At 45.4% G+C, this 144179-nt stretch overlaps 1 protein-coding gene across 1 annotated transcript; it reads right to left on the bottom strand.

Moving 5' to 3' along the window:
* Window positions 1-76419: 76419 nt before the first annotated feature.
* On the bottom strand, window positions 76420-141368 carry NSG2 (neuronal vesicle trafficking associated 2). The gene is made up of 5 exons (XM_043887913.1): window positions 141179-141368; window positions 140123-140278; window positions 124439-124522; window positions 81454-81564; window positions 76420-78229 (listed from the first exon to the last, which is right to left on the bottom strand). The coding sequence occupies exons 2-5, from the start codon at window positions 140249-140251 to the stop codon at window positions 78038-78040; spliced, it is 516 nt and encodes a 171-aa protein (XP_043743848.1). The 5' UTR covers window positions 140252-140278; window positions 141179-141368; the 3' UTR covers window positions 76420-78037.
* Between the last annotated feature and the right edge of the window lie 2811 nt (window positions 141369-144179).

Genomic DNA, 144179 nt, shown 5'->3' with positions numbered 1-144179 from the left:
ACACACCAGGCTTCCCTGTCCTTCACTCTCTTCAGGACTTTGTTCAAACTCATGTCCATATGGAGTCAGTGATGCCATCCAACCGTCTCATACTCTGCTGCTCCCTTCCCCTCCTGCCCTCAATCTGTCCTAAAATCAGAGTCTTTTCCAATGAGTAGGCTCTTTGCGTGAGGTGGCCAAAGTACTGGAGCTTCAGCTTCGGCATCAGTCCTTCAGTGACTATCCCACTGTGGAGGCTGCAACTTTAATAATTCGTCACCCTACATGCCTTTCCCCACTCTTCCCTGGGGGCTCTGTCTCCATTCTGCAGACTGATGGGGCCTGGGTAACAGACTTCCAGAATTAGGGCTCCCAGACATGGCCTACTTTCCCAGACATGGCCTCTCTGAGCCTCTATGTCGGTATCTGTCCAATGGACACAACCCATGCCTCCATTTGTGGGATGAATTTGTGAAGAGCTGGTGAATTACATACCGGGAAGGGCTTGGTCATCTGTAAAGAGGCTCAGGTGGTGATAACTGGAGATGATGGGGATGACAACATTTCAGACAAGCACCTGCCAAAGTCCTGGCAGACAACTGGGAACTTAAATCATCCCGGCCTTCCCAGGATGCTGTGGGTGGGCTTAGGTGACCACGGGCTGTAAAGAGAACCCCTCATTCCTTCACTTCCCTGCTGATGTTTGGGTTTGGATGTGATCAGAACCACGGGGGCAGAGGTTGCTCCAGAGGGCCCTGGGTCCTCCCAGACAGTAGCTCCAGCCGCCTGGTGCCTCCTTTGCCTCCAACAGAGCCAGAGGCAGGACTTGAAGCGGCATCTCCACCACCCCACCCCCAATCTCTGCAGCCAACCCTGCTCCCTGAGCAACGGAGAATAAATCCGCAGCCTTCAAGAGCTAGAATTCTCCAATTCTTGCTGGCACCCAGTTCCCATGGCAACCCAAAGCTCTCCTTTGCCACCTTCAGGAATGTCATTAGGCTGCCAGGGGGAGGCGGCAGACAAAGGGAGGGCGTCAGGCTGCAGCCTCCTCTAAGAGGACTGCTCTGCGGGGCAGAAGCTCTTTTTGTAGCAGTCTTTTTCTCTCCTCTTAAATAAAATATACAAACCATCTCATTATATCAAATCAACTGAGTTTTTTCTTTTCCAAGGGGGAAAACAAAATTAATAAAATGTACTTCAGTGCCCCATCAAGGAACCGGAAAAGAGATGCTCATGTCTCAAGGAGAACAGCATGATCTAACAATAGGGACCCCACATGCTCCGTCACCTTGAACCCTCCCAACCACCTCTTTTCCTAATGCAGAAACTGGGCTTGAGAAAGACGAACAGCCCCTCAGGTCGCAGGTCAATAAGGGGGGGCGGGGCAGGGATGTAAGCCCATGTCAGAGCCCGACGGAGGCGGATGTGCCTGCCAGCGTGCTCTCCAGGGAAACAGCGATCACGTCATCAGCGCCAGATTTACGAGCCAATTGTCTGTGGGAGAAGAAGAGGGTTGCTGAACGCTTTCTTCCTTCTCCACCCCTTCTGCCAGGTGTGCTGGCACAAACCTGGAAGCAGCCTCAGGTGTCTCTGGAACCCACGCTCACGCCATCTTCCGGCGGGATGACTTGAGCCTCCTCTGCCTTGGTCTCCCCAGCCTCCACCTCTCCCCCCAACACCCACTTCACTGAGGTCAGAGTCTCTGCAAACGTGGTGTGGCCACGACGTCTCACGTGCACTCAGGACAGAGTCCAGGCTCCTCAGGATCAGCCTCTGGTCCTTCCGTGGTGGGTCCACCATCACCCTCCAGCCTCACCCCCCAGAAAGAGCCCTGAAGACTGAGCCGCGCATTGTTAACCAAATATTCCCTGTGCCCTCCGACCTCTTTTTCTTTATGTTAGTTGATTCCTCTGCCTGGAACTGAACCCTTCCCCAGGAGCCACATAAAAGTCCTGACTGACCACCCAACTTCAGTCTGTGCCATCACCCTTGTGAGCCTTCCCTGGTTTCTGGTCCTGCCCACCTCCACGCAGACTGAAGCCTGTCCTTCTTTTCAGCCCTTAAGCTATTCAGACACACAGCACTCACTTCACTGACTGAAATTACGTACTTACATGTCTGTCTTTACTGCTAGACTGTGAACACTTTGAAGACAGATGCTACATCCGGTTCATTAAGTAATCTGAGCTGACAGTAGATGCTCAGGAACTTTTAGATTGTTGACTGGTACATGTACACACACACACACACACACACACACAGATGGACAGGGGAAAGAAGAGAGCAGGCAAATGTGACTTTCAATGCAACAATGAAAATTGTTTTAAGCTAAACCAACAAGAGACTGTGCCAGGATGAGCTACTTTTCAATCTGAAAATCTCTTCAAAGTTGTTGGAACATGATTTGTGTGATATAAACAAGTCTGATCTGATGGTGGGCCAATGACAAGGGCTCATGGCATAATCATCCAGTCATGCTGGAGGGTTAGCAGTATCTAGTCTTATCTGCTATGGCATCATTAATATCTCTGGCCAGTCCATCACTCAGAGAAAAATCTATAGCCTTAAATCCATTCATTAGAAAACCACAAAGATTGAGAAGAAAAGGACATCTAAAAAAGGCAGAAAAGAACAAAGTAACTCACTCTCTGAACTAAAACAAGCAATTAAAAAAGATAACAGCAGAAATTAATAAGATAGGAAACAAACAAAACAAAATCAGCCAAAGACGATCCTTTGAAAAGACCAGTATAATAGACAATATCTGGGAACCCTTATCAGAAAAAACAGAGAGAAGATATTATAAAATAACTTTGCAAATGAGAGAAGACAAGGAATTATAGCTAAAAGTGATAATAAAAAATGTATTTAGGAACGCTCAGTACAACTTAATGTCAATGAATAACTAGATGAAATAACTAAATGAAATGAATAACTTTTTAGAAAAATAAATTATTGTTAAAATTCATTCAAGGAGGGGTAGAAAGCATAAATAGATCAGTAAACAGAAGAAATTGAAAAAGCAACCAAAGAACTACTTCTTGAGAAGGAAATAAACTCAAGTGATTTATGGTGAGTTCCACCAAATTTTCAAAAGTAGATATTACCTATGATATATTAACTATTCTAGAACATAGAATAAAGGCAGAATCATTTTTCCTTAGGCTCTGAGTAAAATCCTGATATCAAAACTAAAAAAGGAAATAGTAGGCTATAATCTGGAGAAGGAAATGGCAGCCCACTCCAGTACTCTTGCCTAGAGAATCCCATGGACAGAGGAGCCTGGTTGGCTGCTGTCCCCGGGATCGCACAGAGTTGGACATGACTGAAGTGGCTTAGTATGCATGCATGCGTTGGAGAAGGAAATGGTAACCCACTCCAGTATTCTTGCCTGGAGAATCCCAGGGACGGAGGAGCCTGGTGGCTGCCGTCTGTGGGGTCGCACAGAGTCGGACACGACTGAAGCGACTTAGCAGCAACAGCAGCAGGCCATAATCACTCAGAAATATAAACATGGTAAAAAAATATTAACACAGCAAATATAATGCAAGTATATTTACTATTCAAAATCAGAAAAATCAGTATGTTCTACAGGTCAACAGATGAGAGAATAAAATAATCTAATATTTTCCAGTAGATGCTTCAAAAGCACATGATAAAATTAAAAACCTGTTTCTGCTGAAATAAAGTCACAACCTAATAGCTGGTATTTAACAAACATTAGATTGAAACATAGAAGCATTACCTCTTAGACTTGAACAGGGTAAGGATACTCCCTATATTACCCTGCTACATAACATTTTACTCAAGGTCCTGCCACTGCAATGAAGGCAAGGAAAAAATTAAGGAATTAAAATTTCAAACAAAAAAAGAAAATTTTTATTATTTGTAAGCAGCATTATGATTTCCCTAGAAAATTAGCTAAGAAATAAAAGAATTAATAATAATAGTAAAGGAGGAATAGGTAGATATCTATAAAATATTTTTTAAAATTTAATAATTTCCTTTACTACATAATAATCAATTATAGAATAGTGTTAACATTTTCATTCATAAGGAAAAACAAACATACATATGAAAGCTAGGAATAAACCTAATAAGAACTGTAGAAGACCTAAATGAAGACAATTATTAAACCTTATGAAAAGAATGTTAACAACAATGAAAAATCTTGAATAATAGAGATTCATATTTTAATCCTGGATGGGAAGATAGATTGTAAAAATGCCAATTCTCTCCACATAATCTTTATATTCAATGTAATTCTAATCCTAATCTGAGCATGATTTTTAATGAAACTTGATATAAAAATGCATAAAAATTAATAGGAACATCTCAAAATGAACAATGATACAAAACTTGCTATATCACATTTAAAAACATACTATAAAGCTATTCATATAAAACTGTGTTTAGAGGATCAAAATGGATAGACAGTAAATTAATAAAACAAAATAGAAAATATATAAATGAACTTAAATACATTTAAAAATTCATCTTATGATAGCATGCGGCCATCTCAGTAATGAGATGAGTATGAAAGTTTTAAAATGATGACATATAATCATTAAATAATAATTAAAAGAGTACTTATTGACATAGTAAGTTTTCTAATATATATTGTAAAGTGAAAAATGGTAAATCAGGGCACAATATAATTCCATTTTAGGTACGTTTGTACATCTTTGTATTTAGATGCCTAGGCAAGAGACTTGAAGACAGACTGAAGGCAGATGTGAAACTGTTCACACTGGATACATTTGGGGAGGAAACTGGAATGTGGAACCGGGGTGTGGAGAAAGGTCTCATTTTGATCTGTTTTGTACTTGAATACAATCTCAAAAATGACAGAATGATCTCTGTTCGTTTCCAAGGCAAACCATTCAATATCACGGTAATCCAAGTCTATGCCCTGATCAGTAATGCTGAAGAAGCAGAAGTTGAATGGTTCTATGAAGACCTCCAAGACTTTTAGAACTAACACCCAAAAAAGATGTCCTTTTCAACATAGGGGACTGGAATGCAAAAGTAGGAAGTCAAGAAATAGTGGAATAACAGGCAAATTTGGCCTTGGAGTACAGAATCAAGCAGGACAAAGGCTAATAAGAGTTCTGCCAAGAGAACGCACTGGTCATAGCAAACACCCTCTTCCAACAACACAAGAGAAGACTCTGCACATGAACATCACCAGAAATCAGACTGAAATCATCATACCGAAAGCAGATTGATTATATTCTTTGCAGCCAAAGATGGAGAAGCTCTATACCGTCAGCAAAAACAAGACCGGGAGCTGACTATGGCTTAGATCATGAACTTCTTATTGCCAAATTCAGACTTAAATTGAAGAAAGTGGGGAAAACCACTAGACCATTCAGGTATGACCTAAATCAAATCCCTTATGATTATACAGTGGATGTGACAAATAGATTTATGGGACTAGATCTGATAGAGTGCCTGATGAACTATGGACAGAGGTTCATGACATTGTACAGGAGACAGGAATCAAGACCATCCCCAATAAAAAGAAATGCAAAAAAGCAAAATGTTGTCTGAGGAGGCCTTACAAATAGCTGTGAAAAGAAAAGAAGCAAAAAGCAAAGGAGAAAAGGAAAGATATACCCATTTGAATGCAGAGTTCCAAAGAACAGCAAGGAGAGATGAGAAAGCCTTACTCAGCGATCAATACAAAGAAATAGAGGAGAACAATAGGAAAGACTAGAGATCTCTTCAAGGAAATTAGAGATACCAAGAGACTATTTCATGCAAAGATGTGTTCAATAAAGGACAGAAATAGTATGGACCTAACAGAAGCAGAAGATATTAAGAAGAGGTGGCAAGAATACACAGAAGAACTATACAAAAAAGATCTTCACAACCCAGAAAATCACAATGGTGTGATCACTCACCTAGAGCCAGACATCCTGAAATGTGAAGTCAAATGGGCCTTAGGAAGCATTACCACGAACAAAGCTAGTGGAGGTGATGGAATTCCAGTTGAACTATTTCAAATCCTGAAAGATGATGCTATTAAAGTGCTGCACTCAATATGCCAGCAAATTTGGAAAACTCAGCAGTGGCCACAGGACTGGAAAAGGTCAGTTTTCATTCCAATTCCTAAGAAAGGCAATCCCAAAGAATGCTCAAACTACCACACAATTGTACTCATCTCACATGTTAGTAAAGTAATGCTCAAAATTCTCCAAGCCAGGCTTCAGCAATACATGAACCATGAACTTCCAGATGTTCAAGCTGGTTTTAGGAAAGGCAGAGGAACCAGATATCAAATTGCCAACATGTGCTGGATCATGGAAAAAGCAAGAGAGTTCCACAAAAACATCTATTTCTGCTTTATTGACTATGCCAAAGCCTTCGACTGTGTGGATCACAATAAACTGTGGAAAATTCTGAAAGATATGGGAATACCAGACCACCTGACCTACCTCTTGAGAAACCTGTATGCAAGTCAGGAAGCAACAATTAGAACTGGACATGAAACAACAGGCTGGTTCGAAATAGGAAAAGGAGTACGCCAAGGCTGTATATTGTCACCCTGCTTATTTAACTTATATGCAGAGTACATCATGAGAAACGCTGGGCTCGATGAAGCACAAGCTGGAATCAAGATTGCCAGGAGAAATATCAATAACCTCAGATATGCAGATGACACCACCCTTATGGCAGAGAGTGAAGAGGAACTGAAAAACCTGTTGGTGAAAGTGAAAGAGAAGAGTGAAAAGGTTGGCTTAAAGCTCAACATTCAGAAAACTAAGATCATGGCATCCAGTCCCATCACTTCATGGGAAATAGATGGGGAGACAGTGGAAACAGTGGCTCACTTTATTTTTCTGGGCTCCAAAATCACTGCCGATGGTGATTGCAGCCATCAAATTAAAAGACACTTGCTCCTTGAAAGGAATGTTATGACCTACCTAGACAGCATATAAAAAGCAGAGACATTACTTTGTCAACCAAGGTCCATCTAGTCAAGGCTATGATTTTTCCAGTGGTCATCTATGGATGTGAGAGTTGGACTATAAAGAAAGCTGAGTGCCAAAGTATTGATGCTTTTGTACTGTGGTGTTGGAGAGTCCCTTGGACTGCAAGGAGATCCAACCAGTCAATCCTAAAGGAAATCAGTCCTGGGTGTTCATTGGAAGGACTGATGTTGAAGCTGAAACTCCAATACTTTGAACACCTGATGTGAAGAGCTGACTCATTTGAAAAGACCCTGGTGTTGGGAATGATTGAAGGCAGGAGGAGAAGGGGACAACAGAGAATGAGATGGTTAGATGGCATCACTGATTCAGTGGACATGAGTTTGGGTAAACTCTGGGAGTTGGTGACGGACAGGGAGGCCTGACGTGCTGCAGTTCATGGGGTCGCAAAGAGTTAGGACGTGGCTGAGCAACTGAACTGAACTGAAATGAACTGAACTGACACTGATAACGTATTTGTGCATATTTAAAGTTTTATACATTCAATGATAACTTTCCAGGAGGGAGAAAAAGAACAACAACTCCATGATACACCATGGAAAAGACCCTGGGTGCCTACAAAACTGACCAGGAGCTTTGGGAAGCTCAGGAAGCTCTCTGGACTCACCCTCTGCATGCTCCAGGCCTGCCCACTGTCTTCAGACACAGTCTGGAATATCGGGAGCCAGTCCCACCTCTCCATCTGGGCCAAGCTCAGATGTTGGCCCTTAGAAGCTGGCCCTCACTTAGATGACCATCTGGTTCCTGGAACTGCCTTCACCGTGGGCTTCATCCTTCTATGATTCCCTAGCTTTATCTCCTCACTCCCAAGACTCATCCAGCCCAATGGGGGCCATCAGACTTTCACATCAGACTTGTACAGAAAGTGGATTGCCAAGGCCATGGTCCCAGTGCACCTGAGCCACATGCACCACCTCCCTCCCCCACCACGGAGAGGCAGGAAACCATGTGGCCGCCTCTGAATATCCATCCTTTGTCTCACCCCCTAGCCTTTTATGTCACAAATATTCTCACAAAGCAAACTATTTCCCACTAGAATGAGGGAGAACAGGGACTGGATCCTGTTTCCTGTTGATCCATCCCCAGGACCTGGAAAAATGTATGGTGGGCACTCAATAAACTCATTGGGTGAGCTCAGGAAGTCACATGTTCTGTCTTTAAGTCCACCAAGTGTGGCCAGTTTCAAATTCTGAAGACGTGGACTCTCGGCAAACAGAAAAGGAGGAGCTTCTTCTGCCCTGCCCATCGCTGAGCGTCTGTGCCCTCAGTGAGCCTGGACCTGTCCTGGTAAGACTCCACTGTGGATTCGCCCTGTGGTTTCTGACCTCCTGTGGTCAGGTGCTTCCCAGGTGGTGCTAAAGAACCTGCCTGCCAATATAGGAGATGTAAGTGATGCCCGGGTGGGGAAGATCCCCTGGAGGAGGGCATGGCAACCCACTCTAGTATTCTTGCCTGGAGAATTCCCACGGACAGAGGAGCCGGCGGGTATGAGGGTGGGGTCTGTGGGGTCCATGGGGTCACAAAGAGTCGGACACGACTGAGCGACTGAGCAGCAGCCGCATGGTGAGCAAGATGCCCTCCTTCCTCCTGATGGGCAAGTCCCATTTTCTCTCCCCAGAATTTTCTTTTAACAAAACTTAAACCACCTTATCTTGTAGGCCTCGGGCCATTTTCCTCCTCTGAGCCTGAGTTTTCATTTCCTGAATAATGTAATCCCCAAATCCCCATGTCAAGGACAAGTCAGGACTCTGCAGCCAACACTATTCCTGGCTTCTAGGATTGCAGTTACGGAATTTGCATTTTTCCTCGAGCTTGATCTCATAAATTCCCCCAACACACCCTGGCTGAGGATTCATCAAACTAAAGATTTCCTATATCTCCTTTCCACAACCAAACTCAAGGAGAATTTCTAATTTTCTGCCAAGCTTTGGTGCTAAGCGGCTTCTTTCCCAAGGTTTTGCTTCACCAAAAATATTGATTGCTTGAAGAAAAAACCACCATCGATTGAGCTTTCCCAAAAGCCTTAATGAACAAGAGCTTCTGCCAGGCAGAGTCACAATGCTTTGTGTCCCAGTAGGGGCTGAGGACTTTGTCACAGCCATACACAGCCCCCCAGGAGGGAGATTGACAGGCACCTCGTTAACTGGCTCACTCTGTACTGAGCTGAAAGCTCTGGGCGAGGCAGCCTCGCCGATGAAGAATAGAAAATCCTATGTAGAAGAAAGAGAAGCAGTCTGACTACAACCCATGAGACTGTGGGAATGAGAGCTAACATCCCTGGGCCTCTGTCTTCTCATCTGCAAAATGGCCATAATCATGTTCCCTTCCTGCTGTTCCAGGACAATAGAGTGATCAAATGTGCCCCGCAGAGACCAGCTGCCCAATAACCACTTCCTTTCCCTCCAGACTTTTATGAGATTGGAACTAATTCCTCCACTAAGAAAATGAGCCGCTCACACAGTTTTTGTTTGTTTTTGTTTTGTGATCATGTGAAAGTATCAACTCAAAGTGTCATTTTGAGCATGGACTTTGTACTTAGGACTGAGCCAAAACAGCCTGGGGAGATAGAGAAAACTAAGTGGTGTCTGGTGCCTGGGGAGAGTTTATAACCTTCTTGAGAACTTAAAAGGGAATACTTGCCAGCAACGAATACCCCATAGAGGCAGCTCTTCCTCCAAAGCCCTGAGGACAGAGTCCGGCGCTGCCCGCTGCCAACCATGCCATGTGGACCATTACTTAGCATCATAGAGTCTGCTTTTGTATCTATGAAATTGACTTTTTAACATCTACCTTCTGGGGATTTTATAAAGCCTAAATAAAGTGATGTAGGTGAAACACTCAGTATCGTGCCAGGAGCGTAGCAGACATGCCATCAACGCTTTTTGAATTTTATGACCCAACAACCAGGCAATAATTGTATGATGCATCTGATGTATGATGGAGCTGCACTAGAGGGAAGTGAACAGACAATGCTGAGGAGCCTTGACCACGGTCTTGCAGGTTGATTCACAGTAGCTTTTGCTGTTCGCCTGGGATTCCTTCCCAGCAGGAGGCAGGGTGCACAGAAGTAGATCAACATATGCTGCTAAGCAGGACACACTTGAGTTTCAAATTCAGCTTCACGAGTCACCTGCTGTGTGCCCTTGGCTGGCTGGCAGGCTTCCTAGACCTCTGCATCTTTTCATATCTATAGGATGGCAACAATGACAGGCCTCTTCTCCCAGGCGGGGTGAGGGTGAAAGGGTATAATATGCGCAGAACTGGACCATAGTGAGGCTCAGGAGATGTGGGTTATTATCTGGAGGAATTCTCATCCCTCTTTAGGAATGGGGCTTCCCAGGGCCCTGCTGAGGAGCAGGGAAGAGAGGAAGGGAGGAAGCAAGCAAGATGGAGGCTGTGCACACACCCAGGGTGAAGGGGTCCAAGAGAGGAGTCAGCGTCGCACCAGGAACAGGAGAAGAGACAGGAGATTCTTTGAGCCCCTGAAACTTCTCAGCCCAGGCAAGCCGGGACAGCTGGTCACCCACAGACATGCTTGAAGCAGCGACTGCACACGGAGAAGCTGAGCCCAGCCAAGAGGACGGTGAAGGGGAATCAAGGGGAGTGCTGGAGGGGTCCAGGCAAGGCGAACTAAGCCCCAGAGAGCATTTCCCAGCCCCGGGGGCTATTGTTCAGAGCAGCAGTTTGGCCTTACTTGTAAGGACATCTTGTCAACCACCTACCTTGCCCTACACATCCCTTAGCATCCTTGCCTGGGTTGCACCGACGTTGTTTCCCAAACTGGTGAGTCCCCTGCCACCAAAACAGGGGATGCTAAAAGAGCCACTGACCTTCCATTCAACTGATGAGAGCCCAGAAATAAGTAGAGATACCAGGAGGAAGGTGAGGTATCAAGAAGAGAGGACAGAATAAGGAAACAGGTATGTGCCCAGCCCCCAACAAGGAAGCCGTGACAGCTGAAATCTTCAAAGGGAGTTGTAATAAACGTGCCTGTGTTTGACTTCACAGTTCAACGAATGTGACTATAATTGCATAAACCATGACAAGCAGTAATAATGATGAGGAGAGTTAACATTTCTGAGCATTTACTGTGTCAGGCATATTGGATCTTTTTAAACCCTCAGAGCAGTCCCACCACACAGGCATAATATAATCTCTGTGCCCATTATATAGATTAGGAACCTGAGGCTTCCCGAGGACAGCTCACTTGTCCAGATCACTGGAGCAGTAGAAGACCTCAAAGCACTCTTTGGCTAAATCCAAGAATTTGATTCTTTGCAACCAAGAACTGCAAGTGGGGGAGGTGTATGCCCCTGTAAGCAACGAGGGTAGGGGGTCCCCGGAAAGAGAGAGCCAAGCGTAGCTTTCTTGACATTAGAGACGGATTTTTGGCCTAAGTCATTTTGTGATCTAAACCTGGGCATGATGCTTGCCCTTGGACAGGTCTCTGTAACTAATGATCTTAAGGGAACAAAAGAATGCAGATCAAGTGGAACTTAAGAGATGATGATGTTGATCTCTTCGGACCTTCCTGACTGCAATCAACTAAAGCTTGGACTCTGTCAACTGCCCAAGTCCTTTCATGGATATACATGTTCCCTTAGCTTAAACTTCCCCCATTTTGCTGTTTGGGGAGACACTGCTTTGGGAAAACTCTCCAGCATTCTTACTTTGCTGCAAGTAATATACTCTCCTCTCCTGTTCTTTGGCTCAGTTGCGCCTTTTGGCTCCACACCCAGCAAGAGGCAAACCCAGATTTTTGGATAACATCCCCCAAATGAAGATCTATAACTCGAATAAGGGGGAACACGTGCTGGGCATGCAGCCCCCAAGCCCACAGCTCACTGCACCTCAAGACACACTACCATCCCACACTTGCCTTTAGCACCAGCTGTATGCAGTAAAATCCAATCTAAAATTAAGCCTTGCCTCAGCCTTTTTGTGTTTCAGTTATAGAGTCATTAAAAGTAAAAACCTTCTAGATGCAGAGTCATTGGCCATACGCTCCACATCCTCCAGCCCCCCAAGGCATGTTTTCACATTTCACATTTTCCCCAGTTCAGCTAAAATAGTCATTTCTGACAATTAGTCAAGAATTCTCCCTCAACCTAAGAAGCCTATTTTTGCTTTCTATCTCCAGGAGAACAGGGTGTGTAATTATAAGAACCTAATTATCAACTCCTTCAAAAGAATCAGGTTGCTTGGGCTGTGTTGGTGGCGTTGAACTCAACAGCACTGAAAATCATACTTGTACCATATTATAATTATCGTCATCAATCATGCTCCCCTTGAAGCACTAAGTGGAGACCTTTTTTCTGGAAAGAAAACAAAGCAAACCCTTTCTCAACCACAAGTGAGTAGCAGAAGGAGAGGCTTAGTCATCCAGATGAGAGTTCCAATCCCAGTCCTGCCCCAGGCCCTGACCTTGGATGAGTCACTCAACATTTCAGTGCCTTGGTTTCTTCATCTGTTGAGTGGGGGATGACCTGGTTTCCCTCACATCATCACATGAGGTTAGCAAAGCAACGGATGTCAAAGCAAGTCCTAGAGTGCCTGGCCCAAAATGGTAGCAGGGCTTCTATTTCGTATCTTTGTGTTATTTCATTGAATGACGATGATGGGCTGACATGCTCTCAGTAACCTGTCCAGTCCTGTTATAATCTGTTGTTCGTTATCCAGACAAGAAGTTCACCTCTTGGGCTTGAGGATGTCACTCCCCTTCCCTCCTCTTCCTTGGGGGAAGCCCAGGTCATACTGCTCCAGGAGACAAGAAAAGACCAGCAGCTTAGGTTCCCCAGCCTCAGTTTCCCTGTCTGTAAAAACTGGCTGGTCATCGCTCCTCCCTGGTTAGGTGTGAATTAATAACAATGCATGAAGTGCCCCCCTCGGCACCCACACCTAGCTGCTGCTCCGTCAAGGAGTGGTCTTCCTCCCGGTGCCCACGAAGCCACCCAGAGCCCTGTGCTCCGTCAGGGGAAGCAGAGTGAGGATGGATCTGTGTTCCTCCTGGACCCGAGAGGTCCACAGGCCTCTGAGGGTGCTCAGCTGGCTAACCGGGACTGTAAACTGGGTCTCTGTGTTCCGGTGCTCTTTCTGGTGATCCACAGCCACTTTATTCATTTACTCAACAAAGACCTCCCATGTGCATCCAGTGGGCCAGTCTGGGCTACCGCACCAGTCCAAGCTCATTTCGGCCAGGGCCTGAGCCCGAGCAGCAGCTGCACAGAAGGGTAATGGGGGCGTCTGTGTCTCTCCTTTCCGCGCCTCCTCTTCTCTCTTCCCAGCTTATTCTTCCTCTTGTTTTCTTCTCCCTGGGGCTTCACCACCCACACAGCCACGTTCTGATGAAGTTAATAATCAGGGTGTCAGCTTTAAATACCAGTTAGCTCAATGAAGAGAACCTACTTGCAAAGAAAGAAAAAAAAACCCTAACTAAAGGAAAATTCCAATTGAGCTAATCCATTACCATGGTGCCCAGACTGTAGGACATAGTTACATTGAACCATGAATTCATTCATTCATTTATTCTCCAAACAAATATGTATGAGCATCTCTCTTTTAGGTCATAGATATAGTTCTAGGCCAGAGGTCAGCAAACTTTTTCTGTAACTAGCAAGATCGTGAATACATAAGTCTTGTGGGTCACGTGGTTTCTGTCACACCTACACACTCAGTGCTGTTATTGTAACAGAGACAGTGCACAAGAAAACAAGTGACTGTGCTTCAGTAAAACCCTATTTACAGAAAAACGAGGCAGGCTGGACTTTCCCCACCCCTGCTCTGGAGCTGGGTCCCAGAGGAGAGGGTGACCCAGGAGCCGCCTTGTGGAAATCAGAGTCTGAACCTGAAGCTCTTGTCAGATAGAGTGCTGTGATAAGAGTGAGGATAAAAGGGGCAATGAAGATAGATAGATAGCAGTTAACTACATGTGGAGTGCCTACTATATGCCAGAAACTTCACCTGAGTTATTTCATTATTTTTCCAACAACCCTAAGAAGGAAATATTATGTATCATCATTTACAAATGAGAAAAATGAGGCTCAGATGGGGAAATGACTTGCCTGAACCACATAGTAGTGATAGGTGGAGACTTTGAGGGGGAGGGTTTGGGGTGCAGACAGGGTATCTGATGGTGACCTGCTGCTGAGTTTAGTAAAAATACTGTTTGGGGATCCCCTCTCCTCCTGCCGCAGAAGACAACCTCTTCTCTCGCTAGACAAAGTGAGCATGGACTCTGGGATTGCCCAAAGGCCTGCAAGTATCCCCAGGGCAGGAACTGGGTTTTGTCCATTCTATCTTCCCTGGGCCCTGGAGGAGGTCCTGGAAAGCCTTCTGAGTAGTTGGCTAGCTGCCTCCCCCAAGATATTCCACCAATAGAATGGGAAAGACTAGAGATCTTCAAGAAAATTAGTGATACCAAGTGAACATTTCATGCAAAGATGGGCAGAACATTTCATACAAAGGAGAGAAATGGTAAGGACCTAACAGAAGCAGAAGATATTAAGAAGAGGTGGCAAGAATACACAGAAGAACGGTACAAAAAAGATCTTCATGACCCAGATAACCACAATGCTGTGATCACTCACCTAGAGCCAGACATCCTGAAATATGGAGTCAAGCGGGCCTTAGGAAGCATCACTATGAACAAAGCTAGTGGAGGTGATGGAACTCCAGCTGAGCTATTTCAAGTCCTAAAAGATGATGCTATTAAAGTGCTGCACTCAATATGCCAGCAAATTTAGAAAACTCAGCAGTGGCCACAGAACTGAAAAAGGTCAGTTTTCATTCCAATCCCTAAGAAAGGCAATGCCAAAGAGTGTTCAAACTACCACACAATTGCACTCGTCTCACACACTAGCAAAGTAATGCTCAAAATTCTCCAAGTCTGGCTTCAACAGTTTGTGAACCAAGAATTTCCAGATGTTCAAGTTAAATTTAGAAAAGGCAGAGGAACCAGAGATCAAAATGCTGACATCTGTTGGATTGCAGAAAAAGCAAGGGAGTTCCAGAAAAACATCTATTTCTGCTTTGTTAACTATGCCAAAGCCTTTGACTGTGTGGATCACAACAAACTATGGAAAATTCTTAGAGATGGGAATACCAGACCACCTTACCTGCCTCCTGAGAAATCTGTGTACAGGTCAGGAAGCAACAGTTAAAACCAGACATGGAACAATGGACTGGTTCCAAATAGAGAAATGAGTACCTCAAGGCTGTATATTGTCACCCTGCTTATTTAACTTACATGCAGAGTACATCATGAGAAACGCTGGGCTGGAGGAAGCACAAGCTGGAATCAAGATTGCCGGGAGAAATATCAATAACCTCAGATATGCAGATGACACCACCCTCATGGCAGAAAGTGAAGAACTAAAGAGCCTCTTGATGAAAGTGAAAGAGGAGAGTGAAAAAGTTGGCTTAAAGCTCTGCTTAAACTGTTCTGTGATTCATGGGGTCGCAAAGAGTCGGACACGACTGAGCAACTGAGCTGAACTGAACTGACTGAAAGCTCAACATTCAGAAAACTAAGATCACGGCATCCGGCCCCATCACTTCATGGAAAATAGATGGGGAAACAGTGACAGATATTATTTTCTTGGGCTCCAAAATCCCTGCAGATGGTGACTGCAGCCTTGAAGTTAAAAGACACTTACTCCTTGCAAGAAAAGCTATGACCAACCTAGACAGCATATTAAAAAGCAGAGACATTACTTTGTCAACAAAGGTCCGTCTAGTCAAGGCTATGGTTTTTCCAGTGGTCATGTATGCATGTGAGAGTTGGACTATAAAGAAAGCTGAGCCTGAAAGAATTGATGTTTTTGAAATGTGGTGTTGGAAAAGACTCTTGAGAGTCCCTTGGACTGCAAGGAGATCCAACCAGTCAATCCTAAAGGAAATCAGTCCTGAATATTCATTGGAAGGAGTGATACTGAAGCTGAAGCTCCAATACTCTGGCCACTTGATGCAGAGAACTGACTCATTGGAAAAGACCCTGATGCTGGGAAAGATTGAAGGCAGGAGGAGAAGGGGGTGACAGAGGATGAGATGGTTGGATGGCATCACCGACTCAATGGACATGAGTTGAAGCAGGCTCCAGGAGTTGGTAATGGACAGGAAAGCCTGGCGTGCTGCAGTTTGTGGGGTAGCAGAGAGTCAGACATGATTGAGTGACTGAACTGAATTGAACTGCCTCCCCCAAGGACACACAGGGTATGTGACTGGATCAGGGAGTCCCTCCAGTTCTTGGCCCCACCCTCCTAAGAGCTCATCACCTTGACCTAAGGACAGGTGTGTGTGCGCCCCTGCCTTAGGATCGGAGGCAGCATCCTTTACTCACCTTGAAAGAGAGGGGCCGGGGCTTCTAACCTGCTGAGGTCACTGCAGCCTCAGCACCAACTGTCACAAGAAGAGGTTAAAGAGGGAAAAGAGCTTTCTTCAGACACACACAGAGGAACATTCATTTCCTAGTAAATTCTAACTGGTAAAAGCAAAATCAGTCAACACTACCATATATAAAACATTACATCGGTCTTTTGTGAAACCATTCTGATCTCCTGCTGTCCCAGGATGACAGGCAGATGTGTGTTGAGCAGAAACAACCTGCTAGGGTTACTTCCTCCTTTATTTTTAAAAAATAATGAGCAGAAACAGTAGCCATTTTTTTTGCCCATTAAAAATTTTGATTTTCCATGCTTATTGTAACTAAGGTCAGAAATACAGAAGTCAAATAAATTTTTTTCACTTCTGCCTTCCACTCTGCAATGGCACATTTGTGAGCTTCCTGAGAATGAAATGTAGCAGGCTTTCATCACATCTCAGAATCTCAGCCCACAGAATTGATCATTGTGACCATTGCTTTTCTGAAGCATGTGCCTTTCTGGGGTGGGTAAAGATGTGTGGAAGAGAGAGGTCCAAAGAAGGAGATGTTTTAAATCATCGACATTGAGCTGACTGCCAGTCTGTTTCCGGATAAATTCATGTCATGGAAATCTGCAAGGAATCTTTAAGAGACAGGAAACTATATATTTCTTTTGACACTCTCTGGGTGCCAGAAGGATGTTTCCAAACCTCGTCTCTAACCGTGGGCCCAGAATGTGTCATTACCCTTCAAGCTGCTAGTTGAAGGACTGTGTACAGGAGAATGTGTGTGGTAGGATTCAGTCTATATTCAGAAAGAAGAATTTAAAACACTCATGATCTCAATTCCTCTCTCTAGGGGAAAAAGCAGGCTGTAGGGATGCCAAAAGCTGTAGCTATATCTGTTTGTAAGCCTTTTCTCTTGTATATTCATTTAAAAGAAAGCTATTATAGGGAGACCTGAGCTTATCACGTTGTTTCCCTCCTTCCCTCCTTTTTGTGTAGTCGCTGGTCCTTTTGCCTTAGATGCCCTTTTCTCACCATTTCCTTTAAAAATCCAGCCCAGAATTCTACTTTGAATGTGATGAGTTAACTCCTAGCAAACATCAGTCCTCCCAGAAATTACCACTATAAACTATGCACAGAATACAAAAAGCAACTACATCGAAGGCTCTGGAGACTGATCAAAAGCAGACACATTTTGGAGGAGAGTCAAAACATAGCAAAGACTGGAGCAAAGTGAGTTCTCCATTCTTGCAGCTTTAGTCTGGGGGTGGGCTGTGATCTTAGAGTGGTGATAGAAAACCATCTTTCTGACCCAAGGAACCAGTGGATAGAGCCCACCAGAGAGTGAGGGGAGGAATCTAGGAAAGGAGCGAGCTAGAAGGGGGATTCCCAGGTTCTGAGTGTCAAGTTTACCCACGTGTCTGGCCAACCCTATGAACCATGCATGCCTGGGGAAGACTTGAAACAGCCCAGTTAAGGGTGAAACACCGCCCTGGCAATTGACTGACCACACCCACAGGTAAGCCAGCGATGACAGTCTGAATCTAACTAACTGCTAAAACAAAAACATCAACATCCTTATGAAGAGTATACTCAGAAATAAAGGGGTTTCCATAGCATGTTATAGCCATATGTGGTGGCTCTTACCTGCTAAGGAAGAAACCACCTGCCAATTCAGGAGACACAGGATGTGTGGGTTCAATCCCTGGGTCAGGAAGAAAGTAACGGAGAAAATGGCAACCCACTCCAGTATTCTTGCCTGGAAAATACCATGGATAGCAGAGCCTGGTGGGCTGCAGTCCATGGGGTCTCAAAGTGCTGGAATTCTCTAGGCAAGAATACTGGAGTGGGTAGCCATTCCCTTCTCCAGGGGATCTTCCTGACCCAGGGATCGAACCTGCATCTCCTGCATCACAGGCGGATTCTTTACCGCTGAGCCACCAAAGAAGCCCTGGACATATAAACTAAAGGGACAGAAACAGATCGGTAGCAGCCAGGGGCTGAGGTGGGAGAACGGTTGACTACAAGCGGCCTAAAGGACTCTGAGGGATGATTAATGCAACTGTTTATTATCTTGATTGTGGTTATGGTTGTACAACTCTAAACACGTGTCAAAATGTACATCGCAGAGGCATACACTAAAAGGGTAAATTCTACTCTATGTAAATCATACCTTATTTTTTTTTTTAAAGAAAAAAATCACTATGATGTCTGAAAGTACCCATACACATTCTGCATGAGTCCATTTATGTGAAATCCTAGGAAAGGCAAACTAGTGTATATTAATCAGATCGTCAGCTCTCTGAGACTGTGGGGTGGGTGAAGGAGGCATGGACTGGACAAGCGTATGAGGGATCTTAGGGGGATGATAGAAATAACACTGTGTATTGATGGTAACACTTTTCCACAAGTATATGGATGCATACATCTGTCAAAATTCACTGCATTTTAAACTTTAGATGGATGCAATTTGGTGTATATAAATTGTACCTCAAGAAGTTTATTTTTTAAATCCAGCTCAAATTTTGTCTTGTCTATGAAGTCCTCTAAGCCCTCCCTCATGGATTCCATGGATTCCATGGGTATCATGGATTCCCCCCTCCTCTGGATCCCATGGGCAATTATACACATGAACACCTTTCACAGAACTACCTTGTTGTGTCTCATTCTTCTCCAACACCCAACACAGAGCTTCGAATTCATTCTTTCAACAGCTATGTAATGCGCACCTACTATGAGCTAGGCAATTACTGCGCCTTCATGAAGATTACAGTAAAGCTGGAGAGAAAGATAATAATCTCAAAGATAAGTAAACATAACTTCTCTAGGCCTCAGTTTCTTCATCTGTAAAATGGAGGTAGTAATCAGTTCAGTTCAATTGCTCAGTCGTGTCCGACTCTTTGTGACCCCATGGACTGCAGCACACCAGACTTCCCTATAAAATTGAGGTTGTGAGGATTAAAACAGCCTTATAACATTATATGATGCTATTTGTAATACTATTATGTGGAGTAATAGAACAGTGCCTGACACATAATGAGCATTCAATAAGTTGTGGCTATTAATGTCATTATTAAATATCACATTATTACATTTAATTACCATTATGACAATGAGTAGGAAGGAAATTAATCCTATCAATGATTCAATGATAGGAATAATGAAAAAGAACCTACTTTAGAAAGGGTCGTGGGGCTACCTTTCTGAGAGGGCACATTTAAGTTGGAACTTGAAATCTGAGAAGATGCCAGCCAGGCAGAGTATGTTCCTGGCCTATGTGATGCCCCAGAGAAGGGAACTGGTGGGCCTCTTGGAGAAGCTGTAAAGAAACCAGGTGGTTTTCACCCAGACAAGGAAGGGAAGAAAATAGAGGAGCTAAGAGAGAGGCAGGGAACCCTGAATCAGGGCCCCATAAGTGCTGACATGGTTTTGGTAAATGTTGTCAAATGTTGGATGGATAGGTGGCTGCATTGATGGATGGACAGATAGGCAGATGGATACATAGACAGATGGATGGATGGTAATAGGGACAGATGATGGCCACTCAACTCAGAAGGTACACAGATCTGAATGTGAGCTATCATTGCCTCTTAGCAGCTGTGCGAAAAAGGCAAGTACCTGCCTATATCCCAGACTTTGCCTCCATATCTGCAAAAAATAGTGTTTATAATTGTAGTGACCCCACAGGGATATTGAGAGAATCTAGTAGGATCACGCAAAGAGACTGCCATTCAGACATGCTTGCTCCCTCTCACCTACATGTATGTGTGTGTGTGTGTATGTGTGTGTGTGTGTGTGTGTGTGTGTGTGTGTGTGATACCCTGTCATGGTCAGGAGCCTTGCCTCAACTTGGCATGACCAGAAACAGAACTTGGTGAGGTGCTTGGAGTCAGGTGAGCTTAGAATGCATCAGAGTCACCAGGGTTGGATACATAAGCCAGAGTCATGCTCTGTCATTCCCTGAGAAAGAAGGGCTGAGCCACTGATGTGAGGACATGCTTGGCAATCATCAGAAGACAACTGAGGCAGAGCAGGGCCAGGGGATGGATGCACCTCAGGACAGAGTAAGGGGAGGGAATAGACAAGGAAAACAGTAATGATCTATTGAAGTCTTCTTGGGGTGGGAAGCACTTACACAGATTTTCTCATTTGATCCTCACTGCAACTGTGTAGGTTCTATGAACCTCTCTTGTAGGTGCTATGAAGACCTACGAGACCTTCAAGAACTAACACCCAAAAAAGATGTCCTTTTCATCATAGGGGACAGGAATGCAAAAGTAGGAAGTCAAGAGACATCTGGAGTAACAGGCAAATTTGGCCTTGGGGTACAAAATGAAGCAGGGCAAAAGCTAGTAGAGTTTTGCCAAGACAAGGCACTGGTCATAGCAAACACCCTCTTCCAACAACACAAGAGAAGACTCGACACATGGACATCACCAGATGGTCAACACCAAAATCAGATTGAGTATATTCTTTGCAATCAAAGACGGAGAAATTTTATGCAGTCAGCAAAAACAAGATCAGGAGCTGACTGAGGCTCAGATCATGAACTCCTTATTGCCAAATTCAGACTTAAATTGAAGAAAGTAGGGAAAACGACTAGACCATTCAGGTATGACCTAAATCAAATTTCTTATGATTATACAGTGGAAGTGACAAATAGATTCAAGGGATTAGATCTGATAGACAGAGTGCCTGAAGAACTGTGGACAATGGTTCATGACATTGTACAGGAGGCAAGGATCAAGACCATCCCCAAGAAAAAGAAATGCAAAAAGGCAAAATGGTTCTCTGAGGAGGCCTTACAAATAGCTGAGAAAAAAAAAGAGAAGCTAAAGGCAAAGGAGAAAAGGAAAAATATACCCATTTGAATGCAGAGTTCCAAAGAATAGCAAGGAGAGATAAGAAAGCCTTCCTTAGTGATCAGTGCAAAGAAATAGAGGAAAATAATAGAATGGGAAAGACTAGAGAGCTCTTCAAGAAAATAAGAGATACCAAGGGAATATTTCATGCAAAGATGGGCACAATGAAGGACAGAAATGGTATGGACCTAACAGAAGCAGAGATATTAAGAAGAGGTGGCAAGAATACACAGAAGAACTATACAAAAAAGATCTTCACTACCCAGCTAACCACGATGCTGTGATCACTCACCTAGAGCCAGACATCCTAGAATGTGAAGTCAAGCAGGCCTTAGGAAGCACCACTATGAACAAAGCTAGTGGAGGTAATGGAATTCCAGTTGAGCTATTTCAAATCCTAATAGATGGTGCTGTTAAAGTGCTGCACCCAATATACCATCCAATTTAGAAAACTCAGCAGTGGCCACAGAACTGGAAAAGGTCTGTTTTCATTCCAATCCCAGAGAAAGGCAATGCCAAAGAATGTTCAAACTACCGCACAATTGCACTCATCTCACACACTAGCAAAGTAATGCTCAAAATTCTCCAAGCCTGGCTTCAACAGTACATGAACTTCCAGGTGTTCAAGCTGGATTTAGAAAAGGCAGAGGGACCAGAGATCAAATTGCCAATATCCACTGGATCATCAAAAAAGCAAGAAAATTCCATAAAAACATCTACCTCTGCCTTATTGACTACACCAAAGCCTTTGACTGTGTGGATCACAACAAACTGTGGAAAATTCTTCAAGAGATGGGAATACCAGCCAACCTTACACGCCTCCTGAGAAATCTGTATACAGGTCAAGAAGCAACAGTAAGAACTGTACATGGAACAACAGACTGGTTTCAAATTGGGAAAGGAGTACATCAAGGCAGTATTTGTCACCCTGCTTATTTAACTTAATGCAGAGCATAGCATGTGAAATGGTGGGCTGGATGAAGCACAAGCTGGAATCAGGATTGCCGGGAGAAATGTCAATAACCACAGATATGCAGATGACACCACCCTTATGGCAGAAAGCAAAGAAGAACTAAAGTGCCTCTTGATGAAAGTGAAAGAGGAGAGTGAAAAAGTTGGCTTAAAAACTCAACATTCAGAAAACTAAGATCATGGCATCTGGTCCCATCACTTCATGGGAAAATAGATGGGGAAACTGGAAACAGTGACAGACTTTATTTTTGGGGGGCTCCAAAATCACTGCAGATGGTGACTGCAGTCATGAAATTAAAAGACGCTTGCTCCTGGAAGAAAAGCTATGACCCACCTAGGCACAATATTAAAAAGCAGAGACACTACTTTGTCAACAAAAGTCCATCTAGTCAAAGCTATGGTTTTCCAGAAGTAATGTATGGATGTGAGATTTGAACTATAAAGAAAGCTGAGTGCCAACAAATTGATGCTTTTGAACTGTAGTGCTGGAGAAGACTCTTGAGAGTCCCTTGGACTGCAAGGAGATCCAACCAGTCAATCCTAAAGGAAATCAGTCCTGAATATTCATTGGAAGGACTGATGCTGAAGCTGAAACGCCAATATTTTGGCCACCTGATGCAAAGAACTGACTCATTGGAAAAGACTCTGGTGCTAGGAAAGATTGAAGGCAGGAGGAGAAGGGGACGACAGAAGATGAGATGGTTGGATGGCATCACCGACTCGATGGACATGAGTTTGAGCAAGCTCCAGGAGTTGGTGATGGACAAAGAAGCCTGGCGTGCTGCAGTCCATGGGGTTGCAAAAAGTTGGACACGACTGAGTGAGTGAACTGTACTGAACTGAGCAACTCTCTGACACTAGGAGGGGAGTTCTGTTTTTATCAACATCCCCGTATTACAGACGAGGAGCCAGAGGTTCAGAGAGGCATGTTGCATTTCCCACCAAGGTGGCCCTGTTGAGTTAGGGGTGTTCTGAGAAAGTTTGCACATCCTTGGCATTGAGTCCTGACTGAGCAAACTCATCTGTCTCCAGCACAACAGACAAAAATGTGTGCATTTTCTATGTGTTCTTTGATCTGGGAGATGGTGAGAAGCACTAAGGCGATTAATTTACTCAGGGCCACCCACAGGTGACTGGTGGAGGGGGGATTCAGACCCTGACTCCCAAGCTCACCCTCCACAGCAGGAAATGCTTTGCTATGCGCACATCCTGGCCCGGAGGTCTCACACCATGACCATTTTGCTCTCCTCATCTCCAGCAGGATGCAGTCATCCATGAGCCTCTTCAACCCTCCCACAGACCTGGCAGGGCAGGTAGGATTCCACCCACTCTATAGATGAGGACATCAGGGCACCCTGCAGACCCTCTGCCCACTCGTAGAACCTTGTCCGGGCTGTGCCTTCTCTACACCTTCTGATCGCTGTGCCACTTCTGACGATGGCTGTAAGCCTGGCTCTTTCACTGGAATGCTCCAGCTTGCCTGGAAACTTTCTCTTTGTTTCGGAGTAGGGCTAGTGGGGCCAGGATAGATCATGCTTGGTTCTAGAGCTTCTTGGGGCCCTCTGTCAGCAGCTGTTTTGTAAGCCTGGTGACCACTTCCTCACCCAACCTTCCAGGCTCAACTCAAATCCCACCCCTTTGGTCCCACCCTCAGAATCTAGTGATTCTCTCCACCTCATGCCCAAGGCTTTGTGACAGCAGCTCCTCCAAGGATTATAACTGGCTCTGTGCCAGCAGCATCCCATCCTGGAAAGAACTTCAGAGGAAAAGACCTGCAGGGTGGAGGGCCATGCACAGGGCCGTGATTCACTGGGAGACAGAATTAACAAAATTTGAAGATGAAGTGGATTGTGGAGAGAATGCTGGCTGAATGAGGGGTAAATATGCCCAGCTCTCTGGTATAAGCAAAGGTGGAAAATGGTGCCATTTGCTGAGAAGGGATGGAGGAAGCCATCTGGGGCATCTATGGAGGGGACGGGACGATTGGAAGCCCCATGGAAGCAGGAGTCCCAGCACCCATGACAATAATGTCACAGCAGAGAAATCTTCACAAGGAATTGAAATCTTTGGAAGCAGAGTCACCTAACACCCCCTTTCCCTCAAGTCCCAGCTACTACTGATGCATTTCTAGACCTTTATTTGGATGATGGATGAACCTGGAAAGAAATGGAACCAGGAATTTTCAGTGTGGATGAGCTCAGCTGAGCTTAGATGGTTAGGAAATCACCCACTTTTTTGATTCCAGCTGTTGTCTAATGAACCCCTTGTTTGGGGGGAGGAAGGAGAGAAGAGAAAGGTGAAGGGAGACGAATGTCAACAGCATCTGGGGTCCTGGGCTAAGCGTAGGGCTGGCCTTAGAGTCAGGGGGTCTGCCTTCTGATCACCGTGCCGCTACTAACGATGGCTGTAAGCCTGGCCCTTTCACGGGAATGCTCCAGCTGGCCGGGAAACTTTCTCTTTGTTTCAAGGCCACTTTCTGTGACTCTCATACCACTCTCAGCAGAGTTAGACATTTTCCTTTTTGCTCCTCAGCATCCTGTTCATCCTTCAATTATAGCAGCTGCCATATTTAATTATCATCATTCCCTATCAGCGTCACAAAGTAGAAAGAACCAGGAAAACAGACTGTTTGGGGTTCCCAATCCAAGCCTTTCCTCTCAGTATATGTGACCGTGGGGAAGTCTTTGCTCCTCTTTAGGTCTCTAGACCTCATTGTTGTGAGGTTTCAAACATGGGAAGAAAAATGTGCATAAACTGCATATTATCATGATGGACACATGCTAACTTAACAATAAAGAGCAGGCCTCAGCCCAAGAAGACAGCAAGCTCTGTCAGGACAACGACCCCCTATCTTCTGTATCTTCAAGGATCTGGACTTTGCTACTAGCTTGAAAAGTATGCATGTCCTGGCTCTGCTTCTCATCAGGTGTGTATGTTCTTAGTCACTCAGTCATGTCTGACTTTTTGTGACCCCTTGGACTGCAGCCCTCCAGGTTCCTCTGTCCATGGAGTGGGTTGCCCTGTCCTCCTCCAGGTGATCTTCCCAATCCAGGGGTCGAACCCAAGTCTCCCACATTGCAGGTGGATTCTTTACCGTCTGAGCTACAGGGAAGCCCAAGAATCCTGGAGTGGGTAGCCTATCCCTTCTCCAGGGGATCGTCCCAATCCAGGAATTGAACTGGGGTCTCCTGAACTGCAGGTGGATTCTTTACCAACTGAGCTACCAGGGAAGCCTCCGTTTATCAGGCAAGTGACCTTAAAGCAGATCATTTTATTTCTCTGAGCCTCCATTTCATTATCTGTAAAATGGTGACTTTTAGGAAAAATGTATGTCATAAATGTGAAGTGTCTGGCATGTGTTGTTATAAAAGTCTCAAATTGTTGAAGTAAGCCTTTTAAAGTGTAGAGTCTGTGAGATCAGGGACTATGTCCACTTTCACTAGTGTAACCCTAGGCCTGTGATGTACAGTCGTACAAGTTGTGCACTACTCTATTCCAGAGCATCCTTCATACAGATGTGATGTGAATTGTGTCCTCTAGAGTTGTGCAGAGCATCCACCCTGCGAGAAACACATCTGGCATTGTTCTAGGTGCTGAAAACAGGAACATACTCTCATAGAGCTTGCATCATAGTAAGGAAGGGTAAAAACAAATAAGACAATAAATTAAATATTACAATAAATAAATAGGGTGATGTGACTGACAGTGAAGACTCGGGAAGCCTTCAAGGTGACAGTGACTTGAGCTGCAGCGTGAATGTCAACCGTGCAGATGTGGAGTGAGGTGTTACAGGGAAATCACAAAGACAAAGGCCCTGGGGCAGTCATGAGTGCGGTGAGAAGCAGGCAGAGGGCCAGCCATCATGGGCACACAGGACCTTCTGAGGGATCCAGGTAGCCACAGAAGATTTCCATTGGGGTGGGATGTGGTAGAGTTTGTGATCGGCAAAGCGGAGGGATGGAAGCAGGGACCAATCAGGAGACTGATTCAGTCATTCTGATGGTAAAGAATCTGCCTGCAATGCAGGAGACACGGGTTTGATCCCTGGGTCGGGAAGATTCCTTGGAGGAGGAAACAGCAAACCAATCCAGTATTCTTGTCTGGAGAAGCCCATGGACAGAGGAGCCTGGTGTGTTACAGTCCATGGAGTCACAATGAGTCGGATACAGCTGAGCAGCTAACACTAGGATCGGAGGGCAGGTATTGGAAACAGAGAGTTCAGTTAGCACATATCAGCAGAGAAGCAGCAGACACAAATGAATGGGGTTTGGAAGAAAAGGACTGAGAATTGTTCTCATCGTGGGCTAATGGGGAGCTGCTTATGGAAACGGGAAACCTGAAAGAGGAGAGTCTGCAGTGTCTATGAGGCAGCCTCATGTAGTGGATATGACTCAACTGGTGCTCAATAAAACCCACTGGATGAATGAGTGAATGAATGAATGGGACTCCATGTCCTCTCTAAACTTGGGATAATAATTTCTCCTTTTGTGAAGATCAGAGGAGCTCATGGAGGTCATAGAGAAAGAACCTTGTCTCTGATGCTGCCCTGAAGTGGGACAAATGGCCCCGAGGGTCTGACCCTGAGGGGCCCGCCTCCCTTCCACCTGCCTCCTCCAGGAGGATGGGAAGTGGCACTCCTGGTGTCCTGGGGAGGGGCCGGGACTCTGCAGGACAAAGCTTCTGCTCATTCCCTGTGCTTTCCTGTAGCCCCCTAGTCCCACTCTTCCCCACACCCCTCAGCTCCCTCCTCGGGTCTGTTTTTTTCCTTTTCTGGCAGGTATTGTTTCTGCACCAAAAGTGTCTGGAAACACTGCAGATTCGTGAAAATGTCAGTGCTCTTCTTTCTGCTCCATTTCACTGTAAATGCTCTTCAGAGAGACCTGCAAATTCACAGCAGAGCTGTGGGACCAGAGAGGTTTGGGATTTTACATCTTGTTAGTCTTGAGCAAGTTGCTTCCAGTCTCTGAGCCTCAATTCCTCACCTGCAAAATGGGTTACTTGTTCAACCTAAGTGTTTACCCTCAGATAGGCCCTAGACCCCAGCAGAAGGTCTGGCCCAGAAGAGCAGCAGATTGAATGCTAATGTTCAGCTTTCCCCCAAATGACTGTAAAAGTACAAGCCCCGGGAAGCTCACTTCCCAGATTCAAACATCTAGTCTCCGGCTCTCCATTCATTCAGAAGGGATTTCTGAAGCCTCTCCTGCATGCCAGGGCCTGGGCCAGATATTGGAGCAGATGGAGTGTGAGTGAGACATGGAATCCCAGATCTTGGGAAAGGAGAGTCTTGTGAATGGGCAGAGAGTGGGCTGCAGGGGGACCTGGGAGTCAAAAGGCCCCCCTGTCTGCCTCTGGGCAGGCTGCTGAGAGGATAGGTGTCTGAACTGAAACCAGAAGGAAGAACTCCCAAAGGCAAGATGGGGGACGTTACCTACTCCAGGCAATCAACAGGCAATGAAGCCTAGAGGAAAGGAAGCAAATACAAAAAGGAGGGAGGAGGAAGCATAAAAAAGGGAAGCCTCACCAAGCCATCCCATCCCTTCAAAGAGGGCCTAGCAGCTTTAGGCCACACACAGCAGTGCTTTTCAATTTAAGGAGTGTCCTGAGCGTACAGGCTGTGTGGGTGAGCTGTTAGCAGGAGCACAGATCTGATTTCTGGTTGCTTTGCAGAGAATGAATTAAAGACGATAGATGGAGTAGGGAGTGCTAAAATCAGGCAAGAAATCAAGGTTGAATTTCTCTTCCACTCATGAGCCCTGGAATCAGAAGGGGCCTCAGTTTAAATCTCAGATTAATATTTAGGCAGACATGGCTAAGCCACTTTTCTCTCTAGATCCTGGATTTCTCACCTGTAACATGGGAGTAGTTGTAACATTCATCTTTCAGCTGTTGCATGTGTGTGCGTGTGCATGCTTAGTCGCTTCATTTGTTTCTGATTCTTTGTGACCGTGTGGACCGTGGCTCGCCAGGCTCCTCTGTCCATGGGGATTCTCCAGGCAAGAATACTGGAGTGGGTTGCCATGCCCTTCTCCAGGGGATCTTCCCAACTCAGGGATTGAACTCGCATCTCTTACATCTCCTGCATTGGCAGGCAAGTTCTTTACCATTAGTGCCAACTGGGAAGCCTCTTGGAGCTGTTGTAAAGTATTAAATGAGTTGATCTATGGACAGTGGTTGGCACAGAACAAGTGGGAGGTAATCAGAAGTATTACCTTTGCCCCTTTGCCTCCCTGTCAGGCACGTAAACACCCACTGCTCCAATATACCCCTGGACTTCAGGTGAATCCCTCCCCGTTTTATAGCCAGTTCCAAAGCAGCCACTGTCAGCAGGTATGGGTTGAGGGGTGAGTCGCAGAAAGGCCTCACAGGATTTGTGCTGTAGCTCAGTTGCCTAGCAACAGCATCAGCCTCTGCATCATTGTGGAGTCAGGCCGCATCAAGAACCCGTCAAAACAAAGGCAGCAACGGAGCTGACTCACGGCCCATCACTGGGAACTGGTGGGAGCAGGGCCTTCATTGGAGGGTGAGGGGAATCAAGGATATCCAGATTCTAGCTCGAGGCAGGGACCAGCCTGAGTTCTAGCTCCCGTTTTCTCCCCAGGGGCCCACCCCTCTCACCATCCCCTGGACTGCCTGGTACCAGGAGGGGACTGAGATTTGCTGATGTGCCACTGTTGGCCAGAGTACCCTGTGGGCATTGTGTGTGCTGTCTTCAGGATGGTTCTTCTCCAGTTCCTCTGGAGGAGGAAATGGCAACCCGCTCCAGTATTCTTGCCTGGAGAATCCCATGGACAGAGGAGCCTGGCGGGCTCTGGCCCATAGGGTCGCAAAGAGGTGGACATGACTGAGCAATTGCACTGCACTCAAGAAGACCAAAACTGGGCTCCTCGCCATCCCTCACCCAGCTCTTTGCCCTCCTGAGTCCTCTCCGTGATGGTATCAGCACCAGCGGGGAAGCCACGTGGAATAAAGTAGGTGTCATTGCGGGCCTTCCCTCCCTCCTCGACTTCAGACCTCTCACTAAATCAACAACTGCCCCCTCCCCACCCTTCTTCCTGGGTCTTCTATCCGACTCACATCTGACCCTGGTCTTCCGGCTGGTGTGTGCTCACCCCTGACCGGTGAAGGCGTCCCACCCACACTCCACCCCACAGCTCCTTCCAAAGGCCAGGTCTGATCCTGGCACTTTCTGCTTCAACCATATATGGCTCTACCCACCACAGTTTAAAGCCCAGACTTCTCAGCAGGACCTGCAAGATCCCACTACCTAGTCCCCATGCCAGCTGCCTACTGCACACAGATACACACAGATACACACACACAGCCATCCTGGAAGCCAGTCCCGCTATCCATCAAGCCTTCAGATGACTGAAGTATCAGCCAACCCCTGGATTAGTGCTTCATGAGAGAATCTGACTCAGAACCGCCCAGCAAGTCCACTCCGGGAATCCTGACCCCCTGAAGCCTTGAGGGGTTCAAGGTTGGTTGTAAGGTGCCAAGTTGCAGGGTGATTTTCTCCACAGCCATGGATACTAAGAAGATGTCCTAGAGTAAATCGTCTAACCTCTCTGTGCCTCCATTTCTTCATCTGTACTTGTGGATAGTGTGAAAATATGAAGAGTTAGTGACTAGTGACTGTTTATCACAGTGCCTGGCCTATGTGAAACATTCAATAATTATCAGTATTTCTTGTAGTTTCTATTATTATTTATCATGAAATGTTTCTTTTTCAACTCCAAAGACTCTCATTTCCACGGTGTGATTCTCCTGAGTAACACTGAACAACTTTTTGGTATTTTATTTTTAAATACAACTGGCTATACTTGATAGTTTGTGGGACAACATCCTTCAATATTCTCCATTGTTTTGTTGTTCCAGTCACTAAGTCACGTCCGACTCTTTGTGACCCCGAGAGCTGCAGTCTGTCAGGCTCCTCTGTCCATGGTATTTCCCAGGTGAGAACACTGGATTAGGTTGCCATTTCCTTTTCCTCAAGATCTTCCTGATCCAGGGATTTAACTGCGTCTCCTGCATTGCAGACAGATTTTTTGCCACTGAGCCACCAGAGAAGCCCATCTGATTCTTTACTTGCTTCCTTAACACTTGTCAAATATGGAAACATACCAAACCACACCATACTCTATTTACCTCAAATTTTCAACCATAGCAGAGACTATTTCTGTATAGGAAGACCAACTAATTTCAGTTACACTGTTATTGTTTGCAAAAGATAAGAGAATTTCTGGGAATTCAGCTTCCCAAAGAGGGAATCCCATATCATCCATATTAAATGCTAAATATAAAAAAAAAATCACCAGCCTAATATCTGCACAGTTGTTCTCAGCTTATTAGATCTTTCACAAAAAGCCTATATTCTGTGATTGCTGGAATTCAATGTCATTATTCTGCTTAGAAAAAAATTTCAGCCTGATGATTCTCAGCCTTTTCCTGTAGAGTGATGCTTACCCTAAAAACGATAACAATAACAATAAAATAATAGGTAACCACAGTCCTCTGCCAAGCTCTCACTCTGCTGAGTGCCTTGTGTGCGTGAATGCTCATGTGCAGAAGCATCCTCTCCAAGGACAGATGGTGGACTTGAAGCGCTGAGAGCTACGGCCAAGGTGCCCCAGGGAGCAAGCTGCAGAGCCAGGACACAAACCTGCTCCATCAGACTTAAAGCTGCTGCTCAGGGGCATTTGGCGATCTGGCCCCTCCTCTCACCTCCTCAGGCTCTTCCAAAATAATGAGCTCTGGCTGTGGCCAGTTTCTGAAGCTCTGTCTTTAGAACATGCTTCCACGTGTGCATCAGGGTCATGGGAACCCAAGGAGCTCTCCCCGAAGCGGGAGCCTGGCTTTGCTTCAGGGTGTAGCACTTGTCCCACACCATCCATCAGCTGCCCCAACAGCCCTCTGATGCCTACAGATGGAAGGAAGTCCCCGAAGGCGTGGAGCAAGTGAAAGTGCCACCCAATCATGGCTGGGTGACTCCAGCATCCCCTGGCTGACATGTCACAAAGGCCGTGGCACCAGAAAGCAGGAAAGGCCTGGCTCCATGGTTCAGGACTTCTGATTCAGAGCTCTACCATCAACACCCTCCTTGAACTTGTCTGTTTGGACAATTCCTGGTCTATCCCCTCCTCCACCCAACAGATGCCCCAAGAGGTGGCTGGCTGTGGCTGTGAGCCCAACAGTGACCTAGGCAGTAGTTATCAGGAAAGTCATCTCTTCTGGCCCTTTGTCCTGGGTGTCAGAACAGGAGAATGTGCAGAACTGAGATTCTGGCATCTGTGTGAGACCCATCAGATATTAAAGTTCAAAGACTTTGGGTTCATCTGCCAAAACACAAGCTAGCTTTCAGATCTTCTTTCTCACCCAGCAGGAAGAACTGAACACCATACAATTAAAGCATGAAAGAGGGCAGGCTCTCTTTTTGGTTATCTCCCAGAGGCAGGGGGACCTTAATCTGGTGATGTGATGTTTGCACGACCTTACAATAGGAGCCAGAACTTGAGAGTGGGCAGAAGAGGCCACACAGCCTACCTCTCACCCTGTTGCCTCTTCTATTCCCTTGTTTAGGGATACTTAGCTTCTCCTTGCATAACTCTACTGATGGAGAGCTTACCACTTCTCAAGACAGCCCTCCCAGGACCCAGATTTTGGAATCAGAGCCCTGGATTGGATATTCGGTCCAGCACATGACCCTGGAGAAGCCACTTCACTGCTGTCAGTTCCAGCCTCTCCCTTTCCATGAATAGGGCTCCTGGTTCACAGGTCTGCAGGGAGATTCATATACAATATTGGTTATGGATGTACTTTTGAAATGGCAAGCTGAATGCAGATGGCAAGGGTTATTTTTATCATAATTGCCGTTATTATGAGTCTGTGACACAGCGCTAATTGTTCTGGAGCTTCTCTGATGTAGCACCCACACTCACTCCCCATCAGCCTCTGTGCGCTGGTTCTTCCCACCGTGGGTTGATCACAGTGGTTGTGGTGAGAGAGAGAAGCATTTGTCCACTTTATGAAGATGCCAATCCAAAGTGAGAATTGTCATTCTGCAAAAATATTGACCAAGGTGGCACTCACTAGACTCCTCACTAATGAGCCAGTCATAAGGCCATGTGCACCCAAGAGAGGGACATGCTCCCACCATCCCCCTCCCCCTCCTCCTTTCTGCCAGCAAGCATTCTAGAACCTTCTGTGGTAGACCAGAGTCCTTCCCAGATCACCCAACATAGTCCCAACACAGGCCACCCCTCTAGTCCTCCTGCTAATGTATTTCCTTCTCTCTGCTTATAACCATCAGACACTCTTTATCTATTTTCCCCGAGCTGTCCTCTCCTGCTAGAACACCCAGTTCCCAGTGCCAGCCCAGGACCTGCCATAAGACATATTGGATCTATGTTAGTTGGATGAATTTATAAATAAGTGGAGAACAAAGTGTAATCTCTGAACCCATAGAGCTCCGGTGGAGGAATAAAAGACAAGTATAAAGATGGTATCAATCCAGAGCGATTAGGACCATGATAACAGATGACAAGGACTAGTAGGAACAATGCAAAAAGCAGGAACTCTGCTCCTGAGGTGTCCGGGAAGGCTTCCCTGAGTCCAGACTTGAGCTGGGCCTTGAGGGGTGAGTAGGAGTTAGCCAGGTGGATGAGGAAGCTCTGTGTGCAAAGAATCAGGGTGTGGAACAAGGGGATGCATTGGCGGTAGGACATTTTGTTATTATGGCTGCAGCTGAGGGTTTGCAGGCTCCGTTGAGAGAAGTGGGGCTGGGGGTGGGGGTGGGGTGGGGACCTGTTTCTGAAATACAAGGTTAGGACCCAAGCACTTCATCTTAAGAGCAATGCGGTGTTCAGAGAGCTTCTGGGCAGGAGCGTGGTGGGATACAATTACAATTAGGCAGATCAGTTTGGTGCAGTGGGGAGGAGAAGGTAGTAAGAGACTGGACGCAGCAGTGGACAGGGAGGAGGCTGGTCCAAGAGAGGGAAGGTGTGGTTTCAGGAGAAGGACAGGCCTAGGAGAGGGGCGTGTCCAGGGGAGGGGTATGTCCAGGAGAGGGGCGTGTCCAGGAGCGGGAAGGGTCCAGGAGAGGGGCGTGTCCAGGGGAGGGGTATGTCCAGGAAAGGGGCGTGTCCAGGAGCGGGAAGGGTCCAGGAGAGGGGCGTGTCCAGGGGAGGGGTATGTCCAGGAAAGGGGCGTGTCCAGGAGCGGGAAGGGTCCAGGAGAGGGGCGTGTCCAGGAGCGGGAAGGGTCCAGCGGAGAGGAGGAACCTCTTGAACAGGGCAGACACTAGGGGCTAAAGATGCTGCCTGAATGAGAATGTCTGGAGTCTGCGTGAGAACAAAATTAGGAACTTTGAAAACCTGAGAGATTTTTACATGAAAAACTCAGCTTCTTTGTGACTAGTCAAGCTTCCAGAGGTAAAAAAGAAGGAGATAGAACCATATGTTGATGTTTACTATGTGCCAGATACTTTTAGTTCATTGTTAGCTTGGTCCGTGAGACGGGCATTATTTTCTCCATTTCACAGGTGAGGAAAAAGGTTAAGAGGAGTTGAAGAAACTGCTCAATTTTTCACAAGTAAGGCAGTGTCAGGAATCAAACCCAGATTCTTCTGACGTTAAAAGCCAAGCTCCTCACCTTACATCACCACCTCCCAGAAGACTCAGTGGGCACGGATTTTAGAAAGAGGGGAAGAAAAGAAAGTAGCAGGGGACAGCACTGTGCTGCCTGCTATGGTATGAATGTGTCCCCTCAAAATTCATATGTTGGAGCCCTAACCCCTAAAGATGATGATATTAGGAGGCGGGGCCTTTGGAAGGTGCTTTTGGGACTTCCCTGGTGGATCAGATGGTAAAGTGTCTGTCTACAATGCAGGAGACCTGGGTTGGATTCCTGGGTTGGGAAGATTCCCTGGAGAAGGAAACGGCAACCCACTCCAGTATTCTTGCCTAGAAAATCCTATGGACAGAGGAGCTTGGTGCAGGCTACTGTCCATGGGGTCACAAAGAGTCAGGCACAACTGAGCGACTTCCCTTTCCTTTTTTTCAACAATGTGTTGAACACCATATTGCTCTTATGAAGAAGTGTTTGGGTCCTGACCTTGCGTTTCAGGGTGGAGCCCTCATGAGTGGGATTAGAGCCCTTATAAAAGAAGCTCCAGAGAGTTCCCTCACCATTCTCACCATGGGAGGACACAGAGCGAAGGTGTGGGCTATGAACAAGGAAGAGGACATTCCCTGGAAGGTGGCAACCACGCTGGCATCTTGATCTTGGACTTCTAGCTTTCAGACATATGACCAACATGTTTCTGTCATTTATAAGGTACTCAGTTACAGGGGAGCTTGGCAGGCTACAGTCTATGGGGTTGCAAAGAGTTGGACACAAGTGACTGAGCACACACACGCATACACACACACACAGTTGGTGGTTTGGTATAATAGCAGTCCCAAAGACTGCAGTCCCAAGACATTGCTATTGGAGTCCACCTCCATGGGGATCTTTCTTGCTGCTAAATTCTGTCTTGTCTAAGTGTTAATAGTAAAGAGAACAAATCATCTTTTTTCTTCTGTGCTCGTTAGGTTAACATCCAACATTCTTTAAAATCCTGCCTCATTCCTGGATTCAGGCACGATTTTCCTTTTCATACATTAAACTGAGACTGTGCAAATGCAAACTCTGACCTGCTTTGCTCCCTCTTTTCTGGCACCAATTGTTGGAAAAACCTTTGGCTTTAAAATGAGAATTTCAGAACAGACGGTCCAAGCTCTTAAAAGGGAAGGAAAATCCTAGTTATTGAATACCCAAGAGAGTGCTATTACCGTAGATGCCTTCTGTGCAAGATTGTTGAATCATGACGTATAATCATCTTCATTTTACAGATGAGAAAACTGCGAGTCAGAGGTGGACTTTTTCACACCGGGTCACACTGGTAAATGAAGACCAAACATAGCAGATCCACCACATGGATCCATGCCACCAGGTGGCAAAGGCCATGGCCATTTCTTCATCACTGGGCACAGCGTGGGTACTTAACAAATGTTCATGGAATGCATGAGTGAGTAGATGGATGAGTGTCATCTTGCTCACTGTGACATCCACTTCTATACCTGCATTTCCATTTCCAAGTATTCTACCCGATAACAAGTGTTACTCCATCGAGGTTTGTTGAGAAGACTGACAAATCATGTCCTTCTTGGTGCGGAGCAGCAGAACAGTCTCCTGCTGGGGTCCCAGTGATATACCCATAGTACAGAGATGTCCCTGCCATCTGACAGAGGGTCGAGCCATGAAGGTGGGCTTGTGTAGAGCTACCGCAGAGAAGACAGGCTGGGAAATTACCCAACCCATCTCTCTGGTTTCCTAGACACAGAGGGACCTTCCATTTGTATGCAGATGGGGCCATGTGACTGGAAGAGGGTATGACAAGAGCAAAGAGCTTGAGTCAGAAACTATCAGGATTCAGGGTTGAGGTATTAATACAGTAAAGTGGTAAGTGTGACTGGAGTCTGCCATGGTCACTTTTACCTGACATGATTTTTCTGGGGGTCATACAAAGTTAGATAAGGGAAAAATCTCAGGCAGCAGACTCCTCTTTGCTTTCTTCTTGGACCTGCCACAGAGAGATGGACCAGCTGGAAAGATGGACAAGAGCTTGAGCTTAATAGGAAGTTGAAGATGATGGGACTGAAAGTGATGATGGTCCAGGAGTACACCACTGAGTGACTTTCGGTTGAAGTGACAGAAAGTGCCGTGACTCTGGTTTCTGTACTAACAGCATTTATTTATCTCTCATAAAAAAAGTCAGAAAGTGACCCAGGGTTAGTATATGAGCTCAACAGTGCTAGTGAGCTAGAGCAATACGCCTTGAGTTCGCTTGTCCTTCTCATAGTTGCAGGGTGGCTGTCATGGCACCAGGCATCACAGCCTCACTTGATCATCTTCAAAGATAGAGGCAGTGGTGGCATAGGGCAGAGTTTATCCTCACACACCTCCTTCTTATTATGGAACGTTTTCACAGGTCATGTGCTGGGAAGAGACTAGTATTTTATATTGCTGTGGTCACCAAGCCCCCAAAGCCACTGCTCAGGCTCTAAAGTTTACTGGTCAGTTCAGGACAAGTAGACAAACATACTGAGCTAATCAATCAGCCACCAGGAGTGACAGCTCATCTACGAACAGCATTTTATGATTATAAAGTGATTTCACTACATTATCTCCTTGTGTCTTCAAAGCCAACTTTTCAGGAAGAGGATATCATCCCCATTTTACAGATGAGAATACTGGGGCTCAGAGAGAGAATGACTAGCATATGGCAGAGCTGCATTCATCTGACTCAGAACTTCCCCCGCTGCATTTACTTACTCTTCCTCCATCCAAACCATCTGGCTGGTTGGCTAAAGGGACTCCTTGGCTCTCACTGCCAAGACGTTTCCTTCAGAAGGAAGGGGAAGGGGAGAGGAGTCCTGGGCTGCTAATCCTCTACTCTATGCAGAGAACAGATACACAAGTCTCAGAGTGATGTCTCTAGATAGTCATCTGGAGTTAGTTCACATTCTAGGTTCTACTGACCTTTCTGTAGACTGGAGGTCTTGGCACGGCCTTGTGGGGAATTTGGGTCATCCAAACAGGAAGACCAAGAGACAGACATGGCAGATGTGTGCTCTACTGACTCCCAAAATTGGCTCTGGAGAATCAACAGGAGAGGTCATGCAGGAAGCATGGTGCAGGGTTTATGAGTCTGTATTTGGAAAAGAGAAGAGAGGGAAATTTATGCCTCTCTTGCCCTTGTTTATGCCCCAGGCCTGGAAGGAGTGAAGCCGGGAAGTGGCTCTCTTCTGTGTGTCTCTCTCTCCCTCTCGTATTCTTCCCTTCCTCTGTCTCTTACTCCCTCTGTCTCTCTGTCTCCCTCTTTCTAATCTGTCTCTTTACACACACACACACACACACACACACACACACACACACACACACCCCGTCAGAAAATCTCAGACTGATCTTTCAAAACGTAAGTACACAAGGGGTTTTCCCACCATCATGATTATTTCTACTTTGACCTTCTAGCCACCCTCACACCCTAGCCCCTGCCAACATCATCTCTCACCTGAATTGCTGCGTGAGCCTCCTAGCTTACTCCCACACTCATCCCACTACAGTTTTCCTGACCTCAGCAGTCAGTGTGTTCCCTAAAACCACAGGTTAGATCACGACACCCCTCTGTTCAGACTACACCACCATCTCACCTCATTCAGCACAAAAGCAGATTCCTTCTGTGCCCTGCAAGGTCTCACCTGCCTGCCCCTGAGAGCTTATCTCCCAGTCACGTCCGCTGTGTTCACTCAGCACCAGCCACTCTACTTCCTAGCCGCTGCTCAGACACCGAGTTCACCCCCAGCTCAGGGTCTTTGCACATGATCTAGAATGCTCCTGGGCAGGCACAGAACTGACTCCTTTAATTTATTCATGTCTTGGCTCAGACGCTACCTGAGAACCCAATCTCTGTAAGTTGGGAAAGCATGGCTTTGTCTAGTTCTTTCATGGCTGTATCCCCAGAACCTAGGACAGTACCTGATGTTCCTTTGTGATCAGTGAATACATACTGGATAAATAAATATCCCATATTGGCAACTAACCAAGGGTCAGTCAGGTGGAATCCTGGATATTGATGGATGTTGACAAAAACCAGATTAGCCAGCTCCTTCACTCCTCCAGAACTTAGGCTGCACTCTAGGAAGGAGCAGGGGAATATTTGATCATGTCCACCACCCTAGAATGGGGACTAAAAATAGAATTAATATAAATGATAGAAATGATGTTTCTTGCACTAAGTGTGTGGCCTGGGATTCTCAGTAGGCGTATTCTCCTTAAAGCAGAAATCATCAGCCAGTTGGGGGCAACCCATCCACAGCCTTTACAGTTTTCTGTAGGACCAGCTCATGTGCTTTCTTCATTTCTGGGCATACTTAAACAGTAGTGACTCCCTTCTCTGTGCCATAACTGGGCTGGTGGGCACTAGGCTACTACCGATAATAATTAAAGCATATTGGACGTTTACAGTTTCAGAAACTTTGCTAAAGGCTTCCCAATGACCCTGTGAGGTTTGTAAGGCTTGCACTATTATTAACCACCTGTTGGATGGTCCCTGACCTAGAAGCACTCAGAGCTCCATTGGGAAAGCAAAGACATGAATCAATAATTACCATATGGAACAGGATTGAACAGAAAGAAGCACAATGCAGCAGGCACACAGGTGGAAAGCTGATTAATTCTCTTTAGGATGAGGATCAGCAAACTCTCCTTTTTGCAGCTTCCCTTCCAGCCGCTTCCTTTTTGGGGCTTCCAAGTCACTTGTGCCTCCTTTCACTTACCCTGTCCTTGGCTGTTCCCACAGCTCCTCCTCCTTCAGCTTTAGTCTCCTCACAAATCTCCCCCCCAAAGTAGGATCCCGCCTCCCCCACTAGAATGTAAGCTCCCTAAGGGTAGGGCCCCTGTCTATCTTGTTCACTACACAGCCGAGATGCTCAGTGAGTGTGTATTTACTGGACCAATGTCTATAGGAATGTGTGAGTAGGTTAACTGAAATTACAGCAGGCTTGGTGGGCTGAGGGGAGGGGAGAGAGGAGCAGAGCATCCTCGTTTTTGAATGGCTAAAGCTGGAGAAGGGTTGCCAGGATGGTGGCAGGAAAGAGCGAAGACCCATCAAAGATGTCCCCTGCCTCACTCTGCTTCAGAAACCTCATGGTCATTATTAAAAATGACCCTGGTATGAGTACTAGAGACTTCTAATAGAGCCCTTAGAACACTAAGCAGAGTTCTTAGAACCTACTAGCATCTCTTGATATTTGATGAATGAGGGAATAACTGGAAATTACTACCTTTCAAATAATCCCCCGCTTCTTCCTAGAGTGGAGCCTAAGATCTGGAGGGGTGAAGGAGCCCTGAAAAGGAAGAGGCTGGGAGGGCAGCTAAGCAAATGCATAGCCAAATAGGGAGGTGCCCAGCTTTCCTTCCTCAGCGAGTAAATGATTCGTTCACTGGTCTCGCTGGCCCATTCATTGGAAGCTTTGATGTTAGGCAGATCTGAGTTGGTACCCCAACTCCACCACCTTGGAGAAGCTGCTAAGCCCCTGACCTCCAGTTTCTGCTCCTGAAAACAGAGGTGACAGTATCTGCATGAGAGCCGAGAGGGTTGAATGAGGTGAGGTCTGCAAAGCCCTCTACATACTGACCGGTGCATAGTAAAGCCGCAATAAATCACTGAGGATGAAGGGATGGATGGATGAATGAATGAATGAATGAAAAAGGGAATATGTATATTTGGCAAGACCTTAGAGTTTGTAAATTTGAGACACCTGGATGCAAGAGAAGCTGCAAATCCACACTTTTAAGCATCCTGAGAGATCGTGCTTGTTGAAAAGCGTGATGCGAGCCATGCTGGAGCCTTACCTCACACCCAGCCTCCTGACGGAGCTGGAGTGGAGGCTTCAGGGCCTGGTCCAGGGATGCTGCTATGATGACTGGCATCATCCTGTCCTAGTCCGGCCAGTCAACCAGAGGGCTACCCCAGCACACGGAGAAGGTATCGCCGCAGAGGAAACTGTGTTTGAGGCAGCTCCTAGAGAGCTTACTGGACTTTTGCAAACTTAGTTTAGTAGCTGAGAGTGTGCACTCTTGAGCTGTCTGGGTTTGAAAGTCAACCCTGCTTTGTATTATTTGAACAGCTTTGGACGAGTCACATGACGTCTCTATGCCTTGGTTTCCAAAGCTATCAAGTGAGAGTGAAACAGCATCGTCCTCTCTGGGTTGTTGTGGGGATTAGGGAGTTCTCACATGGCAAGCGTGAGAGCTACACCTGGCACACCGTGGATACCCAAGAGACAGGTACCGGCTGAAAGGAAAATCAAAGAGATTTTGGCGTTGTATGACCCTCCCTCACTCCATGTTTGCTCTGCTCTGGATTCTGGACTTGGAGGATACAGAGATAATTAGGATGTGACTTCAGTCCTGACATCGCTGCCCATCTGGTGGGGGAGGCAGCTGGGTCAACAGACAGCGGCCCCCAGTGACCCTGGTGCCATGGTGTGAGCCCCCACAACAAGGGCATCCACGCCAATCTATGAAACCAGAGAGTCCTTCCTGGAGGAGGTGAGGGACATCAAGGGGGCAAGGGCCCTGAACCAGGAGGAGAGGAGGGAAAAGGCATCCTGTGCAAAAGACTGTGTGTGCCGTAGCCCTGAGGCAAGCGAGGTTGGCACAGACAGGGCACAGGAGGATGAGAAACACGCAGGCAAGGCAGAGGATGGCAGTCGGGGGGAATCTGCAAGCAAGGCCTGGGTGCAGACCCGGTGCTCAGCACTGGTGTGGGAAAAGCAGGCTGGAGCAGCTCTCTAGGGGCATGCACTCTAGTAAGAGAGATGGAAACCTAGCCTTTTATATTATAGTCACAATAATTACGTAACACGGAGGTCACTACGGCTAAATTTTGCCCAGGGGCTGGCAGGAGCCCTAGGCGAGCACATGAGAAGAGTTTTAGAAGAAGTCTCAGAGGAAAAAATAACTTCAACCATGTTTTTTTCTTTCCTTCCTTCTCCCAAGAGGTGGCATAGAACATGGTTGAGAGTGCCAGCTCTCCATTTAAATCTCAACTCTGCCCATTTACCAGCTGTGTGACCTTGGCTGAGTCTCTTAACTTCTGTTTCTTCATTGGGATCATTATAGAATTAAACAAGCATTTAAAACCATGCCCCCCACAAAAGTAAATGCTCTATATGTTTGATGGAACAGACCCTCTTGTTCAATGTCTGTGTATTAAGGTGCACTGCGTGCCAGACATTGTTCTAATCACTGGAGACATGAACAGTTCAGTTCAATTCAGCCCAGTCACTCAGTCATGTCCAACTCTTTGCGACTCTATGGACTGTAGCATGCCAGGCTTCCCTGCCCAACACCAGCTCCCAGAGTTTGCTCAAACTCATGTCCATCGAGTCGGTGATGCCATCCAACCATCTCTTCCTCTGTTGTCCCCTTCTCCTCCTGCCTTCAATCTTTCCCAGCATCAGAGTCTTTTCCAAGGAGTCAGTTCTCTGCATCAGGTGGCCAAAGTATTGGAGCTTCAGCTTCAGCATCAGTCCTTCCAACCAATATTCAGGACTGATTTCCTTTAGGATGGACTGGTTGGATCTCCTTGCAGTCCAAGGGACTCTCAAGAGTCTTCTCCAACACCACAGTTCAAAAGCATCAATTCTTCGGCACTCAACTTTCTTTATGGTTCACCTCTCACATCCATACATGACCACTGGAAAACCATAGCTTTGACTAGACAGACCTTTGTTGGCAAAGTGATGTCTGACATGATATGGGACCAAATAAACAAGGTCCTTGCCTTACTATTTTAGTGAGGGAAGATAAGCAGTAAGGATGTAAAAACAATAAATGAATGAAATCGTGTGTGTTAACAATAAGTGCTGTGATGGAAATACATCAGTGGAGTGAGTGACTTAGATAGTCTGCTCAGGAAAGGCTTTAAAGTTAGCTATTTCTCTGAGGATGAGAAAAAGACAGCTGGGAAGGAGCTGGAGACAGAGCTGGGCGGTGGCTGCGGCAGGCTGGGTAACACTGGCTGAATGCATGAAACTCAGCCCAAGACTTCATGCCAGAATATCTTCCAAGAGGTCGGGACTCAGTGTGGCAAGTTCAAAGAGGACAAAGCAGATCAGTGTGGCTAGAGCCAAGTTCACCAAAGGAAAAGTGGGAGGAGATGAGATGAATGAAACATGGCCCAGAATTGATGGGATTTGATAAAGTAGGGGCATAATGACTATTTGCAGGCAAGAGCACTTGTGGGCAAAAGGCTCAGACGTGTGAGTCTGGCTTGCTCATGGCTGTGGCTGGAATTCAGGGTGGTTGGTGTGGGTAGTGATTGGAAAAGATGTTGCAGGGATAAGAAGGCATTTGAACTCTAGCCTCCATGCCCTAGGAGCCACCATAAATCAAACTTGATGTTTTAGGAAGATCACCGTACTGGCTCAGTTTCCTCGGGCTGCGGTAATGAAGTCCTACAAACTGGGTGTTTCAAAACAGAAATTGATTGGCTCACAATGTAGAGGCTAAAAGTCTAAAGTTGAGGTGTCAGCAGAGCTGCGCTCTCTCTGAAAGCAGAAAAATCCAGCCTCGCCTCTTTCAAGCTTCTGGTTATTTGATAGCAATCTTCGTAGCTCCTTGGGCTTCCCAGGTGGTGCTAGTGGTAAAGAATTTGCCTGCTAATGCAGGAGACATAAGAGATGAGGGCTCTATGCCTGGGTCAGGAAAATCCCCTGGAGGAGGGAATGGCAACCCACTCTAGAGTTTTTGCTTAGAGAATTCCACGGACAGAGGAGGCTGGTGAGCTACAGTTCATGGGGTCACAAAGAGTCGGAAACAACTGAGCTAATAACAATTTAACTGTTTTTTTTTTTTCACTAATGACCTTCACTTGATTACTTATTTCCAAATATAGTCATATTCACCATTACCAGAGATTTGGATTTCAGCATATCTTTAGAGGATGCAATTAAGCTTGCAAGTGTGGATAACCTCAGAGTTCTCTCTGGCCCAAATTAGCAGGTATCTGTATGCTGGAAAATAGAGGCTGGCCTGGGAGAAAAGGTGAAGACCCATGAGAGCTGTTTTTTGGAAATTTCAGCCATAGACATTTGCCTTTAAAACCTTCTCAAAAGTGTCTGGTGGGATTTGTTGCCTGGATCCAAACAGCTGTTACCTTCCTGCTGATGATATGAATCAATAATCTTTTCTCAAAGGCTATAAAATTCAAGACCTCATCTCCCCACTAGAGAAGTGTTTGCCTCCCCTGACTTCAAATGCATTTCAGAGATACAAACGGTCCTCCTGTGACCTCCAGCTCTACGGCAGTGGCTCCAAGGACTGAATTCTGTCTGCCCCCTGAAAGGGGCATCTCTTTGCCTCTCTGGTCTCTGCAGTGGGTGGGGTGGAAGACTGAAACTTACCAAGCTCTGCCACACACCCAGTGGGTTATGGAGTCTGGAAAGAACCAGAATTTGAACTCAACGATGCTCAACTTTTCAGCCTTTGCCACAGTCATGCCTCCCTGCCTTTCTCTCTAGGCTAGAAGAGTGCTAAGCAGGCGGCCGTCTTGCAGAGTCCTTTCAGATCCTTTGTGTGTGTCAGAACAGGCCAGTTGCTGTAACAAACAGCCCCCACGTTTTGGTGGATCATCATAAGAAAGTCTCTTGCTCATTCACACGGAAGTCCAAAGTGCGTGTTCCTGGGTGGTAGGTTCCCTGGGTAGTAAGGAAGAATCATGAGGCTGTAAGCTGGCTTGCCACCACTCCATGGCTGCTGGCAGAAGGCACAGGACTCTGGATGAGAGGCGGACAAGCCGAGGGTCATGTTCACACGGGCTCCCCCTGCCCCCAAGCCCATGGCAGCCAGTTAGGTGCTGCACAGCCAGCTTACATTGACTGGGGAGACCCATGCTTCTGGAACCAAAACCTTGTGGCCTGGGTGGTCAGTCTACCTGACCTTTGCCCTGGAAGGAAGTATTATCTTTATTCTAAAGGCAGCAAACAAACCTGCCCTCTGCTCCAGAGGCAGACACCATCTTTATCTTCCAGAGCTTTTCACTGCAGAAACATCCTTGAAAAAAGTAGTCTGGAGCCCACATGGTCAGTGCGCCTGCTCACAAGACATACAGAAGGGTGAGAGCCCCAAGAACATTGTCTCCCAGAGTGGCTCCCTGCTAAGCAATGACTCAAGGATCCAGGCTCCTTCCAAACCCTCCTCCAGATCTTCAGAGCTTTCTCTATACCTGGAGGATAGTGAAAGAGAATAAAGGATCAGGAGCAGAGAGAATTCAACGGTGCAGACCTGAAGTGGTGCGCCCATATTACACTGGCCAGAACTCAGTCCCCGAGCCACGCCTGTCCACAGAAGGCTGGGAAGTGAAGTCTAGCTTGTGGGCGGAAGGAAGAGGAAAAAGGAATGCTTTCATGAACTGCTAGCCAGATGCTGCCATTCTCTCTTTTTTTTTCCTTGAAGTATATTTGATTCACAGTGTTTTGTTGGTTTCAGATATACAGCAAAGTGATTCTTTTCAGATTCTTTTCCCTTATAGGTTGTTACAAAATTTTAAGTATAGTTCCCTGTGCTATAGAGCAGAATCTTGATGTTCATCTACTTTATACAAAGCAGTGTATATATGTTCATTCCAAACTTTCAGTGCATCCATGTTGCTGCAAGTGGCACTAACTTATTCTTTTTTATGGCTGAGTAGTATCCCATTATATATATGTACTACATCTTTCTTATCCATCCCTCTGTCAGTAAACATTTAGGTTGCTTTCATGTCTTGTCTGCCATTGCGCTTTAATTGTAAGCTAAACTTTACAAAGATGTTTCAAGATTTCCAGGAATCTCCTAGGAAGCAGAGGTAAAGATGATGGGGAGTGGGATCAAGAAACAGAAAGAAAGGTAGGACCACTTCTCTGAACATACAGTAAGGTATCTTGTTTAACAAGAGTACAGAGACTTCCCTGGTAGTCCAGTGGTTAAGACTTCCGCCTTCCTATGCAGGGGGTTCAGGTTCAATCCCTGGTCAAGGAGCTAAGTAAGATCCCACATGCCTTTCAATCAAGCATCCAAAACATAAAAACAGAAACTATATGGTAACAAATTCAATAAAGACTTTTAAAATGGTCCACATCAAAAAAAATCTTAAAAAAAACCAAAAGCGCAAGATTTGGAAAATGAGAGGCGCACTTTTAGAGACTATACTTAGTATATTTAAGAGACTATTTGAGACTGTACTTCCCTGGGATGACTTGGCGCCCCAGTGTGAGGAGTTACTGGGATGTGGGACGTTGGGTATTTGAAGCCAACTGAAGCAGCCAACATCTTGGCTGTGTAGCCTCCAGAAGTGATATTGCCTTTCTGAGCCCCACGCTCGTCACTTAGGAAGTGAGACGTAACCTTGTCAGCTGCCTTACAGACACTGTGCTGAGGGGCCCAGGGAGATGGTGGGTGGGGAATCTTCTATAAAGGATCTCATGCATGTGAGTCAATTGTGAAACGTGGTTTTAGAGACTAGAAGGTTGGAGTGGAGCAAAGGGAACTGGATCTAAGCAGGGGGAAAGCTCGGAGACCTCACCATTGAACCAATTTAACCTATAAAAGAGCAATCATGAGACTCAAGGACAATAGACCTGAGGAGACTCACCCAAGGCCCCCTGGGGAGTTTGCGGCAGAATCGGAACCCAGACAGTGAGCCTGGGCCTTTCCCCTGCCTCTCGTGGAATCTCTGCCTTCTAATCCCTGAATCTAGCAGGATGCTTGTGGAGTCTACTACATCCCACATGGATGAGTGTTCCTGAAAGCCATTCTTGCTGTAGATGGGGAGAGCCATCACAGATGCTCGAATCCCTATTCCCCTGGTCCCCCGCCCTTCTGGTTTCCTACTGCTACGTAAATGGGGTGATTGCAAAAGGAAATTTTTTTCATTGCCATGAGTATTTATTTCCTTCAGTAAACTCTGGCGTTGTATTATGAGAGCCCTAAAATATTGATATTCCCCATGATTTGGAGTCAATAGGGAATAAAATACTTTGCACAAATCCTGGCTTATAACTCTGAGATTTAAAAATGAACTTCAGCATTTCTGTTCAAATTTCAAATAAAAGCACTGGATTCAGTCTGGGTCTGCCCAATTTTCTAACCTTCGTTGGAGTATAAATATGATTTGCTTTCTTCTTAAGTCCAGAAATGTGTTTGACTAAGCCTCCTAACTGTTTTTGTTTACAAGAAGCTAATTTAGCATGGCAGCTTGTGTAGGATTAGGCAGGGAATCTGCTCAGATGGACTGCCCCAATCTTTATCTGCGATGAAACATACACACACTTCATCATGAATGCACCATCGTGTATTGACAACCAAAATAGAATTCTTTTTTTTCACCCCAAACCTGGTTCTCTTCCCAGGTTCCCTGTCATAGTAATGCCAGCACTGTCACTAAGATGCCCAGAAACACAAGAATATTCTAGACTCTTCCCTATTCCTCTCTGCCATACTTAATCTGGCACACGCCTCATCATTTCTGCCTCGTCATGTATGTCTCCTAAATCAGCTGACATTCCTCAAGCCCTTTTATGTGCTTAGTTCAAGTCTTATCCTCTTTCCCCCAGACTGTTACAATAGGGCCCTGACTAGGTCCTCTGACCCCCCTCCCTCCTCTGATTTCTATGCCACCTAAGCTAGCAGTCAAACATCATTCTGATGGTCTGCATTTTTCTTTGTTTTACTTTTCTCTCATTCCTCCCTGATTCTTTATGAGCATTACCCACCTCAGCACTCAGCTTAATGTATCCCGTGTGTGTGTGTGTGTGTGTGTGTGTGTGTGTGTGTGTGTGTGTGTGTGTGTAGTCTGTGTTAATCACTCAGTCGTGTCTGATTCTTTGTGACCCCATGGACTATAGCCCACCAGGCTCCTCTGTTCATGGATTTCTCCATGCAAGAACACTGGAGTGAGTTACCATTCCCTTCTCCACGGGATCTTCCCAACCTAAGGATCGAACCTGGGTCCCCTGCATTGCAGGCAGATTCTTTACCATCTGAACCACCAGGGAAGCCCAAGGTATCTCATATGTGACATTAAATATGCATTGATTCCTATCAGTTAAGTAAGGTTGCTTTGTATAAAATGCATTTTAATTTAAATAAATAGTATCATGTTATGAAGTTCATTTGGTTTCCCTTCTCTCTCTGTTGTGTTGCATGGAGACCTTTCTAAGCAACTATAAATATACGTGGTTTGAGGTTTCAGGCTTCTGCAGAATCTCCCAGCGGGCATCTGTTTTATTTCACTTGTTCTTGCCCCAGTGGTGTTCACTCAAGTTGCTTTCCTTCCTCTCTTCCTCTTCCATTCAGATCCTAGCAATGACTGTCCTAGGACACGCTCCTTTGCAGACCTCAGAAGTGGTTTATCTGTGCTGTAAACCTAAGAATGTGCTAAAGGGGATGTATGGAATATGCAGGCTTCATTATGCTAAGTGCTTCAGAGCATTTTCCAGAAGGACTCTGCCAATTGATGTTCCCGTTTCTAAGCAGGGGAGTTCTGGTCTCCCACATGCCCATCAGCATGTAGAATTATTTGCTTATTAATGTTTGCAAAGTAATACATGTAAGCTGGTGATCACAGTTGTTCTCACTTTCACTTTCCCCCATTGCTAGTGACTTTGAGCCCTTCTTCATGTACTAATTAGCCATATGAATTTCCTCTTCCATTCCTCTCCTTTGCCTAATGTCCTATTGAATCCTGTCTTAAAAAATTGATTTGTAGGAGTTATTACATACCATTGGCTTCCCTGGTGGCTCAGCTGGTAAAGAATCTGCCTGCAATGAGGGAGACCTGGGTTCAATCCCTGGGTTGGGAAGATCCCCTGGAGAAGGGAAAGGCTCCCCACTCCAGTATTCTGGCCTGGAGAATTCCATGGACTATCCATGGGGTCGCAAAGAGTTGGACACAACTGAGCAACTTTCACTCTCCACGTTCAAGGTCAGGAGGGGCGGCCGAGAGAAGATACCCCTCGTCCAAGGTAAGGAGCAGCAGCTGCACTTTGCTGGAGCAGTTGTGAAGAGATACCCCACGTCCAAGGTAAGAGAAACCCAAGTAAGACAGTAGGTGTTGTGAGAGGGCATCAGAGGGCAGACACACTAAAACCATAATCACAAAAAACAGGCCAACTTGATCACAGGACCACAGTCGTGTCTAACTCAATGAAACTAAGCCATGCCGTGTGGGGCCCCCAAGACGGTCGGGTCATGGTGGAGAGGTCTGACAGAATGTGGTCCACTGGAGAAGGGAATGGCAAACCACTTCAGTATTCTTGCCTTGAGAACCCCATGAACAGTATGAAAAGGCAAAATGATACGATACTGAAAGAGGAACTCCCCAGGTCGGTAGGTGCCCAATATGCTACTGGAGATCAGTGGAGAAATAACTCCAGAAAGAGTGAAGGGATGGAGCCAAAGCAAAAACAATACCCAGTTGGGGATGGGACTGGTGATAGAAGCAAGGTCCGATGCTGTAAAGAGCAATATTGCATAGGAACCTGGAATGTTAGGTCCATGTTTCAAGGCAAATTGGAAGTGGTCAAACAAGAAATGGCAAGAGTGAATGTCAACATCCTAGGAATCAGCAAACTAAAATGGACTGGAATGGGTGAATTTAACTCAGATGACCATTATATCTACTACTGTGGGCAGGAATCCCTTAGAAGAAATGGAGTAGCCATGGTGGTCAACAAAAGAGTCCGAAATGCAGTACTTGGATGCAATCTCAAAAATGACAGAATGATCTCTGTTCATTTCCAAGGCAAACCATTCAGTATTATGGTAATCCAAGCCTATGCCCCGACCAGTAACACTGAAGAAGCCAAAGTTGAACAGTTCTATGAAGACCTACAAGACCTTTTAGAACTAACACCCAAAAAAGATGTCTTTTTCATTATAGGGGACAGGAATGCAAAAGTAGGAAGTCAAGAAACACCTGGAGTAACAGGCAAATTTGGCCTTGGAGTACAGAATGAAGCAGGGCAAAGGCTAATAGAGTTTTGCCAAGAGAACACACTGGTCATAGCAAACACCCTCTTCCAACAACACAAGAGAAGACTCTACACATGGACATCACCAGATGATCAACACCGAAATCAGATTGATTATATTCTTTGCAGCCAAAGATGGAGAAGCTCTATACAGTCAGCAAAAACAAGACCAGGAGCTGACTGTGGCTCAGATCATGAACTCCTTATTGCCAAATTCAGACTTAAACTGAAGAGAGTAGGGATAACCACTAGACCATTCAGGTATGACTTAAATCAAATCCCTTATGAATATACAGTGGAAGTGAGAAATAGATTTAAGCAACTAGATCTGATAGACAGAGAGCCTGATGAACTATGGATGGAGGTTTGTGACATTGTACAGGAGACAGGGATTAAGACCATCCACACGGAAAAGAAATGCAAAAGGCAAAATGGTTGTCTGAGGAGGCCTTACAAATAGCTGTGAAAAGAAGAGAAGCGAAAAGCAAAGGAGAAAAGGAAAGATATTCCCATTTGAATGCAGAGTTCCAAAGAATAGCCAGGAGAGATAAGGAAGCCTTCCTCAGTGATCAATGCAAAGAAATAGAGGAAAACAATAGAATGGGAAAGACTAGAGATCTCTTCAAGAAAATTAGAGATACCAAGGGAACATTTCATGCCAAAATGGGCTCAATAAATGACAGAAATGTATGGACCTAACAGAAGCAGAAGATATTAGAAGAGGTGGCAAGAATACACAGAAGAACTGTACAAAAAAGATCTTCATGACCCAGATAATCATAATGGTGTGATCACTCACCTAGAGCCAGACATCCTGGAATGTGAAGTCAAGTGGGCCTTAGGAAGCATCACTACAAACAAAGCTAGTGGATGTGATGGAATTCCAGTTGAGCTATTTCAAAACCTGAAAGATGATGCTGTGAAAGTGCTGCACTCAATATGCCAGCAAATTTGGAAAACTCAGCAGTGGCCACAGGACTGGAAAAGGTCAGTTTTCATTCCAATTCCTAAGAAAGGCAATCCCAAAGAATGCTCAAACTACTGCACAATTGCACTCATCTCACACACTAGCTAAGTTAAGCTCAAAATTCTCCAAGCCAGGTTTCAGCAATATGTGAACTGTGAACTTCCAGATGTTCAAGCTGGTTTTAGAAAAGGCAGAGGAACCAGAGATCAAATTGCCAATATCTGCTGGATCATCAAAAAAGCAAGAGAGTTCCAGAAAGACATCTATTTCTGCTTTATTGACTATGCCAAAGCCTTCGACTGTGTGGATCACAATAAACTGTAGAAAATTCTGAAGGAGATGGGAATACCAGACCACCTGACCTGCCTCTTGAGAAACCTGTATGCAGGTCAGGAAGCAACAGTTAGAACTGGACATGGAACAACAGACTGGTTCCAAATAGGAAAAGGAGTACGTCAAGGCTGTATATTGTCACCCTGCTTATTTAATTTCTATGCAGAGTACATCATGAAAAACACTGGCTGGAAGAAGCACTAACTGGAATCAAGATTGCCAGGAGAAATATCAATAACCTCAGATATGCAGATGACACCACCCTTATGGCAGAAAGTGAAGAGGAACTAAAAAGCCTCTTGATGAAAGTGAAAGAAGAGAGTGAAAAAGTTGGCTTAAAGCTCAACATTCAGAAAACTAAGATCATGGCATCTGGTCCCATCACTTCATGGGAAATAGATGGGGAGACAGTGGAAACAGTGTCAGACTTTATTTTTCTGGGCTCCAAAATCACTGCCGATGGTGATTGCAGCCATCAAATTAAAAGATGCTTACTCCTTGGAAGGAAAGTTATGACCAACCTAGATAGCATATTAGAAAGCAGAGACATTACTTTGCCAACACATGTCCGTCTGGTCAAGGCTGTGGTGTTTCCAGTGGTCATGTATGGATGTGAGAGTTGAACTGTGAAGAAAGCTGAGCACCAAAAAATTGATGCATTTGAACTGTGGTGTTGGAGAAGACTCTTGAGAGTCCTTTGGACTGCAAGGAGATCCAACCAGTCCATCCTGAAGGAGATCAGTCCTGGGTGTTCATTGGAAGGACTGATGCTGAAGCTGAAACTCCGATACTTTGGCCACCTGATGTGAAGAGTTGACTCATTGGAAAAGACCCTGATGCTGGGAGGGATTGGGGGCAGGAGGAGAAGGGGACGACAGAGGATGAGATGGCTGGATGGCGTCACCGACTCGATGGGCATGTGTTTGAGTAAACTCCGGGAGTTGGTGATGGACAGGGAGGGCTGGTGTGCTGTGATTCATGGGGTCGCGAAGAGTCGGACACGACTGAGTGACTGAACTGAACTGAATTTGTTGATATGACATACTACAAAGATCATCACTGAATCTGTCATTTGTATGTTAACTTTTTCTGGTGCAATTTTTCATTGAGAGAGAATCCTCCATTTTAATGTCAGATTCATCCAGATTTGCTCTATGGTTTGTCAGTAATGCCCCGCTTCCTCCCGGGTTACTCCTGGTCCCAAGCAGATGATGACTGCTGAGACAATCGCATGCCTTCAGGGTTATCTCCCCTTCATGGATAAACATGACTGAGTCACTGGAGGGCACCTGGCTTCGCTGAACCAGTGATCTCATTATTAAGGCAAGTGAAATGGGGCCTCAGAGCAAATCAATCAATCTCTTCCAAGGTGGCTATCAAATTTGGGAACTGTTGATGACTATTTCCTGCTGTGATAAAGCTTCAGGATGACCCCAAAATATAATAGGTGTGTGGAGAGAAGCAGAAGTAGGACACAATGGGGGGGGGGGGTGTCACATCAGAAATGTCCTCCCCGTTCTCTTGTCCCTGAGGTCCAGCCCCCTAGGATGACCTAGGATCTGCCTTTCTTATATTTCCCAATCACCTTACAAAAATCAGTGTTTGGGCACTCAAACACCACTTTTTTTTTATATTGATCACATTCTTTTGCCAATCCGCTACGATTTTCTAATACTTCTCTCAGTTGACTCAATACTTTTTATTTGTCTACCTAGAAGTAATGCTGGAAGTGAATTTAATAGAAATTAAAGGATGTAAATGCTCACTTGGCACCATCACGTGCTGAAGAAATGCTATTAGACAGAGTGGACCTAACCTAAGACTTTCTTCTCAATGTAATCAGGATTCATAGAGGTTTGGAGAAAACGTAGCCCTTTCTTGGAGTCATTCAGTGTTACTTCATACCTTCTCTCCAACTTCCTAAAAGCGACTTCCTGCCTTAGTGGCTCTGAAACATATGGACACCAAAGGGGAAGGGGGATGGGATAAACTGGGAGGTTGAGATTGGCATATATATATATACGCTACACTGTGTGTGAAATGAATGACTAATGAAAACCTACTGTACAGCACAAGGAACTCTACTCAAAGCTCTGCGGTGACCCAGATGGGAAGGAAATCCAAAAAAGAGGGGAATGTGTATAAGTATAGCTGATTCACTTTGCTGTACACCATGTCATGAAACTATACTCTAATAAAAGTTTTTAAAAATCTAAAAAAAAAAAAAAGCTAGTGTTCAAATAAATCCCTTCTCTCTCCCTCTGATAGATTTGTTCTCCTTTATCTACATGTATTAATAGTTTTCTGATCATGGCAACCAAACACATAACAACAAAATGATGTACTTGCAGCTAAGGGGCCCAGGGGTTCTAATTAACCATTAAAAACCAGGCTTATGAGATGGTGTGCATCACCTGCTTGAAGAAGTTGTCCAGGACTCGGTTATAGGAACCCCTCCTAAAAGCAAGAGAGTCTGGGAAATGTAGTCCAAAGCTCAGCAGCTAATTCCTTGCAGCAACTCTGTACCATGGAGGGAATGCATGGGTCACTTATGAATGGTGTCTGCCACACACTGTCACAGGCAGCTAGCACAGGGCCAAACAAGTTGTGGGAACTCAGTTGAGGTAGGGAAGAATGGTAGAAAAAAGGGACAGAGGAAGACAATTTGCCCTAATTCTTTTCCTTTAGGTGGGAAAAAAAATTCTATTCATCCACAAGTCTCATTATTTTAAATGAGCATGAACTACTTTTTCTACAGATATATGAATAGTTAGGATAAAACAATGAAAACCTTATTGTTTTATTAGGCAGAGTTATTTTCACTCCCAGAATCTTTTCGGGAGTATATCATGTACAGATTTATTCCTGAAAGGTCACTTGTAAAATACTTTTCTATAAATCAAATCTTGTCTTCCCCTGACCTTCACAATGCTATCAGAGTTGAGGTTCTCTGGGAACATATTTCTAAGCCATATCCTCTTTAAGAAGCCAGTGAAACATATAATATCACAATCTTGAGTGTGTGTGTGTGAGAGATGGTTCTTGAAGCAAGTCACACAGTAAAATGACCTGGGACTAAGAATTGCTTAGATATGGTATTAGTTTCCCAAGGATGCAATAACTAAGTACCACAAGCTGGGTGTCTTAAACAACAGAAATTGATTATTTCATAGCATCTTCTGAGATGAAGATGGTGTGTTGGTCCCACATGTTGACTGTTAGATAGAACCTATCCTGTGCCTCTCTCCTGATGTCCCAAGATTTGCTGGTCATCTTCAGCATTCTTTGACCCGTGGGTGTGTCACCTTGATCTCTGCTTCCATATCCACGGGGCATTCTCACTGGGACATGTCTGTCTCTGTGTCCAGATTTCCCCTTCTTATCAGGACACCAACCATAATGGATTATATGACCATAACCTGATCATCTGGAAAGAACCTATTTTCTTTTTTTTACCCTACAAGTTATTTTTATTTTAACTATATTTTGTTATTGATAACACTATTGATATTGCTGTCTATAGAATGCCATCTATGTGGTATGGATTCCTTTTTAGAAGTTTTAGGTTCACAGGAAAACTGAATGGCAGGCACAGAGATTTCTCACATAGCCCTGGTGCCCACACATACATCATCTCTCTCACTATCAACATCCCCCACCAGAGTGGTCCACTCCTTACAACTGATGAACCTGCTGGCATATGTCATTTCACCCAAAGTCTAGAGCTTATTGAGGGTTCACTTTGGTTGCTGTACTTTCTATGGGATTGGGCAAATGTAAAATTATATATATCAATCATTACAGTGTCATACAAAGTAGCTTCACTTTCCTAAAGCCCTTCTATCTTCTACCTATTCATTGCCTCTCCTCCCTAAGCCCTGGCTGATATTTTTACTGTCCCCTTAGTTTTACCTTTTTCAGAATCATATGGTTAAAGTCACACAGTTGCAACACCTGGGGAAGACCCTATTTTCCAAAGAAGATTGTATTCTGAGGTTCTGGGGAGTAGGACTTCAACATATGGATTTGTTGAAGACACAGTTCAACCCATAACAGTCATTGTCTCAAAATCAAAATGTTCAAGGGAGAAATAGCAGGGACCATGTCAGAGAACAAGATGCACTGCCCGGGAGCCAGTCCGCCTCTGTGATGCCTCCTGATCCAAGCGGGGAAGACAGAAAACATTTCAGATTTCTCCAACCTTCTTTCCCAGGACTAAAAAGAGGGACTGACCTCTAAATAATGAACTGTGGCCTTGTCAAGAGAATTGGAAGGTGGGTGCTAGAGGCAGACGGCCTGGGCTCTGACCCAGGTTTACACTTAACCGACTAAATGAATTTATCACGAGCCTTTGTTTTCTCCTCTGTAACCTAGGCTGATGAGACCTCATAAGATCATCATGATGACTCCGTGAGCAAAACACCTGTTAAGTAGCATCGTGCTAAGGCGTACAGGGCGACGCTTAGGACAAGCTTACCCTGAAAGAGTTTTAGGTGAACAGCCACATGCCTGCCACCTAGATTACAGATCCATCTGCTGTTACAGATCCATCACATGCCTCTCCATCTCTCCACCCCCTCTGGCTCTCTGTTACTCCATCTCACATTTGATACATTTCAAAGTAAGTTGCCAACATCAACACTCTGCCTCCTTAACATTTCAGCACTCATTCAGCATTCAGTATCTTTTTGAGATAAAATTTAGTATAGTGAAATGCACAAATCTTAAAACTCCCCTTGTGTTTTGACAAGTGATACCCCTATGAAATGCAAGCAATTATCAAGACACAGAACATTTCCATCGACTCCAGAACTTTCCTTCTTGCCCCTTCTAAATCGATCTCCACACCCACCTACTCCACAGAGGCAGGGGTTGTCTTGATTTCTATCATTAGAAACTAGTTTTCATTGTTGCAAAACTTTATATCCAGAATCAGACAGTAGGTAGTCTTTGAGGCAAGCTTCTTTCACTCACAAAATGTTTTTGAGATACCCCTGTGTTATACGTCTCAGTGGGCCGTTCTTTCTGTCTCTTGAGTCATCTTCCATTATATGGATAGATCACAGCTTGTTTAGCCATCCTGCTACAAATGGACACCTGAGCTGTTCTCTGTGTTTTGGTTGTTCTAAAAAACAGTGCCATGGATACTATTACATGAGTCTTTATATCCACATGTGCTTTTGTATTTCTTGGGAATTTAACTGTGGGTCAGAGAGTAGGGATATGCTTAGTTTTATTTTTTAAAAAACCTCCAGAATGTTTTACCATGTAGCTAAATCATTCTATGCTCCGAAAAACTTCCTAAGATTTTGCAAAAGGAAGATCATCCTGGTGGCCTCTCAGGAAGATGAACTGGAGGAAGGAGGGTCCAGCTCAGGCCGATGATGGACAGAGAGGCCTTTGCAACCTCCTGGAGCAGGTGATAGGAACTGCACAAGGGCCTCGTGAATCCCCAAGACCTCTCTCCTCTGTTTAAAGGGTTCATAATGTGGCAGGATTTTGATTCTCCGTGTGTGCTCAGAATAATCCCACACTACTACCAGGACACCAGATGGGGCTGAGAGAAAGAAGTCTCCATTCTGAATTTAGACAGTGATTTCTTGGGAGGAAAGAGATTTATACATGTGGACTACTTTAACATTTGTTCGAGCATATTTATTTTATTAACTTTAAAGAGGTTTAGCCTATTTAATACCAAAAGGGGACCCTCTGGGCCTGAAATGAGGGTATTTCTGGGCTGTTTCTCCATTTGCTCCCCAACCTGAAGCTGGTGCAGTGAATGGTCTCCCTGGCAGCGCCCCCCACAGGGTTGTAGGTGTTGCCCAGAGAGCTAGGCTTAGCTTGTGTTGGAGTCCCCAGCTGTCTTAACCAAGCTATGAACCTCTTAGAAGTTTTTCTTTTGGCCACACCTGTGTGGCATGCGGGATCTTAGTTCTCTGACTAGGGATCAAACTCATGTTTCCTTCAGTGTAAGGGTGGAGTCTTAAGCACTGGACCACTAGGGAAGTCCCCCTTAGCAAACTTTTTTATATTGATTACTTTCTTTATTTATTAGGCTGTGCTGGGTCTTAGTTGTGGCATGCTTTTGGTGGTTTTGTTGCTAAGTTATGTTTGACTCTTACTACACCATGGACTGTAGCCCACCAGGCTCCTTAGTCTGTGGAATTTCCCAGGCAAGAATCCTGGAGTGGGTTGCCATGCACTCCTCCAGGGGAATCTTCCCAACCCAGAGATGGACAGTCTCCAGCATTGCAGGCAGATTCTTTACTTCTGAACCACCAGGGATAGATTGTCGCAGCATGTGGGATCTCTAGTTGCTGAAAGTAGGATCCAATTCCCTGCCAGGAATCAAAGCCAGGCCCTGCATTGACCGTGTGGAGTCCTAACCTCTGGACCAGCTGGAAAGTCTCCCTTAGCAAATTTTAATCAGTCCCTTTTCCTCCTATACTATGTGGCGATCTTCAAACCAGGGTGGGGAGCAGATCCCAGAGAGAAAACAAAGACTCAGGTATGTTTTGGGGACTCAAATCAGATCTTCAGCTTCCAAGAGCCCTGTTTGTAAAATGCGCCTTCAGGTCACTTCCAGGATCTGCCTGATCTTTCCCACCTTCTCTTTCACAATTATGCCTCTCGCAGTTCACAAAAAAAAAGCTTACTTCTCCTCCAGGGTATTATTGCTACAAAGGTCAAACACCTCCAGGACCAAGGAAAGGGGAAAGAGTCCAGAAGGCCAGCTCCCAAGTGAAGGAGTCCCTAAGCAAAGCCCTGCAGTGAGGAGCTCCAAAGCTGCAGGAGCCCTCTAACTTGATTCAAATATCTGTCTCTGTCTAACTTATAATTTTTTCTTTTTAATTTTTTTGAAATATAGTTGATTTACAATGTTGTGTTAGCTTCAGGTGTACAGAAAGTGATTCAAGTTTATATCTTTGAAATAATATAAATATATATAATGTGTATGTATATATATATATGTATGTATATTCTTTTTAAGATTCTTTTCCATTATAGGTTATTACAAGATATTGAGTATAGTTCTCTGTGCTATACAGTAGGTCCTTGTTGGTTATCTATTTTATATACTAACTTAGAATTCAGAAGTGCAATAGTTATCTCATGGTCAAGTTTATTTGAACTAAGTAAGGAAGCTAGATGTTTCCTTTCAAACACTTTGAGTTGGTTGATGGTTTCAGTAAATGATTTTTCAATTTAGGTTGCCATTTTTCAAAGTTGAAAGCACTAAATGTGCAGCTTCAAGATTTCAAAGAAAATGGATTTTAATAAAATACTTATACAATGAAGAGTAAGCTATATATTTTACAACCATTTAAACTTGTCACTTAAAAGAATTTACATTATCAACCTGAAAAAAAATGTGCAAAGAGAAATAAAGTTTCAAAATTATTATCATTTCAGGGGGATTTGAAGGAAAATTTTCTCAAGACTCCTGCCTTGGGATATCACCCTTCATCCAAACTGGCTTCTCAAGGTACTTCTTCCAAATAAATGCTACTGTGTTCTTTTCAGGAGGAAGTCTGGAGAACTGAATTCTCCCTATCGCATGACATTAGGGGAAGGAAGTGATAAAGCTGCCCCTTTACTGAGGGGAAAGGAAATCCATTTGCAAAGGATTTGATTAGCCACCATAAAGATGCCTGGTGGGCCTTGATGAAAGTCTGCACTGTCAGAGACTAACAGAATCACATGGTGCTCTTTTCAGCCCATTCATATTCCACAGGCCTCCATCGAAAGAGGCGTTCTTCCCAGAATTGCAGGAAGGGGCTGCAGGCTAAAGTCCAACCAAAAAGTACTGCTTGTTGCTTCCCACCAACGCTGAGTCTAAATCCCACTTGCCGCCTCCACTCTGAGGACAGTGCTCCCTCCAATGACGAGCTTTTCCCACCAACAGTGGCCCCTTGCTTGTTTAGGAAATGTAGAGAGAGGATGGCTCTGGCTGCAGGGCTGGCTTGAGCCCAGCTCCACCGTTTCATGTGTGCTGTTGAGAAAAATGTCAAAGAACAACTAATTAAAAGCACCACTTCTCACGCTGGAGAAGATACAATAATGCCTTTAAAAGATTTTCCTGTTTTCTTTCTAAACACAATTATATGCCAACCACCTTGGCTGATCTCAAGTCCAAATGGCTGATGCTATTTTATCTAGCTCATGATTATAAAAGTGTTGGAGAGCTAACAGCAAATATGCGAGGGAGAGAGTTTGTTTTCCAGCTCATCTAGTCTAAATGAAGTTTCTCTTTTTTTTTTTTTTTTCCCCTCTGTAGGCAAACTCATGGTTGGGCTGCAGTGGGGGGATGCAACAGTTTTTTTTTTTTTAATCCTCTTTTTAAAGAACACGACCTGTTTGGTTTTTTTAATATATATATTTATTACTTGTATATTTATTTGGCTGTACTGGCTCTTCATTATGGCACTTGAGATCTTTAGTTGTCACATGCAAAATCCTAGTTGCAGCATGTGGGATCTAGTTCCTTGACCAGGAATTAAACCCAGGCCCCTTGCACTGGGAGTGCAGAGTCTAAGCCCCTGGACCACCAGAGAAGTCCCATGACAGTTGTTATTATCTGTGGAGTGTGCTCCCCTCAACACACTGTGGAATCCCCAGCATCAGAGTTTGTGGCAAACTCCCTTCCCACAAACCCCTCCAAGCTGTTTGTAACCCTGCCTCCTGTCTTACAAGGGTCAGTCTGGAGGCTCTGTAAGGGCAGAGCCAGGTCCTCCCATCTGAAAGTCCCAAGCAGCTGATCCAGGTCATGTGAGCACTGCCTGTATGACTCCGGGATACCTCAAGGGATGAAAGAGCATCCCTTCGGAGCTGTATGTGTTTGGCCTCTGTCACTGTCTCTGTAAAGGGGCTCCCCAGGCGGTGCTAGTGGTAAAGAACCAGTCTGCCAGTCCAGGAGACGTAAGAAACTTGGGTTTCACCCCTCGGTTGGGAAGATCCCTGGAGAGGGCATGACAACGCACTCCAGTATTCTTGCCTGAAGAATTCTATGGACAGTGGAGCCTGGTGGGCTACGGTCCACAGGGTCACAGAGAGTTGGACACAGCTGAAATAACTTAGCACACACACACACACTGTCTCCTTGAAGGCAAAGTCTGCAGTTTATATGTCACTGGTTACTCTCCAGTACTCTTGCCTGAGAAATCCCATGGATGGAGGAGCCTGGTAGGCTGCAGTCCATGGGGTCGCTAAGAGTCAGACACTACTGAGCGACTTCACTTTCACTTTTCACTTTCATGCACTGGAGAAGAAAATGGCAACCCACTCCAGTGTTCTTGCCTGGAGAATCCCAGGGACGGGAGCCTGGTGGGCTGCCGTCTATGTACCCCATCATCGGGCACGACTGACGTGACTTAACAGCTTAGCAGCAGCAGAGACTTAGCACACAGGAAGTGATCAGTGAACACTGAATGGGGTGGATCACTCAACTTTTTATTTATTTCCTGTAATGATGCTGAGTCTGGCCTCTGTATCCTGACACCAAATTAAATCTCAGAGACAGAGTTTTGGGTGAAGTAGAAAGAATAGCTTTATTGCTTTGTCATGCAAAGTGGGCCACAGTGGGCTAAAGTTCTCAAAACTATGTGTCCCAACCTGGAGAAGGTAGTAAAGAGTTTCAAAGTAATGGTTTAAAGAGGGTCTGATCAGCTCATGGACATTCTTCTGACTGGTTGGTGGTGGGATAAGTTGGAATTAGCCTCATCAATCTTCTGGTTCCAACCAGTCTGAGGTCTGCATGCTTCTGGACAGCATACAGTTAACTTCTTTTACCTAGTGGGGGCTTCATTATCTGCAAAACAGCTCAAAGATGTTGTTATGACCATCCCCCAATCATCCCTTGATGGGAGGACTAGGACCCTGCCCCAAGGCTGCACTGTTGTTTCTTGATTGTTTCTTTCTTGTCTCTGTATCCCCTCCCTTCTTTGATTAGCAACTGTTTGAACCTGCCCTTGGGAACTCAGGGAAGGTCATGGAGGCTGAATGAAGCCTATTTCCTGTAATCAAAAAATGGGGGTAGAGATTGGTTCAAGATGGAAGAGTAAAAAGGATGTGTACTCATCTTCTTCTGCAAAAATTGCAACTAGCTGTTGAACAATCATTGACAGGAGGACATTAGAACTCACCAGAAAAAGATACCCCATGTCCAAAGCAAAGGAGAAGCCACAACAAGATGGTTGGAGGAACATCAATTCAGTCGCTCAGTCATGTCCAACTCTTTGTGACCCCATGGACTGCAGCATGACAGGCCTCCCTGTCCATCAGCAACATGCAGAGTTTACTCAAACTCATGTCCATTGACATCCAACCATTTCATCCTCTGTTGTCCCCTTTTCCTCCCACCTTCAATCTTTCCCAGCATCAGGGTCTTCAAATGAGTCAGGAGGAACATAATCATGATAAAATCAAATCCCATACCTGCCAGGTGGGTGACTGACAAACTGGAGAAAAATAATACTGAAGAAATTCTCTCACTATTGTGAAGGTTCTGAGCCCCACATGAAGCTTCCCAGACTGAGGATCAGCAAATGAACTAGGAACCCCAGGGAATCTGAGTTTGAAGGCCAGCAGGATTTGATTGTAGGACTTCCACAGGACTGGGGGAAACAGACTCCACTCTTGGAGGACACAAACAAACTCTTGCATGCACCAGGACCCAGGGGATAGGAGCAGTGACTCCACAGGAGACTGAACCAGACATACCTGCTAGTGTTGGAAGGTCTCCTGTGAAGGTGCGGTCAGCAGTGGTTCACCGTGGGGATGGGAGCACCACAGCAGCAGTCCCAGGAGGTGCCCTCTGGCAAAAGCCTTCTTGAAAGTCACCATTAACCCTACCATAGCACCTGTAGACTCCAGGGCTGGGTTGCCTCAGGCCCAACAACTAATAGGGAGGGAGTACAGCTCTACCCATCAGCAAACAATCAGATTAAAGTCTTACTGAGCATGGCCTTGCCCATCAGAGCAAGACTCAGTTTTCCCCACTGCCAGTCTTTCCTACCAGAAAGCTTATACAAGCCTCTTAGACCCATCCACCACAGGGCACACAGAAGAAGCAAAAGAACCACAATCCTGCAGCTGACAGAAGGAAAACCACATCACAGAAAGTTCATCAAAATGAAAAGGCAGAGGACTATGTCCCAGATGAAGGGACAAGATAAAACCCCAGAAAAACAACTAAATGAAATGGAGATAGGCAAACTTCCAGAAAAATAATTCATAATAACAATAATAAAGATGATTCAGAATCTTGGAAAAAGAATGGAGAAGATGAATGAAAAGTTTTCCAAAGACCCTGAAGAACTAAGGAACAAACAAACAGAGATGAACAATACACGAGAAGAAACTGATAGCAGAATAACTGTGGCCAAAGAACAGATAAGTGACCTGGAGGACAGAATGGTGGAAATCACTGCCGCAGAACAGAATACAGAAAAAAATAAACAAAGTGAAGACAGTCTAAGAGACCTCTGGGACAACATTAAATGCACCAACATTCACATTATCAGTTCAGTTCAGTCGCTTAGTCGTGTCCGACTCTTTGCAACCCAATGAATCGCAGCATGCCAGGCCTCCCTGTCCATCACCAACTCCCGGAGTTTACTCAAACCCATGTCCATCGAGTCGATGATGCCATCCAACCATCTCATCCTCTGTCATCAACTTCTCCTCCTGCCCCCAATCCCTCCCAGCATCAGGGTCTTTTCCAATGAGTCAACTCTTCACATGAGGTGGCCAATGTATTGGAGTTTCAGCTTCAGCATCAGTCCTTCCAATGAACACCCAGGACTGACCTCCTTCAGGATGGACTGGTTGGATCTCCTTGCAGTCCAAGGGACTCTCAAGAGTCTTCTCCAACACCACAGTTTAAATGCATCAATTTTTCGGTGCTCAGCTTTCTTCACAGTCCAACTCTCACATCTATACATGACCACTGGAAAAACCATAGCCTTGACCAGATGGACCTTTGTTGGCAAAGTAATGTCTCTGCTTTTCAATATGCTATCTAGGTTGGTCATAACTTTCCTTCCAAGAAGTGTCTTTTAATTTCATGGCTGCAATCACCACCTGCAGTGATTTTGGAGCCCAAAAAATAAAGTCTGACACTGTTTCCACTGTCTCCCCATCTATTTCCCATGAGGTGATGGGACCAGATGCCATGATCTTAGTTTTCTGAATGTTAAGCTTTAAGCCAACTTTTTCACTCTCTTCTTTCACTTTCATCAAGAGGCTTTTTAGTTCCTCTTCACTCTCTGCCATAAGCGTGGTGTCATCTGCATATCTGAGGTTATTGATATTTCTCCCGGCAATCTTGATTCCAGCTTGTGCTTCTTCCAGCCCAGCGTTTCTCATGATGTACTCTGCATATAAGTTAAATAAGCAGGGTGACAATATACAGCCTTGATGTACTCCTTTTCCTATTTGGAACCAGTCTGTTGTTCCATGTCCAGTTCTGACTGTTGCTTCCTGACCTGCATACAGGTTTCTCAAGAGGCAGGTCAGGTGGTCTGGTATTCCCATCTCCTTCAGAATTTTCTACAGTTTATTGTGATCCACACAGTTGAAGGCTTTGGCATAGTCAATAAAGCAGAAATAGATGTCTTTCTGGAACTCTCTTGCTTTTTCGATGATCCAGCGGATATTGACAATTTGATCTCTGGTTCCTCTGCCTTTTCTAAAACCAGCTTGAACATCTGGAAGTTCTCAGTTCACGTATTGCTGAAGCCTGGCTTGGAGAATTTTCAGCATTACTTTACTAGCGTGTGAGATGGATACAATTGTGTGGTAGTTTGAGCATTCTTTGGGATTGCCTTTCTTTGGGATTGGAATGAAAACTGACCTTTTCCAGTCCTGTGGCCACTGCTGAGTTTTCCAAATTTGCTGGCATATTGAGTGCAGCACTTTCACAGCATCATCTTTCAGGTTTTGAAATAGCTCAACTGGAATTCCATCACGTCCACTAGCTTTGCTCATAGTGATGCTTTCTAAGGCCCATTTGACTTCACATTCCAGGATGTCTGGCTCTAGGTGAGTGATCACACCATTGTGATTATCTGGGTCATGAATATCTTTTTTGTACAGTTCTTCTGTGTATTCTTGCCACCTCTTCTTAATATCTTCTGCTTCTGTTAGGTCCATACAATTTCTGTCCTTTATCGAACCCATCTTTGTGTGAAATGTTCCCTTGGTATCTCTAATTTTCTTGAAGAGATCTCTAGTCTTTCCCATTCTATTGTTTTCCTCTATTTCTTTGCATTGATCACTGAGGAAGGCTTTCTTATCTCTCCTGGCTATTCTTTGAAACTCTGCATTCAAATGGGAATATCTTTCCTTTTCTCCTTTGCTTTTAGTTTCTCTTCTTTTCTCAGCTATTTGGAAGGTCGCCTCAGACAACCATTTTGTCTTTTTGCATTTCTTTTTCTTGGGGATGGTCTTGATCCCTGTCTCCTGTACAATGTCACAAACCTCCATCCATAGTTCATCAGGCTCTCTGTCTATAAGATCTAGTCCCTTAAATCTATTTCTCACTTCCACTGTATAGTCATAGGGAATTGATTTGGGTCATACCTGAATGGTCTAGTGGTTTCCCTACTCTCTTCAGTTTAAGTCTGAATTTGGCAATAAGGAGTTCATGATCTGAGCCACAGTCCGCTCCTGGTCTTGTTTTTGCTGACTGTATAGAGCTTCTCCATCTTTGGCAGCAAAGAATATAATCAATCTGATTTCAGTGTTGACCATCTGGTGATGTCCATGTGTAGAGTCTTCTCTTGTGTTGTTGGAAGAGGGTGTTTGCTATGACCAGTGCATTCACTTGGCAAAACTCTATTAGCCTTTGCCCTGCTTCATTCTGTACTCCAAGGCCAAATTTGCCTGTTACTCCAGGTGTTTCTTGACTTCCTACTTTTGCATTCCAGTCCCCTATAATGAAAAAGACATCTTTTTGGGGTGTTAGTTCTAAAAGGTCTTGTAGGTCTTCATAGGACCATTCATCTTCGGCTTCTTCAGCATTACTGATTGGGGCATAGGCTTGGATTACCATGATACTGAATGGTTTGCCTTGGAAATGAACAGAGATCATTCTGTCATTTTTGAGATTGCATCCAAGTACTGCATTTCGGACTCTTTTGTTGACCACCATGGCTACTCCATTTCTTCTAAGGGATTCCTGCCCACAGTAGTAGATATAATGGTCATCTGAGTTAAATTCACCCATTTCAGTCCATTTTAGTTTGCTGATTCCTAGGATGTTGACATTCACTTTTGCCATCTCCTGTTTGACCACTTCCAATTTGCCTTGAAACATGGATCTCACATTTCAGGTTCTTATGCAATATTGCTCTTTACAGCATCGGACCTTGCTTCTATCACCAGTCCCATCCCCAACTGGGTGTTGTTTTTGCTTTGGCTCCACCCCTTCATTCTTTCTGGAGTTACTTCTCCACTGATCTCCAGTAGCATATTGGGCACCTACTGACCTGGGGAGTTCCTCTTTCAGTATCCTATCATTTTGCCTTTTCATACTGTTCATGGGGTTCTCAAGGCAAGAATACTGAAGCAGTTTGCCATTCCCTTCTCCAGTGGACCACGTTCTGTCAGACCTCTCCACCATGACCCGACCATCTTGGGTGGCCCCACACAGCATGGGTGGCCCCACATGGCATGATCAGATTGGCTAGTTTTCTGTGATTATGGTTTTAGTGTGTCTGCCCTCTGATGCCCTCTCACAACACCTACTGTCTTACTTGGGTTTCTCTTACCTTGGATGTGGGGTAGCTCTTCATGGCTGCTCCAGCAAAGCACAGCCACTGCTCCTTACCTTGGATGAGGGTTATCTTCTCACATTCACATTATAGGGTTCCCAGAAGGGGAAGAGAGAGAGAAATATTTGAAGAGATAATAGCTGAAAACTTCCATAACATGTGAAAGCAAATAGTCAACCAAGTCCAGGAAGCACAGAGATTCCCAGGCAGGATAAACCCAAGGAGGAACACACCAAGATACATAGTAATCAAATTGATAAAAATTAAAGACAAAGATAAAATATTAAGAGCAACAAGGGAAAAATGACAACACACAAGGGAATTTACATAAAGTTATCAGATGACTTCTCAACAGAAACCCTACAAGCCAGTAGAGAATGGCATGATATATTTAAAGTGATGAATGGGAAGAACCTACAACCAAGAACAGACTGTCTAGCAAGACTCTCATTCAGATTTGATGTAGAAATCAAAAGTTTTACAGACAAGCAAAAGTTAAGTCGATTTAGCATCACCAAGCCAACTTTACAACAAATACTAAAGGAACTTCTCTAGGCAGGAAACACAAGAGAAGGAAAAGACCTACAAAAAATTAACCCCAAACAATTAAGAAAATGGTGATAGGATCATATATATCAATAATTACCTTAAATGTTAATGGATTAAATGCACCAACAAAAAGACATAGACTGGCTGGATGAATGAAAACACATCTATGCATGCATTTCCACTTGCCACATCACTCTACTTGACCCCTCAAATTTATGTAATTATTTTGTATTGTTAGGTTAATTATGTTTCCATTATGACTTGCAATTGTAATTATCTTTTACTTTTTTGGTCTGACTATTGATTGTGAAAACTGATAAACATCTTTTACTGTTGTGATTATGTAACATTTATTCATTTTAATACCACTGTATCATGATTGGTCAACAGAAAATAATAGAATTCTATATCACTAAAACTATCATTTAATAGAAAAAATCATAATCACGTTTTAAAATCTAGATGCAATTAGAATTAGCTTGGCATTTTTTGAAAAATAAAAATGCCCAGGTATTGTTTTTTCCCTCCAAATCTCCAGATATGATTCTAATCAGGAGGCATGTTTTAAAATAAATGGACTACCTGATTATCTTTTATCTAGTTTGTTTCACTTTTTCTATTTCATATTCAGTGCTCTCATTTCATTTAGTTTATGTTTTCCAATTTCCCCATCTGTTTTTTGTTGTTGTTATTGTTATTTATCAAGTAGAGCAGAAAATCTTTTGTATACATATATATAGTGTGTATAATAGAATATATATTTTATAAAACATGAATCTTTGCTTAGCTAAAAAATTTATGACATTTTGGTTCCACTTCTTTTACTTAGTATGAAAAGAATGCTAGATTTCTAATTTATATTCACTCAAAACCTTAATATAGTTTTATTTATTCTGGCATCTAGTATTACTGCTAAAAGTCTAAAAGCTTATAATTTCACCAATTTTAAAAAAGTTTGAATGAGGTTTGAAACTTCTAATCAAATTCTAAGACTATAAAGAAATACTATGGTGTAAAAAAAAAAAACAAACAGGAAGTTAACATGTAATACAGTATTATTAACTAAATAAAAATTTTGCTAACATTTCACAAAATTTTATACTAGTGTCAATTATCTGTTTTCATAACTCATTCAAGATTCCATATTGTATTTAGCTGCATTGAGAAGCTTCAACTGCCTACAACAAATTCTGGTGAATTCTCTTTTCATTTTTATTCTATTATAAACATTTTCTATTTCCTTGTGGAAATTTCCTTGTGTTAGACACATCCATCATTTAAATGTAGACATTTAATTTCCAAATATATGGTTTTTTAAAGTATCTTTGACATTAACTTCTCATTTAAATGACTTATTCTCTGCAGTCGCCCTCTGTGCTTTTTCAGTTTTTTTTTTTTTTTTTTAATTTTATTTTTTATTTTTTTTTTTTTTGCTTTTTCAGTTTTTAACTTCATTGAGGCTTTTGACAGTTAAGTCAAAGATCTTTCTTGGTAAACATCACACTGCACTTGAAAATATGTGGGCTATTTTCAAATATCTTTTGATATGGATTTCTAACATAATTCCTAAAAGAACCGACTCTGTATCATTTCAATACGTTTAGGCCGAAATTTTTGCACCTTGTTTTACGTTCCTGGATATGTTCAGGTGTCTCCCGGTCTATAGTCTATGGGAACCTGAGTAGAATTTGTATCCTGCTATGTACTGAAAATTGTATAAATCTTAATTACGTTGAATTGGTTCCTAGTGCTTTTCAGGTCTATTATATCCTTCTACTTTTCTGTCTATTCATTCTACTAATTTTTGAGAGTTTGATATTCAAATTACAACCAAAAATCTTAATTTATCTACTTAAAAAATTGCAATATATAGTGGAACTGTATGTAATTTTGTTCTGTATTTTCCAAGTCTCCTATAAATGTGTTATCATATTTTCATAATTTAAAAAATAAAAAAGAAAGAAGAAAAATAAAATATGACACAAATGAAAAAAAAAGAAATGGGGGTCACCCAGAAAGACTTCCGTTCCTCAGGGCCCCCAGAGTTCTGCTTATTTTCAGCAACAACTACACAGTGAATAGTTTGTTACATGCAGTTCAGGGAAAGGGCACGGCTTTGAGGTCTGTATTAGTTTGCTAGGGCAACAGACTGAGTGGCTTAAAATAACAGGAATATACAGTCCTCATCGTTCTGAAGGTTGGAAGTCTGAGATCAGGGTGGGTTGACGGGGTCTGGGCCATGAGGGAGAGTCTGTCCCCTCCCCTCTCTGGATCCTGGAGATCTGCAGGCAGTCTGTGTGTGTCTCGTTTGTAGATGCATTGCTCCAATCCTCTGCCTTCACAGGTGCTCACCTCATGTGTGCGTTTCTGTGTCCAAACTCCTCCTTTTTGGACACTAGTCACATTGGATTAGGGGCCACCTTACTCTAACTTGGTTATCTCACTAATGAACCTTTTCCCAAATAAGATCACAATCTGAGATGCTAGGGGCTCTCGCATGTAATAAACCATTTTTTTGGTGGGGTGGGGAACTAAGATCATGGCATCTGGTCCCATTACTTCATGGCAAATAGATGGGGAGATAGTGGAAACAGTGGCAGACTTTATTTTTTTGGGCTTCGAAATCACTGCAGATGGTGATTGCAGCCATCAAATTAAAAGACACTTACTCCTTGGAAGGAAAGTTATGACCAACCTCGACAGCATATTAAAAAGCAGAGACATTACTTTGCCAACAAAGGTCCATCTGGTCAAGGCTATGGTTTTTCCAGTGGTCATGTATGGATGTGAGAGTTGGACTGTGAAGAAAGCTGAGCACCAAAAAATTGATGCTTTTGAACTGTGGTGTTGGAGAAGACTCTTGAGAGTCCCTTGGACTGCAAGGAGATCCAACCAGTCATCCTGAAGATTAGTCCTGGGTGTTCATTGGAAGGACTGATGCTGAAGCTGAAACTCCAATACTTTGGCCACCTCATGCGAAGAGTTGATTCATTGGAAAAGTCCCTGATGCTTGGAGGGCTTGGGGGCAGGAGGAGAAGGAGGCGACAGAGGATGAGATGGCTGGATGGCATCACCGACTCGATGGACATGAGTTTGAGTAAACTCCGGGAGTTTGTGATGGACAGGGAGGCCTGGCGTGCTGTGATTCATAGGGTCACAGAGAGTCAGACACAACTGAGCAACTGAACTGACTGACACATTTTAGTCCACAGCAGAGTCAACCAGATATGGGTAAGTTTTCCGCAGTGGGACCCTATGCTCTAGGGTCTTAAGAGGATACACTTGTGTGTTTTTCTGCAATTTAATCTAAAGGACTATTCTTTTCCTACTGCCAGAGTACCTTAGAATTCCCCAAACACCTGGATTCTTTCTCAAATGAACTTTCTAGCCATGCCGTGGAGTAGGGATCAGCAGCACCACTTCAAAATTGAGGAAAGTGAGGCTCAGAGAGGCGAAGTGACCTGTCCAGAGCTGGTGGGCAGAGAGCAGTGAAACTGGGATTCAAATCCAAGTCTGTTTGACTCCCAGCCCAGGACTCTGGATGCCACAATTTGCTGAAAGCGCCCTAATTTTCCCTTTCAAGAGCTCACTGGTCTGAATTGTGTTGTTTTTTCTTTGTTAATTAGTGGGAAAATTTGCATGGAGGGGAATAAATTGCTGGCATAGAGAGACACATCCTCCTAATCAAATGTGTTTGTTTAAAGCTGCGGGGAAAAGAGCTGGCCTGTGGAGATGCGGTGGATGCTGAAATCTTGTAGGAGAGCAGGACCAGGGGCCTCCAAACCAGATGGCAGATGGCCGCAAGGAGGATGGAGGGTGGTAAGGGCAGGCACAGACTCCGGGCCAGGGTGCCCGCAGAGCAGGGAGGGGCAAACCCAGCACTGACCCTTCTGAGCCTGTTTCTTCACCTATGAAATGAAAGAAGAAGAATACCGACCACGTATTCTCCTGAGTGTATAAATGATTATAAAGCAAGGGGTGCAATAGAGGAATAGTCAAGGAGCTCTTAAGGCCCGGAGGAGGGGCTCATCCAGCCAGAGTGAGTCTGTACCACGAGGCTGATGAGAAAGACCTTAAACCACGAAGAGATGAAGATGATGAGAAGGGCAGAGAGGGGATGTACCTCACTCCAAAAGTGCAGGGGGGCAAGGTCTCTCTTTTCTCCCAAAACTCAATGAACTCCTACCTTGAGCCCTCATTCTGCTGCGCCAGCAGGAGCTGCTGCCTCAGCCCTGCGAGGAGTCTGGTCCTGTGATCTGAGGCATCTCTTGGAGACACAGTGTGCCCGTTTCGACCACCTCTTCAGTCTACTCTGGAGCCGCAGGTGGGCCCCGACAGTCTCCTGGGTGACTGACCACTCTCCCAGACACGCAGTTCCCTTTCCTCTCCAGGGCCATGGTGCCCTGGCGGGAGGGGCCTCCTGGAGAGCTGTGTGCAGGGCCCCTCCTCCCTCTGAGATCCCCAACCTCTCTGCTCCATCCCCTGCTGCCTTCAGGCAAGAGAATCTTTTCTGGAATGAGACAGATTTTCTGTGTATTTCTTCAAGACACTTCATGTGTACCTAGGAGTGATCTCCCCTCTGTGGTATGGATTTTGGAAACAAATGCAAGAAGGTCAGGAGAGCACTTTCTGTTTTCCTCGCTGCCTCATCCTTCTCCCATGAAAGGAGCACAAAGACAATTATCAATTTAGTGGGGCGTGGTGAGAAGAATGGAAGAAGGAATTAAAAAAAAAAAGTGAAACAGTCTCCATCATAGTGCCCCAGCTCACAGGGCATATGAGATTGTGGGTGCTGGGAAGCCCCAGTTCAGTGGGACTGAGTGTGCATGGTTGGGGGGGCATGGTCCATGGAAGGCATGAGCGGGTGAGAGCAGCCGGGGGTCAGACTGTGATGGGCATTTGATGTCAAGGTCAGGGACCTACACTCAGATTCTGACAAAGGAAGGGGCCGACTCAAGCCACTTTGAAAATGGAATGGTCAGAACTTAGCAGCCAATCCAATATTCACTGATGTAAAGGGGAACATTAAAACTGCCACCTGGGTCTAGAAAGCAGAGCAGCTGGTGAAGTCATCACCCCACTCAAAGGACATGGGACATAAAGCATCTTTGGGGGAAATATGATGAAGGCTCTAAAGGACATTTTGACCTTGAAGTGCCCGCAAGGATATTCAGTTAGCAAGGACCAGAAAGAAAGAATATACTTGGAGTGAGTCTCAATAGAGAGATCTGGACTAGAAACAGACATGTAAAAGTTATTGGCATAGAGCTGATTTTTTTCACCCATCCATTCAGCCACCCATCCAGGATACCACTGACAAGTAATTTGATGATAAAAATAGGTTGCAGTCATTCTGTGACACTGGGACAGGCAGAACTGGTATGTGTGGGAGGGCAGGGACTGCTGTACAGAATCCTATCCAGTTTGGGGAGATCACAGAAAAAATGAGTCCGGAGGTGTGGACTGAAAAGAGTTTGATGGATAAGAGGGCTTGGAGGCTGGGGAGCTTCCCTGAGAGAGCTCACCTGGGGATGGAGCTGGAGTCCCAAGCCTGACCCCGCAGGAGTGCCTGGCCTTTGTCACAACCTATCCTAAATACAGGGTGGTGCCAGATGGAAAACAGATTTCCTGTACTGGTCATGGTAATTCTTTTTACTGTAAGAAATAGACCCCCAAATCTTGGAAGTTCTCTTTCATTCATATAATAGCCCAGTGTAGGCAGATGGCCGTCCACCTGGGGATTCAGGGATCCGGGCTCCTCCCACCTTGCATCTCCATCATCCCCCCAGGAGTCCTCAGCTTCACCACATCACAGAGCAGGGAGGAGAGGGAAGGAAGAGAGATTAGAGAAGCTGTGTCACCTGCCTACAAGCACCATCCTAGGAGGGACACACATCACTGCCACTTTCCACTCACGTTCAAATGCTGAAAACTAGTATCTAATCAGGCTTGGAAATGAGGGTCTGGGAAAGAGAGCCCCTTACCAATTGAGGCCATCCTGGTGACAACTCCAGGCTATGGAAGGAAGTCCTGGGGTTTTCAGTAGAACCAGTGATCTCTGTCACTCAGAATCAAAGTGAATGAGAGTGGGATGTGGAGAACTGTTGTAAGGGAAGATGACATGGCTGCATCAGGGCTCAGGAAGACAGTTGATGCGATAGAGTCATCGTCTGCTACAGGCGCAGATAAGAACAGTTATGGTGGGTGGCCAATTACTTCCAACCCCAGCGTCACAGCTTTTCCTCAAACTTGCCTTTTAGTGCAGTTGCATGGATTCATGCTGGGGTCCCAGGTAGAGTGTGAAGGAGGTAAAGGCACTGTCAGCAGAAGAATGAGCCATTCGGTTAAACTCTGTAGGGCACGTGAAGCACAGCCGTCCTAGGTGGGCCCCAGAAACAGAGTGAAATACGAAGGGAAGAGGACGTCGTCTCTCCTTACACCAGCAGAGCCCGAGGAAACTGTAATACATGGCCCTGGGCATCAGTGGCCTTGTCCATCAGTTTAAAAAGTCCTGGACATCCATGGAGCTCAGTGGAGAACCGAGCCCAGTAGGTTCACACCTGTTCTCCAGCACATGCGAGAGTCCACCTCGGCTGGGGAGAGGGGTCTTCACAAGGGGGCAGAAGATCCCATGAGCAGTTGGGAGCAAGTGTCTATGACATTTAAGGTGCTATTGCTATTAAAACCCTGTCACTACTCTGAGTGTAAGTGGTGAGACCTGAGAAACTCAGCTTAAATATAACACAATGCACTGTGCTAAGTCGCCTTCATCCATGTCCAACTCTCTGCGACCCCATGGACTGCAGCCCGCCAGATTCCTCTGTCCATGGAATTCTCCAGGCAAGAATACCGGAATGGGTTGCCATTTCCTGCTCCAACACAATACACTGATTCTGTCCAAAATGTTAGCATTTAGAAAGTAAGTGGTTTTACGACTTTTAGAGAAGGAAAAGGCAACCCACTCCAGTATTCTTGCCTGGAGAATTCCATAGACAGAGGAGCCTGGCAGGATGCTGTCCATGGGGTCGCAAAGAGTCGGACATGAATGAGCAACTAACACATATACGTCTTTACAATGAAACACAAAGCAAGATGGTATATCCTAAAATACCAACTTAATTACTCAAAACATCTCTCTAGTGATGTCAGAAATTCTAAATGTCAAAAACGTCACATATCTGAAATGACTTTATATGTATACAAGAGATGAAAAAGTAAGTAAATATGTTGTAAATAACAGAGTCATCTTTCTCACTATCAGAAAAAGAAGCTACAATCAAGCAGAGAGAGGATGGTAGAATACACCCTTTGGTTTTGCATTGAAATCAGAGGTATAAATGTATATCTGATTTTGATAGAGAGATAGATGATAGATAATAGAAGGTAGATAGATAGCAATATGGAGAGAGAGAAAGAGAGAGAGGTGTCTGTGCATACATGGACTGCGATACATCCATCATTTCCTAACTGTCCACGAAAAGGACAGTGAGAAGCAATGAGACTCCTCTAGCAAATGAGGGCGGGTGGGAGGTAACTGACTTTTGCTATGAGCACTTCACAGCCACTGCCTTGTCTCAAGACACAGCAACCCTCTGAGGGGGAGGGGTTGTTTATGAGTAACTCCAATTTACAAGTGAGGAAACTGAGTCTGAGAGAGACTCAAGATACAGCAGCTACAACTTATTGAGTGCCTGCTATAGGTAGAACTTTATATATTATTTCATTGCTTTTTTTGCAAAAAGAGGCAGATAAAAATTATTATCACTGTTTTAGAGATGGGGAAACTGCAGCTTAGAGAGAGAAGAAGGGAACCAACCAAGGCCCCAGAGCCAAGAGGAGCAGAATTTGAATGCCATGTTTCTTCTGAGCTCCTTCTGAGCTGTCTTGCTCTCTACCACACACCCAACCCCACACCGGCCCCAAACCCAGCACAGTGCTCACCAGCAACCTCAAATTGAAGCATAAATTACAGCACCAGTCCACACCTCCAGACCGCCCCCTTGAAGGAGACAGAGAGGCAGAGACAAAGACAAGGACAGATCCGGAAAGAGAGGAGACGAGAAGGAGCAGGGTGTCCGAGAGGGCCGTGGCCATCTCTCCAGGCAACTTGGACTCGTGATCTCTGGGGCTGGGTTCTCTGAAACACATCATTTCTGACAAAAGAGCAGAGTCAGATGAACACCCCGCCGTGCCAGACTGCCTCTCCTGGCATTGATGTTGCCATGGAAACCAACCCTTTTCCCTCAACGGTTTGGGCATGTTGTTTTTCTAAAGAGACTGTGTTGTGTACTTGTTGAGAAAGTGATTGAGAATTTCTTCCTCTTCCTCCAGAAGAGACCCCCTGGGATTAGAGCACATTGTAGGGGTGAGGGGGTGGAAATAAAGTGATTGACAGCAGTTCCGACAAGTGGTCTTTCAATTTGCCAGAAAAATGTACCTTTCCCTCATATCTTCAGACCTGACTGATGGCTGGGATCACCCCAGGCACCATCCCTGCCTCTCCCCAAAGTGCAGCAACTGTATCATCACTTATCTCCCTCCCTGGCCCCCGGCCTGAACCACGAGCCCAGGGCAGTGGAACAGCTTCCTGTGCCTGTTTAACCTTGGGGTCTGGCGCTGGCGGCGGGGAGACCTCCCGGCCCCGGGCCGTCTCCCTTAGCACCTTAATGACGCAGTTCCCAGGGCCTGTGGGATGAGTCCGGGGTGTCTTCCCTGCACCTTCTGATTTCTCCCTGTCAAAACGTAATGGGTCAAGGCTGAGGTCGAAGTCGAGCTCCTCCGAGAGCCCCTGCTGGCATCCCACGGCCACGCCCTCCCCTCCTGAGAACTTCTGCGCCAGCTCCGACCTGTGCACACGTGGGGTGAGTGCCTGCCCTTCCCACAGACTGTGAGCGTCTTGAGAGAGGTCCCCACTGCTGGTGAGCAGATTCAAAAGTGCAAAATCCCCAAACAGAGCTTGTTCTATGAACCAAAGAGCTATCTTTACCATTTCCAGGCTTAACCCTTTGTCAGCCAGCAGAGCCCTGCGAGACCCCACCCTCCAAAACCCAGAGCAGCTTCCCCCAACCAAACCCCACATGATTAAACTCTCCTAGAACTAATCTCCCACTCTTTGGGCATTTGTAGGAGGAGTTAAGCACCCTCCTGTTTTTCCTGATGAGAAAATTCTGACTCTGCCAGGAATAGCACATGGCCCCAGGCCTCTCCTCAAACCAGAAATTTCTGCCATGCCTCCTGTCCCTGACGTGCGCGCTTCCTTCAGCCACACACTCACAGAGCCTGCTCATTCCAGAGAAAAGATAGCTTCGGTTTATTTTTTTGAGGCAATGGAGTGGCAAATCCATTTATGACAGAATGTTTGAACATGTGTTCATTAAGTCTTTAGCTGACTCTGTGTAATTGAGAAAAATAGTGGGTGTTTACACACTGGCCGTATGGATGAGGCTGCCTCTGCAAGTGGGAGGCCAGCCCAGAGCCCTGCCTGCCCAGCTCACTGGGCCCTGAAACCGCACTCTCAGGTCCTGCGGGTGCAGGTGGGGCTGTCTAAGGCCCATTCGTGCTCAGCAGTCTGTGAGGCCCCGAAGGGCAGGCGTCAGGTGACCCCCTCCTCCATCCCCCCAGCCATGCCTGCACGGCCACCACCCAGGGGCAGCACTGAGCCTGGAGCCTCAGCCTTCATCTCTGTCCCCAGTCACTCCTGGCCTCTCCCTCAACGGCCTGCCATCTGAGTCTGAGAAGAGTTGTGAACACACACTAGAAACTCCCAAGCAAAGTGCAGAGATGGGCTGGTAGAATGGCACCATTGTTGAGACACTGGTATTCAGTGTGTGGGTTGGAATCGGCTGCTTCCTAACGACAGGCCTCCTCTGTAGATGATGCACTGCTCTGAGCTTCCACTCCTTCATCTCAAAATGGGGGTGATGATCATATGAAGACAGTGGTGTTGAGGATGGGGGTACCCAACTCATGAAACTGGAGGAAGAGCTACAGGAACCAAGACTCCCAAAGCACTTCCTGCTTGGCACGGGGCAGCAGCAGTGTCAGTCACTCAGTCGGGTCCCACTCCTTGTGACCACCTGGGCTGCAGCCCGCCAGGCTCCTCTGTCCATGGGATTCTCCAGGCAAGAACGGAGTGGGTTGCCATGCCCTTCTCCAAGGGATCTTCCCGACCCAGGGACTGAACCCAGGTATCAAACCCAGTTCTCCTGCATCGCAGGCAGATTCTTTCCCATTTGAGCTGCGGGGCAGTTCTAATGGTATGTGGCATGTAGCAAGGGGCTGTTAAATGTTTGCTATCCTTGACACTCACTGCTGATGCTAATTCGGGTAAAGAATAAGCTAGTTTGCTTTTATAAGTGTGACTTGACTTCCTGAGGCATGAACCTTGACAGTGTTGCTCTGGGTCTTATAAAAGCAGTCAAGGGGGATAAAGTAGTCACACACACCTGAGTTTGCATCTCAGCTCATCTGCTAGAGCCCCAGGCATCTCTCCATCCTCCTGAGCCTCAGTGTCTTAATCTGTCAGATGGGGACCAGTAATCTCTACCTGCTGAGGTTATAATAAGCTTTAAGTGGGCTCATTATGAAAAGGGTCCACTCATCCCTTTTCGTCATCAGCATCCTTCTCAATCTGTTGGCTAACTGCCAGATGGCAATCTCAGACTCTTCAAATGCCAATGTCTGTTTCCACATCCTACTCTACCTCCAGACTTCAGGGGGTGAATACGTGTCATCTGGGGCGGGGTGCCCCATACCCAGCACAGCCTGGCCCTCTGCAGCTGCTCAGCAGATGCTCACAGGATGAAGGATGTTGGGCTGCAAGACAAGAGCCAGCTGCATCTCTTGGTCCTTGCCTCTGACCTCAGCATCATTTCAGGCCCCACAGGGGGAGGATGGAGGTCCCCCCATATCAGTTCCAGCCCCAGCCTAACAGGACACCCTGCCCCCTGCATCTTCCCCACCAGGCTCACTGAGCAGAAGATGAAGAAAAATGCAAAGGAAGGTCAAGACTCTCAGACACATCTATCTTTATTTGTTTCCTGTCAGAAAAGTTCAAGAATTACACCAAAAAATACTTCAGCCTCTGCTACCTACTGACAAAAATACACCACAAAATTATAAAGCGCTCAGCAGTTTCGCTAGGGACAATTTGTTATTCCACTTTAGATGACAAATGCATTTACAGGTGACTCGAGGTGACTGGAGGGTGGGGGTGGGGAGAGGAAAAGTCAAATGATAGCTTTTAGCAGAATAGTTTGAGCTATGCTAGTCTTATTACCCAGCTGTTGTGTAGGATGATTTCAGCATCATAGCAAGCCACTGAAAAAATGCCCTTTAAATGCCCTGTTCAAGCTTCATGGGAAAACAGAATCACATCTCAAATAGCCAACTCTCCCAGCCAGTTCTGGCTCTGCTGGGCCCACAGCAAACACCACACAGAAGGGGTCTCCCCAAAACATTAGTGGCAGAGCTGTGTGGGAGTGCCTCATGTGGGTGCAAGGCAATGCGTGGCCTGGGCCGTGCCAGCTGTCGCCTCCTGGTCAGAAGCTCCTAGAAGCAGATGGGAAAAGTTTGGCCTGTGCTCCTGTCAACACAGTGAAGTGTGCACGAGACGGCCACGGTTCTCAGTTTCCCTTAGAAAAAATGACTTAGCATTGCTGAGACCCAATCAAAAACCTCCCTGGCTGTCACCTGGTCACGACCCTTCCTGTTCTTCCTGGTCATTATCATTTCGGGAAACAACAAACCAACAAAAACGTTAAACTTGGGTGCGGGGCTTACAGCTTGGCCAAACGTCACCTGCCCGTCCTGCCTTCTTCATCCTGCAGTCCCTTCTTCCTCCTCTTTCTACCCCTGCCATCTCCTAACCGTGGAAAGCACCCAGTGTAGGGCTAGAAACGCAAGAGAAAGGCAAAGAAAGCCTGCCTGCTGTTCAGTGTTCGCCTCTATCCTCTGCATCCCCATCCGCAGCCCAAGCCCCGTGCCGATGCCCATACAGACAAGTTTATCCTCACTTTGCAAAACACACATGGTTGAGGCTTTTCTCTCTGGGTTGTGGGCGACCCGGCCTTACAAATGCCAAACTCAGTCTTCTTCCTAACTTGACAGTTCCTGACTTTCAGTGTTCCTCCTCTGCAGGCCAGAGGCCAAGCGAGCAGACCGCCTGCCTCACTCGCATTCTGCACCTTCCGAAGCCCACCCTGAAGCAGCCATCTCCCCCAGTCTGAGCCGCCCGGGACGTCTATGCTCTTCACCACCCTTCAACACACTCCAGATGCAGCCAGTCTACGACTTCCATGTTCGTTTTCTTTCTCTCCTTTCCTGTTTTTAAGTTTTCCTAACAAATAATAAGCAGTGGCTTTGAAAATATCTTACATGGGAACAGTCAACACGAAACATGCCTTTGTACATGGGCCTGACTCGGGGACGAATCAACGATACCAAAGGACAAAAAGAAATACTGATTCAGACAACTCCAGTGCACGAGATTTTCGGTGAGCTCCCCCCACCCACCCCGGCCCCACCCCCGCCCCCATATCCCAGGAGTACAGTGTTGTCTTGTAACTGGAGCTCGGCTTAGCCAGCGGGGTTCCCCTCCCCACTCCCCATGCTGGCTGGGCGGGGGCCTCTAATGGCCCTGGGTCTTGGGCGGCTTGGGCTCGTGGATGACGGCAGCTGCTGACAGCCACGGCCCGATGGCCCGGGCGGTGCTCTGCTTGGCCACGCTGTAGTGGCTGATGACCGTGTAGAAGCGGCTTCTGGAGCTGGGATCCTGGGATGAGTAGTAAGCATCCAGGGAGGCCGGGATACAGCGCTTGTGCTGGGGAAGAGAGAGACAGTCAGGAGGAGCTCAGCGAACGCTTCCCACCTGCCCTGCAATGAGGCCACCCCATCTGGGGGCCCGGGCCATCCCTGGCTCGCAGCCAGCCGGCAGGGGATGGCATCTGGCCTGGGCCTGGTACTCGTCAGACCTTCCTTCATGTCATCACCATCACCATCATCAAAGCTGCCACCTACAAGAAGCCAGAAGAAACTAACCGGATGCTGGAATCGTTCCCAGAGGCAGAGAAGGGGTAAGAGAAATGGGTCAAGGGGACCAAAAGGTACGAGTTTCCAGTTATAAAATGAGCATGTCCTGGGGGTGTAATGTACAGCACAGTGACTACAGTTAATAATACTGAGGTGGATACTTGAAAGTTGCTAAGAGAGTAGGTCTTAAAATTCTTCATCACAAGAAAAAAATGTGTAACTATGCAGAGTGATGGATGTTGACTTACAGTGGTGCTTATTCTGCAGTATTTACAAATATTTAATCATTATGTTGAACACTTGAAACTGATACAATGTTATATGTCAATTAAACCTCAATAAAAGGAGAAGAAATGAAGGAAGGGAAGGAGGGAGAGAGAAAGAAAGGAAGCAAAAGGAGGGAGGGAAGGAGGGAGGAAACTGATGCCAATACTAATTCAAGGTCAACGCCTTCTGCTTACTAACTGTAGGGATACACTGGACACTGTTGATAGCTCTTTACCTGGCTGATTCACCCAGCCCCTAACTGCTTCACTGGACCACTGCCTGTAGCCAATTGCTGTCCATTTCTTTTCTTTGATTGGATATTAATTACTCTTTCTTCTTATATCAAAGCCTTGGTTCCTAGCAACATGTAATTATATATTTGCATTATCCTACAATATCAATCCAGTGGTCCCAAAATAACAGCAATATGATGAGTAACAGACTACTGAATTTTGACTGTATCATTTCTCTGCAGCTCTCTGTGTCCTTAGAATACATTCCACTGAGGGCATAGAGTCAGTATACTATATTATGCAGTCATTTGGAGCAATTATTTTCTTGATAAGTTTAGTCCTCAACTTGATATACAGCTGGATTTTAGCTTGGTTTTAATTTCAGGACTTTTTTTTAAATTTAGTTTTTACAAACATGTCAAACACTGACACACATCCAGGACAAATGCATATCAAGATAAAGCCAGAGAAGCCTTGGCTCCTCATTCCTATTTGTTCTGTTCCCTCCCTGCCCACCTGACTCACTATATTTCTTAGTTGTTGTTTTTTTTTAATTTATCCTTCCAGAATTTCTTTCTGAAAATATAAGCAAACATCATTCACTTTCCCTTTCCTCACTCAAAAACAGCACCTTTTTTCCTTCACTCTTATCCCGGAGGGTATTCTCTCTCCGTGTCTGGAGACCCCCTTACTCACTGTTGAAGTTGTTTGGAATTCCATATGCAGACACATCATAGTTTATTCCACTGTCTCCTACTGACCACCCAATACCGATAGTGATTGCTAGTCTTTCAGGACTCCAGCTTCTAACGCCTAAGAAGGTCATCTTAGGAAGTCATGTAGCAGAACAAAAGGACATGTGTTTTTAAGGCAGAACATTCCCCATTTGATTCTCTCACTTTGGAACGTAACAGCAGTGATGTCTTGGAAAACTCTCAAGACAAAATGCCCTTAATCTCCGTTTCCTCAGATGCAAAATGGGGGCAATGAAACCTCCTTTTCAGAACGGGTGGACAGCTCAACTGAGATACTATTTATGAAAATGTCTAGGAAGGAAGGTGACATCTAATTGGTACTCAGTAAGTGGTAACTTATCAATATTCGTGTCAACTCTGAACTAGATTCTAGCTTTATTACCTCTAACAGTTATTGCCAGCCCATTCTCTAGCAGGCCCTTTGCTGTCTTGATTTTACTTAAATTCTCTCCAAAATCCCGTGGGCAGACATCATGGGTGCCCACTGCAGGCGAGAAACCTGTGGCTCAGAGGGGCGGGGGGAGGGCTGGGGGTCCTGCAGCCAGTTCTGTCTTTGAAGGGAAGGCGTGCGATCAGATTGGGGGAGGAGGAGGCCCAGCTGCAAGACGGGAGAGGCCACCTCAGAAGTTCTGCTCCCTGTCTTCACATCTCTGCAGGGACAAGGAATCAGCCATTACACCAGGATCGCCCCAAGGCGGAGTGATCTACTTCTGACTTGTAGTCCTAAGCCAGCCTGCCTCCCTTTCCCACACTCTGGAGAGCGCCCTCTACTGCCTACTGGAGGCCAAGTGCTTCATGAAAGCCTGAAAACTTCCTGCCACACACAGGGCTTTTTAATTGTGATTTTATAATTTCACATCAAAATGTATTGTAAATATACAGCATTTTAGAGAGTGAAAATAATTTTAGATTGCCACCATCAATTTTGCTTTGGTGTTACTTCTATATTTCTTTACACTTTTTAAAAAAACATATTTCAATGCCTTTATTGAGTGCATAAAGTTTTCTTTTTTACTGAGGTATACTTGATTTACAATACTTCATAAGTTTCAGGTGTATAACAACAGGAGTCACAGTTTTTAAAGGTTATACTCCATTCATAGTTGTTATAAAATATTCTCTACTCCCCATGCTGTACAAGCTATCATTATAGCTTATTATTTTATACACAGGAGTTCATACCTCTTAATCCTCTACCTCTATCTTGCCTTTCTCCACTTCCCTCTACACACTGGTAACTGAAGTGTGTTCTCTACGTCTGTGAGTCTGTTTCTTTTACGTCACATTTACTAGGCTGTTGTATTTTTTAGATCCCACATATAAGTGATATCATACAGTATTTGTATTTCTCTGTCTGATTTATTTCACTTAGTATAATGCCCTTCAAGTCCACCCATGCTGCTATAAGTGGCAAATTTTCTTTCTAATTTATGGTTGAGTAGTATTCCATTGTGTGTATAACAGATATAAAACAGGTGTGTGTATATACATCACACACACGTGACATCTTTATTCATTCAGCATTGATGGACACATAGGTTGCTTCTATGTCTTGGCTACTGTAAACAGTGCTGCTATCAACATTGGAGTGCATGTTATCTTCAAATGAGTGTTTCCATTTTCTTCAGACACATACTACGTTTTAAACAATTTGCAGGGAGGTTACCATACCCAGAATTTCAATGCCAGTGAAAAGATGTTGACCCTTGAACTGAACTGGACAGTCATCGGGAGCCACTCCCCTGCCAGAAGCCCCTTACCTTGTAGACAAACCCCTCTGGGCAGCTGTGGTCATAAGTGAAGGCTTTGTAAACCACCAGGAACACGATGCAGGCGAGGAAAGCTAGGGCCAGGCTGACGAGGATGGTGACCTGGAGAAACACAGAACAGAAGGCTCTAGCCTCAGCTTTCCTGCTTTCTGTCCACACACGCAGCCTTCCAAACCTGGAGCTGGTAGGAAGCCTAGTATGTTACAAAAGGTAGGGGGTGACCAGGGACCCCAAGAACCAGCTCAGTCTCAGCTCCGTCACCAACCTGCAATCTTTGAGCCTTGGTGTCTCCGTCTTCTGATATTCTCGGAAGCTCCGTCTTGGCCCCACGTGTGAGGTCCGTTCCCCTCCCCATGTACTTTCCCTGTTAATTTTGTATTGGCAGGGGTTGATCATGAAGCCATCACTTTCAGTAATTCTGCCTTTGATCACCACCTCCCTGCCACTACTGAGTTCCAATCTCAGATATCAAAGCTTATGCTGCCTCCACTTGGATGTCTAATACTCACCTGAACTGCATTCTCAAACCCCTGCTCCCCTCCCATCCTGCTCCACCCATACTTTCCCCATCTCAGAAAAAGTCAATGCCACCTTTGCAGTCACTCAGGCCAAAGAATTTGAAGTTCTCTCTGACTCTCTTTTCCTCACGCTCTACCTCCCAGCCACCAGCAGAAGCTATCATTTCTGCCTCCAACACATGCATCATGGAATCGCTGCTTACGCTCTCAGGCAGCTTCCCTGGGGCCAGAGCCATCATCACCCCTTACCGTGGGACTGCAACTGCCTTCTCAGTAGCGGCCTCCTCGACCCCTATGTGCATTCACACAGTAACCTGAGAACTCCATTCAAAATCTAAGTCAAGTCATATCCTCTTTCTGCTCAGAAGCATCTAATGGTCTCCAAAATTGCTCACAGTGAAAGCCCAGCTCTTGACCATTATCAACAAGCTTTAAAAAAATACAACACCAAACCAACCAAAGGCACCATCAGGCATTACTGGAAAGGATGAAGTGGCTAATTTCAGAGGCAACTTCAGGTTTGCTCTGGCCCCATGCCACCACCTGTGTGCAAAGTGGTAGGGTAACCTCCCTGATGCTGGACTCTGAGTATTATACACAGAATTTTTTTCTACGTTACTTTCAAAGCTGGTAGCCTTTTGAGTCAGTTGACCTAGAAATATAGCAGAATTCCTGTCATGGAGAGAAGGCTTATTTTGATTTGGAAGAAAAATAAAATCATCTTGGGGTGGGGGGGGTCCCTATCCTATCTCCTTCCCACCTCAGGTCATGGTTTATAAGGACAAGAAGAGATGGGATTCTGCATTGCTCCCAAAGGAGTCATATGTTAGCAGCTATAAATCCTGAAAGGAAGGAATCTGAAGAGGAAAAGAGGAAGATGGATATGGGATGAAATCATTTGAATCCTATGGGCAGACACTGTCCATGAAATTCCTCTGCATGTGGGTATGAAGTTTCAGGTTAGCGGAGTATTGTGATATAAGAAACACATCTATTTGGTCTTGTTCCCAGCTCCTGGCACGGAGTTAAAACCCTTATAATTTCCTACATGAGAAGAGAAGGGTAGCAGCATCTTTTGTTCTAATATTTGGTTTTTGTGACCAGTTCCTGAAATAATTCCAATTCATAAAAGTGAAAGGAGCAACTTTTATTATTCATAATAACCCCTTTCAACTATACCTGAGTTAATGCTATATTTTGTTATGAGGTGACTTTTGGAAGGCCCCTAAGGCTGGGGAAGAAACCACTGATAGGAAGGTTGTAACTTAACTGCCTCCCTCACCTCGGAGGGAAGAAAGAGGGGCTGGAGAACAAATTAACCACCAATGGCCAATGCTTTAATAAATCATGAAGGCTCCAGAAAACCCAACTGAAGGGGCTCTAAAACCTTCCAGGTTGGTAAACAAGAACACATCCATGCCCCTGAGGGTGGCGCACCCCAAACTCCACTGGGACAGAAACTCCTTGCTCAGGAGACTTCCAGCCCTCGCCCCATGTATTTCCTCATCTGGCTGTTCATGTGTATCATTTAATATCCCTCACAATAAATCAGTAACAGTAAGTAAAGTGCTCTCCGGGGGTCTGTGAACAATTCTAGCAAATCATTGAGCCTGTGGGGGAAGTGGTGGAGAGCCCCAGTTTATAGCCTGAGATTTGCGAGTGGCATCTGAGTGGATGCAGGCTTGTGGGACTGAGCCTCTGACCTGTGGGGTGTGTGCTAACGTAGGACAGTTAATGTCAGAATTGAGTGAAGTCATAGGGAATTCAGTCAGCCTCCACCAAGAATTGGAGAATTGCATGGTGTGGGGAAAAAACCACACGTTTGGTGTCAGAAGCAAGGGTACAGAGAAAAAGCATTTTTCCCTTTTATATGGTGACAGGTGAAATTCATTTCCAAGTGACTGCGCACACAACATGCTGTCCGCCCTCTCCATGACCCCTCTCCAAGCTCTCTGCTGCGGCCTGTTGCTTACTCGTCAGCCTCCTGGCCAGGGCCGGGGTGTGTGGCAGCTGAGGGGGGAGATGGTACAGCGTGCAGACTGGAGTCCCCCGGCAAGTTGTGGAGAGAGAGAAGTCACGGGCCAGAACTGTAGCAAGAGGTGCCCCAGAGATGCATATCCCACTTAGGCCCCCAGGGATGGCATGACTACTACAGGGACAGGAGACCCCCAAGACCACTGCCCAGCGCTGGGGACCTAGGAGCGCCCAGTGAGCAGGCGTCTGGGGCACAGACAATGGATTTTAAATGCACAGTCTTCCCAGTAACCAAAAGGTAGAAATAGCCCGAATGTCTATCAACTGACAAATGGATAAACAAACTGTGGTCTATCTGTACAACAGACTATTATTCGGCCATAAAAAGGAACGAGGTTCTCATATAGATGTGGGTGGGCTTTGAAAACATGCTAAATGAAGGCCACATACTCTATGGTTCCATTTATATAAAACATCCAGAATAAGTGAATCCATAGAGACAGAGGGCAGACCGCAGGTTGCCAGGAGCGGGGGAGATGCCTGCTGACTGGGACAGAGTCTCCTTTTGGGGTACTAAGGCATTTCAGAACTAGATGGAGGTGACAGTAGCCCAACACCGTGAACGTACTCAGTGCCACTGGAGTTTCCACTCTAACGCTCTTAACTTTACGTCGTGTGGATTTTACCTCAGCGTTTTGCTTTGTTTGGCTGCACCGGGTCTTACTTGCAGCACATGGGATCTTCAGTCTTTGTTATGGCATGTGGGGTCTTGTTTTCTGACCAGAAATCAAACTCAGGCACCCTGTCCTGGGAGTGTGGAATCTTAGCCACTGAGCCACCAAGGAATTTCTCCTACCTCAGCTTTAAAATACATGCCCCGAGCTCCGGCTGATTCTGTCAAAGGGACCTGAAGCTCCTGCAAGCACCCCGTCACCTGAGCTCCCCCAAGACTGGGACAGACATGCTCAGAGGCACCTCCACGGGCGTGCAGACCTTGAACTTGCAAAGAAAAAGTCGAGAGCTTTTGCCCACCCTGCCACCACCGCCAGCCTGATGCAGGGTCTGGGAGAACCCACGGACAGCCCCCCATCCTAATGGCCACACGCGGCTCCAGCCTGTGAGCAGAGAGCCGGGCCTTTCTGTGACTCGGGAGCAGGACAAGACTCCAGCACAGGCGTCTCCAGCGGCTCTGGCCCCCGGCAGCCCGGTGAAGCTGCTGGGAGCTGGTGCAGGCCCTGCAGGCTGGCCATGGGACAGGTTCCCTTACGGTGGGTTTCTTTTTGTGTTTGGGTTGGTGGGGGGGCTCTCTCATTCCTAACGGCCCTGAGCTAACAGCCGCACCAGCAGGGGCAGTGTCTGACTCACCGCAGCACTCAGGCTCGACCAGCAGAGCATAGCACATGTTTCTGGAAAAGGACAAGAGAGGGAGGGAAGAAGGAGAGAGGGAGGGCAGATGGCTGGACGGCCACCACGCGGTGCGCTCCGATCTGTCAGGTCAGGGCCGGTGGGCCCAGGGTGCTGTCCAGGTGACGTCGGTGTCCAGCCAGACACGAGAACCACTCCTCCAGGATGACTGGGTCTGAGGGGTCTCGAGCTTAGAATCACCTGGGTAGTGCTTTAAACGATCCTGACCCGGCTCCGTCCAGACTGATTTCAGAGTCCCATGGTGTTTGCCATGTGCAGGCAAGCGTCAAGAAGGGGCGGCACAGAGCGGGGCGGGCGTGCGCCGCACGGCCACAGGAGTCAAGGGTCTGACGCTGGCCGGGACGCCAGGAGAGCAGCCCACCCCAGGGGAGTCTCCCGAGCAAGGCTCACTTCTGCCATGCCTTCCGCAGCCCAGAGTGAGGGGATGGGAGGCCATTTTAGGCAAAGATAAGCCTGCCTCCCCACACTGAACCTTGGTAACTTCTGAAACAAGTCGAGGTCGGTCATCGCTTAGGGGCCTGTGGAGGTCAGCGAGGTCAGGGCTGTGAGCTGGGCACCAGTCTTCCCTCGAGGTCTCACAGGCCACAGGGCGAGGGAGAGACGGGCCCAGGACAGAGGCACTTGGAGCACAAGCGTGGCGCCATGAGGGAGGGCACCAGCCCGGGGGGCCACCGAACCTCACCAGCCTGGGGGCGGGGGGTCAGGGAAGGGCTCCTGGGGGAGGTGACTCCGGAAATGACTTCAGGGAGGGATGCCAGGGCAGGGGAGGAAGAAGGGTCTGAGCAGCAGAAGCCGCATCTGCCACAGAGCAGACTGGAGCTGTTCGAGAAACACCATACGGGTTGTCACAGCTGCTCCAGAGGATGGACGTGAGGGGGAGACGGGCCTGGGGCAGTGGGTGGGTCGGAGAGAACAGGTAAAGAAGGGCCAGGCTAAAACTTAGGCTTTAGCTCCAGGCTGACAGAGAGCCCCTTAAGGTTTTAAGCAGGAAAGTTGACAGGATCAGAAAGATGGTAAAAGGGGGAAGTGAACACAGAGGCATATATAATTTGGGAGGGGCAAGGCTGGAGGCAGGGAGGCTGCTGGGGAGGCTGATGTACCAGGGCATGATCTAAATGCTGAGACCAGACCTGGCATTGTGAGAGTGGAAGGGGTCGACAGCTTGAGGAGGCCTGGGAGGTGAGGAGAGTGATGTGAAGAGGGAGGAGGAGGGGCTGACTCTGCGGAGGAGGAGGACGTTTGAGCTGAGTCTGGATTCTCATCCTTAATGACCGAGTCAGTGTTGGCTACTGGGTGGGGGGATGGGAACACCACTGAGGTTTCTGACTGGTGCCAGACTGAGATTTTTCCTGAAGGTGGGTCTCCATAGGGCACCCTGCAGGCAGCTACACTCTCCCTTTCAGAGGGATTAACCTCATGGAAGGGGGAGGTCCCAGTGCCTGGTCCCGGGGGGCTGTGGGTAGACGAGACGACCTGGGAGAGGAGCCCCTCCCCTTCCCCACAGAGAGCCTCTGAGCATGAAAGCCGGCCATACTTCAACATCAATTGGCTCGGTTTATATAACTTCCTTGCTTGCAGATGGTGGAAAGCCCTTGGCTTTACCTCTCGAATGCAACAGCCCAGGATTAGAAATAAACAAGTTCCTGGCGCTGGATTTGAGAGTTTCCTTGGAGATGTGATCCTCCCTGCTCCCCTTCTCCCTGCTCATCCGTTCATTCCCTCAGCATGTGGGGAGTGCAGAGCAAGGAAGGGTCAGACGCTGAACAAGCAAATCACCTGATTAAAAAATGACAAAACCAAACCCGAGCAGGGTCTGGATGGTGAACAGGAGAGGAGCCTGGATAAGGGGGCGGGGGCAGGAGGGGGAGCCCCACACAAGAACCCCCTGGGCCAGAGCCGCCTTTGAGGCTCAGCCTCAAAGCCTAAACGGAAGAGGAGCTCAGGGCCTGGGAGGAGGAGTTGCCTGAGGTGGGGAGAGAGCCCTGAGGGGAGGCCAGGTTTGTGGAGACCACGATCACCTCCTCCGACCCGGGGGAGCAGCTTCCTCCTGCTTCCATTCGGTGCTTTCCTGGACACATCCCATTCAGCCAGGCCTCCCCTGCCAGCCTCTAGCCTCCTGCTGGGAGTGCCTCGGGCAGCCAGCAATCTCATCCTTTTCCTCTGTGCCCGGCACCTTGACTCCATGAGGGGACCGGCATTTCCTGAATAGAAATGCTGAATTGAATTAATACCCAGAGTGCACACACACACACACAAACGTGCTCGCGCACCCCTCTCCCCAGACACACACCCAAAGATATGCAACCTGCCACAAATCACACTGTATGCGCATGGGATGGGATGGGGCACTGTAACATCTGTTCTTCTCCAGTCACTAGTCTCAACCCCTTCCACCACCCACACACAGGCTCAAACTAAAGACACTTAACCTTGGAAAGAACCAAGGTGTGGGATAGCTTCAACTAAGACTTACCCAAGATTCCTCCTCCAACTTCTGAGCATAGGTTATGGAGAGAACCACTTCAGTATTCTTGCTTTGAGAGCCCCATGAACAGCATGAAAAGGCAAAAAGATAGGACACTGAAAGAAGAACTCCCCAGGTCGGAAGGTGCCCAATATGCTACCAGAGATCAGTGGAGAAATAACTCCAGAAAGAATGAAGAGACAGAGCCAAAGCAAAAACAACACCCAGTTGTGGATGTGACTGGTGATGGAAGCAAGGTCTGATACTGTAAAGAGCAATATTGCATAGGAACCTGAAATGTTAGGGCCATGAACCAAGGTAAATTGGAAGTGGTCAAACAGGAGATAGCAAGAGTGAAAATGGACATTTTAGGAATGAGCGAACTAAAATGGACTGAAATGGGTGAATTGAACTCAGATGACCATTATATCTACTACTGTGGGCAGGAATCCCTTAGAAGAAATGGAGTAGTCATCATGGTCAACAAAAGAGTGCAAAATGCAGTACTTGGATGCAATCTCAAAAATGACAGAATGATCTCTGTTTGTTTCCAAGGCAAACCATTCAATACCATGGTAATCCAAGTCTATGCCCTGACCAGTAATACTTAAGAAGCTGAAGTTGAATGGTTCTATGAAGACCTACAAGACCTTCCAGAACTAACACCCAAAAAAGATGTCCTATTCCAGTCCCGTAGGGACTGTAGAAAGTCAAGAAACACCTGGAGTAACAGGCAAATTTGGCCTTAGAGTACGGAATGAAGCAGGGAAAAGGCTAATAGAGTTTTGCCAAGAGAATGCACTGGTCATAGCAAACACCCTCTTCCAACAACACAAGAGAAGACTCTACACATGGACAGCACCCAATGGCCAACACTGATATTAGATTGATTATATTCTTTGCAGCCAAAGATGGAGAAGCTCTATATAGTCAGCAAAAATAAGACCGGGAGTGGACTGTGGCTCAGATCATGAACTCCTTATTGCAAAACTCAGACTTAAATTGGAGAAAGTAGGGAAAACCACTAGACCATTCAGGTATGACATAAATTAAATCCCTTAAGATTATACAGTGGAAGTGAGAAATAGATTTAAGGGACTAGATCTGATAGACAGAGTGCCTGATGAACATGGATGGAGGTTCGTGACATTGTACAGGAGACAGGGATCAAGCCCATCCCCCAGGAAAAAGAAATGCTAAAAAGCAAAATGGCTGTCTGAGGAGGCCTTACAAATAGCTGTGAAAAGAAGAGAAACTAAAAGCAAAGGAGAAAAGGAAAGATATACCCATCTGAATGCAGAGTTCCAAAGAATAGCCAGGAGAGATAAGAAAGCCTTCCTCAGTGATCAATACAAAGAAACAGAGGAGAACAATAGATTAGGAAAGACTAGAGATCTCTTCAAGAAAATTAGAGATACCAAGGGAACATTTCATGTGAAGATGGGCACAGTAAAGGACAGAAATGGTATGGACCTAACAGAAGCAAAAGATATTAAGAAGAGGTGGCAAGAATACACAGAATATACAAAAAAGATCTTAATGACCCAGATAATCACAATGGTATGAACACTCACCTAGAGCCAGATATCCGGCAATGTGAAGTCAAGTGAGCCTTAGGAAGCATCACTGGGAACAAAGCTAGTGGAAGTGTTGGAATTCCAGTTGAGCTACTTCAAATCCTGAAAGATGATGCTGTGAAAGTGCTACACTTAATATGCCAGCAAATTTGGAAAACTCAGCAGTGGCCACAGGACTGGAAAAGGTCAGTTTCATTCCAATCCCAAAAAAAGGCAATGCCAAAGAATGCTCAAACTACCGCACAATTGCACTCATCTCATATACTAGTAAAGTAATGCTCAAAATTCTCCAAGCCAGGCTTCAGTAATACGTGAACTGTGAACTTCCAGATGTTCAAGTTGGTTTTAGAAAAGGCAGAGGAACCAGAGATCAAATTGCCAACATCCGTTGGATCATCGAAAAAGCAGAAGAGTTACAGAAAAACATCTATTTCTGCTTTACTAAGCCAAAGCCTTTGACTCGGTGGATCACAACAAACTGGAAAATTCTGAGATAGATGGGAATACTAGACCACCTGACCTGCCTCTTGAGAAATCTGTATGCAGGTCAGAAAGCAACAGTTAGAACTGGACATGGAACAACAGACTGGTTCCAAATAGGAAAAGGAGTATGTCATGGCTGTATATTGTCACCCTGCTTATTTAAATTATATGCAGAGTACATCATGAGAAACTCTGGGCTGGATGAAGCACAAACTGGAATCAAGATTGCCGGGAGAAATATCAATAACCTCAGATATGCAGATGACACCACCCTTATGGCAGAAAGCAAAGAAGAACTAAAGAGCCTCTTGATGAAAGTGAAAGAGGAAAGTGAAAAAGTCGGCTTAAAGCTCAATATTCAGAAAAGTAATAAGATCATGGCATCTGGTCACATCATTTCATGGCAAATAGATGGGGAAACAGTAGAAACAGTGGCTGACTTTATTTTTCTGGGCTCCAAAATCACTGCAGATGGTGACTGCAGCCATGAAATTAAAAGAAGCTTACTCCCTGGAAGAAAAGCTATGACCAACCTAGACAGCATATTAAAAAGCAGAGACATTACTTTGTCAACAAAGGTCCATCTAGTCAAGGCTATGGTTTTTCCCCTGGTCACGTATGGATGTGAGAGTTGGACTATAAAGAAAGCTGAGCACCAAAGAATTGATGCTTTTGAACTGTGGTGTTGGAGAAGACTCTTGAGAGTTCCTTGGACTGCAAGGAGATCCAACCAGTCAATCCTAAAGGAAATCAGTCCTGAATATTCATTGGAAGGACTGATGCTAAACCTGAAACTCCAATCCTTTGGCCACCTGATGCGAAGAACTGACTCATTTGAAAAGACCCTGATGCTGGGAAAGATTGAAGGCAGGAGGAGAAGGGGACAACAGAGGATGAGACAGTTGGATGGCATCACCATCTCAATGGACATGAGTTTAAGTAAACTCCAGGAGTTGGTGATGGACAGGGAGGCCTGGCGTGCTGCATTCGATGGGGTCACAAAGATTCAGACATGGCTGAACGACTGAACTGAACTGAACTAAGGAGAGACGAGGAGAAGAGAATGGCAACCCACTCCAGTCTTGTTGCCTGGAGAATTTCATGGACAGAGAAGCCTGGTGGGCAGTCCATAGGGTTGTAAAAAGTTGGACACAACTGAGTGACTTTCACTTAATGAGAGAAGAGAGGAGGAACTTACAACAGAGCATGCAGCCAGGTGCTCTGGCAAAGGTGTGCTGACGCCTCAGTCATCATGCCCATTCTCAGTGGTCCACACTCCAAAGAATGGTAACAGTAGCAGTAGTGGTTGTCATAGTAACAAGAGGTGCTGGGAGTTACTGGGAAATTCAGTCAGTTCAGTTCAGTCGCTCAGTCGTGTCTTACTCTTTGTGACCCCATGGACTGCAGCACACCAGGCTTCCCTGTCCATCACCAACTCCGGAGCTTGCTCAAACTCACGTCCATTGAATCAGTGATACCATCCAACCATCTTATTCTCTGTCGTCTCCTTCTCCTCCGGCCTTCAATCTTTCCCAGCATCAGGGTCTTTTCCAATGAGTCAGTTCTTTGCATCAGGTACCCAAAGTATAGGAGGAATACTGGGAACTTACTGTATATTAACATGACCACCATCACATGAAGCAAATAGAATTCTTAACCCCGTTTTGCTGATGGAGAAACTGAGGCTCTAAGAGGTAAGGTGATTTGCTTAAGGTCCCACATTTAGTAAAAGATAAGTCTGGCCAATGTCCTCAAGGACACCTTGAACTCACCATGCCAGAACCAGCCTGGTGTCTTTGCCTCAGCCATGGTGGGAAGTCACTCTGCCCACCTGCCTCTGGAACCTGCCTTCCTGCAGCCGATCCTGCCATCACTCACTGGTCTCCTTGAACCCCACCCTGGTCGGCCTCCAGCTCCCAGAGCTTCTGCCTCCAGCATGGTGTGTTTGTCTCTCTCCACCATCTTCATCATAACTTCCCTGGGTGGGACCAGCATCCATGCATCGGCTTCCTCAATGCTTCCCTGAGCTCCAGCCTCCTGGCTTCCCGAACACCCCAGACTTTCTAACGAACCAACCTCGGCATGTGGCTTTCGCGTGAATGAGCTGTCACAACTACAGGGTCAAGTCTGAACCCCTTACGCAGCAGACAAGGCCCTTCCTGGTGGAAGCTCAGCATGCCCCTTCTGCGATGACCCCTCCTCTATTGCCTGATGGCATGCTCATTTCCCCACCTCCAAGCTCTTGCGCCTACTGGTCCCTCTGCCCTGAAGGTCAGCCTCCCCTCCCAAGTCCATCAAGCCCCTGTTCATTCTAGACTTAGGCCAAGTTTCTCCTCTTCCCCAAAGTCTTCAGGTGATATTTAGCCACTGCCCCATCTGCTCACAGCTCCTGAGACATTCTCCCAGAGCACTCTACTTAACCACCACCCGTATCCCTCCCCTCCCTAGAGACAAGGTACAGTAATACTTCACATTCCGTTTGCTAAGCACTGGTGTCCAGGCACTCTTCTCATCACTGTATATGATTTTATTCTTACAACAGCCCCATAAGGTAGTACTTTTTCATTTCTTTTGACTAAAGTGCAGAGAGGTTATATTGTTTTCACAAGGTAACACAGATAATTAAGTAATACAGTCAGAAGTCTATCTCTATGAAGTATGGCCTAGGTTTTTAGTCTATGATATGTTCCTGATAAAGCATTTATTCACTAAACATTAACTGAGCACCTACAATGTGCCAGAGAATTCCACACGCTGAGAGTAGAGTGCTGAGGCAGGGACGTCCCTGCTCTCCTGAAGTTTACCTTTAATCTGTTTCAACAAGTGTCCACTTCTGTTCAGAGGAATAGTAATGGTATCTGCCCCTCAGAGTTCTGAGGATTAAATCAGATGGTGCATGGGAAGCCCTGTAGTGTGTTGAATGATGACCTCTTAAAAGATAGGTCCACATATTAATTACCAGAATCTGCAAATATCATCTTACTTGGAAAAGAGGTCTGTATGGATGTAGTTAAACTAAGGATCCTGAGATGAAATCATCCAGGGCTGTCCAGGTGGGCCCCAAACCCAAGGACAAGTGCCCTTACGTGAGACGCACAGAGGGAGGCAAACACAGGGAGGAGAGCAGGGCGTGGGGCTAGAGAGGCTGAGAGCGAAGTGATGCAGCCACGAGCCAAGGGACGCCTGGAGCCTCCAGAAGCTAGAAAAGGCAAGGACAGATCCTTCCGTAGAGGCTTCAGAGAGAGCTTGGCCCTGCCAACACCTTGATTTTGACTTTCTGATCTCCAGAACTGCAGAAGAATCAATTCCTGTTGCATTCATCCAGTGTGTGGCGACTGGCTGTGGCAGCCCCAGGAAGCTAACCTGGTGCCCTCCCACACCGCCTGGCGTAGGGGCTACAGATGTGTGATCCCCTTTCCTGCCGTGTCATCTGCCACGCTCTTCAGCACACACTTCAAGGGCTCCAACCACTCAGGAAGGCTGCCATTTCTCAACGCAGATTTCTCCTGTATACATGTCCAGCCCTTTTTCCCTTGCAGAACTCCTATTCATGCTTCAAAACCCGACCCACAACATCTCACCTCCTCTAGGAAGCCTCCCCTTGCTATCTTGTGTTCTCACCACACTTTGCTCTCCCGTCATCACAGAGCACTCAGCCCACTGTGTCATGACTATCCAGACTGTACCTTGTTTGCCTCTGTGGTCCAGCTCATGACTTGGCACAGATCAGATTTCCCATCCCACGTTCTGATTCCACACCTCTTTCTTCATTTTTGGCACAAAGTACCACCTTGAGTGAATTTTAGGGCCCCTTTTAACTGTTCCACACCTGACGGAGTAACCGGATAAAATCACTGCATTGAGCCATCTGAGGCAGTCTGTCTGATGCTGGGAAATGGTTAGCTTTTCCCATGAAGCAAACTCCTTGTCTGCCTGCTGTGCCCTGAAAAGATGAGAAACTCCTCTGATGGCTGAGAGAACTAGGTTTGCCATTATAGGCAATGTCCATGCAGTTTTCTGCAGTAGCTGTGGCCCCATCCCAAGAAGGTTCCCATTCTGCTTCAGATTCCGATAAGCTCTGTGACCTTCCACAAGATGCTTCTTCTCTCTGAATTCCTATTTCCTCTTCTGTTGAATGGAAACAAAAATTCCACCCCACAAGATTGGTGTGATGATTGCATGAGATGATGCCTGTAAATTACCTGGTCTTGTCCTGGCCCTGAGCTTAACCGATACTAGCAGTCACTTATTGACTGCTCAGTAAGGTACTGGGTACTGTGTCAAGTGCTTCTTATATAATATCTCTTTTAATCCTCATGATAGCCCTATAAGCCTCATTATTACACCCATTTTACAGCTTTGCACACTGAGGCACAGAGGCATAAAGTTACTTGTCTGAGCTCAGGTGGTTACTGAAGTAACTGAGCCTGATTGGAATTTTGGAATATCAGCTTCTGAAGCCCTCAACCCTAAACGCTACCTTAACAGACCTTTTGATAAATATTTCTCTGTCCTGAAGTTGCATTTGTTTGTAACAGTGCAATGAAGCAAGATGATGTGTACGGTAAACTTATTCCAGGAAGATAATGTCACAGCAGACATGAAACCCCAGGAGTGAGGAAGAGAGAAGAGAAAAACAAAAAACTCTCCTACTGTCTGTCAAGCCACGGCGCTGATCTAGGACCCTCATTATGCTAGGAAACATGAACTTCATTAACATTCATGTACTGCACCGTCTCAGCACCATGATACCCAATAAACCGTCCTTCTTTATGAAGAATGCAAACCCTGGAAACCTCAAAGCAATAGAATCACTCACATCGGAGAAATAAAACTTTGTGGAGAGATAAAAACAGAGCTGCCCAACAGATATTCATCTTCCGTATGTGACAGCTGGAACCTCTAGAGACAGAATTAGGCCACCCGGCGCCTTGCTCCTGGCTCAGCCCCAAAGATCCTGACAAAAGGGCTTGAGTAGAAAGTGCGAGAGGATCGCCGAATCCATAAATTCTGCCCAAATGACACCCTCTCCTATCCCTCTCCCTAGCACCAAACAGTGAATGGAGTAGAGTCTCCAGATGGTCTCGTCTTAAAGTCCAGCTCCGACTCTTACTTGCTGTGGCCCTGGGCAAGTTGATTGCCTTTTCAAATCTTCAGCTTACTTCTTTCCACCAGCTGTTGTGAAATAGAATTTGATCATGCCTGAAGCCCTAAAGCATAGGCCTAGCCCAAGCCAGTTTTCCTGGTGGCTCAGACGGTAAAGCATCTGCCTACAATGCGAGAGACCCTGGTTCAATCCCTGGGTCGGGAAGATCTCCTGGAGAAGGAAACAGTAACCCTCTCCAGTATTCTTGCCTGGAAAGTCCCATGGACAGAGGATCCTGGTGGGCTACAGTCCATGGGGTCACAAAGAGTCGGACACGACTGAACGACTTCACTTCACTTCACTTCAGCCTAAGGTAATGATCACAGTTAGCATCCAGAGCGAACACACACACATCACTTTGTGTTCTGGCAAATCTGCGGGGAAGGTACGAACACTAACTCAGAAGCCAGCTACCTAACCATATGTATTCTGCCAATAAATCTATAACTGTGTTAGAGTTTATTTTGACTAAAAATGTATTGTGTTATAAGAACAAAATGGGAGATTCAAGAGGAGAAACACCCATTATGACTCTGCCACAATCTCAAGTCCGTTTTTACGTGCTTGCTATTTGTTTCTGTCCACGTGACTCCCTGCATAAGTCCTGGACCCCCTGCTCCTTCTCATTTTACCCATTCGTGGTCCATCCAACTTTTTCTGATCACGTAGAACTTCATCACAAGCCCAGTCCAGGCCATCCCAGAACAAGACAGGTCTCTTATCTACAGAATGACTCCAAATCATTACACTAATCTGCACAAAACTGCATGAAGTGCAACAAAGATGAGTACTGCAAACGACAAGTCAGTCATGTAAAGGCAAAAATGATAAACTAATGCTTCTTATTGCCCCCAATGCTGTTGCTATGGTTGCACGTTACTAGAGTTAAGTTTAATTCAGTTATTTCCTCAGCACAAGGACCACTGTGTGTTACACTGCATCACGTCACCTGGGACCTGACCTTCCAGACTGACAACAGCCCCTCGAGTGCAGGTGGTGCTTTTTCAGCTTCCGGGGCCCTGAAAGTAGGTGTTAGTCCTGGGCCCTGCACCCAGAGATCTGGGTTCCTTTGGTCTGTGCAACACTCAGAAATCAGCATTTCAACCTAAGTCCAGGAGGTTTGGATGCAGGTGACCTGGAGCCTACAGTCAGATCAAGACAAGGGCCAACACCCTCTGTTTGGCTTCTGAACAGAAGGCAACAAGGACCGTACATCCCTGAGCGTCAGATATTCAGCACAAAGGGGGTCTCACTCAGTCCCACCCAGGGCCCCATAAAGTGGGTACTGCCCATATTCCTGCTTCTCAGACGAGGAGATGGAGGGTGCAGAGGTTGTAGAGCCGTCAGGACTTCCAGGCCGTCAGTAGGAGAGCGAGACCCGGAAGCCAGGTCTGAATGGACCTAAAACACGTCTTCGTCCCTTGGCACTGCACTGCCTTGATCCTCTGGTCCTGCTTACCTGTCCCACAACACCAACCGCTGTGACCCTAGGAGCCCTCTCCCACACACACAGAAATGCACAGATACACAGATACACACACAGGCAAATACAGACACACAGAGACACATGCAGACAGAGAGACCCACACATACACATACACACACACGCAGACACACACACACACACACGCACACACGCAGACACACACACACGCAGACACAAACACACACACAGACACACAGACATGCACACACACAGGCACACAGACACGCACACACGCAGACACACACACACATGCAGACACACACACATGCAGACACACACACGCACACACGCAGACACACACGCAGACACAAACACACACACATGCAGACACACGCACACAGAGACACACACACACGCAGACACACACACACACGCAGACACACACACACCCCAACACCCAGAGACAGAGAAACACAGTCACACAGACACACACAGACACACACAATCCCAGGCTCTCTGCTGCTGGCACACCCGTCCACTGTCTTCCCCTGGAGGCTGTCTCCCCAACACCCCAGGAAGCCATCCCAGACCTCTCCCTCAGGAGGGGGGTCTCTCTGGGCTCCCCCGAACTCCATCTTGGCCACTGTCATATGCTGTTCCATGTTATCACGACTTCTAAATCCATCAGCCTGCTCCACCACACCATGAGCCTCTCGAGGGCCAGGACTGTGCCTCACCAGCCTCCAGCCCCGCTCTCAGCCGGGTCTCAGCGCCAAGAGCACACGAATGAGCTTCGAAGTTCTCACACCGCTTTGCTTTCGCCAGCCCAGAGCCAGGCCCAGCACGGGCAGGCGGTCCCCTCCCCCAGGGTACCGGCCACACACATCCTGGCCACAATCAGAGGTGCATCACTGCCTCACTGCAGCCAGCCGAGCCTTGTCCAGATGCAGCCTGCATCTTCATCTCCATGGAGACACCAGCCCTGCAGCCCAAACAGCCTGTTCTGTTAAGCTACTTTCATTCCTCAATCCTCTTTCTTGGCAGAAGAACTGATAAAAAAAAAAAAATCAGGTCAGCAAAATTGGTTTGGAAAATTAGAAATCATCTTCTCCAAGTTCCCATGTGTGGCACCGCTTGGATGCCAGCGGGGGGTTCTGAGCCAGATAAGCTTCTCCACGTCTTCCTGTAATTCCTGCAAGGCTGAGCGCCAAGGCCTGCCAGTAACACAACAGCACACGCAGAGGGATCGCCTCTGTGCAGAAGGTGGCCACGTTTGGGGGAGGCAGCATTTCTGCCTCCATTCAGCTCGCTACTTGAGTCCATGAGAAGGAAGGGATCTCTACCCAATCTTCCACCTCCTCACTCCTCCCGCCCTACATATATACATGCACAACACACACACACACTCCCTACCTAGCAGGAGTCCTGGAGGAGTTTTCACAGAACACAGTTAACATAGCAGGCCTGAGACTGCTTTCCTTGTGAAGGTCCACTTGCTAGTTGGCACCCTGGAATTTGGTAACAGGAGGGTTCCCATGATGCTTCCCTCATGGCTCAGATGGTAAAGAAACTGCCTGTAATGCGGGAGACCCAGTTTGGATCGCTGGGTCAGGAGGATCCCCTGGAGAAGAGAATGGCAACCCACTTCAGTACTCTTGCCTGGAGAATCCCATGGGCAGAGGAGCCTGGCGGGCTACAGTCCACTGGGTTGCAAAGAGTCGGACAGACTGAGCAACTAACCTTTCCCATGAGTCCCAGAACTAGTAAGAAGGACTCACTGTGCCTACACTCTACAAACAACATGGTTTATGCTGAACACTGCGTTTTCTGGAGTCCAGAACTTGGGTACATGCAAGTCTGCTGATGTGACCCAGCTCCCAACAGAAACCCTGGGCACTGAGTATCTCGCTAGTTCCCTGGTCCACTACTCTCCATGCGTGTGCTCACAACCCCTTGCTGGGGAACGTGAGCGTGTCCCGTGTGACTCCCGGAGGAGAGGCCTCCACCAGCTCCCGCCTGCTTTCCTCTGGCGTGATCCCTGCACCTTTTTCCTTTGCCGCCTATGCTTTGTATCCCTTCACTGTAACAAATCACAGCTGTCCCACAGCTACACCCTGAGTCCTGTGAGTCCTTCTAATGAATCCTCCTCCGCAGTGACCTCTGATACGGCTCCCTTGCTGTCCGCTTTTTGGTTTCCCCTGGATCTTATTTTTCAGAGCCTGGCAGCAAAGGTTACACGTTACTGCAGACGCTCTGCCTTAAAAGCAGCACCAGGTTCCAGCTGTAAACCTTTCCCTTCCTGCCCCCAGCACCCAGACCCCATGAACATCTCTCTTCTTTGACTCCTTGCCTCATGGGTCAGGATGGAGGTAAATTCTCACTCTTCCTACATGGGAGGAGCCTGTGCCATCTCTTTTCCATCCATCCTTCCCCTCACCTGCAGCATCTTGACCAAGGTTATCACTGGGTGAGACCGACACTCAGAATTAGGAACAAACACTCTCCCTCCTGCCTTCCACCTCAGTTTTCCCTCCAGGGACAGTGAGTATCCATCAGCATGAGATCCCTCCCCAGGGTGAGGGTGGGAAAAACAGGGTGAGAAGCTAGAAAACCACCTGGGCCTCCCATCCTGAGCCTCAGGCCCAGCTGTGCTCAGGGGAGAAGCTGCCTCTTCGATTATCGGATGCCTGGCAGGTGAATAGGGTAGCTCTTCATCTGCCATTTGGGGTCCATCCTTATGTTCAGATCTCCTTGGCAGGAGCCTCAGAAAGAAAGAGTGGAAGGATACTGACACTAAAAACTCTCTCCAGCCCTTGTCAATCTACAGCTGTGGGTGTGTAGGCTGACCCCTTCAGCCAGCTGACTAGGTCAAGAGTTCACCATTCTCACATTGCAGTCGCACCTAGAAGCTGAATCTACCCTCCAAGTACACACATTCCCAGGTCAGCCAAGTATGTTTCAGTGTGGCCTCAGATGGATCCATCATCCCGTTCTGTCTCAATAAAGAGAGAAAAATGGGGTGGTGGCCAGAGCCTTGAGTTGGAAGCAAGAAGTGCCCATGTTGGTATTCTAATCCCACCACCTCTTGGTTCCCTTTTTACATTTCCTGGTTTCAGCTTTCTCAACTGGAAACTGGGATCCTAATAACTACCTTGGAGCATCAGTGTAAAGATCATACGAGATCACTCAGTGAAAACACACCTGGCACAGAGCCAGTGCCCAGAGATACGTGTCCTGAGGACCCAGAAAGAAGGAACACCTCTCAGGATATAAAACCGTGTGCCCTCTGACTGTCCCATTGGTCCACGATTTCAGCGATTTTTTTTTTCATACCAAACAGACACATCCACTCAATCAGTGCTAAGGAATTCATTCTCCTATTTGGGACTCATCAGACTCACGCACACAGCTATGAACCAGAAGGACCAAAACAAAGATGTATGGTGTTTTTTGTTGGATGTTTGAACTAATCAGAAGAAAAGAAACTGTTTCCTTTGGGGTTTATGAAATAGGCAACCATCACTGCTAGCCAGAGCCAGACCAGTGCCAGTGCAGACTCTGAGAACACACACCTTCTCCACTGGCAGCGCCTACTGCTGCTACCCAGGTGACTTCAGACAAGTTCTGTGACATCTCCAGGGCTCAGTTTATTCATCTATGAAATGGGAGTTACAGTGATCCCTAGTTCCCAGAGGCTTTGGAAGACAACATGAGGTCATACAGATCACCTGCATGGCTTTGGTCTGAAGCAGTGTTCAGTAAGTGGCTTCTAAGTGAATGTATCAGAATGCTTTCTATTGAAATGTTATCTCTCAGGTAGAAATGCCAGCCATAAAATGGCAAGACAGGTCCGGAGGGTGAACATCTGTTCTATTTACTGCTTGTATTCTGTTTAACTCCTCAGCTGGGGTCAGTTCCTAGAGAAGGAGTTGGTTTTGCTTATGAACTGTGCTCCCATGAGCAAGACGATTTCATTGGAAAGGGATAAGATGAACAGTAAGAATGAATGAACATGGTATATATATAAATTACATATATATATGTAATTTATTTCTTATTAATAATTTTTAAAACCTAGAAGATACGTCTTATCATTTTTTCCTGTTTTATAAATGAAGAACCAAAGACCGGAGGAAGCAAAGTCATTTGCCTAAGTAAATTCAAATAGTGAATGAAGTAGATTTTGAACTCAGGTATCAGTCCCAAGGCTGTGTGTGCTACTCACTTCCTCTGGAATGGATGCTACCAGATTAGCTGTTTGGAATACAAGGTTCTATCCCAAACCAAAAAGATTATGTATCATACTGGTTAGACAGTTCCCCATGAAAGCCCCCCAATATCCATTAAAGAAGCCTATTATTTAAGGCCCCAGTGGATCCCGTCGAGTAAATTGCCTTCTGAAAGGAAAGGGAAAATGAAACATCTGTGGCCTCAAACTTTATACGAGCAATAATTCAAGGGTCTCTTTCAGAACCCAGAGAGGACAACTCCCCACAGAGGGAGGGGCAGTACAGAAGCGTGAACCTGGCCAAAGCCAGAAATTCATTAATATCAGCGGAACCCTTGAAAGAGAGAAAGTACAATTTAAATTGGAACATTCCAAAGCAATAACTCATTTTCCAATTTAATTTGCTATTGGCATAATCATTAGAAAGAAGAAACGGGGGCCTGGGGCCCAGTTTACATAGAAGATAAATCTCTGACCTCCTGAAGCATTTTTTTCATTTTGAAAGTGCAAACCCTTGCTCAACTTGGATCAGAGGATATTAAGATCTTTGAGAGTAAACTTGATACAGGTTGGAGAAGCTGAGGGCTTACTTCACAAGGTTGGGTCTCTATCAGTCGATTAACAAAGGCAAATGTAGAATACAGATCTTAACCAGTATGCATGTATGCATGCTCAGTCACTTCAGTCGTGACCCCATGGACTGTAGCCTGCCAGGCTCCTCTGTCCAAGGGATTCTCCAGGCAAGAACACTGGAGTGGATTGCCATGCCCGCATCCAGGGGATCTTCCCAACCCAGAGATCGAACCCATGTCTCTTTCGTCTCCTGCCTCAGCAGGCAGGTTCTTTACCACTAGCGCCACCTGGGAAGCCCCTTAACCAGCGTACCTAGATTGAAACAACCTAACAAAGGGAGGAGTTGATGTTTCCTGGTCACCTACTCTGTGCAAGCCAGGTAACTGAGGGAAGAGGGCCAGGCGTGGGGACTGGAGGGAGAGGAGGGGACGTGCCGCATCCACATGGGGCAGCTGCCCAGTCCCTGACGATTGTCAAGGATGGGAATGAGGCCCTCGTGTGACTGGTGTTCTGCTTTTTCCAGAAAATACAGAGATTCTGTCCATAAGTAAAATGTCTCAATCTTCAAACTGGGGGCAGCTGATACAACACTATGCTTTCTTTCATTATTCATTCTAAACCTTTCAATGACACTGTAAAGTCAGTCTTTTAAAACCTATTTAACAGGAAATATGGTTCCAAAAAGTGGTTGGTCCAGGGTCAAACAGCCAGCAATGGTTGAAACCAGCACATGCTCCCAATTTGTTCTGAGAGGGAGGTGCCCAGGTCTAAGGGGATGAGCTGGGGAGTGTGACTGGTGTGGGGCTGAGTGGAAAGTCAGTGGAAAGTCAGTGCACCAAGAATACCTGTGACACTGTGTCAGGCAAGGTGGGGATTAGAGGGGTCTAGAGTGCATTCTAGAAAACAGCTGAAAGTACTATCTACAATGGAGGAAGGATTGGGGGTCATGGAGAAGGAGGACCTAATATTTATTAAGCAACTACTAGAAGCCACACCCCAGGCTCTATATGCATTGCTTTATTGAATCTCCACACAAGGTCGTATATTGCCACCCCGCTTATTTAACTTACATGCAGAGTACATCCATCATGAGAAATGCTGGGCTGGAGGAAGCACAAGCTGGAATCCAGATTGCCGGGAGAAATATCAATAACCTCAGATATGCAGATGACACCACCCTTATGGCAGAAAGCAAAGAAGAACTAAGGAGACTCTTTGATGAAAGTGAAAGAGGAGAGTGAAAAACATTCAGAAAACAAAGATCAAGGCATCCGGTCCCATCACTTCATGGCAAATAGATGGGGAAACAGTGGCAGACTTTATCTTTTTGGGCTCCAAAATCACTGCAGACTGCAGCCATGAAATTAAGAGATGCTTGCTCCCTGGAAGAAAAGTTATCGCCAACTTAGCATATTAAAAAGCTGAGACATTACTTTGCCAACAAAGGTCCATCTAGTCAAAGCTGTGGTTTTTTTAGTAGTCATGTATGTATGTGAGAAGTGGACTATAAAGAAAGTTGAGCACAAAAGAATTGATGCTTTTTAACTGTGGTGTTGGAGAAGACTCTTGAGAGTCCTTTGGACTGCAAGGAGATCCAACCAGTCCATCCTAAAGGAAATCAGTCCTGAATATCATTGGAAGGACTGATGCTGAAGCTGAAACTCCAGTACTTTGGCCACCTGATGTGAAAAACTGACTCATTTGAAAAGACCCTGATGCTGGGAAAGATGGAAGGCAGGAGGAGAAGGGGACGACAGAGGATGAGATGGTTGGATGGCATCACCGACTCGATGGACATGAGTTTGAGTAAACTCTGGGAGTTGGTGATAGACAGGGAAGCCTGGCGTGTTGCAGTCCATGGGGTCGCAAAGAGTCGGGCATGACTGAGCGACTGAACTGAACTGAACACAACTACTTGAAGATGTTATTATTCCTGTCTTCCTGAGGGCACTTCCCAGGGCCACACAACCAGCCCAGGGTGAACCTCTTCATTCTAATATTTACTCGAAACACCTGGGCTTTAGGCAAGGAGAGGCCTGGAGCTTCCACTGCCATGTGGTCAACCACCAGCATTTTGTGAAAAACAGTCCGGGACAGAAGGCCTCACAAATCTTGCCAGGGTTATTTTGCACATAGTAAAACTGTGTAAATTAAGATGTCACACAAGCCTTGCTATTTCCACAGGGAAGGATTGTAGCTACAAATCTGTCCCAACGTGCAGGCAAATGGGCTCTGAGCAGACAGATCATGAAGTTTGTTTACTGCTGCAATGATTATGACTTTTATTTATTATTAAGAAAATGAAAAAAAAAAAAAAGAAAATGAAAGGCATCCAAGGGTCCAGGGTCCACGGTGGGTGACAGTCCACTCGTGGCTCTGCAGAGACTGGGATACAGACATCTGACAGGGAAGCAGTTTCAGGCAGTGAGACAGCGAGCCAGGCCCTAGCACCACACTGACCTGGATCCAATCTCTGCTCCACCACATCCTGGCTGTGTGACCTCAGCAGGTGAGGACACCTCTCTGAGCCTCAGTCTCCTTATCTGCAAAAATGGGATTGATCATAATACTCACTACCAGGCACATTGGTAGGACTCCCAAGGACACTGGGTGTAAAGCTCCCAGAAATGCTGGATATCATCACTGCCATCGTTACTGAAGTACATTCCATACGCAGTTGCCCATAAAGCCACCTGCTTGACATCCTGTCACTAAAATAGCAGGATGCCTGGACCTCTTAATTTCATCAAAACGGTCTGTTGAGTCACAGCTTTAATTAACTTTCCCATGGTTTCACTGGGAAACCATGTTACAGGCCCTTGCCTTTTGTCCCTTCTCCCTGGCTCCACATAATGGAAGTTCACGTCTCTTATAAACTATTCTGACTCTACACAGATGAGTAAATCGCCCATAGAGCCACACACGCAACCAGCCTGCAACACTGCAAGGCTTTCCACAGGGCATTAAGGAGGCAAAGGCTTGGAACCTAAGGAAATCACATTCCTTCAATGAGTTCCCTACAGTGGCTGCAATCTGGGTCCCTGGTTTGGGAGCTTATTCAACTGTGACCTCAGGCCGTGTCTTCCCAGCACCCCTGGCAGGGTGAGCTGGGCTTGGTGACCCAGAGCAGAGGGTCGATGTGCTTCACATATGTGAAGCTGCTCTTTGCAGGATTGCTGGAAACCATGGGGCTGGGGAGTGAGGTTCAGGTCAGGGCTGCTTCCTGGGTACAGAAAATAAAGCAAGACAGGATATACCGAGAGGGCAGGATGCTCTGAGCTACAGGCTCCGTGGTGGGAAACCAGAAGCCAGCTGAGAAAGCTTGTGTGGGACTTGAATTTTGACTGAGCTGTTTGCTCCTTGGGGGTCCCAGCCCTTGAGGATTCATCTTGGTAGCCCCTGCGTTTGACTGCAGTGGGTGCAAGATAAATCAGTGCTTAGTAAATAAACGCCCTTAACTAGTTTCATTCATCTTATTTTCATTACACCCCTACTTTTTCCAGAAATAATTTAAGGGAGCTTACAGGCTACATGATTAGTAATCACTAACATTTGCTAAGTGCTCCCAATATGCTAGGTTCTGCCCTAAGCATTTTATATGGTGTCCTCATTATGTCTTTACAGCAATCTTTTATGATAGGTATTATAATTATTGTCCCCATTTTACAGATGAGGAAAATAGGAACACAGTAATGGAACATCAGGAACAGACCCTAATGCTGGGAAAGATTGAGGGCAAGAGGAGATGAGGGCAGCAGAGGAGGAGATGGCTGGATACCATCATCGACTCAATGGACATGAGTTTAAGCCAGCTCTGGGAGATGGTGAAGGACAGGGAAGCCTGGTATGCTGCAATCCATGGGTTCACAAAGAGTCAGACATGACTTAGTGACTGAACAACAACAACAAAATGGAACAAGGATGGGTATTCATCAGAAGCAGGTGTTATAACAGTGCCTGTACTTGCTGCAAGGGGGCAATACATTGGTGCATTTTAGAAGCCAGGCCAAAGACAGGAACTGGATTCACAGTAACATTCAAGAGTCCAGAAGATAGAAACAAACTGATTGCTCAGAAGATGCACAAATTGCTCCTATCTAATATGTGTGGCCATGGGGAAGTCACAAGTCACTTCTTTTTCATCCTCTGGCTTCTTGGTTTTTGGTTGTTTCTTTTTTTTTCTTTCTTCTGTTCAAAGAGAGTGATTACAATAATGTCCCCATCACAGAGCAGTTACAAAGGTCAAAGGAGATGATAAATGCAGCAAGCCCAGTGCCTGGAACCCAAAAGCTGTTCCATCAATTACTTACCCTGTCATATTTCTAGCCTTCTCTCTCCTTCCACTTATTGAAGGAGGCATCTTGGAGCCTGGGTGTTTAACTGTAAAATCATTGGCAAGACTGCCTAGCCAGTTCATTATTGCCTAAAAAGAAGAAAGTAGCTGTGCAAGGCTTTTCAAGCATCCCTGCTCCTATATTTCACAAGCAGTAGGCAGCTGAATGGTTCAGTGAGTTCCAGTCTGGGCCCTGCTTAAATCCACGTTAAAATGGAAGGTGCCTCTTACTCTCCAATATAGCACTGTGCCCTAGGATGCTCCGGAAAGTCATGCTTTCCATAGTCTCCTGCAGCCAAGAAATGCAATTGATTTTCCTGCCTCGTTTTCATATTTTAAAGAACTGTGTCCCCAGAGCTCCTCAGAAAACTGAAATGGGGGAAATCTCACCCATATTTTACCGTGTAACCCAAAGACTAATCATGCGCCCGACAACAGATCCTGGTGGGACATCTGGTCCAGAGCAGGGCCAGGACAAGACACACGGGATGCAGGATGACACGTGTGGCTTCTGCCCTTACGGGAGAGCTCAGGAGGTAAGGCGAGCACTGTGATGGAGAAAGCACTGTGATGGAAAAGGGGCTCCTAAGCCAGCCTGGGAGGAGATGGAGAAAGAGTAATTCAGGCAGAGAGGACAGCCTGTGCAAAGATGTGGAGGTGTGGGCGGTACATGAAAGATGAAGCTTAGAAGGTAAACACAGGCAAGCTCAAGAAGGAGCATGGCTGTCAGACTAAAGGGTTTATTCTGAGCATTGGAGAGCTAACAGCTATTTGATATCTGGTATTCACTGATATGGCTCCATTGTTTTAAAATGAATTGAATGGATGGGTGGAGATTTAATTGGAGGGGATGAAACTGTGAGGTAGGAGACCCAGGCAAAGGCTCTAAAAATAGTCCAGACCTAAACAAGTATTCCATGAGTGTCTTCTTCACAGCCCAGGACTGAGTTACTTTGGGAAAAACCAAAAATAAAGAGAGAGAGATAAAATGACTGGGTGCCAAATGTATTTCAATACTTTACATATCTTGTCACATTTAAGTATCACAAAACAAGATTAGTACCTCTATCTTACAGATTAAAAAGCCTGAAGTTCAGGGAGGTAAAGAGAAGTGGTTCACATGGGGAAAGCCCGTGATAAGTTAGGTCTACCAGGCTACGCACACTGCTGGCCAGTGTCAGAACTGGGGCAGGCTCGGACACAGAAAGTGTGTTAGTCGCTCAGTCGTGTCCCACTCTCTGCAACCCATAAACTGTAGCCCGCCAGGCTGCTCTGTCCATGGGATTTCCCAGGCAAGAACACTGGAGTGGGTTGCCATTTCCTTCTCCAGGGGATCTTCCCGACCCACGAATAGAACCTAGGTCTCCTGCATTGTAGGCGGACTCTTTACCGTCTGAGCTACCAGCCTGCTGCTGCTGCTGCTGCTAAGTCGCTTCAGTCGTGTCCGACTGAGACCCCATAGACGGCAGCCCACCAGGCTCCTCTGTCCCTGGGATTCTCCAGGCAAGAATACTGGAGTGGGTTGCCATTTCCTTCTCCAAACTACCAGGAAAGCCCCTCAAAAACAGAAAGGAAAGACAATTCCTTGCATCTCTGTGTGCAGCTTGGAATGAGAAGTTGTAGTCTCGATCCAAAGATGACTAATGTGTGCCTAAAGGGTGATCTGTAAACACAGCGCCCCGAGCTCTATTAATATTCAATGATAAATGATATTGCTTTCAAATCAAATTCACACAAATGGAGGTTTCAGCTGTGTGCCAGCATCCCGGGAACATTAGATTGAGGGCCGTGCCTGGTACTTCCATGAACCACCTATACACCTTCCTCAAGGCTGGGGACATGGTGGCTACTGTCTACATGTTGACTGAACGGGGCCACTACAAGAAAAATTACTAAAGGGAGCTACAGTTAGGAGACTGTCAATGAGTGCACTTCGTATGTCACCGTTTAAAGCTTTAGAGAGATAGCTGGGTACAAATGGAATTTGTTTGTTTTTAATAACTCTCCACTTATTTACTGAAAATGACCCACACCCTCCCAATAACACTAAGCCAAGTGATTTTATGGGTTAACTTTGTTTTATAAAAGGCTCAATGAATCATTATTTCTTGGCCTCTTCCAATTTTATAGAGCATGGAGAAAGGAAAAGGCATGTACATTCTCTTTACAAAAACAGCATAACTCTAATAACCTTAACCTGACAAAAATGGCACACACACACACACACACACACAAAGCTCAACAAAACTTTACATTATTCTTAAAGTAACAGTTTTAAATAATATATTAGCAAACAGAATTCAGTGATACACAATGACCAAATAGGAAATGTAAGAGTGAATTAATATTTAAAAGTCTATCAGTATAATTTACCAGATTAAAGAAAATGAACCATATGATCATCTCCATAAATGCAGAAAGGGCTTTTGAGGGGGAAAAAAAACATCAAAATTTACATGGTGAAATGCTAGAAACAGTAGATCTAAAGTACTGACCAGTGCAATTAGATTAAAAAAATGACATTAGGAGCCTAATAATTTCAAAGAGGAAATAACATAAGAAAACTAAACATACCAAAAAGGAAGCAATATTAGTATTATGGACAGAAGATACAATTATATATGTAGAAAAGAAAAAGAATCAAATTTTTAGAAAAATTATTAGAAACGATAAGAGAAATTGGTAACTGTGTGGTGGCAAATAAAAGTACAAAATTCAAAGCATCTTTATTAAGTATAAGTAATAACTTAATAAAAGTAAAGTTAGCAAATGTAACAGAAAAGGGCCTTTTATGATACCAACAAAAATTAGGTAAAATACTTTGGAATAAATTTAATAAGAACTGTAAAGATGATTTTAAAGTTTAACTGAGAACCTCAAAAGGAGATTTTAACATATGCAAAATTAAATCTTATTTGATATCTCATGCATAGAGTCTAAAAAATTGTACAAAACAGAAATAGAATTATAGATGTAGAAAACAGTCATGGTCACCAGGGGTGAAAGTGGGGGGAGGGATAAATTGGGAATTTGGGATTGACATATATTCACTACCATATGTAGAAAACTAATAAGGGCCTACTATACAGCATGGGGAACTCTACTCCATACTCTATAACGACCTATATGGGAACAAAATCTTAAAAAGAGTGGTTATATGTATATGTATAACTGACCTACTTTGTTGTACCACAGAAAGCAACACAACATTGTAAATGAACTATAGTCCAATATAAATTTTTTAAAAATAAATAGACTAAATAAAGATGTAGTCCTCTTCAAGTTAATCTTTGAATTCATGTAACCCAAATTTAAAAGTTAACAGGAGTTTTTGGACCTAAAGATACATTAATATGTATCTGGAAAAGTAAGTGTACAAGAATGGATTGAGAGTTGTTAAAAAGTAGAAGAATACAGATTTTTAAGAAGTATTATAAGAAGTATTATAAAACTATTAATTGAAATAATTTGGCATTGTCTCAGTTATTGACAGCAAATAACTGTCAGATCCATGGAAGAGCAGAGAAGTAAACTCAAATGGATATGCAATGTCTAAAAAATGTGACATGTCAAGTCAAAGAGAGGAAGGATTAAGGAATAATCATAGATCAACTGTCAAACTGCCATTCAAAAAGAAGTAAAATTGGACTGACTCCTACTCTACTGTTTACAAATTCCAGATGAATCCAAACATTAACATAAAATCACAAAAGTAGCAGAAGAAAACATGAGTTTATGGTGAGAGAAGGCTTTAATTTTTATAGTGTCAAATGTACCCATAATTTCCTTTAAGCCTTGTGGAGTCTGTGATTAATTCGAGTTAAAGCAAAAGAAAGAAATACTGCAGGCTGAAGAAAGAAGTTGTACCACAAACAAAACAAAAAGGCCAAGGACAACTGAGACAATACTAAATAAGTGAGAATGACTAAGTTCTCAGCTTCTGGAAGAGGCCATGCCAATCACTAGGAAGTGATTTGCAAGTGGTCTGACCAAGTAGGATGTGTTCCAGGAAGGATGCATCAGTCAATTGGTATGCGGGAAAAGGAACGCTCTCACCAGTAATGAAAGACATACAAGCCGAAGCAAAGGTGAAGAGCCATTTTCTACCCATCAGATTGATGAAACTTTCTTTAAAATTTAATTTAATTTTTGAAGTACAGTTGATTTACAATGTTGTGCCAATCCCTTGTAGAGCAAAGTGACTCCATTATACGCTATAGACATTTTTTTATATTCTTTTCCATTAACTGTTTATCCCAAGGAAATATATCCAATCTTCCAGTGAAACTGCTAAACTTAATTAAAACAGATGCTGGCAACATGGGGAAAAACACATTCGTAGGCACAAAGGAGGGTGTATAGATTCTTGGGAACTTTTTGGAAGGTGATTTAGCAAAATTTATTAAAATTGAAGACTCACGTTCACTCTGGAAGCTTTTACAATAAAGATTCTCATACCTTACAAATATACTTGTAAAAATATATGAAAGGGGTGTGTGTGTGTGTGTGTGTGTGAAAACACATTCTAGGAAATTTATTGAAGCAGAGCTCTTAGCAGCAAAAGACTGAAAGCTAAAACAATGGGGGACTGATTGAGAAAGATTGCAAAACTCCTCAGTCTACAGTCACTAACAAGAATAAAAAGGAGCCCAGTGTGCTGATGTGGAAAGATATCTGAGACACATTATTGAGAGGAAAAAAAAAGCAAGGTAAAGAAGAACGTATATAAAATGGTCTCATCTGAGGAAAAGAATATCAAATGTGCATATGCACATGTAAATATATATGTATATGCTGATGTGTAAAAAATGCCTCTGGATAGAAACATAAGGAGATGTTCCCGGGCTATTCAATAGAGCTTCTACAATATGGTAATGCCCTGTAAATCTGTCCAGTATGGTAGCTGCGAGGCTCACATGATTATTGAGCACTTAAAATGTGGCTTGTGTGACTCAGGAATTAAATTTTGAATTTTAGTTTATTTCTATTAATTTAAATATATATAGCCACACATGGCTAGAAGCTTTCAATTTGGATAGCACAGACATGGACAATGGATAGTTTGGATGAAAAGGATTATGGAGAGAACGGGAGATTTTTTTTCAGTTTTTGTCTTTCTATGTTGGAATTTTGTGCATGTACTATATGTATTATTTTTTTATGGTTTAAAGCAAATTTTAATTATCTTCAACTTCTTATCTGTGTAAAGTTTTCTCTACCCAGCAATCTGAGTCCTCTTCACTGGACATTTCCTACACAAAATCTCCAAAACTTTTGCTTTATTGATTTCTCCGTTTTACTGAGATGTAATTGACATATAGCACTGAATGAGTTTCAGGTGTACGGCATAATCATCTGACTTACATACCTTATGTAATGACTGCTACAATAAATTTAGTGAACATCCATCATCCTGTATGAATACAAATTAAAAGAAAAGTTTCTCCTTGTGATGAATACTCTTAGGATTTACTCTCTTACCAACTTTCATATATAACATACCACAATGTTAATTATATTTATCCAGTTGTACATTACACCTCTAGTATTTATCTTTTTATAAATGGACGTTTGTACCATTGAGTACCTTCATCCAATTCTTACTCATATTTTAAAAGTTACTGACCCCTAAGGTCCCAGGGTCGATAGTCATAGTAGAGGATTCAGAAGTGAACCAAGGGTGGTGTCTGTCCTCAAGAGTCCAGGCTTTCATAGGGCCATAGAAAACACATGTTAAGAAAACAACTGCACGGAGGAGATCAAGTTGACAAACTTCCCAACGAGTGAGGTCCTAGAGGAAGAAGGGGCAAGCCCATTGCTGACAGTGGGGAAGAGAAGAGGGGCTGTTAGAACAGGCTACACCCAGAAGGGGATGCGTGAGCCAGCCTATGAGTTGAAAAGGTGCATGCTAGACCACAGCAGAGAGAAAAAGCATTCAGGGTGGAAGAAACAGCTTTTGGAGGAGTGGACACAGGATAGGACAGACCCTGTCCAGCATTCCATGAGTAATTTAGGCTGGTGGGAGGGGTGTGAAGTGAGAAAGGAGAGGAGGCTGAAGAGATGAGAAAGAGCTTCTGAGGACCGGGGACAGTAGACTAAGGAGTTTAGATTTCACCCTTGAAGGCCAGGGGAAGCCTCAGAAGGGCTTTAAGCAGGAGGGAAAAGTGGTCACACATGACTCTCAGAAGAGACAGACACTGGCTAGGGCCTGGAATGTCAAAATCAAAGACAGGCTGAAAAGTGAGGGATGCAGTGGAAATATATACATGACTTATTTTTATCCTACCTATAAAAACAATAAAGCTATTTATGGATTTGAAATTGCATCGTGTACATTTTACTTTGCCCGTGAACAATCACCTTTGATACATTAAGTGTTATGCAGTACCAAGGGAAAAGAAAATTCAAAAGAATTCATTTTGCCCACAGAAGTGACTATCTTGTATTTTATCAAGTCCCTTAGGACCTTGAGAGGTCTTGTTGTTACCTTTACTAATTTTTCTAGGGCTTCAAATCTCCAGGAGACAGCTAGGATAAGAAACTGAATATTCAACAAATCTGACATGTCATGGTGGGGTGACAGGGGCATAATTCCCATTTTCAGACCAATAAATACAGTGATAAATCCTGGACCAAGTTTTTCTCGGCCTCAGCACTATTGGTATTTTAGGTAGGGTAATGCTTCATTGTGGGGAGCTGTCCTGTTCATCACAAGTTATTTAACAGCATCTCTGGCCTTCCTTAACCCACTAGATACCAGTAGCACAGATACATGCAGACACACACACAGACTGGTGACCGCCAGAAATGTCTCCTGGGGAACAAAGCCATCCCTGCTGGAAAGCACGGTCTTTAACATCTCAGACAGAAGATCCCTTGGGGACCACCCCACCCAACTTCTTCATTTTACAGACGAGAAAACTGAAGCTCAGGGACTAGGACTGGAAACCAGGTTTCCTTACTCAGGTTAGAATTTTTTTAGAGATCAGATATCTTTTTTCTTAGCCTCAGAGAAATGCAATTTTAAAAAAATGTTGGAGGAATTTTAAATATCAGTTTCACATGGATGGACCTAGAGATTATCATACTAAGTGAAGTCAGACACAGAAAGACAAATATCATATGATATCACTTATATACGGAATCTTTAAAAAAAAAAAAAAAAGACAGAAATGAACTTATTTACAAAGCAGACTCACAGACTTAGAGAAGGAACGTAATGGTTACCAGTGGGGAAGGAGTGGGGATAGGGCGAGACTGGAAGTGAGGGATTGACGTGTATACATTGCTGTATTTAAAATAAGATAACTGACAAGGACCTACTGTATAGCACAAGGACTTATAGTAATAGATCCTTGCTGGTTATCCATTTTGAATATAGCAGTGAGTACATGACCTTCCCAAACTCCCTAACTATCCCTTCCCCCCAAGCAATCATAAGTTCATTTTCTAAGTCTGTGAGTTTCTTTCTGTTTTTGTAAGTAAGTTCATTTGTGTCATTTCTTTTTAGATAAAAGAATTTGAAAAAGAAGATACACCACTTTGCTGGACACCTGAAACTAAAACAATATTGTTAACCAACTATGTTCCAAAGTAAAATAAAAATTAAAGAAAAAAGATAAGAAAAAGTACAGCAAATTTAGCTTCATCTAGCTGAATATTCATTTGCTTTTTTCTCGCTCCCCTCTTTTCACCTCTCTCCTTGATATAAATTATTCAGCCTAGAATTTCTATTTACTTGTTTTTCTAGATACAAATGCTAACAAAATTAATAATAATAAAAAAGATTATGAAAACATCCATACTTCTCTAATTCAATATTTTTCTTTTTTCATTTGCTAACAGTGAAGAGGTGAAGGGGAAGATGTCTAATATATATATATCTGAGTGTCTGTGTGCCAGGCTCTCTGCCCGGCACATCCTAAACACAGCTATTAGAACAACCCTCAGAGGCGGGCAGTGGCAAGCTTACTCATTTGCCTAAAGAGGAAACGGAGGCTCAGGGAGGTAGGGTGACGTGCTCACACAGCCAGGGAGTTCTCAAACCCGCTTTCGGGCTGCGGTCTGCCCGACTGCGTAGTGAGACCGCGCTCAGGGTGTGGAGACGTAGGACGAGTTCACGATTCCTGCCCGAGAGAGAGCTGACTCCCTCCGGAGAAACAGACTCCCCCGCAGCAGCTCGCATCAGAGAGCTGAGGAGCCTGCCAGCATCTCCGGGAGGAAGCCAGGCCTCTGTGGCAGTTGCTATGACGACTAGTTTTCCTATAATTATAGAACGTGGTGGTGCACAGACAATCACTTTGTTAGGACCTGTCTTCCTCTGGCAGTTCCAGGAGCTTAAATATCATAATTTTTTTTAAGTCCCATTTAAAATAATCATGCATTACAGCAGCAGAGGCCCAGAGAGTGAGCACGTCAGGAGATTAAGCCTCCCACTGTGTGAGGGGGTCAGGAGGCAAGCCTCATGGCAAGCCATGGGGAAAACAGCATTTCTCCCTTGGGAAATGTTTGCTTCTCTTTTTTCCTTTGGATCAATGCTTTTAGGCCCTGGCCAAACAGGGTATTCAAAGAGAAGGAAAAAAGAGAGCCAAAGAAAAATTGGCCTAATGCTTGGCAAATAACAGGGATAGGCAGCAAAATTTTAGTATTCTAGTAAACCACTTTGAAGTTTGGTTTAATTTAGCCAATTCCCCATATGTGCGGGGTTTCCTGATTTGGAAGCTGATACAGACAAAAGAACACACACACAAACATATAAGCACATCATAGACAAACATACCCCTCTGAGCCAGAAAGCCTGACTCTGTACCTTATTAGCTGTGTGACGTTGAGCGTCTTAACTAACCTCTCTGATCCTCAGTTCCCTTACCTGTACATCAAAAACAATGCCTACTTCATGAGTTAGAGTAAAAATAAAATGGAAAATGACTAGCAAACTACACAGCACATAATAAGAGCTCAATGAAATCAATCAAGTAAAAAAAAATAATATTTTTAAATCTTGTTTTACTTTCCATGAACATCTATCTTCCTTTTATTATCCCAGCAGGGGATGTGAGAAACCTTTATGAAGCCCTTCACTACTTTCAGCAACCCAACCAGGTATCACGGGAACTCCAGGTGAGGTCAATGTGCCCTCTCGGGGGAGTGATGGGTGCAGGAAAGGCTGGGACTCTAGGACTCCAGGTGAGAAAGTGACGTGGGGAATCAGGGGTAAGTTTCAGGAGGAGGTGACGTCTGGTCTGGGTCACAGGCCAGAGGAAACTGCATGGGCAAAGGCCAGGAGAGGCGAAAGGAGAGGGGGCTTTGTAGAACTGGGAGAGGTCTGAACGCTGAGAACACAGGGAATGGCAGACGGACGCAGCAAGGCCCGCCTTTGGGACAGCCTGCAGTGCCGTGCCGAAAACCTCACGCTGCTGCCGACAGGAAGTGGGCGCCACCAAGGGTCTCAAGCAAGATCTGATGGCCGTCCTAGGTACACAGAGGTGGAAAGGGGAAGGGGGGATGGCACCGGAAGGCCAAAAGCTGGCCTGGTGGGAAGGGTGGGCGAGGAGAGAGAACTGAGCCAGGGTGTTGAGGCGGAGGGCCTAGTGAGATGGAGCCAGGTGTGGCTCCCCACTGCGGCCCACCCTCGGTGGAAGCATTCCATCCAGTCGCACGACCCGCTTCCCAGAAATGAAACTATCATGACGACAGGAGGAAATTCACGTTTCTGAAGCTTCTGTGGCGCTTATGTTACCTCACTTTGTCCTCAGGCCAGGCCTATAATGCAGACAGCATTGACTCCTTTTACAGCTTGGGAAATGCAGGTTCAGAGACATGAAATGACTTGCTATAGTTCGTACAAACCCACAGTGTCAAACCTCCAACTCACGGATTTCCCCTTTTCCATATTGCCCTTCACACAAGCGTGCTGGTTAATTGCCCTGGGCTGGGAAAGGAGGGTGATGCATGATTTAGTGTTTGCTCATTTCCGTGGTATAAATATTCTCCCAAAGCTTGGTTACAAACTTCCAACAGTTTAACAACTCGTGTGCAGACTTTAAATCAGCCAACTCCCTCAGGAGTCCCATAGGAAATAAGAATACTCACTAAATTCTAGGAGTCTTCTATACTAAACTTACTAACAAGTAACTTGCTTTATTACAGCATTTACGTACCAGTGTTTGAATCACCGAGAATGAGAACCTGGCAATAAAAGCAGCCCAGCCATCAGGCTCTGGAGTGGAGCTGTCATTGAATCACTCAGTGCTTGCATGTGCCTCGCACCCTGAGCACATTCCACCTGAGACAGCGCCACAGACGTTTTCTCTCCCAGGGAAACGTTTTGTAAAAAAATAAATAAATAGATAAGCTGCATTCGCTTTTCAATTCTCAATAATATATGTTTCTCAAGGTTACTCCAATAGTACAATTTCACGAGGCCAAGAGAAAGCACCCAGCCATAAACACAGGCTTGCATCTTTGTTCTGATTTTCAATAAATTCCTAGCCAGAAGTGCAATAATAAACATCAAACACTCTTGCAGCCTTTTTTTTCCACCTAGCACTCACATGCAAATTCTCTTCGTGCCAGATAATGACTCTGCTCCTAACCCAGCAGGCAGTGTTTTTAATAACTTACCTAAAGTGTTTCTCAAAATTAAAAAAATAAGAGAGCAATAAAAACCAAGACAACAGATAATAAAGTAAAACCGCTTATCTCCATTTGCTGCTGTCAGCAAATATTAGAATCCCGTCAATGGAAGGCAGCCCCTGGGATTTTGATGAAAAACTGGAAGAAGCAAATGGTAAAGCTATAAAAGAGGTCTCACCTCCCAGGGAAGGTGATATCAAGAAGAGGATATCTATGAGAATGTGTCATCAGCAAGAAGCTTAGAAGCAAAGATATGGCCCCAATTTTAAATAAAGATATTGAGATGAGGCAGCCAGAGCTCTGGTGTTTATCAGCATGGAGTTCTTCCATCAACCATGGGGATTTTTTTTGTTTGTTTGTTTGTTTGTTCATTTACCTGCTCATTTATTAAAGATATCATTTGGTGCCTAGGGTGGCCAAGCATTCACTAGGCTTTTGGGGTGCAAAGATGAAGAACATACCCTTAAGTCGGTGGGAGACACAGCAGGTAAAGTTGATGCCAACACTGTCACTGGAGGGTTATACAGCAGGTACGGGAGCCCCGAGGGGGAAGGACAGACTGCGCATGGGTGGGCAGGCAAGCCTTCCCAGGCAGGGCCGTTTGAGTTGGGTGCTGAGGGATGAGAAGGGAGTTTGCCCAATGGTGGAGGCGGGCAGAGACGGGGAGGCATACGACATATGTTACGAGGAAAGGACCAGGACTTAGGGCAGGTGAGGGTGCCTGTGGAAGCCGTGGGATGGTCAGAAGGACGGCAATGTCGTCACAGGATACACGCATTAGGAAGAGCCTTCCTTTGGGGAGAGAGAAAAATGGGCAGGAGGGGGCTGAGAAAATAGGCAGAGGGAGCTGGAAGGAGGCTGGGCCAGAAGATGATGAGTGGGGACAGAGACCAGAGCAGAAAGCATGGTTCCCAGAGTCTTGCAGAGGGGAGAGGGGCCTGGACTCTGCCAACTGTCAGATGTGGCCACTCTCCTGGGGAAACTGGTTCTGGCATTTCACTGTGTAGTATTGGGGGGAAGGTGAGCAGAGTTGTGGCCTGAGACAGAGTGCCAACATCCCCAACCTTTGGCCAGAAGAGGAAGAGAAGAAGGAAAGAGGTGACTGGCTGCTCGATGGGCCCAGCAGCAGCCCCTGGCTGTGATTTCTGGTAGCTGAGCTCCCCTTCCCCCGGCGGCAGCTTCCCTCGCCCCTTACACGCAGCCAAGGCCCCTGCTTACGGCCTGCACGTGCAGCCTGGCTCCACAGCCTCCTGGGCATGGAACTAGGGGGAAATGCCCGGCCTCTGTGAGCCTGTTCGCCTCACCTGCCAGCAGGGTGACAATCTCACCAGCCTGGTGTGCTGGGGTCATACAGTGGGATATCTTACACAGTACCAACCACGGGTCAGGTCGAAAGCAGAGCACAAGCCTCACGCTGAGTGGATCGACAAATGGATGGAACAGTAAGTCAATATCCTATAATATTAGTCCTGAACCTTCAAATGGGTATCTGTTTCTTTCTGTTTTGTTGGTGTGCTGTTGCTGCTTGTTTTTAGTAACGGGCCACAGACACCAACTCTTTAAAAACTGCCAGCTTCTCACTTCTAACTTTCCCCCACCAGTTTCATGTTAATGTGTCCATTCACCTGACAGGAATGGTGAGCTCTGGTCCCTTTGCACTGATGCGTCCCTTGCATTCTGCATGCTCCCCACTGACTGTGCTCAGGGTCTGTTCTGCAGGCACCCTCAGGATCTTTCCCCATGTACCTGGACACCCTCCAGTCTGAGTTTGCCCATGTCATAGTCACCAGGGGCAGGTTTTCTGAATCCTGACTCGGGATGCATTATCAAGGATGGATGCTGTTCAGTTAGTTCAGTTCAGTCGCTCAGTCGTGTCCGACTCTTTGCGACCCCATGAATCACAGCACGCCAGGCCTGCCTGTCCATCACAAACCCCCGGAGTCTACTCAAACTCATGCCCATCGAGTCAGTGATGCCATCCAGCCATCTCATCCTCTGTTGTCCCCTTTTCCTCCTGCCCCCAATCCCTCCCAGCATCAGGGTCTTTTCCAATGAGTCAGCTCTTCCCATGAGGTGGCCAAAGTATTGGAGTTTCAGCTTCAGCATCAGTCCTTCCAATGAACACCCAGGACTGATCTCCTTTACGATGGACTGGTTGGATCTCCTTGCAGTCCAAGGAACTCTCAAGAGTCTTCTCCAACACCACAGTTCAAAAGCATCAATTTTTCGGTGCTCAGCTTTCTTCACAGTCCAACTCTCACATCCATACATGACCACTGGAAAAACCAAAGCCTTGACTAGATGGACCTTTGTTAGCAAAGTAATGTCTCTGTTTTTCAATATGCTATCTAGGTTGGTCATAACTTTCCTTCCAAGGAGTGAGCGTCTTTTAATTTCATAGCTGCAGTCACCATCTGCAGTGATTTTGGAGCCCAGAAAAATAAAGTCTGACACTGTTTCCACTGTCTCCCCATCTATTTTCCCATGAGGTGATGGGACAGGATGCCATGATCTTAGTTTTCTGAATGTTAAGCTTTAAACCAACTTTTTCACTCTCTTCTTTCACTTTCATCAAGAGGCTTTTTAGTTCCTCTTCACTCTCTGCCATAAGGGTGGTGTCATCTGCATATCTGAGGTTATTGATATTTCTCCCGGCAATCTTGATTCCAGTTTGTGCTTCTTCCAGTCCAGCATTATTCATTATGTACTCTGCATATAAGTTAAATAAGCAAGGTGACAATATACAGCCTTGACGTACTCCTTTCCCTATTTGGAACCAGTCTGTTGTTCCATGTCCAGTTCTAACTGTTGCTTCCTGACCTGCATACAGGTTTCTCAAGAGGCAGGTCAGGTGGTCTGGTATTCCCATCTCCTTCAGAATTTTCCGCAGTTTATTGTGATCCACATAGTCGAAGGCCTTGGCGTAGTCAATAATGCAGAAATAGATGTTTTTCTGGAACTCTCTTGCTTTTTCGATGATCCAGCAGATATTGGCAATTTGATCTCTGGTTCCTCTGCCTTTTCTAAAACCAGCTTGAACATCTGGAAGTTCTCAGTTCATGTATTGCTGAAGCCTGGCTTGGAGAATTTTGAGCATTACCTTACTAGGGTGTGAGATGAGCGCAATTGTGCGGTAGTTTGAGCATTCTTTGGGATTGCCTTTCTTAGGGATTGGAATGAAAACTGCTGAGGCGGTCCCAAAAGACTTGGTGGGGCTCAAGTTGCAACACCCCTGACACTCACTCTATACTATACCCTCTTCTGAGAACTGAGAAGACATGAGTGGGCCACTGTGACGCTACCCTCCAGGGACCAGGGGCTGAAATGGGGCTGAAGGTACCAGAGTAGCGACAGCACAGTAGTATGCATGCCCCCCTTATGACTGCAGAGCTCAGAGGAGGCATCAGACTTGGAAGATCAGGGGAGGCATCTCAGAGGAGGTGACCCTACAAGGACACAGACAAGAAGTTGGCTGGCATCTTCTTGTCTAAACCACACGTTTGCAAGCTCCTCCAGAGCAACGCTTTTGTATTGCACCTCTGTGTGTCTCCCAGCAACACATCCAGTGCAGCCCAGAGTAAATTTGATAAAGACAAAGAAGAAAGGGAGAAAGGGCAGAAAGGGAAGAAGTCAGGCAAGCCACAGCTGGGCAGGGTGTCATCGAGGTATAGCAGAGAAAATGGGTTATGGAGCCATAGTTCTGGGTTCTTATTTGTCCTTAAATGTCCTCACTGCGTGGCCTGGCCAGACACTTCTTTGAGCATCATTCTCTTCATCCATAAAGTGGAGGTAATAATAAGAGTAGTGATAATATAATAATAAAAGTGGTACTGATAATAATAAGAGTAGGAGTACATAAGGTTGTCGCCAACCTGAAAAGTGGATATAAAGGCATTTTTAACTAGTACTAGGATTATTCATGTTATAACTGATGTGTTGAGAAGTAACTTACCAAAAAATACTGCCTGCATTCCCCGAGAGGCAAAGAGGAGGCTCCCGAGGTCACTGCAGAGAGCCCAAGGCAGCCCATGGGTTCTGACATTGAACTGGCTACTCTTAGAACAGTTCCTCCAGGTTTATCCAGCCACTTTCCCAAGAGGAAAAGCCAGGAAAGGGAGGACCAGGTCTGTCTCAACCAATTGTCAAAATCCAGCTAATTAGGCAGGAAGCTAAGAACCCAGGATGAAGGAACGGGATCTGAACAGGAAGAGAATAAAATGATCATTTGTTGAGAACTAGAGTGCTCCAAGAACTTACACTTCGGGCTATGTCAAGACTGTGTCTCAGTTAATTGATAAGGAATCAAGAGCTCAGAGAGGTGAAGAGAATTCCCAAGGTCTTGAAGCTAAGAGGTAACAGGGACATGACCTGAGTTGCCAGGTGAATCTAGTCCCAAAGTGCAGGTGTTCCCTAGACTACCTCTCCCCAGCTTAGCACAGCTTCCAAATGCAAGACTCAGGTTTCTTCTCTCAGGTGAGCCTGGGGACAAACAGCTCCTTCCACAGCAAAATCAGCTTCAGAAGAAACTCCAGCTCCCAGGACTAAGAAAGAAGGCGGGGCTTCTCTCTGCAGGCTCCCATCTTCTCAAAGAAGCCTGATGAACGTTCTCGCAAGTCGGTGATCCTTGGCAATGACTGCAAGAGCCTTCATGTTAAAATAAAAAAAAAATTCCAGGCGATTCTTTCAATCTTTCTCCATTCATCCCTCCCTCCCTGCTCTCTCCTCTCATTCTCTCTCACGGTACAATTGCTATGAGCTGATCTCCCCAGGTCAGATTTGAGCTGTGAAGTCACAAGCTGTTCCGCCTCCTCGAAGGTACTGGAATGAGGGTCTGATGCATCTTTGTCATCCCCATGGTTACTTCTGCCATGGATGATATCCTGGAGGGGGAGCCTGGCCATTGTTTATCAGCCTTAAGCTCTCTAAAATGAACTGGGAATTCTCTGACTTCAAGCTCCAGTTCCCTAGCCTCAATTTCCATCCTGAGCCCCAGACCAGTTATATCCAAGGGTGGCCAGACTGCCTTCCCCACCCACCTCTCCCATGGTACCCACATACCCTCCACTCAATGTGCTGCCCACTGTCCAGTCCCCCATCTCCTATCCAGTCAGCCAAGCCAAGCACCCAGGAGCTCCTGATAGAGCCCCTGATTCTCCAACCAGGAACAAGTCCTGCAAGTTCACCTCCATAATAGCCCACCTGGATGCCCAAGTCCCCCTGAAGCTGACGCTCAGACCCTCAAACTCCTCTCAGGCACCACAAGCCTTCTCCTTAGACTGTGGCATCAACCATCACCCCAGTAGAAACATCCTCCATGCGGCCCAGGGGGAGCTCTCATTAAGGAAGTGATAAGCTGGGCAAATGGATGCTCACAGCTTTACAAAAGCAAACAAATTTGCTCCATTCCTTCCACTTTGTTCCGAGTGACGGGGCCCTCCACCCACACCAGTGCTGACAAAGGACTGACCCGAATCCCAGCACCCTTTTTTCCCACCACCAGGACCAAATGAGTCAAGTTGTGGGGTGGGGGCAGGCTTCACAGGCCCTGATCCCTGATGAACTACTCATTTTTTCTCACTGGCTGACTCATTTCTGCTCTGACCCATAGTTACCTATGGCCGGCCGCATGGATGAACAGAAAGCCCCGGCCACTTGCTCCTGGGGGAGCAGGTTGCATTGCTGCTCTGAGCTAAAGTTCCTCTTGAAAAAAAAAACAGGACTATATCAGCCTCTCAGGGACCCGTGGGCCGCAGGACTATATCAGCCTCTCAGGGACCCGTGGGCCGCATGATATGATGTGATGTTTTACCGTATGATAAAACAGTCACATCACCAGAAGTTGTTAACAGAGAGGAAACAAAAACAAAACGTGTTCCCAACACCACTGCTGATGACACAGACACAGATGACATTCTGAGACATTTCTTTCCTCTATATACTTGTGGTTTTTTCATAATTCCAATCATAGAAAACATACAATTTTACTCTCTGCTTTTTTTCACTCAACCTCCTCTATAATAAGTATCTGCCCAAATTATCACATGTCTTCATAACCATCATTTTAAATGATTGCTAAATAAGGATTAATTCCATCAAAAACTGTAACACTCTATTTGGCAAAACGAGGAAAATTTAAATGCTTCTAATTTTTTTCTGATTATTGTAACAAGTCATGCTCTTGTGGAATTGGGAAAGTAAAAGAAAGAAGAAAATATCTCATGAGCCCATAATTCAGAGTAAACTACTCACCCCGTAAAAGTGGTTCTTAAAAAATTGTTGAACTAGTCCATCCTATGCATGTGGCCTTACATATGGAATCATGAGAAAGTTGCTGAAAACTCAAAGCATTGTTCCAATGCTTTGAGTTTACGAATAACACTGCAGTAAACATTTGTGCTCATGAATCTGAACATATTTCCAACGATCTCTCCTGCTAGGAGGACAGGTCAGCTTTACTCCCTGGCCTGGTGCCCATACATTGTGTACCAAGATTCTCCCACCCTCCCCGCATGGCTACCTGCTGGCCCTTGCAGGTAGGTACCTGCACGCAGTTCAGGCCAGGTCCAAGTTCACTGGGCCCATGCTGTGTGCCAGACACTAAAGCCGCAGTCCGAAATAAAAGCAATCCTTGCCCTCTAAGAGGGGGTCAACATCCAGGGAAGCCCCACATGCTGGGGGATGTACACAGAGGTGCCGTACTCCCTCCCAGGCTCACACACCCAGCTGCTCTAATACAGATTTAGCAGGGAGAAAGACAGGGAGCAGAAGCAGACCAGTATATGCACCCGCATACCTACTCCAATCCCCAGACAAGCAACCAAGGACGGTTTTCACGTCCAAAGCCCCTGAGCCACAGTTGACACAAAGTAGCTGCGATTAGTCATGTACTTCATCTGCTTTGCATGTACCTGTACATCATCCTCACAGTAACCTTCCAGTATCGCCCTTCGGTAAGTGAGGTTTACTGACTTGCTTGGACTTCCCAAGTGGATCAGTGGTAAAGAATTCACCTGCCAATGCAGGAGATGCAGGAGACGTGGATTTGATCCCTGGGTCAGGAAGACCTCCTGGAGAAGGAAATGGCTACCCACTCCAGGTTCTTGCCTGGGAAATTCCATGAATAGAGGAACCTGGTGGGCTACAGACTATGGGGCCGGAAAGAGTCGGACATGACTTGGCAACCAAACAACAGCAACAATTGACTTGCTTGTGGCCACATGGCTGGTATGAGGCAGAAATAAGAGCTCAAACCCAGCCAGGCTGCTCCGGCATCCTTCTACAGAACCACTTATTCTACTGCCTCCATGGCAGATTTTGCCTCCAAAATATCTTTTAGGTCTCTAATCCACTCACCATCCTTCTCTAAGCCACTGCTGGTGTTTGAATGTGGACAAATGCAGTAGCCCAACAGTCTCCTCACGGTCCCTCTTGCCCACTACACTCTGTTACTCATGTAAAAGCCAATCTGTGTTTTCTAAAAACCAACTGTAATCATGTCCTTCTGTTACCTGAAGTCCTTCTAAGGTTTCTTCTTAAAAACCCAAATTCCTCCATACAGCATATGAGGCCTAGGATTGTCTGCCCTCTGCCCATTCCTCCTGCCTCCTCTCTGCCTGCTCCCCACGCCTCTCCCAGAGCCCAGATTCACCGCCCTTATGCCTCTTCAGTGTTGGGTCCAACTCCCCTCCAGCCTCAGGGCCTTTGCACAAGCTGTGCTCTCCTCAGCCACCTAAGTCCTACGTGACTTCCCCATGGTACTCTCCTGAGGTTCCTCCATACATCCTTGCAGAGTAGGTTTCATGGCTACTTCATGCAATTCATCACAGTGATATATACTCCTCAGTTCTCCTAGTAACCCCTCCACCAAGAAATAGAAATTCAACCATCAATTTTTTACCACTAAGTCAACTTTTCTCTCCCTTTGTCTTTTTTGTATTTGTTGCAATCACCCACTGTCTACAATTTGCATTTCTTTACACATTTCCATCACATTTCCTGGAGACTGTGACAGAAAGGCAGAGAGACAGGGACCAGAAGTAAAAGAAGAAATGAGACACATTTAACAATTATCAGATTGTCTGAACATTTCTGGGCAAGAGAGAGGCTAATTCATCCTCAAGAGGCAGAGATTTGTTATTTGACTAGACTCAGTGACTGATATGCAATCGTTCTGTTACACCATCAAGACACTGACCGTAAATTCAGCAATTTTCGGCACCCGGAACTTCCCTTTGTTCTTCTGTTCAGGCTGATATTCTGTTCTTGTCTTCACAATCACCTAAAATGATCAACCAGTGTTAGCACACATAAATACTTGGAAGAGTTTTCTGTTCCTTTTTTTTTAGTAATTAGAACTTACTATATATTGCATAAAGATCAGAAAACACACACTTCCTCAAACACACACAAGAAAATTAAAAATTCAGATTATCCATATTTTCCCATTCCAACAGAGACAACCATAGGTGACAATTCTGGTCACACCTTTTCAGACGTTTTTACATGCATATGTATGCATTATATTGTATTTATGTATTAGCTATTTATACAAATATACTTTTGTGAAATGGACTGGCACTTCATTTTATCACACAACACTGCACTAACATTTTTTTCCATGTAGACAAATATATGATTTCAGTTTGCCTTTTGATGTCCTTAATATTTCATTGTATGTGTAACTACAATTACTCTAACCAGTATTGACTGCTGAACATGTAGGTTGTTTCCACAATTTGGATTATCTAAGCAAGTTATGATGAACATCTTGTAGCTAAACTTTTGCACATATACTTAATTCCAAATTAATTTAGAGACTTCCACAAAATGAAATATAAAGGTCTATTGAATCTATTGTATCATCTTATTTTTCTGAAGTCTGAATATTTTGCAGAGGTGGCTAATATCTTTTCGTGATAAGCTGTCAACCTGCCAAGACATTTATGGAACTTCATCCCACTGTGTAGGCAAAGTGGAAGAAAAAAAGAAAGTTCACAGATAATCAATAACTACTGCTGCATGCCACAGTGTCATGTGGAACACAGGAACTGTCTGAGCCTTGGGGTCTCACCTGTAAAGTAAGGACAATGATCATAATCGTAACCCCTATTTAACAAGATTGTTTTGAGGGTTAAATGAGATGATAATGGGCAATATTTTTGGAATAATTTATTATGTGCCAGGGCTAAATCAAGCTCTCCATATACCTTATCCACAAACCACTACTATTTCCATTCTCCTGAAAGGGAAACTGAGGCACAGAGCTGCCAAGTCACATATCCAAGGTAACACAGCTCAAAGGAAGCAATCTTCTAACCGTGATCAGTCTTCTCATTAGAGCTTAAATTAACGGAATTTTCACTGAAAACTTTCACCCCGAGTTTTCCTAGAAGTGATAGTCAAGTGTATGGACTCCTGCAAGAATTCTATGAAGAATGCTCTTTAAGGTCTCTGAGGCATACTGTGGACAAAATACAGCTCAAGAAGGAAGGGGTAGGGGAGGAACTTCCATGATTGGACATCTCCTGTGTGGCACTTGGAAAACACTGCCCCCTCCCTGACACATGGAATTCATTTGCAGATGTAAATTCTGTACCTGTGCCCCACCCTCTTTCAATTCTGCTCCTCCAAATAAAAAGTGATCCCTGGCTTCCTTAAACAAAGAAATGATACAGTCAAACAAGGGTGAGGGATTTGGGGGGAGAATGGGGTCAGAGAATGTTCGATTTTTTTCTATCTCCTGCTCAAAAGAAGAAGAAAACAGAAGCCTCCTTGCCGCAAGTAAAAAAATATCCCTCACGCTTTGCAAATGTACTATATGGCAGGCACTGGGCACTTGAGAGGCACCATCTCACTTAATTCTGTGTTGTGGGGCAGACACTGACATTGTCACTACTGTAGGGAGGTGAAAGACCGCACAATGTGTTTGAATCCCAACTCCAGCACTGAGCCTGCTGTGTCTTGGTTTTCTCATCCACTAAATGGGGAAATAACCATAACTACCTGGTTGGGTTTTTAGAAGGCTTAAATGAGTCACTATAAGTCAAGCACTCACATCGTTTATTCAATAATAAATGCTTTTTTGAACACTGCCTCTGAGTGCTGCCAAATGTTTTTCCAATAGATGTCTGAAGCAGATGCAGTTTGGGCCTGACTTGCACATGTCAATCTGTAGGCCCTCCCTATCCAGTCCTTACACAACAACACAAGGATTTCTCAAGAGTGATGCTCTTCAAGCATGGTCTAAAAAAGGAGGCTTTCAAGGATGAATACAGTTTTCGTGAGTGAACAAGCCAAGACATTTTATGCAAAGTGAACCACATGGTTTAAGAAACAAGAGTGTGAAACAGCATGTAGTCTACACATTTGGATGCTTTGGTGCCACATGAACTTCGATGTGTAAGTAAGAACTGAGAGCTAATATAACTACAAGGGCAAATGCAAAAGCACAGCCCATAGCCTGTGCTGTGTGCTTAGCCGCTCAGTCATGTCCAGCTCTTTGAAACCCCATGGACTGCAACCCCGCTAGGTTCCTCTGTCCACGGGGATTCTCCAGGCAAGAATACTGGAGTGCGTCACCATGCCCTCCTCCAGAGGATCTTCCCAACCCAGGGATGGAACCTAGGTCTCCCACATTGCAGGCAGATTCTTTACTGCCTGAGCCACCAGGGAAGCCCAAGAACACTGGAGTGGGGAGCCTATCCCTTCTCCAGTGACTAAACACAGCACAGCACATCCCTTCTCCTGGGGGCTTCCTGAGCCAGGAATCAAACTGGGGTCTCCTGCTTTGCAGGTGGATTCTTTACCAGCTGAGCCACCAGAGAAGCCCTTTAGAGATGGCTGTGTGACCTCCATAGGCTAGCTGTTTCTATTAGAAATGCACAATATTCCGGGAAGGGCCAAATGAAATATACTAGTGTTTTGTGAACTTAAAAGACACTCTACAAATTGTAATGATTAAAAATTGTTGAGACAGTACTAGACCAACTGGCAGGTTATGAAATGTATAGAAAATTTAGATGTCTGATCATTTTTAAAAATATTTACAGACTGGAAATCATAATTTCTTCTCCCAATTCTTCATGTTATATGTATATATAAATTTATATATATATATACATATATTATTTATATATATAAAAATTTATATATATATTTATATATACATGTATTATATATTTATATATATAATACATGTATTATAATACAACTCAGTATCTATTTCTAAGCTTAGTGAATTTCCTGGTCAGTGTGCTATGTAACCCATACAACTTGGGGCAGTAATTGCCTTTGACTTTTATGCTAGACAGCATTCAAAGATAGTTCCCAAACTTTGCACCCTATCCCCACCCCCATATAATCTCCTTCCTCAAGAGTGTGGACAGGACCCATGAATATGATGGCACAGTCCCTCCCAGGAGTATGTTATGCCATCTAAAACTCCATCACAGCAGACTGGAGAGAGAGGCTCCTTCTGGCCTTCAGGAAGTAAGCCAACACGGTGGAGAGGGCTATGCAGCCAGTGCCTGAGGGTGGACTCCAGGAGCTGAAAATGACCTGGGCCAATAGTAAGGTCATGCAAGAAAATGGCACTTCAGTCCTACAACCACAAGTAACTGAATTCTGCCAATAATTGGCATGAGCTTGGAAAAGGACCCCAAGCATCAGGTAAAATGCAGCCCGGCTGATACACTGACTCGAGAACTGTGAGACCCTCCTGAGCAGACAATCCACCTAAACTGTGACTGGACTTCTGACCTATAAAAACCTGTGAGGTTTCTGACCTGTGAGGTGATAAATTTGTGTTATTTTGAAGTACTAAAGCTTTGGTAACTGGTTACATAAAAACAGAAAAACTAAAATTCCTCCCCACATTATCAAGTCCATCTCAACCATCTCTTACCTAGACTTCTTCATTTCTAGATCCTTAGCCATCAGAGTCATCTCAAGCATCACACATCAAATGTCAAGAAACATTTGCTGCTTAGTCTTCCCCTCTGCCCTTCTATTTTATAGACATCTTTCTCAAAACTTCTCAAAGAGCTCTAGACCATTTATATCATTCCATGTAAATTTAGAAGACCTCATGCATCAGTCAACATGTTGAGACAGGGACAAAGCTAAACAAATATTACTGCTGAAATGAGACAATGAATAACCATTATAGGCATACCATTCTGCTATAATTGCCATAATAAATATTTTGTGGTTCCTTCTCTCGTATCCATTCCCTTCTTCAATCAAAAGCCCCCAATCCTCCTTTCAAGAGCCCTGTCCTATGTGATGGCCATGTAGTTTGGTGGAATTGTTGCCTTCCTTGAGGGTAGGGATGGTCCCTAATCAGGTTGGGCCAATCAAAACATACTGTTCTTCTGATCACAAAATTTGATTGGCTCAGAGATGCACGTGTTATCCAATTTGGATCAAAGTATATGAGGCAATACTAACTGGAAACTTGAGGGAAGAAGCCTCCTTGCTCTTTATGAGTGTTCCCTAAAGAGTATGGTCTTCCTCCAGATTGTACAGTGAGAACCTCATTCTGAAACAGTTGATGCACTTGTTGCTACTATGAGGAGGAGCCAGGATGAGGTCAAAGGCAGAATATAAAAGAGGACAGAGTCAAGAGGAACCTGCAGAAATGGATGTGAGCCCTGATGACATCTGCCCTCTGGATCATGCCATGCCTGAAACCAGACCCACAGTGAACCCTGCAGGCATGGGGCAGGGGTGGGGGAGTCAAATCTTACTCTTTGGGCCTTAATCCAATTTATGCTGGGTTTTCTGATACTTGGTGTGAAAAGCTTTCTATCTGATACAAGTGTGTTCCAAGAAAAATGAACTGAAAAACTATTAGAATTTAGTAAGATGGCCAAGCACTAAAATCATAACAAAAGCAATAGATATTCTTGGCACCAGCAAAAAAAAAAAAAAAAAAAATCACCACAGAAAATGATGGATCCACCCAAAGCTACATACAAAAATATTCACAACCACTTTTTTTCATGATAGCCCAAACTGAGAACAACTCAAATGTCTATTAACAGGAGAATGGATAAATTGTGGTTTATTCATAAGATGGAATGTTACACAGCAATGCTACACACATGGGTGAATCTCACAGGCATTACATTGAACTGAAGAAATCTGATGCAAAACATTTTTTATATCCTGTGTGATTTCATTTATATTAAGTTCAATATAAATAAAATAATTTTATATTATCTAAACAAATATATATACTATATATAGTACATACATATAACACACACACACACACACACAAACACATATATATAGTATCCCAATTACCTTTTACAGCAATAGGAGAGATGCTGAGTTTAGTAGAATTGGGGTCATAGCCCTCCACGTCCTGCTTTGCCCTGAACACCTAAGTGATGTTGCTTATGCTCTGAATGAGTCTCTAATGAAAACACTTCTTTTGGCTTCAGAACACTTCCCAAACCACCAGGTTCAAACTAGGCCGACAGACAAGGGGGCCCTGACCCCATGTCCATCCTCAGTTATCTGCTCCTCCCTTTAGCTAAGCCATTCTTTCTCCAAAAGCAACCCAGGTAATATTTGACCTTTGCCCCAAGGAAATATTAGCTTATTAGAACCCCTTCTCCACATCAAAAGCAGGTCGGTGCCTGTTTGCCTGGAACAAACGGGCAGTCCTCTGGACTGGTCTTTTTTGAGCTCTCGGTCAGGTTTGGCAGGCGTGCTCACTCACTCCTCCATAGAGGTCCTCCTCCCAGGCCCCTGGTCCTCTTCCTGCTCACTGACCATCCCTCCTTGGCTTCCTCCTCAAGTCCCACCCACTCTGCTTAACCCCTCAGCGCTAGAACTTCTCAGGGTTAGGTCATGGGATACTTCTTTCCTTCAAATTCTTTCTGAAGGTTCTTACTCCTATCACTTCAAGCTCCATCTTTATTCTCGTACGTCTCAAATTTACATCTCCAATTCCAACCCTATTCAGCATTCAGATTACCCTACTGGCTGTTTGCCCTTGGACAGACACACCTGAATTTATCATGTCCACAGCAAAGCTCTTGGGTTCCCTGACTCACCTTCCCCAACCATCTTGCCCTTGACATTCTCTTCCTTGTGTAATCCCTAGCTAAGAAAATAGCAGCATGATAAGCCATGTTTATGTCAAGTCACATACAGGAGTCTCCCATGATCCCTCCCTTCCCTTCAGTCTCCAAACCCATCCCACCACTAGTCTCCGCTTCTTCAAAACTTTCTCTCAAATAAACCCATTTGTCCAGTTATACTGCCCTAGTCCAGAGCATCATCCTCTCTCCATGAACATTTGCTCTGACCATCTTCCATGCTTCCCTCCTTGCCTCCCAAAATCCAAATAAAAAGAGCTTTCTAGACTAAGAGAGCACCAGCCAGCAAACATTCAGAAGACACCCAGGAGGCTGGACCTGGGAGGACCACAAAGACGTAGTTCTGAGTGGACTGGGAACAGCAGGTGAAGTGAGGGGTAAGCCGAGGCTCTGCATGCCTTGCCTCGCATGTTAAAGATGGACTTGAGATCAGTGAGGAGCTAAAGAAGGTTTATAAGCCAGAGAGTGGCTTTCCAGGCAGGCATTACAAGTAGAGGAGAAGCCTCTGGCACAATGGAGATACACTAGAGAGATGCAGAAAGCAAGAAAAAACAGCCCTACAGTTACTGGAATCAACCAGCTATTGGGCATGTCATGAAGCGTGGTGTGCTGTTCCCGTGGACTGGTGCCAGAAACGGATCCTTTCTATAAAAGGAGACATAGTAACAGTGACTTTTTTTAGTACTATGAAGGAGAAAGCATAAGAAATGTTAGCCAATCATCATTAATTGTACCTTGGAGGAATCAGCTTGCTTATGCAAAAAAGAGAGAAAAGAGAAAACAAATTTGGTAAAAAGGTTCTATTTTCTGCAGTTGAAAAAAAATGGAGCAAAATGGAGCTCTGAGCTACTTGATTAATATATGAAATGTAATGAAAAAGTGGGAAGAGGGGAGGAAAAATTCTTTCTACTTGTTTTTATTAAAAGTAGGGCTTTATAGATACTTGGAAGAATGAAACTCCTGGTTTTCAAATATGGTTTTGAATTTAGGCACAGAAATAAATGTTTTCTTTTCATATCAATACATCAGTCCCTATTGTTCTGTTGGCAGTTGATATGAAGAACATAATTTAACATAATTGGCGTTGTGAAAATGGGATAAATTATTCATCCCGAAAGGATCCCTTGTCTGGATATATTCCCCCTTCGCTGGCAAGGCCAGATAATACATGTTGGTTCAGATGGCGCAAAGTATAGATCATAAAAATTTAAAATACTACTTCCCAGGATTATCAATAATGAAGAGGTTCCCACACAAAGAGGCTGTAGGATTGGCAGGAACAATAAATAAAAGTGCAGAAGTGCTGACAAGGAGCATAATTGTATTTTTATGAGCTGGACTGGCACAGGCCAGAAATAGATCTAAGCTGTACCTTTCAGCTCATTCTTTCAGCAAAGAAAGAAGTTAGGAGCAGGACAATGAAGGGCTAGCCTCTGAGCACCTCCTGTGTGCCAGACACAGTGCTACTCATGTGTACTCACAAAGTCTCATACCCATTCCCCCACTTGTAGCATTCTCTCTGACCCTCACATCTCTGCTGTAAGATCATTATTATTCCCATCTTTCAGATGAGGAAATTTAGCCTCAGAGACTTCAGTCACTTGCCTATGATCAAATGATAGGTAAGCGGTTGAGCTGGTATTCAAACTGAAGAACATGATGCCCTTTTCTATCATTTTTAAGGTACCTGCTATGTGCCTGGCACTGTACCAAAAGCTTTACATCCTATATCTCAGCCAATCCTTTCAATCACTCTGAGGAAGGAGAGAGTATCCCCATTTAACAAGAGCCGGAGTCTCAGGGAGCAGAAATGACTGCACAACCTCACATAACCACTAATGGGCTGACTCAAGGCTTGAGCCTGGGCTTCTGGCTCAGATCAGTTGCCACTAGTAAGGTCATCATTCAAAAATCATAGCACTCAAACTCTGATCCTGTGGCACCTGATGCTCTATCAATGCTATTGAATGAATGTCCTAATGAGTGAATCCTGCACCTAAAGAGACAAGGTAAAGCTACCCCCAGTGGGGCCTGGGTACATAGCTGGGAACCTTCTCCCATTTACCACCTCACTCCTCAACTCATACTCCTTCTCTTTGGGTCTGAGTCTCTCCCTGGGCCCTTGAAGTTTGGTACTAGGCCCAGAACACAAGTAAGATATAGGTGTTCAAAGAACATTAGTGGTAGTATTGTCCAGTCCCACCAATCCACAGATGGGAACATGGAAGCCCAGAGAGGGGAGGGATTTGCTGCCGGTCACTCAGCAAGGACTCCAGTATGGACTTGCTGACTCCCAGTCCAGGGCGCTTTCTGTGGGCTCAAATCTCTTTTCCTTGCTGGGCCTTTGATTTCTCAGGGCAGAACGGAATATTGGCCAGGAAGGCCACATATGGATGGACTAGCCCAGAGAGTCTCTGACTCTTCAACTCTGTGACAAGGCATATAGCTGGGGAAGATGAGGGACTCTTCACTGGGTCCTACAGGGACTGCCAGCTCCTGCTCTGAGCAGAGGCTAGTTGCCTGGGCTGGAGTCCCTACAGCAAGGGCCATAGCTCTGCCATCCAGACCCATTCTCTACAGGGCAGAAGCCCAGCCCACCTCACTGTTCAACCCTTCTTGCACCCCTGTGCACTCTAAGAAAAATGATCCTGACAATGGGACTGAATTGATGATGATGATGGTAACAACAATCATGACAACAACCTTGCATTAAGCACTTACTCTGTGCCAGGTACTGTGATAAACATTCGACATGCATTTTCTCATTTTACCCTGTAAACACTTCTTAAAGGAAGATACTACTGTCCTCATTTTAACAAGAAAACAGAGGGACAGAGCGGTTAGTAAACTTGCTTAGGGTCACACAGCAAGTAGGTGGTAGAATTAGGATTCGAATTCCAACTGCATTGTTACAATGCATGCGCCCTTACATGGCCACCCTTTATTTGCAGGGACACTGGCTCGCTGGCTCACTGTCTCTCTGTGCGCGAACATAAGCAAGTAAGGCACTGCAGCTCTCTGAGATTGCTTCACCATCTGTGAAATGGAGGTGATTTTTAAATATATATATATATATATATATAATTTGATATATTCTCATGGTAAAAAAAATAAATATGAAACTTGTAGAATTATATGTATATACATACATATAGTCTTCAAATGGGCCCCAACCACCCCATCTGTAGTCCCTAACCACCCCATCCATAGTCCCTAACCATTCGATGGCTTTTTGTGTGTCTTTTCAAGACTGTTTTATGAGTTATAAGAATGAAACATACACCCATATTTCCACAAATGGGGCTCCATGCTACATTCTTCAAAGTTGTTTTAAAGGAGCAATGTGTCTGTTGCTTTTTCCACATTAGCACAAACACAAGCAAATCTGTCTCATCCTTATAACAATTGCTTACTTTTCCACATCCATGCACTACGGTTTATTTAACCACTTCAGTCTCATGGAACATTTGTTTAACCACTCCAATCTCCACATACATATATGGCTTTGCAGATTTGAAAAATATATCCATAGGATAAATTTCTGCCGCCAGTAGCAACATACCAATCAAATGGGATATGCAGCTTTAATTTATAAGCAATGTCCAAATACCCTCTAAAAACCACTGCATCAAATTATATAACCAACCAGAGTGCAACAGGAAGATCTGCTTTCCCCTAGCGTTAGCAACACCAGGCATTATCACTTTATTTATTTATTGCCAATCAGATATGTAAAATGTTATGTTCCATTTAAAATTATTATGTTTTAAATTACAAAGAATTTTTAACCTGCTCATTGGTCACTTTCTATTTGTTGGAATCACCTAGTCAGAGCCTTTGCTCCAATTTGGGGTGATGCACAATCTGTCTCTTGGGAGCCCCTGAAGAGCAGAACAAGCGGACTCTATCATCCTGGAATCTGCAGGGATGAGCATTTTCTGCTTCCCAGGGAAAAACTGATGGTTCTCTGATCCTGTGTGTCAGGGAGAAAAATAAACCCTCTGGTGAAGCCACGACAAAGACCAAGAAGGCATGCAGGAGTCAGTGACAGGAGCAGCATCTCCTTCGCTCCTTTCTTTCCCATCGAGCCCCTGAACCTCCACCATTATCCCATCCTTCTCAGCAAGTTTTACTTTTATAGTCATCCTCCAAAAATATCACTTTAGGGAGACACAGTCTGAATATCCAAGGAGAGAAAGGAAACTATCACTGAGCCCCATGTTTGTGTCATTAGATAATTTTCACTTGTTTTCTCACAGTAACCCTGTTAGGTAGCTATTATGCTCATTTCACAGAAAGAAAAAAAAGGCCCAGAGATACCAAGCAACTTGCCTAAAGTCACACAGTACATGAATACTGTAGCTGAGATTTGAATACAAGCCTCTAGGACAACAAAGCACATGTGGTCTACCACACAAAATGTGAAGTGTGCCGAACATTAATAATTGATCTTTTAATGTCTGCATTCCTTTCCTCCCACAAGCAGGTGAGCCAACCTCCTGTGGGACGTGTAAAGATTTAGTAATTAGTAGAAAGGAAAGGAACAAACTGCCTAGAGCCTCGCAGCTGGCTTTGCTGAATACATGATTCATCTGAGCCTTTGCCAGGAGGGTTGTGCCTATCTGGCTTGCTTTCAGGGGACTAACCATCCTTTAGCCAGCATTTCCCAGACTCCTGGGTACAGATCTTGGCTGCACTGTTTTCTTTTGGTGTGTCCTAGGATAGTATTTTACTTCTCATCTGAGCCTGTTTTCATATGGACACACTGGTCATGACCTCATAGAGGGGTTGTGCACTTATCTGGGTTATCATGGTCACGTAAATAAACCAAAGGCACATCCTGGAATTTGGTATCTACAGATTGGTGTTCCAACTTCTCAAGAGTTTGCTCCCATGGCCCAGAAAGAGCTACCAAACTGCTTAGATTTAAATGGATTAACTAAGCCTACCCTTACACTAGGCAAGGGGCCAGGGGTCTCATTCAGCCATCATTTCCGGTCTCCCACCGTATGCCAGAACCAAGGCTACAGAGATGAGACAGAGCCAGGACCCTCAGGCCCAGCGGGAAAAGCTCCTCAGGGCTGACCCAGCACTGTCATAAGCAATCTGTCCATCTCCACATTTCTATCGCCAATCACAAACAGCAGAGACTTTCCAGTTATCTCCTGCCCTCCACTCTTCTCTTTCCCGACTCATGGAGGGGAGGGTGCAGCTAGAAACCCGGTAGCCTCTATTTGGGGGAAACTTCTCTGGTGCTGCCTCATTTGGAAGATGGATTGGAAGAAAGGAGGAAGAAGAGATCAGGCCGTAGGGTAGCCCGCAGCAGCCAGAGGGGTCTTCCTAAAAGGGAAATCTGATTCTGTTACTCGACTTCCTTAAAGCCCTTCCAAAAATGTACCACGTGAACTGGTGTCCACTGCACCTCGTGCACCACATCCCTCCCGCTCACTCAGCGCACCCAGGCAACTCGACCTCCTGACTGCCCTTCTTCTCCCCTCGGGGTCTGTCCGCATGCTGACCCCTCTGCCTTACCCCCCTCACCTACCCACTCTCCAGCTCTCAGCCAGGGCTCCTTCTGCAGAAGGACCTTCCCTGACCACTGTTCCACCATAATTAAGCCCTCTTAAGTCTTAGCCTTTACAATCTAGCACCTTATTCTTTTCTTAATAGCCCATCTTACAAGTTGCATCTCTGAACTTCTATTTGTGTGCTGGCCTGTTTGAAGACCCTCTTTCCCACTGGGACTAGAAGCTCCATGAAAGCAATGATCATGCCTGACTTTTCCTGGCTGTGTATGTATAGCCTAACATAGTGCCCAGCACGTAGAAGGTGCCCCATAGAAATGCTGGATGAGTGAGTTCCTTCCAGCATAGTGAGTATAAGCTTTGCTATGATTATGAATGGCCAGGGAGGGTGTCCAGGAGAGCTGCCATGACCACTGCTTATCAGACAGGAAAAGGGACAAGCAGGGCATTCTGGGCAGAAGGAATGGCCTGGGCAAGGAGGAGGGAGCAAGAAACACCCTGGAAAGTATGGAAAATTCCAGGGCTGGTTTTTCAGCCTCAGCACTGTAGACATTTTGGGCAGGACAATTCTTCAGGGGCGGCATTTTGTGCATTGTAGGGCATTTACCAGCATTTCTGGCCCAAAGCAGCCCCCCATTGTCACAACCAAAAAGTGTCTCCAGACACAGCCAAACGTCCCTCTAGTGGGGAGGGGACTCACCCCTGGTTGAGAACAAAGGCTCGAGGTAGCTCTGCCACGCTGGTGTTCAAGGTACCAAGTGAGACGTGGTAGGGATGGAAGCCGGTGCAGCAGGTGATGGAGGACCTGGAGTGTCAAGGTCAGGACTGGAGGACTCTACCCTGTGGGGAGGACTCTACCCTGTGGGGAGCACTGCAAAGGCTTTCCAAGGGAGAAGGACTGATCACAACTCTGGGGGCACTACCATAGGTGTGGTGTGGAGGACTGCTCAGAGTGATGGAAGAGGTGGGGAACAGCCACCTTAGGAGAGGCCTCCTCTCCCAAGACAGGCACAGCTCCTCCAGCATTGGGGGGTGGAGGGGCACTGGAGTCCATGATGCCCTCTTTCCAGGATGGCCCCAGGCCTCACCTGCAGGTCCAAGACAGCGCAACAGGGAGCCTCGGCCAGAGATGAAGGGATGTAGAGTCTGAGGAAGCACTGCCTGGGGTGGGAAGCTTCTCGTTATTGAAGGCAGCAATGTGCAGAAGGGGAAACCAAGGTGTCAGGGGCCCTGGGCTTCCAAACTCAGCTCTTCCACTCTCTCTGTGAAGCTTGGGCAAGTCTATTGATCTGAGCCTCAGTTTCCCCACCAGTGAAATGGGTGCACTAACACCCACCTCATAGGATTTCTGGGAAGATTAACTGAAACCATAGCTGTGAATGCCCTGCATGGCCCATTTCTAGCCCAGAGCAAGAGCTTCAGACATACTCAGCCTCTCCACTTAGCCTCCAAAACCTTTCCCCCAGAAGCTCACATTCCATACAAAGAGTATTCAGTGGACAAATATAGAAATAATTGTCAGTATTACATGCCAAAGCACACTCTGTATTTTACATTTTTAGGAAGAAAAGTCAATATATTGGGGTCTAATATACGTCTTTCCAATAACCTTTTTAGTTTTAAACCCTCACCATGTGGCTGGACCTAATGAGAGAGCTGACAAATGTGCCAGACCTCTCCTCGCCTTCTCTAAAGCCCTGTAAAGTTGAGTGCCCCCTCTACCCATGAGGAGGCTGAGGCTGAGCCAGCTGGCCCCCTATTCCTGCTGAGGTGGAAGTTTCTAGAACAGCACTGCCTGGGATCTGGGTTCTCCAGGAGGCTTACCAACTCTGGGATTTGGGAAGTGACTTTTACCACCATGCTTGAGTTTCATCATCTTTAAAAACTGGATTAAAGGAGCAATTCCCTTATTAGATCCTATTAACTACTGAAAGGATGAAAGAAAATTCTGTGTGTGTGTGTATGTGTGTACCTCTGACTTAGAATCTAGCCCAAGTAGCACATGAAAATGATAAGTTATTATTCTCTTACGGTTGGTTTTGTGCCAGGCACTGTCTATATAAGGCCAGATCTAACACTGCCCCGACTAGCATGAAGTAGGTGTGGTCCTCCTCACTGCACAGAGGACACTGAGGTCCACCTGCATGAAGACTCTGTCAAGAACACCTGCCAAAGTCTGAGAGGTGCCCCGGGGGATGTGTCCGTTCACAGATTCTCACCCGTCAGGATGCACTGGTTTCCCTTCCCATGCATGCAAGTCTATAATGTACTTATCTTCTTCAGGCTTTGGGGCAGTTTTCTGGCACATCTGGACTGGCTTAGTGGTTATCAGGCACATTTCTTGTCTCAAGGAGAGAAAGAAGTCCTTGGAGGTGGGACATGGGGTGAGGAGTAAGGGGTGACAGAGACCATGATATCTCTGAATGACCCGCAGGTGTGTGTAGAGTTGAGGGGAGAGGTAACCTCACCACAGTCCCTTTTCCTTGCATGCCTCTCAGGGACGTAAAGATCCTTGAGACTAAAGGGGAAAGATTCTTCCTAAAACTTCGCAAAACCTTGAGCAAATATCCCCTCTGCTTCTCCTCAATTTCCACTACATCTGCAATCAAATTCCAGCATTGCCACTTACTCCTCTGTGGGTTTCAATAAATCATAAAATTTCTCTGATCCTCCTCCACCATCTGCCTGAGAACGTGGATGGATGTATAATCCCCAGGTATTGTGCATCTAGCACAGTGGTTCTCAACTTTGGCAGCACACAGGAGTCCACCTGGGAAGGTTTAATTAATAGTGATGCTTGGGTCTCACCCCCCAGAGATTCTGATATAATTGTTCTGGGGTGTGGCCTAGGTATCAAGATTTTCAAAGGTTCCCCAGTTAATGCTAATATACAGTCACAAACTGAGAACCTCTGCTATACAGGTAACTAATACCCAATTAATATTACTCCTTCACATTTCTTTAGCACTAACTGCCTGTTAGCAAATTTTATTTTCAAAAGGCCTTATCAGTTTCTCAGGATGGCTCAGTGATTCTTTATTTCTGGAACCCCTATGCATATTTTCATATTGACAACCTCTGCACTTTCAAAACAGATGACTCAACCCTCAGCCAATCAGCCAGGCCCTTTATCTAGCTTTGGCTTCTCTTCTGTTCATTGGATAGAGCCAATTGGTTAAGACACACAATGCCCTCCTAGAGATGCCAATGAGAAAATCAAACAAATGGAATGATCCATTGTTCACTCTTCAGCTAGGGAACTTCATCATTTGCCTCCTAATCTATCTTTTATGGCATGCAAAAGCTCACATTATAAAATCCCAAGTTCTCTCAGAGGGATCTTAATATCACTCCTCCCACCTGTGCTCATAGAATAACTCCCCCACTTTTGTATAAATGCTCACCTCCATTCTTCATCGACTACTCCCATGTCAGGAGATGTGCCATCAGCCAGTCACTCATTTCCAGCCACGCCTCCCCAAAACACACTCTATTCCAGTCATGCTATTTTCCAAACGCCCTCCATTCTTTGCACACTTGTGCCCTTTGCCTTAAATGCCTTTCCCTCCAATGGCCTACCTGGGAGGATTTTACTCACCTTTAAAAGCCAAATTCAAATGTTCCCCTCTGCAGCTGACCTAGGCTGTCCTCCCAGTTCCCTCTCTGCCACAACAGAATTTAGTTGTTTCCACCCCAGTGATCTCACAATCTTCATAATGCTCAGGCATTGCATTTACCATGATGCTTTATATTAATTTAAGTCTTATAATGATGAGGGATTTTGTAACGTGTGTTTTTATAACCAACTTCCAGGGTAGGAACAGGGCTTTAGCAGGTGCAAACTAAATGCTTGTTGGACTGCATCCAATTCTCTGTCCTCAGATTTGTAACAGTCAATTTTTAAAACATCTTCCCCAAATAATCAAGACCATTTTCTTTTTCTTCAAATCTAGAAGCGTATTAGTATTCATTCACTATGATAAAACTTTTAAAACGAAAGATTAATTTTTTTGCCTGCGTATGTGAACAAAAACATGAACAAGCACTTACCATAAATCTGAAATAACGTAAGAGGTGCCATGTCTCTAGGAGGAATAACTACATTTTACAAGAAAGGGAACGTATCTGGCCGATAAGGGAATGAAAGGGTTTGAGGGAGGTGGAATTTTTTTTTTTCTGCTTTATTTCCTGAGATGAGGGGAGCACGGGGGCTGCTGATGAGGAACAGAGCACCTGCTTTACCTTTTCCGGAGCAGGCAGCTGTAAGTGATTAACCTCCAGGGGAGTGATGAGAGGGACGGTCTGGAAGCCATCCTCAACCGAAGGTGGTTTGGCTCCCTTCTCACTGGGGTTACTGTTCAGCTTCACCATTCTGACGCCTTTCTTCCCAGACCAGACCTAAGACAAGCAGGAGAATTCTAGTTACAGTGGGGAGTGAGGCAGGAAAGAGGGCTGGCGACGAAGAAGACAGCGCTGCCCTCAACAGCTCCACTGTGGCAGCTTCAGCGTAGACATCAGGCATGGATCTTCCACTAGATTTCCTGACATGATCCCTATTATCCAGGAAAACTTCTTTAATCATCAAGAAATGCCACCTGCCAATGGCACTTACCAGCTTTCAAATTTGAGAAACTCAAGGAGAATCCCAGTCTTACACACAAAATATACAACCTTAAAAATATAGCCAAGACACCACAGCTAACATAATCACATAATCTCAGTGGAAAGCTAATTCTTAGCGACAAAAAAAAAAGTCCTATTATTCTGGGTCATCCTGCAGTATGATAAATTTCACCTTACCACCTTGATTGCTATTTTATTATATTTTGTTTTTTTTCCCCATTAATCTCCTGAAAATACAATAAATACATTCAATGCCTCTATGTGTAGTATACCCTTTTACACAACATGTAGGTTGTACAGGAGATACAATTTCTTACAACAAAAAAGGACTGGCTTGAACCTGATCCTGTTATTCAGCCATGGAATGCCTCCATTTCCTCAATAGCAAAGGGCCATTTTTTTTTTTTTTTTTTGGTTCCACGGAAAGTTAGCAACCCCCGTATTCCAAGATTGCCAACTAAATAAACAAATCACATTTATTTCTTTCCAGCTCCCTTGGAAGTCAAACCGTGTTCTCACCCCACCCCCAGAATCCCAGCACAACTGAATTTTTCTGGTCAATCCCGCTGATTGGAACGTTATTAGACAAAATAGGGTTGTTGTCGGGGTGAAAGGGATGGGCAAGGGTTGGAGGACATTGGGGAGTGGTTACAGCAAAAACGAATGCCTACTTACCGCGCAGCACTCTTGGGGGTCGGAGCAGATTCAAACCAGTGTGAAGAGGAGGAGGACGGCCAGGAGTCCTGCCTCCTCAGCCGGAGCTTGTGGTGCTGAAAGGACAGCGCCTTGCGTGCGTCTGGATAGCGAGCTTCTGAGAGCGAGGCGCCAGCGCGCGGGCTCCCGGCAGCTGTCCGCCCGCCCGCCCGCCCGCTCGCGCCCCCTCCCACCGGGAAACGGGCTCCCACACCATCTGTCATCTGGCACCACCTGCTGTTTCTCACGCATGGCCACAACCACAGCATGCACAAAATGGTTTCAAGAAAGTGGGAGGGATTCTGGCCATTTAAAAAAAAAAATTAATAAACACCGTAGTATTCTACAAGCAATCCTTGAGCCTTTAGAAAAACTGGAGGAGGCGGCATATTCATTAGGAAAAGGGACCACTCCGAAGATTTCCCAGGACAATATTATGAAACACAGACTTGTTTAGGACTTAACACCGTGCTCTGATCTGTATATGGAAAGAAGGAGAACTAATATTTATTGAATATCTCCCATGCATTGGGCCCTTTTCCAGGTTATTTCAGACTATTTCTCTCATTTGCCAATTGTGACTTATAATAGTGCCTACATGATGGGGTTAGAGTGAAGGGTGAATGTGATAACTTGCAGAAAGCATTTAGCTCAGAGCAAGGTGCATGACTAGCGGTGCATAAACATAAGCACCTTTCCTCACAATGCTGTGATCATGCAGGCCAGCTAAGGTCACAGAGCTAGCAGAGCACCAGGGATCTGAACCCTGATCCACCACTGTCAAAGTTTGTATGCAGTCCACATTACAGAGCTTCCAGGTTGGTGTCTGGAATCAGGGAGGGCAAAGTGCTAGAGTCAGTTCTACGAAGTTCTGGCTGTGGGGACATTTTGAATTCACTCTCCAAGCCTTCTTTATCTCTGATGTGGATATAATAACATCTCCTTCGCCAAGCGGTTGTGAATATGAGAAGAGACTGCACTCAAGGAAACCCCTTTCAGCTCAGGGACAGGATTCTGAATGGTTGAATTGTTTCATCCCTGGAGATTTCTCTTACATGCCCTTTCAGTCCTCTGAGGTCAAAACTGTTTCCACTAGTTTCTCCCAGATGTATCCACATCACCATTGGCCATTCATTCCCAGCTGAAATGCTGTTTATGATGTGCTTCATAAGGTCTTGGTGTAAGTAATAGCCTCCTCTTTCACTGTCAAAAGTATCCCAGCTTGCACGATAAATTATTTGGTCACCTTGGTTGGTTTTCACATATGGAGCATAGCATACACACTCCTAGTTAAAATGCCAGGAGAAAACACATATATTACCTGTACTGTTTAGGAATGAAGTAGATATGTGTGTGTGTGTGTGTGTGTGTGTGTGTGTGTGTGTGTACGCACATGTGTATTTGTGTATAGAGAAAGAGAGGTGTTTCTGAGACAATAGAAGCTATATTACATCAGAGCTGAGTAGGATACTTCTATTAATAGAAGAATGCATACATATGAGAGGGAGGTATTCCAATAAATGTGAGTCCTCCATTCCCTGCTTGTCCAAAAACCTGGGTGATTTTCAGGTGCAGGCACTAAGGACAACATAATGGAAGTAACTGTGAACACGTGTATTTGATCCTATTACTGCTGCCTCCAAAGGAAAAGGGAAGTCCCTTTAACACAGCTTGTGACAGATTCACAAGCAGAAAGCCACAGGTCCTGAGAATTTAGTAAGGTCCAGGATAAGGGCCTGCCTCATGTAAAATCCAGGATTCCTGATATTTGAGGCCAGGAGAGAGGGTGCAGAAAGAAATGGGGGGCTGGAGTGATGTAGAGAAGCCCCTTGTTGGAGAATGATATGAGGGGTGCTTAATGTAATGGACAATTATTCTCTTGTAGAGCCCTGGAAAAGATGTTTGACAACTGACAACAAAAATAATGACATTTTGTCACGAGGTCCTCCAAGTATGTATATGTAGATATAGTACATAAGTCAGTAAGTGAAGGGTAAAGGGACCAATCTGATGGTATTATTTCTGCATTCCACTTAAAGTGGTAAAGTATTGATTCCAATTAAACTGTAAAAATTTAATTATGCTTATTGTAATCCCTAGCATAACCAAAATATACAAAGGTAAATCCCAAAATGTGATATATAAGTTTAAATGGAATACAATTTAAAAAAAAGTCCAAATAGCCCAAAAGAGGGCAGGAAATGGAACACAGAACACTGGGTCAGGCTTTGGCTTTCAGCTCAGAGGACGTCACAGTGCAGCTCTCTTCTCGCCTCCCACTTCTGGGTCTATCTGACACCAGCTCCCTCTGTCATGCTGCCCAAGTTTGACCCCAATGAGATCAAATCCATGAAACCTAGGTTCAACAGTGAAGAAGTCAGTACCACATCTTCCCTGACCCCCAAGATCATCCTTCTAGGTCTGTCTCCAAAAACAATGTTAGTGATGACATCACCAAGACAACTGTTTACTGAAGGGCCGAAGGATTACAGAGAAACTGGCCTGACTCAAAAGAGACAGGTGAGATTACATCTCAGCTCTGTCACTCACTATATTTCTGATTTTAGGTAAAAGTTACCTAAACTCTCTACTCCTCAAGGTCCTCATTGTAAATTGAGGGTACTAGCAACAATTCACAGGGTCATTGTAAGGACTGGATAAGTGTATGTATATATATATATATATATGTATTTAAATATATGGGCTTCCCTGGTGGCTCAGATGGTAAAGAATCTTTCTGCAATGCAGGAGGCCTGGGTTTGATTCCTGGGTTGGCAAGATCTCCTGGAGGAGAGCATGGCAACCCACTCCAGCATGCGTGCCTGGAGAACCCCATGGACAGAGGAGCCTGGCGGGCTACATTCCATGGGGTTGCAAAGGGTCAGACATGACTGAGTGACGAAGCACAGCACATACACACACTCACACTCACATTGCAGAGAATAATACCTACAAGTGAAAAACAAGTATTTATTCTTATTAT

This window comes from Cervus elaphus, chromosome 25 (assembly GCF_910594005.1).
Source record: "Cervus elaphus chromosome 25, mCerEla1.1, whole genome shotgun sequence".
In the NCBI taxonomy this organism is placed as follows: Eukaryota; Metazoa; Chordata; class Mammalia; order Artiodactyla; family Cervidae; genus Cervus; species Cervus elaphus.
This window is presented reverse-complemented; position numbering and strand designations above follow the sequence as displayed.

Bases quoted from the DNA above. Each gene is read 5' to 3' on its own strand.
- NSG2 (XM_043887913.1), bottom strand. From the start codon at position 140,251: ATGGTGAAGCTGAACAGTAACCCCAGTGAGAAGGGAGCCAAACCACCT. The intron at 81,565-124,438 runs GTCAGTGTCTTG...GTGTTTCTCCAG, and splicing joins CGAAAATTGCTGAATTTACG to GTCACCATCCTCGTCAGCCT. The intron at 78,230-81,453 runs GTAAGGGGCTTC...TCTCTTCCCCAG, and splicing joins CAGAGGGGTTTGTCTACAAG to CACAAGCGCTGTATCCCGGC.